Source organism: Heliconius melpomene, chromosome 1, assembly GCF_056956725.1.
Source record: "Heliconius melpomene rosina isolate 202511_hmr_F chromosome 1, ASM5695672v1, whole genome shotgun sequence".
Classification (NCBI taxonomy): domain Eukaryota; kingdom Metazoa; phylum Arthropoda; class Insecta; order Lepidoptera; family Nymphalidae; genus Heliconius; species Heliconius melpomene.
Window position 1 is genome coordinate 3,644,580 of NC_140389.1, and position 144,179 is coordinate 3,788,758.

Here is a 144,179-nt window from a genome sequence, read left to right on the forward strand (position 1 = left end):
GGATACAGCGTGACATTAAAAAAATCACTATAGTATACATTAAACGTATGTAAGACAGAAAGACGAAAAAAATCACACAAATCTAGAAAATGTTCAAATAACGCAGCACTGCCATAAATATTTCAAAGCAATCCGGGACTTGTCAGTTACTTTTGAATGTATAGTACTCGTATACGAATATTGTTCACCTCGTACCGAATGATACATAGTGGATGGCAATATAGGTGGTGTTCGTTAATCTTTTTGCTAGAAAACATGGTATTTCGTCATAACGCAGATTCGAAAATAAAATAAAGTTTCGAGTCCGGTTAGACAAAAGGCGGCGTTGGGTTCCGCTGTTAAAATAGTGTTCATAATAGCCGGAATGGAAGAAAGGAATGTCTCTATAATCTGTATCCCACACGTTGCAAGGTGGGCAAAAGGATCATGGAAACCTAGGGTTAAGACATTCCGTTCCTATTTCGTCACTTCCGTTCCTCACTTTCAGTCGAATTCTTGTTGCATTGCGTGTTGAGTTTCGTAACTCAACGCCCCGTACAAATAATATATAATTGTCATAACTGCAGTGCAAATATAAACCACCTATTTAGTTACTAAAGTTTAATGTTTAATTAAACATTCCCAATAGCATTATAATCAGCAGAAATAATTGTGTTTTGTAATATGTTATTTAAAACTATGCATAAATTAAAATAATTTTCATTATAATTAGTTTCATTTATTGTTTTAGTTGGTTCAATCTACGCTAATATATCATTGTTTTAGTACTGAATTTAAAATTTGCAAGTTATAAAATAACAAGAATTATAAGAATTTCGTCGTAGCTTGTGATAAGACCGTATAGCTCAGTAGTAAAAACAATTAGATGATTCACAATAGGCGCGGGTTGAAATATCGGTACTGCTAAGCATAGCTAAGTTACTAAAAATACACCACTTTGAAAGAAAGTATAGGAAATATTTAATAAGAAGCATTCTTTATTACCAAATGATTATTCTTAGCAAAAATCATCAGTTTTCATATCGTAGAGCAAGAATCGTATATAAGAATTTTGACGAAGAATTAGGATGAATCGTGTCACTAAAATGTCATAAAAGACGGAGAACGGAGTGTTAATTTAATTGACATTTTATACCAATAACAACACCTTTTAGCACTAAATTAAAGGCGTTATAGCTTTAATTAAAGTATTTTACATTAAAAGGACCGATAGAACACATTTTTGATGAAGGTAACGACAGGTGGACTTATTTATTTAGGTTGTGCCGACCCGGCGCGCCGTAACTGTGCACGGTGTGATTTAGAACTGTTTATTTTATATTTATCCGTTATGTAAACAGTATTTGGGTAAACTTTGACTTTAAATATTATGATATTTTATCTTGTGTTTGTTAGTTTAGAAATATTGGAGACAAAGGTTTTTCTAAAGTAGGGAGAGGGGTTGTTAGAAAAAAATTAAGAACATTTTTATAAGCAATTTTATTTTAATCTTTCACTGTAATAGGCGAAGCGAGTGACTGTAAGCGCGGTAGATTGTGGGTTCTATTCTCTCTCTCTCGAGGAAATGGAATATTTTACTACACACAAAGCAATGCCTCCAAAACTCGGCAGAAAGTGGAGATCGAAAGTGTCTTAATGGGAACAGAGTGTATTAACCCTTGGTTCCCAGGTTCCCTCTGCCTACACTACTATGTGTGGCATACAGTGTAAAGCTAAATAAAAATAAAAAAAACTAAAGATACCTTCAATTAGTGCTAGCTGCGCAACTATTACAAAACTCGAAACGTTTATTCGTAGTAGTCTTTCTTTACTTTTTGTTTAAGAACATAATTGGAAACTAGCGAAGGAGCAACTTGCATTTTAATTTAGAATGTGACAGTTTTCTGGCTTCAAAGTAAAAAATAATAATTTCTTTTTGCTATTTTATGTCAAGGTTAGTGAGTATTGCCAACTTAGCCAAAGGTCTGATGTAGGTCACGCTACGCACACGCTATCAGGAAGACAAATCGATTTGCATTTCCTTTTTTGGCATTGTATTGTGTTGTTGGCAACATTGGTTTTATATTTTTTTTTTAAATTTTAATACGTGCCAAGATTTGAAATAATTAAGTATACCGGTCACTAGTCAATTTCATAATAAACTTAACTATGCTTTTCCTTTTAAAAAAGTCATCTTATGCAATATTTAACCGTAAGCAGAAAAAAGTCTTCTTCTTCCTCCTGGCATTAATCCCGGCTATTGCCAGGGTTTGCCTTCCTACTCAACCTACTCCACTATGCACGGTCTTTTGCGTCCTCGGTGATTAGACATTGACTCTCATATCCTGCATCACGATATCCAACCAGCGCTTCCTTGGGCGTCCGGGAGGTCTCACTCGCTAAAAGTAATATTATATATATATGTAAAAAGTATAAATATATTTTTATAATATAAAATATGTACATTTTATTCACCAGTTTTACCAGTCTATATGCCAGGATAATTAAAAAAAGTCTATATAATATACAAAACCGTTCTATTACTGACTAACTGATACACTACGCACTGTCGACAGACACTACGCAGCATAGAACTATGGAATTTGGCATGTAGGTTTATGAGGTAAGTGAAGTACTAAGAGACGGAAATCTAAAAGAAATTTTCCATCTAAATCCACGAAAATTAAGTTGCAGGCGTCAACTACTTACATTTTTTCAGCTTTACGCTGTATCCCGCACGCAATAGGGAAGGCAGAGGGAACCTAGTGTTAAGATACTCCGTTTCCCACCTTCCGCCGGATTTTTGAACTCCATGCCGCGTTATTGCCTTAGCACCAGAGCGAAGGAATAAAAATATAAATAAGTAATAATTTGTTTCCTCGAATGGGGATCGAATCCACAACCGTCACGTTACAGTCACACACTTGTGCCGCTGTACCACGACGGGCTTTAGTTACATTATAAGCCTATTGTAAAAGAAAATTTATTATAATAATCTCCAAACAACAACAATAAAAAACCTAGTTTTGACAGTTCAACAAAACGATCCATTAATTAATATAATAAAATGGAAACCTATTTTACAATGTGATAATCATTTTGAAATAGGTGATAATATAGTATGATATAGTTTTTATTATAAACATATAATAATATGTTCATTTTCATGTTTCCTGTTAGGCTGTTGCCATTGACAAGAAGCAGACCGGTTCCGTTGAGGTTATTTGGAGATATTTTTTTATAATCAATCATTGATTTTAATTAAGTCGGTTTCATTCAAATATATTTATTTATATATAAGACATATCGAAATTTGTCTGTTTATATGTTTTGAAAAAAAAAATTATAGTAGTGAAGTAGAACACTATCTGATTTAAAATTACGATTGTAATACGTTCGATATTACCCTAGGTGATAGATTATTTACATATCCCGCCCTGGTAAAGAAAACCGCGGCGTTAAGTTCCAGTATTCAACATTGTTATGTCTCCAAAATTGAGTCAAAAGTAACACACTCCATGTGTTATGACATAGTAGTGCCTAGTGTCTTAACCTAGTGTTATGGTTTTGAGTTCGATATTTATTCGGATGAATTACTACGTATGTCGACTACTGACAGTCAACACGCAATGTCTGAGACATTCGTGCGAAAAGTGGAGAAGGAAATGTCTTGAAACTGTCTTTCTGCCTACCCTGTTATAGTTAAAAGGTTAAAGGGAATCGAACTAACGACCACTACGTTCAGAATTGTTTTCCACCATTATATTTATTAAATTATTTTTCTTACTTAAAACAAAGTTGTATGTATCTATACTAGTCTTAGGAAAAACTGTTTATAATATTTATCGCACCTTCAGTCATATTCACGTTACTCTGGTGTCAAGATATCAATCACTAATGGCACTTATAGGAATAATCAAATTACATTTTTTCGACTTAACTACTAATGCTGTTATATAAAATTACTTTTAATGTTAAATATAAACAAATCTAGTTTTGTATATTTTTTATTGTAGAATTCAAAGTTCTTAATATTATTTTTCTAATAGCTGTTTCCCGAACGCAAGAGGGTAGGCAGAGGGAATGTGAGAGCCTAATATTAAGGCACTTCGTTCTCTATTTTCCATACGGAATGTCTCGATAATATTATATTAGTGTTGACTAACGCAACTCAACGCAGCGCTTTACTTTCCCACTAAACTAACATAAAAAAACAGTGTTCAGTCACTAAACTTCTTTATCTATTCCGGAAAACATCATATGACCAATCATCTGCTAGATTAAACAAATCTTCCATACTTTAGTAGTTTCAACACTCTCTATCTATATAAATACCGCTTTCTAATACAGGAAGTTAACGTCGATATCTTCATAGTATGGTGTATTTAGAATTGTAATTATTTACATTGCACTTGATTGATAATTAGATGATTATGTAAAAAGAATTTATTGATTACTAGTTCGAATCCGGTTTGGGGATATCTTTATAAATAACTATCAACCGCCAGCGGCTTCGCCCGCTTGAACTACACGATAATTTATTCAATATACTGAATTACTTAACTTTGGTACCATAATTCTTATAATATAACACCAGGTTCCAGGGTAAAATAACACCAGGTTCCAAGGTTCCCTCTGCCTATCCTGCTGTGTGCGGGATACAGCGTGAAGCTGATTTGTAAAGATAAATAATCAATTAAATAAAATACATATATACAGAACTAATATTACTTGCCTGTCTTAATTTTAAACCTTCACTGAATAGAAGCTATCCAATCTAACGAATTCAAACAATGGCTTCCACTATAGTAGAACTATTAAAGGCATCTATTACAAGCTCCCAGCCACAAATCACAACCTAAATGTTATTGTGAACAGGGTTGTATACTGGGGGGAGGTTTCACTATAGCAACACCACGTGATTGGTAGGGTTAAGCGTTAACAGCTATTAGAAGTGGGATGGGTGTGCAGATTATATCTAGAATTACTTAGGAGATATTGTACGTGTCAATCAATGTTTAAATTAGTTTTTTTTATTGATATTAATTTGTAATTTGTATTGTACGATTATGGGGTAAACGAAAAGAAAATAGTGACAAAACACTATGATTTAGATATGGTAAAATTTACATAATATACCGTTGATATCCACATATACCAGCTACAACCATAAAAAAATTGCAATAGTAGCAATTCCTATCCGTTACAGTGTATGGTAATTTAAAATGTTTACAGCTTTTAAGTTTTATTATGCCATATAATGAAATTTTGCACAGGAAGATACTAAATGTTAAGTAACACCATACTTTTAATCGAAATAATTAAAAAAAATATATTTTATTTCTATAAAAAAATATTTATTTCGTCATTAGGATTTATTCAAAAAAATATCAAAGAAATATTACCTTATCTCGAAGATAAAAGGAGGCCTTACGTCTATACGTCTGTCCTTTTATTTCTAAAGAAGGCATGTTTAGCAAAATTAAATTAATTAAATTAAGTCAACGCAATTAAAAAATGCGGTTCGTAAGTCCGATTTGGACTTATATTCTATGAAGTTCGCATCGTAATTAAAACTTATAGGGTACTCTCTGCCAGTTCCTCATGAAAATTGGCCAGAACAGTACAAAAAAAAACTTGTCAATTTTTATAAGTTTTATACCCGTTAATCAATTATCATGTAATTAGTACGGAACCTTTAGTATACGAGTCCAACTCGCGTTTGCCTTTACATTACCTATATGCATCTATAAGAGTTTTTGTGAGGATTTAGTGGATCCCACCTGCCGCACGCTTCTGCCCCGGCGCCACGACTGGCCCCATAATAATATTATTTCTAGAAAAATATTTATCCCATTCAAACTTATTTTGTTCTTTTGAGTACGACAAGCATAAAATTGTCCAACAGGTATTACGGTAATAAAATCTGAATATAAAAACAAAAAAGTTACTGATATTTCTAGTTTTTAAGATCAAGTATTGACTCGTATTTATGTATAAGCAATGCTATAAATATTTTGTTACATCCAGCGGTAAACGGAGTGTCTATTCTCTGTCTACCCTGCCTACGGAGAAAATGGTGAAGTTCAAGTAATTGCATATTATCCTGCGATGTGGCGGATCTTAACCTTGCACTTTATCTTTGAGTGAAAAAACTGTTAAATTCAAATATTTCAAAATCATTTGATTCCCATTTGAGAAAATGAAATAATCAATATTTCCATTTCTTTGCTTAGCCGTCTAGGAAAAAGCACGGCGTTGAGTTTTGCCACTTAACTCGCAATGTCTCCATAATTTGGCGGAAAGTGTCATTTCTCCTTATGAAATAATTTAAATATAATCTTTCAAGTTTATAACCATTGGATTTACATTCAAACATGGTCCCACAACACTCCGAAGGCTTGCAAAGATTAAATAATTTTAAAAATATATTTTTTTAATTAATAGTATTTCCTATATTTATTTCATTCCCAGAATTCTGAACCGAGTTCAGAGACCGTGGTGGCGCAGCTACAGGATCTGACTTTACAGTCATTCGTGGTTTCGAATCCCACTCGGGGCAATGATTGCATTTGGTTTATATTTATTTCCTTACTTTAATAGACGAAGCAAGGCGAGTTGGTGGCCACTCAACACGCATAAAAATCTACAGAAAGTCGGGAACGAGGTGTTTTATCATCAGGTAATCTCTGCTTACCCTATGCGGGATAAAGCGTGAGAGTGCTAATTTTTATCCCATTCTGCATTAATATATCCGTTTAGCATTAACTAAAACAAGGATAAGGGAACTACCATTTACAAGGCCATGGATCAAGCGGGGGTGAAGCCGGTGGGAAGGAGACCAGCGTTAGTCGAATGTCGGCGCGTCAAAGGGGAGGACGTGTAAAGCTCGAGGAAGCTTTGGTACAGAATTTACGTTTTACGTGTTCGTGTTTGTGCTGTGTTTGAATTGTGTTTTTGTGATTTTTTACTGATTTCAAGGTAATTTTTTTTATATTTTCTTTTGTATGAAAATTAGGTCTTTTTGGGTAAGTTTTGGTTATAGGTAATTAAAAGTTTGTGTGGAGAAGCTTTTGTAATTGGGTTTTAATGAGGAATTATTTAGCTTGATATATTTTTTTGAAAAATATAATTAAGGAAATAAAATGAGTATTCTTAGTTTTTTGGAAACCAATTATTTTATCAATAGTGCAATATTTATTGTATAGTCCTTTTAAATGTTTATTGTAAGAAGATTTGAGGAATTTTCTTAATATATTCATCTTTAATTCCTGATATAAAGTAATTTATTGTTATAACTTATTTTTCTTTTTAATTATTATTCGTAAAGTTTTCCACTTAAGACGTTTCAGGTATTTTTGGGCATAAAATTTTACACGAGTGTACGAGTATGTATGCAATAGAGCAGATATAGCAAATATTTATTAATAAAACTTTTTTTTTCAACCAAATTAAACCATCATTATTACACAAAATATACTTTTACAAGTTGTACAAATATTAATTTGATAAATATGAACTAAATTTTTATTTTAAATAATATATTTCTTAAAAAGTAGTAGCAGTATATCAAAGAATTAGCGACGGCGGAATTGACTGACTAAAATTAACACTTATTAAAAAAGTTACTTATCATTAAAGTTTCTTACATTTTGTATAAGGTCTTATTTATATATAAAAGTGTTGGTCTCTATATATATTTAATGTAAATTACCATTCAAGTTCTAATAAAATATGTAGTAAAGAAGATATCAGTTGTTCAATATCAGGCGTAGCCATCAAAGGCATTTAAATGAGACTCGGCTTTTTACATTCTGTGATAAGTTTTTAATAGAAAAATATGTGCTTATTAAAATAGGGCTTTGAGACTGCAATTTTAAGGGTTGCGTAACGAAAGGGTAAAACGGGAACCTATTACTAAGACTTTCTTGTCTGTCTGTCTGTTTGTCATCATGCTATATCTCATGAACCGTGATAGTCGGACTGTTGAAATTTTCACAGATAATGTATTTCTGTTGCCTCTATAACATAAAATACTATTTATATTTTAGGTAAGTTGTGCAAAAAATATTGTTTTTTCGCGATTTTGTTGTTGCGGTAATTGTAGATTAGCAACAATATTGATTATTTTATGTAATTTCATTATCATCAGAAGTGAAGTTATAATTCAAATTTCAGCTCAATCGGACACTAGTAAATGAAACGGAATGTTTTAACACTAGATTCTCTCTGCTTTTGAAATTGAGTTTGCAAGATTTCACATAAACTAACACACATTGATAAATAATATGGCAAGTTAAATAAAAGCTTGTGAAAAGGTACTAGAAGTACTTTTTCTTATATCAGGATAGTGAGAGAGAACCTAGTGGTAAAACATTTCGTTACACATTTTTTTATTATTTCTATTAGATTATGGACGTGGGTTCGCATGTAAAAATCAGTTTATTATAGTAAAAATATCCAAATGATTTAATAAACATAGTAAAGAACAGTATTTTCCTAAAAATAATATTTTCAAATACTTTCACGTTTGAAATATTTTAGTTTTACATATAACACAGTTGAAAGGCATTAATTAATTTCGAGCAGTACTTTTATGCAAAAGATACATTAATACTGCTGGTTTTTCTTTTTCTGGCTGGATTTTCTTTAGTAGAGTAGAATATTAAATTAAAATTTGTACTAGCATGTGGCCCTGGATTTGACCATATTATTTGTTCATTTTAGAGAGATTATTTTTGACATGTTTAAAATATTATACTATAAAGAAAAGAAATAAAATTTTTCTTTAGAAAACGTTTAATAATTTGACTACTCATACCATTAAAGTTGTAATTTTAGCATTAACCCATTTCATTATCTAAATTTAATAAAAGTCATCTTTTAAATATATAAATTGTAATTAAGGCTTCCGTTGTAAATAAATATTAATATTTATTATTAATTTCAAATTTTCGTATTTTATCTCTACCGCTTGATAATGTTTTTATTATGCGTTATTTTATTAAATACATAAAAAGACGACATTGAGTCGGTAGTGTCGTAGGGGCACAAGGTTGTGACTGTAACGTGACGGGTGTGAGTTCGACTCCTGCGAGAGAATAAATTATTATTTATGAATATTTTAACTTATTCACTCTGGATCGCCTAGATATGAAAATCATATAAAATAGTACCATCGCTATCAGCCAGGTACTTATATCTAAACACCCTACAGTTACTTCCTACGCATATTAGATAGATCCAATATTCTTTAATATGCCTCTAACATAAAATTATATATATGTTAGAACAAATTAACTCAAGTAGCGTGGGCGTTTGTTTGCCATCAGCAAATAGTAAAAACTAAATAAATAGCCCTTCATGTTCTATTTACTTACTTGTATTATTTATTATTATTTTATTCGTAATGTATGTTTCTTAGATATGAAAAAAGATATAGGGGTCATAATCAGAAAAAGTGTACATTTTGTGTCTTTTCTTGTCCCGCTACTTTGAATGCGTTTTAAAAATACAATTTTAAAGATAATTTAAATATTTTGCCATTTACGATAAATTTACTTATTAACTTAAAGATTTTTGTAATATTTTAAATGTATTATGGCTATTAATAGTATTTTTTGTTAGTTGCAAAAAACTTTTCAAAATGCTTCCATACAATTTTTCGTGTCCCATTCACCACTTTACTTTTTAAAAATTGATTTGTTACGAATGTTTATGGTTTTATTTGATTTCAGATATGTTTATATTACTTTACTTTATGCAAAATATTAAACAAAAGTACTTTTATTGATATATTATTTAATAAATAATATATATGAATTAAGTAAATTTGTCCCAAAATATTGTCTTTTTTGTTACTCAGGGCTAGTAACGTACAATTAAATTATGAATGCAATTATTTTGGATGGTGTTTAATATTAGTTTTTATTGTGGCACCATAATTCTAAAAGTCAATGCTGTCGTAGCTACAACAAGTAGTGTTCTCGCAGCAGTTGAGGGGTTCAAATGTTTTAGAGGGAATGCGTGAAATTACATCTCAGGGTTATAAACGGCTTTTATTTTGGTAAGTATTCTATAATTTCGTTTTCTTGTTTATGTTATTTGCTTCTTTTTACAAAATCTCAAAAAAGAACTTCAGTGCTTACACATGCAACACGTGGCTTATGAGCAAATATTTAAAAAGGTTAGAATTTCTCAGACTTTATTCTCAATTGCGTTATATTTCGTTACGTAACGAAACTGAGAAAATATGAAGCCTAGTTCATAATTACGTTACCATCGGAAGATATGTATATAAAAAAAAATGCTGGGATATGAAAAAAATAATTGGTGACTTTTGATAACGTAAAGTAACCAAAAATAATGATTTTTAAGTTTTTTGCCTGTTTGCTTGTTTGTCTAATGTGTTTGTGCACGCTTATCTCAGAAACGGCTTAACCGATTTAGTTAAAAAATTTTTTTATTCTTCCTGAAATTAGTTGTGATTTTGTAATTACTATTTTTTTCTCTGGAGATAGTGAATTAATAAATATGTAGTTCAAGTGGGTGAAGCTTTTATTTAAAAACAAATACGTTCTGTACTAGCGTTGTTAAAGATCTAAACAATAAACATAAAATATTATTAAATATCTATTGATAAATATTTTTTTATTTTCAGTAAGCGTCATGGCTCCTATGTCAAATGCTGAAACACATAAAAGATATAGAGAACGTCTTAAAAATACCAATCCTATTAAATATGAAGATATGCGGAATAAACACTTATAAAGAATTAAACTTAATTCCCGTGATAACGACTCAAATTTTGATATATTTTAAAGTGGATTTAATTTTATCATTAACTTTGTGATCTCTAACTAGAAATAGAAGTTTATTACGTTACGAACTAGCATTATTATATTGTTAATATTGTCACTTTGTTATGTTTTCTTAAATTTATAATCTGTTAATTCAACGATTGAATCTTTAAAATTTTAATTTGTGTCTCATTAAATAAAAACAACAGTAGTTTTATTCGTATAATATCCTTACTTTGTTGTATATAATGCCTTATGTCATCAGTTTCGTAACAAACATTATCAGTGTTGTTACTTATCAGTTACGTTACGAATTCGAAAATGTCCACTTTTCTGATTATGACCCATAGATATAAGTAGAGACCTTCGTGGGGCAGTGGGAAAACCTTTAATTGTAAATGCGATGGTTATGGGTTCACATTTGGGATAGAGTTGGGCATATTTTAATTACAATTGACAAATAGATATTAACAATTGATGTTAATTTTGAATAGTCAATGTTAATTACAATTTGTCGTTCAGATTTGGGAAATTGAATTATTTTCATTTCCTGGCCTTGGTAGATAAAGTTCCGTACACACGCGATGCCTCGGAGACCAGAGTGTCTTAAAACAAACATTGCTTTCTGTTTTTTTTTATGGAAAATAGAGGGCAAACCCCCGTACGCGTCATCTGATGGTAAGTGCTGACCGCTGCCTATGACCTTTGTAACACTAGAGGCGCTCCAGGCCGCCTGCCTTGTAATAAAATATGAAGCTAAAAAATATATTCTTTCATACATATATATGATTTTTATAATAAAACTAATTTATTTATTTACTATTTCGGCACACATATATTGTTATACTTTCTTATATTAGTTTAACAATCATCAATCTTGTATTACGGCGTTGTGATTTAAATCGTGTTTAATGAAGACAAATCGTTGGGTTTCTTTATCTTCACGCAAACCTGCGTATAGTAAATAATGTATTGAGAAATGTTTTTTTTATTACTTTGTGTTTCCTTAGAGACTTAGAATAGACTATAAATACTTAGAGTAATATTGTAGAGTGGGCAGAGATAACTCAGTGTCAACACACTCCGCTCTCCACTTTCCATTCATATTCGATAATGCTTGCTGAACAGCGGAAGGATTGATATATTTCATATATAGTAGGTTTGTCTTTATAAAATACCTACCTATAAATAACGGCTGCTATATTGTTTTCTTATATTGCTATATTACAGATGAAAATTATTTAATTATTGATGAATTATTGATGAATAAATAACTTAATTATTGATGAAAATTATATAATAATTTTTCCCTTTAGTGGGAATCGAATTCACAACCTATATTAAACAATTTAAACTACTTGACCATTACCACCAACCACTAATTTGCTTGTTTTTCTAATCTTTTGTCTAAAACACTTCAACTAGAACTCACTAGTTATCGAGATTATACATTATTTAAAAGAGACGTGGCGTGACGGTTTTATCTTGATATCAGATCGAGCTATTAAGGGGTACCAAGGCCTAAAAATAACCGAGGCCGTAAGGAAAATCGTACAGATATCTTTTAATTTTTGTAAGGCTAAACGTCGCTTGAAGCTCCGCTATTAGTGTAAATGAAAAGAAAGTAGAAAACGTAGTGTCTTAATGATCATGTATTAGATTTTCTTTGCCTACTCTACAAAATAGAAAAGAGCATGGAAAAAAAATATTCTTGTTACCTACCTCTGTCATACATACATATTTCCCGATTGAAAAATTATAATATCAAAGTCCCAGTTTATTTAGTGCTTACAAGATGATACTAGATGGCGCTATAATACAATGGTAGAGTCGGTAGTCGGTATAAAAACGATCAAGTTCAATGGAAAAGTTTATTTGTTTCACACATTGTAAAGTGAGAAATATTCATATTCCGTAATTTCATTATAAATTTAATTATAATTATATTTTAGAATATTTCAAATATAATTTTAATTATATTAAAGGATGATATTCTATTAATCCCTAAACATAGTAGAAAATTCTTTACAATCGATGTAATGTGTTTTAGTAGGTGTTGTATTAACATATACATCTTATATTTCTAAGTGGAAAAAAAATACATAATAAGTCAAATCTTTTATTGTAAAGATCTCAGATATGTAACAGATTCTATTATATATTTTTCTTCGATTTCTCGAAAAGGTAGTAATGCATGATTTCTTGAGAATTCGTATTAGCGCTCTCTAGTTCCTAATATGTTTTACAGAAATAGAGAAAATCTGCATTTTACCTTTAATAGTCTAAGATGCAGATTTTTTGTGATACTTTTAATATAACTTGTATCACAAAAAGATGTAAAACTATAGAAATATACAACAAAGTAGCAGATCCTTTTATAAGTACAAACGTTTTTTTTAAAAGCATGCACTTAGCAACGCATCTGAAGTTTATGATGGAAATTCTTTATATCTGACGGAAATGGGCCAAACGTCAATCACTGTATACGGGTGTTATCATAAATCAGACATGGTTCTAAGGTGTCTTACAAACTGAGCTTTTTGTGAGAGATTTATTCTATTTCTTAATTTTCTATTTGTATTTTGTATGGCGGTTTTTATGCGATATGTAGAATATTTAGGGGAATGTTTATAAATACAATAGTAAAAAAAATCTATTAAAAACTCTGTCATCTTTTCGCTTAATTTTGCGATATTTGTTTAGCGGCGGAACTCTACCTGTATAGCACCTACCCTATGTATAGAATATACATATGTATAATTTAAAGGTTCCTTCTTTACTTAACGGGAGATTGTTTTAGTATAAAATAACATCTTTTATTGTTATTTTTTGACACTTTCTTAAAAATGTTCTAACTAATTGACCTAATTAAAAAATTGAACGCACTCCGTTTGAGCAAGCCCTATATTTCTACTAAATTTCTAACATTAATGATTTGGTATTACGTAACTTTTTGGTTTAGAACTCGTAAGTACTGTTTGTATGTTTTATAGGGCAATACTTGTAAAAGTTTATTGCGGTTGATATATTTTATTGTTGCATCGTTACAATGAACATTATTTGTTTATATACGAGTACATACTTTTATATGACTGTGCCTGTTATATTTATGTCATACTGGAGATGAATATTATAGTATTATGTTCGTTTAGCTTCGCTTCGCTCTCATAATTTCAATATTTTTCGTTTTTTATATATCAATAAAAGTTAATAATGCTCTGTTATTTTAGCTTCACGCTCTATCCTTAGCGGGTTAGTAAACGAAAACGAATCGACAAACGCTACTATCTCTGAACTCTTTAACCTCGTCCACTCACATCCAACTCTTCATACATGCCTTTTTGAGGGTCCTCATGCTTCCTATGTGATCTTCCTCAAATATCATTGATTCTATTTTCTTGGTTAATCGAGTAACCTCCGCCCCCTTACACTATATGGACGATCTACTATGGAAGAACTTTGAAACCATTCAATTTCATTTTTTGTTCTCAACTTAACGGGTGGCCTATTACGCTGAACATCTTCTATCACAATACTAAGAGAATATATAAATTTATACGTTTTTATAATTAAAAATCTCATAAACCAATAATTACTATTACGAGGAACGGGAAGTCCAATTAAGCTAAGCTTAATTAAAGACGTTATTAAAATTTTTCTCCTTATTTAGATTGGAGCTAAATAAAAGTAAACGGAAAAAGGTAACTGTTGTAAATCTATGTAGGTTGAGAATTCTAGTTATTGGTAGTTGAAATACAACCAGTGGAGAATCCAAGGTATGGCAGGTAGATAAATTACAAAAAATATATATCCAGAAAAGTGAAATCCAGTGATAATTTTATTAAAATTGGACTTTTGGCTTAAAAATTTTAGCGGAAAAATATGCTTAAAATCCTTTTTGCCAATTAGTAAGGGAAAGTACGGAAATTGAAAAAGGATAAGCAAAAATAAATAAATATCCCAACATATGGATGTCCGTAAACATTAATCAACGGATTTTGATGAAATTTGGATTGACCCTTAAGTAATGTACTAAATGTAATTCGGCTGGATACGAAGAGCTGAAGATCGAGCTCAGTGCCAGCGTGCCATTAGACAACACGATGTCCAGCAGTGGACTTGCAGTTGGCAGTTGGTCCTGAGTAGCCTAATTACATCATCATACTCAAATCTGTTTCACGCTCTATTTTTGATTTATACTCAAATAATATTTAATTCTAACAATATAAAACAATTATATACCAAACTCATAACCATCTTTATTTGAAATCAGTTAAAAAAAAATTAAAGTAATCTAATACTATCTTTTTAATTACTGCAAATAAAAACTAAGCAAGATTTGAGAGTGAAACAGGTATTTTGCATTTCCACCTAAAGCTCTTTCACGTAAATAAAAGGTGTGAAATAAATAAATCGCGCCGTGAATAGGGATGTTAACTGGAGAACAAAGGTTCCTTTAGACTGAATTAATGAACCTATTGACGCTGTTCAACTTTAATAGACGCTCTAAACTAGTTCACTGGGAATTGGCGGGTCGAAGAAAATTTTCGTAGTAAAAATTTTAACTTCAATTTTATAATGAGTTCGATTTTATAATAGTCGTTATATAAAATTATATTATTTATTCGTGGCGCAGGAAAACAAGCATGTGACTGTTAACGCGATGGGTCGTGGGTTCGATTGCCACTCGAGGCAATGAATTCAATATTGTCATTTTCTGGCTTTGGTTGAGTTCCACCAAGTAGGCAACGGGAGTGTTTGAATGGGAACAGAGTGTCTTAACACTAGGATCCTAGATTGAGATAACAACAATATAAAAATAAATTATGTGATGAGTGACCATTTGTTAGATAACGAGCGATTGGTTATATTGAAGTATACTGTAACTTATATAAAATAACGCATAAAATAATCCTCATGGCACAGCGTCTTACTACTTACGAATGAGAGAGTTGGGGTTCGATTCCCATTTGGGAGATTAAATTATTTTTATTTCTCCGCTATAGTAATCAGATGAAACACAGCATTGGTTTGTGCTACTCAACATGAAATGTCTCGAAAATTGAGCGAAAAGTTGGGAACAGAGTGTATTAACACTAGGTTCCCTCTGTCTACCCAGTCATATACAAGGTAAAGTAACAAAAGGAAACAAACTATCGACCACCTACACAGCAAATAAAGCCACATAGGCTTACTGGTTAAAACCATTTCAAATGTAATTACACTTCAAACATTACGATTACAAATCGGAAGCGTATCTTATTAAACGATTACCAGCACTAGACCGAGGATTGAAGGAAGAAATTACTTCGCCCTGGGGGGAGATAAGCCCAGGAAATAACGTAGTGATGAGATAAGGAAAGCAAACAGTGCGTGGGTTCGACGGTGGTAGGTTTCTTAGACAAAGCTCTCTTTATTCTGGGTGATAAGTTTCACACTTTTGTTATTGTGTTCCTTGTTAGTTTTATTAAAATCGATATAGCATTTTATGAGAAAATCTTAATGTAAACATGATTGTTGTTGATTCGATCGAGTTGAGAAAAATCTCGAATATTGGGCCTGTCCCCAATATTGGTGAAAAGTGTGTCTGAGGTTCCCTCTGCCTACCCTGAAAAAAATTAACTGAAATTACAGCGTTGAGTTCCGGTTATCGTCCCGCAAAATCTCTAAAATAACCAAAATGTGCACGTCAAAATAATTTAGGTTCCTTCTTCCTATTCAAGTCTCTATTTGTATCTCGATTAATATCTCTGGAACTACACCATTAATACGCAACTAAAGTCATAGTGACTAGTTAGTTTATAAACGGTAGTACATTAAGTATTAAGTTATTTGAAACGTAACTTTATCAGTTAAGTTCAGTATAGGCTTGTCGTTACGGTAGCACCTGTCGTCTGTTTGTTGTTATAATTTAGTATACTAAATTATATAGGAACGTTGAAATAAGATTAGATATACCTTATACTAGTATTTATCTGCGGCTTCGCCCGCGTGGTAATATATTAATAAATAAAAGTTTTGAATTTTAGAAGCTATCCTGTTTTTGTAACATTTTTCTTTATTATTTCTTTATTGTCACCTGATGGCGAGTGATGACCACAATCCACGACCCCGTGTAACATCAGATTAGCTACAGGCGCGTTGTGGGTGGTGGTGGGTCTTTAAAGTGGTAGTACCATCTAAATAAGTGTTAAGACACTGTTTTCCATGTGCTGCTTAAACTTTCGAGACAGACAGACTTTAATTTGAATAGTGAAAAAAAATATTACCTCAGACGGGATTTGATCCACAATCATGAATGTTATTTATATGTCTACATATTACTTATACTACAATGGCATCACTTATTTCTATTAATATACATTTTATTATTACAAAATTCTACGAAGCATATCTCTATCTTTTTATCACTTAACAAGATATATATTGTATCCACTATATCTGAAACATAAAAAGATAGCATCTATAGGATATAATATAATTTACCAATTTTCTTTCTCACAAAAGGATATTCGTATGGAAAAATCTTATGTACAACCTAAAATAGAATGCGAGGGAAAGGACAAATGCCAAACTTTCCACATCACGGCGGCCGAAAGTAACGACGGCTGTTTATCATTGGACAAAATAAATATGTCGATGTGATTTTGATTTTTATAATATTTTAAATAATTTATTATATACTAAGCCTATCATGGCTCAGAGGCACAAGCGTGTAACAGGTTGTGGGTTCGATTCCCACTCGAGGAAATTACATATTTAACATTTTCAAGTCCTCGCTCTGGTTACGAGATATAGCGCGCTGTTAAATTGCGCCAATTAACACGCATCGCCTTTAGAATTCGAAGGAAAGTTCGGAACGGACGTGTCTTAATGGCAAAGAAGTGTCTTAACATTAGGTTCCCTGCTGTTTGCGGATTACGGCATGAAACGCGAATTGCGATGTTAAGGTTAAAGCGTGAAGCTGAAAGAATATATGTAACATTCGTTTAAATTTTTTAGTATTTTATATTCAGTCAATATTTTAACATCAAGATTCTCTTTTTCCTTTTTGAAATTATTTGAATATTTAACATTACAACGGAAAATATTAAATGACAAATATTCTGTTATCCTATCGTCTTTATTTCGTAAAAACAACTCCGGTCGTCTACAAATATCAAAATTCTCGTATAAAATTTGAATACCTTATTCTGTAATAACGAATAGAATTATCAGTCCAGTCATTTCTTTTGTAAAGCAAAATTTATATTGAAAAAAAAAAAGAAAAACTATAACACAATAGACAGACTCTTAAGGCGTTTTCTAGCTGCTAGCTCTAGGCGGAGCTTAACGCCGTACTTAGTCTTGTTATACCGTAGACATAAAAATTCAAATACAATAAAAACCATACAAAAATAGTATAAAAAACAAAATTAACTGGGCCGGACACGTCTGCAGCATGCCTGAAGAGTCTTGGGCGAAATCTTCTATCAGATGGATTCCAAGCTCTAAAAGGAGAATTGGCACACCAAAACGGAGATGGCGAGACGAGCTAGACCATTGTAGGCCTGACTGGTGCTCAATAGCGCGAAATAGACCAGAATGGAAGAAATGCCTTTGCCCAACAATGGGCTGGTGCAGGCTAGGGAAAAATAATAATAATGATAATCTAATAATAATAAAAAATAATAATAAAAATAAAATAATAATATAAGGGTTTGTGTAACGACGTATCATTTATTTGCACGACAATGTACTCAAGGAGCGAGGAAAGTGGATGTTACGTAAGATACTTTCCGATTTCGCTTTAGTTATTTTATTCTTTGGAGGAAAAACGTTTATGTAATGTTTTATCAACTTATACAAATGTAAGATGTTTTATACAGATAGTTACTTTGTATAGAGATAGCCAGTTCGGTTTCCGGTTGAACACTTTAGTATTATTTTTCAGCTTACTACTACAGTCTGTACTCAGTTTCCGCCTGAATTTCTCTCGTTGAGTAGCGTAACTCGACGGCGCATTTTGTCTATCTAAGTATTGAAAATAATTCATTCGGTAAAATCTATCTATAATCAGATGCTTTACCACTACACCTTTTTACCAAACTGTCTGTGTATCACATCTTTACAAGACTCGCTACCTTCATGAGTGGAGCGGAGAAGAGAGGGGAAGAGGAGTGTTTAATCACTACTATCTCTTAATAATTATGTTTTATTATTTGAATTTATTCTATACTACTTTTGAAAGAATCATAGTTTTTTTCCACCCTTTACACAATGCGGTAAGAAACTTTCTACGAGTTGAAATGAAATAAAAACATTCGATAAAGCTTTTAAACTTTTAACTGCTGAACTTAATTAAGAGCTGGTAAAGGAATCGAGGCCATTTAATTGTTTTCTACCCATTAACTTTATATTTAATTAAAAAAACAACTTCACGCTGTAACCTGCACACAGCAGGGTAGGCAGAGGAAACCTAGTAGTAATACACACCATTTCCCGAATTCAGGAGGAGCCTGTTGACAGCGAAACTTAACGTCGTGATTTGCAAAACCAGAGCGAAGAAATGAAAATATAAACGTATAAATTTGTTTAAATATACATATTAAATTTTCTTCAGTGGGGATTGAATCTACAACCAGACACCAGGTGGTTTTGGATTTGATCCTCACTTATCAGGAAAGCGTGCATTTTCTCCCAATTACGTTTACTAACTAAATATCAGGTGATGCCGTCGTGGCCACTCGGATATATGTTTAAAATTTTCATTTCTTCGCTCTGGCAAAGAAGCAAAATGGGGCTTTAAGTAGTAAGATATGCTCTAGGAGGTAAAACACTCCATTCTGCATTCTCCGTCCTTTTTGAATACGCGTAGTGTGTTATATAGACATTAAGAATAAGCATTTTTCAAATAGGATTGAATCCATAATCTTATTCATTTAGGTAATATAATTACTGCATCACGATTTATTAGTTTTTTTTTTGTTTTCTTTTTTAATCTTTAAAACAGCTCGATATGCCAAAAACTAAATTATTATCTAATAAACATAGTTATTTCAAACATAAATCTTAGTTATTGGAATGACAGGTTACTATAAATTTGATGCTCAATTCGTATTGGAAGACGCAAGGGACTAATCTATTTTAGAGGACGCTATTTACAATAATATCCATATGGGAAATGAATATTATTAACATATGAGTCTATATTATTACTATACAGCTAAACAGTTTGTTGGATTGAACGCGATAATCTCAGGAACTCTAGGTTTGTATTCAGAAATCACCTTTTACAATTATACAAAAAGCTAAGTAAAGCTACCAAGAAATTATATAAATTAGCAATAATTCTGGAAAAAATTTTAATATACTACAATTATTTTATGTTAAGTCAATAGAAATTTTATTTCCAAAAGAAGTAAAATCATCTTTGTCTTATCTACTAAGAAAAGAGAGTCACTAGATTTAATTAAAAAAATATAGTATTCAAATATTTAATTAACGCTTCCCAAGAATTCTTCACTTTTAAAGTTATTAAAAAAAGATTAAGCTCAAAGTTTTGTAGGTCGAGGTCGAAATGGAAACAGTATAGAATATAAATTTATTTTCATAATAGCTTAATTTAAAAGCTGTATAAGTTTTAATTAAAAATATTGTATTTTCATACAATCCACATTATTGTATGTGTTTTTAAATGAGAGTCCGACATGTTCGCGTTGTGGAAGAATGCTGCACTTTTAACAAGCGAAGTTGGAATACGTTTGGATTAATAGATTTTTTTAATTAGTGTAGTTTTTATAGTGGTATATGACTTTTGAGCTGTCATGGAGTGGTGGTATCGTGATGGTTATGGGTTCGTCCATTTGCTTAATTTAAAAAAAAATAATAAAATAGACTTAGTAACTTAGTAACTTAGTAACTATAATATTTTATAACGTAGTGTCATGAATCAATTTCCCTTAGTGGGGATCAAACCAACGGCTATGAGAATTTTTTAAAGAATATTTGCCCACTATTCCTCCACGGTGTATATGATCTCAATAGAACAATAAAATTTTCATACATTGCAAAAAAACCTCACCTAAACTTTTTTTGCAATATGAAACGATTATACGAATATTATAACGAATATTTCTTTTTCTTAAAATATTTCAGTATATTGTTATTAATTATATCTATTTTTACCACTCGTTTGGAAATCATGACGAAACAAAAATGTTGGTTCAATTCCATACTTTTCTTCTAAGTAGTGGGCGTAGCGGCCCAATTTGTCATACATAGGTCGCTAGCGCCTATCGATCATGCTAAGAGGCATAGTTATAAGAAGCACTTAGAAATATGTACATAATATTATTAAAGTAAACATGTAACAAAGTTAAAATTTTATATCTATGGTTTTTTGTATATATTTTTTTACTTATATAACAATTCTATATCGAGGCCTGTCGTGACGATGGGACTCTAAACTTGACAGGTTGTGTGTTCGATTAGCACTCGAGGAAATTAAATATTTTCATTACTTCACTCAGGTAACGATGAAAAGCGCGGCGTTTAGTTCCACCACAGAAATATGGCACTAGGTTCCCATCTAAGCCATGTCAGGGATATAACATGAAGCTAACAACACTTATCTCTAGAAAGTTACACCACAATCATGCCAAGTACCATTAATAATTTAATAACATAAATTAAATTTATTGTTTAATAACAACAGTATATTAAATTTAACATTAACTTGGACATGCGCAAGATTAATGTTAAACACGCCAAGTAGGTTGAAGTTCATTAAAACTTTCCGAATACCGTAAAAGCTTCCTGTAAGATGCTGACAAGCCCTGTTATATGGAAAACTTTACTGAATAAAGATTAAAAACGTATTAAAGTATATTTGATTTGTCATTATAAAAAAGAGAAGCTAGTGTAAGTCTGTAGACGAGATGGTTATGTGTTCCCAATCAAGGATTCTTAATTCGCGAAAGATTGGATGGCGAGTGGAAGACTAAGTATCTTAAAATTAAGCCAACTGTGTCTATCTTTCTACTCTCGCATATGCAGGGAAAACATACAAAAATATTCTCAAAATTACATACGAACCAACGATTTAGTTACATAATTTGTGGGTAGAGATATTTTCTGGGGGGAGCTGGACTCTTGGCTTGAACAGATATGTTGAAGTATAGAATAATTTTTTGTTACAAAAATTTCTGGGGTGGCCACGGCCCACCCTCTTCCCCCCTATTTCTACGCCCACAATGGCGATGCTGGTCTGTTTCCTTAAATACATCTTTGGTATACATATATTAAAATAGCCTCTAGCTGATAAGGGTTTAACTATTGATAACATGTTCTACATACAATATATTGGCTTTACTCGTATATTGGTTGGACCCTTGTAATAATAATGTTTTTGGGTAAATATTATTGAATACTGAAACTTATTTTAAATATCATTTATGAAAAAAAAATAGTTTAATCAGTAATTGATTAAAGATTCAGGAGGAAAAGAGAGTATTGTTTTTTTTAGCTTCACGCCGTATCTCGTACATAACAGGTTAGTTAGATGGAATGTGGGAACCTAGTTTAGGTACCTAGTTTTAGGTAGGTTTTATTTGGATTAATATTAAAAAATATTAAAAGAAAAGACTACCCCTCCACTGTATAGATATATTATTCTAAGTTGGTGTACTAATAATACCTATTACCTCTACGCCGATATAACAGTCTCATCACGTGACATTTCTCATGACCTTTAAATTAAAAGGTCTATTTGTTAGGTTATTACCTTCTTCCATAAATAATATATTTTCATGATGTCGATAAAAAGGGAATTTCTGTGTTGATTTGTAATTAACTAAAACTAAACTGACGTCAAATACACCTATTATTTCAAAAACTACCGAAACTATTTTTAAATGAGAAATGTAAATCATGAATTCCCCGCGACCAGATTGAAGCTACTGTCTCTTTTACAGTTCTACGCTGTTCCACTGCACTATTGGGGCTTTAAACAAATAATGAATCCACAATTTTCATCTACTCGAAACAACAATACTACCTATTTAATTCTCAAATACTTCTTACACTATTTCAGTATTATATAAGGATTATATGAGACACAAAGGGACGCAAAGCTTCATAGGTCAGGTGGGATCGAGCTTTAGATTATACGAGTTCTTGAAACGTCCATCTAAGAACGGACCGTGTTAAGATTACAGAATGTAATTGAAAATTAAGACCTTAATTAGAGTATCTCATCATTTTGTTTACAGAAAATTTAATTAATTCACCTACTTTTGTATTTCTAATTAAAGGAGTTAGTATTTTTTGTAGTGTTTTATATTTACTAAATATTGATTTTACACGTAATGTTTGTGCGTTGGATTATTAATAAGGCCGACGAAATATTTTTATTTTTTTTGTTCTGATACGACGAAAAAGCGCAGCGTTTAGTTCCGCTCAATACGCAATGTTTTAAAAATAAAGCGGAAAGTGAAAGAAAAAAGCATCTCAAAACTAGATTGCTATACAGATATGGCATACAGTGTGAAACTGAAGACAAATATTTATTACTAAGTTGTTTTGATTTTCTTTGCAAAATTTGAATATACTTATTATATTGATGATAAGAAATATATATTTTCTTAAGTTTTGTCTTTTTTTTTTGTATTGATAGACGAAACTAATCAAAAATAACATCAAAAACATTATTATTTTACACACACAAAGAATTGGAAGGATTGCAAAGATAAAAAATTCAGGGCGCGTAATGTAGCCCGGTTTATATATATATGTACGTGTTCGCCTTTCTTACTATATATTTGTAATGGCCGTCTTTCTTGAGGATTTATAAAATGGGTTTTCTTACAATTTTTACTATGACTAAAAAATATATTGAAGTAATTGAAATATTGGTTATATGTTTTAGGCACAATAAACTCAACTCAAAAATGGGAAATATAGTGTCTTAACACTAAATTCTCTTTGCCTGCCCTGCCGCAACAAAAATCGTGAATTTACGTTCACTGCATCTTAAATACATTACACTTATAATACAATCGTTAAGTAAACAGAGTCATTTAACTAACAAGACTAGAACCCACTACCGTCGTTGAACATTTAACAGCCCCCAACCTATCATTATACTGGCTCTTGCACGCAAATTAAATCTTAAGGCATCTCGTAACTAATAATTTAGGCATCTGAATACATTTTACAACACTATAAAATTATCTTTCAAATAAGGAGTGAGAGTTATATAAATTCTTTTGAGTTTTTTTCTTTGGCTTGTTAAAAAACAACAAAGCTTCGAGAAAATATTTTTTATATATATTGTTAAAAAAAATAGTGAAGTGTGAGACGGACTTGTCTACCGCGGGTTCCGTATCACGGGAAGTAACCTATCGATTTAGATTACATGGTGAATTTCATACAATACTTATATATATACAAACATACATTAATATAATTAAAACAACTACAACCATCATCTTAATTAGTCAAAAACTAAAACTTAAATGCACAAACAAGTTCTAACATGCTAAAATTCATCTATGTTAGATTTAGTGGTCTTGGTATAAAATAATTTTTAATTTATAATAGTCATATGAAATGAAAAAATGCTTTAACAATTTTGTTTTTCAGGTATTTCTATTGAAAAATAAAATTTTTGTAAATGTATATTTTTTTCCTTATATAAAAAACGGTTACGTTTTACGGGAAAAAGAAACCCCTAAAAACAAATTATATCTTCTCTATTCATATAAAAAGTAAAAGTAATAAGAAAAAATATCGGAATGTCAGTAACAGTTCGCGTCGAGAACCGCCGGGGGCATTGAATAGTTTAATAACTATAATCAAACAAACAAGGAGCTAACGTGAGAATGTTGATGCTTCAGAACTTCGCCCACGGTGTAATATACGGTTGTTATACTATAAACCAATTTCTTGTTATAATATCTATGTTTTTTACTTTTATTTTTTATTTCTCAGTTAGGCTATTGTAGATAAATGCGACGATTGTGGGTTTGATTCCTAGTGGGTGGAATTAATTTTTAACATTTTCATTTCCTTGTCTCGACTCTCAAGAACGAAAGTATCTTAATGGGAACAGAGTTCCTTAGTACTATTTTCCCAGGTTCCCTCTGCCTACCCTGCTTTGTGCGGGATACAGCGTGAAGTGAAGTGAGTTTGACCACCCATCAAGCAATCTGTCAAATTCGTGTACAGATTAGAGACCATACTGACTTAACATTACGTTTTTTTGGGAGAAGAAATAGAGTAAATGATTATAGCATTTACTGTAGTATTAATTCTATAAACTTTTTTAGTACTAAAGGAATAAATAGGCTACAAGCAACATAAATATTTGAAAGCGGAATTAAATACAGATGTTACCTGATTTCGAGGACTGCAGCGTGGAGCATTCAGTACTGAACTTTACAAAAAAATTAAATTAAATTAATTAATGAGAGCAACTTGAAAATTTTAAATCGCATATGGCTGCAGTTAACAAATTAAATAGTATTTCTTTTTCCTTAGTAACCTCTTGCATTAAACAAAGTATTAAGAGAAAAATCTATAATGAAGACACTCTGTTCTCCACTTTACATCAAATATCGTGATCCCTTTGTATTTTGTGTTGAATGACGGAACCTAACGCTGCCTTTTTTTTAAATCCAAAGCTTAATGGTGATTTCAGAAACATTACATGATGTGTGGCGATACCTAACACCGTTTATTGTCTAAATGAACAGGGACGATAATATTTTAAAATATATAGAGCATACCCAATGGCATCGTGGTGCAAGGTATGACTGCAATCGCGACGGCCATGGGTCCGATTTCTACACTAGGCAATATCTCGAAAATTGGGCGAAAAGTAAGAAACTTAGTGTTTTGACACTAGGTTGGCTCTAGCATGCAGAATGCATATCAGATACCGGGGTTGCATATACAACCGTTGCATAACCTGCATTCACTTTCAGCACCATGATGGCTTCATCAAGATAATTTGTAGCTGATTTTAAATTTAAATATCCATAACTAAATTGAACGTTGCTATTTATGACTGCGCTATTCTGAACGAAATTTCATGCCAAAGTGCTCATATATGAGAATATTTTAAGTGAATAATGCTGTGATATGTATGAAGTTATATCCATATTTCATAAATAAGTCTGCTTTAGGAGAACGTATTTTGAATGAACAAGTTCCTTGTGAATTTAATTATTAAAGTAGGTGGGTGTAGGTTCAATTTTTGTATTGTATTTATAGTTTCAAATTTTTATATTTAACTGGTAAGTTCGCTAAAGAGGAGGAAAACAAAAAATATCTTAAGTTTCTGTAATATTAGGTTTGTAATTTTGTTAATTGTATACAGTGTTCGTTTTACTTAAGAATAAGGATTTTCCTTAAGAATAAGATTTTTCCTTTTATTCCGTTTTTCACTTTACGGAACAATGTTTTTTATAACGGATTCACGCAACTCTGAGCTAAAGAGCCTCTAATGACAAAGCAAGATTCTTATGACAAAATAATCTAGAAATTAAGCAAATTGAAGTCGTTAGGGCGCAGTGGGACCCCGTTATGTGAACGCGACGTTTGTGGAACGGTTCCCAATAGGGGGAGTGAATTATTTTCATTTCCTCGCTCTGAAAAGAAGACAAAAGCGTTGCTTTTAGTTCTATCACCCAATACGCAATGTCTAGAAAATTGATACGTAAAGAACAGAGTGTCTCAACACTTCGCACTTGTTAGTTAGTTAACACAAGGTTCCCTCTGTCTATCCAGCTATATGCGGGATACGGCGTGAAAAAAAACTGTCAAGTACGGGTTGAATTGTTAGTTCAACGGGAACCCTAAAAAATATATTTTTTTATAAATATTGCTAAGTATCCTATGAACCTGCGACCACTGCCACACACCACCGTGCCCCAATAAACTTGTAAATGTATAATTTTACGACAATACGTGTGTTGTAAGTTGTAAGTAACGCATTAAAGTGTAGGCTTGACATTTATGTGTTCGATATAGCGTCTTAATCTGTAGAGTCAAGAGAGTGGGTGGTCAGAGTGGGCCTCGATTGAGTTAACTTTAACTTTAAATTACGTTAAAGTTAACTTTTATTATTCTTTTTAAGTGATTGAATTTGAAAAATAAATAGATTAGTTGACGGTATCGTGGTGCGGTACCTAGTTGTGAGTTCGATTCCTTTTTGGGGGAATTATTGTTTTTAAATTGATTTCGTTTTCTCTTTCTCTGTAAAAGGAACGGTTGTAAGGTCGATTTTCAGTCTGAATAAATGGAAATGATTATATTATTTTTATCGTAAAATTTTCCTGCTTTGGTAATGCTAAGCAATAAATGAATAAATATTAACCCCTTCAGTGAGGCTTTGCCCACTTGTTTTTAAAGTAAATTTAGAGAAAATTGATTAGTTTTTTTAGTAAGTATTTTCATTTTTCTATTGAAAAATGTTAAGCTATTTCCCATCTATCTAAATGGGCGGTACACACGTACGGAAAACGCAATTTTTCTCTCGTAAATTCCGATCCCGCAAAAATTTCGGTATAAAATATAGCTTATATGTTGCTATGTCACAACCCCTTCTGCTAGTCCTATAAAAATCGGTTCAGCTGTTCAGGAGATTAACCAAAGGCAAAGGGAAAGACAGATAGATAGGCAGATAGAATAAAGTTTTAAAATTGCTTGTGAGAAGAAAGAGAAGAAAGAAAAAACAAGTTTATTTTGAAATCACAGCCAGATATTTTATTTATATATATATATATATATACATATATATAGATTTGCTTATATTATAACATTATATAAAAAAAACCATATTATTAAATAATACATTATTTCTTGTTTCAGATTCTAACATCGGTGTACAATAGCTAGTGTTGTAACGGGAAGATCTAATTGATTGATAGTGATGTTTCAAAGATATCGATAAAATCATTTCAAAAATGTTAAAACAGTGTATTTAAGTGATGTCTATATGTAAAATTTAAAGTACCAACATGTTTTTGCTTAGGGTGGGTTTTATGTTGAAATTAATTCTTTGTTTAGTCATGTGCAGTGTGAAAAGTCAACAAGAAGTCCTTATTGAGGAATCATGTAAGTAAAATTTAATGAACTATTTATTAATTATTAGAGAGTCGAGGCCAGTCGTGGCGCAGGGGCACAAGCGTGCGACTGTTTGTCGACAGGTTACGAGTTCAATTCTCACTTCATTTTCATTGAGTTCGGACACTCAATGTCTCAAAAATTCAGCGGAAAATAGGGAACGGAAGTGTTTTAAGGGGAATGCACTATCTTAACACTAGGTTCCCAGGTTCCTTCTGCCTACCCTGATATGTACGGAGTGAATCTAAGAGAAATTTTCAATTAACATACATCTAACTTCTAATATAATTTTAATTCTGTTTAAATTAAATTAATCATTTATTTATTACAATACCCGCATCTCATCGTGCTAGTTGGTACAGTGAGGGGTGTCTGAAGTGCCATTTTAATTATCTAAATGAAGTACTTCCACAATATAATTGATGATAGCGCTTATTAATGTTTACCAAATCCTGTTTCCTTATTTAATAAAAAAGTAAAAAAAAAATTTTAAGTTAAACGGTTTTATATTGCAGATAAATGTACTAAAAGCTAAAAAATAATTTCATAGAAATTATGATTACTAAAATTTAATCGTGGGGCACGTCCAATATCTACAATTGAAAGACATAGCGTGAGACTTCACCCACCTAGTGGTAAGTAGCAAGTGTCCCCACGATTTTATTTTAGTAATCATAATTTCTATGAAATTATTTTTTAGCTTTTAGTACATTTATCTGCAATATAAAACCGTTTAACTTAAAATTTTTTTTTTACTTTTTTATTTTTAAGTTTTTAGTTTTTATTTCTCATGCTATTCAATTCGTTGAAATGAGGCTCGATGTCTCATTATTGCAAGGTTAATGGAGAATGTTACGAACGACCCCCCCAGAGGTCCAATAGAGGGACAAGGCTATGTACAACAAGATGTGCCTGAATCTTGAGGGGAAAACGCTAACGACATATCATTTTTATCCACCTAGTGCCATACAGTTCTCGGCGCGCTTTTACCTTTTACCTTGGGTGGTACCCCTAGCGACGTATAATTTTTAGGCACCCTATAGCCACACAGTCCTCGACAGGATACCAGATTTTGACTTAGGTGGGAGATTCATATTGTAATTGTGTATAGTATACTGTATTATACTTACCAAGCCCTTTATTTTGATACCCATATTGATGGGATTGAAAACTACATTATCCGCCATTTTGTAGCAGTGGCCATCTTTGATTTTGATTTTGTATAGTGCACTGAATTCTACTTGACAAGCCCTTTCATTTGATACCCATATTGATGGGATCGAAAAAACTAACTTGTACGCCATCTTGTAGAGGCGGCCATCTTGGATTTTGATTTTGTATAGTCCACTGAATTCTGCTTGACAAGCCCTTTCATTTGATACCCGTATTGATAGGATTGAAAAAAACTAACTTGTCCGCCATCTTCTAGTGGCGGCCATCTTGGATTTTGATTTTGTATAGTCCACTGAATTCTACTTGACAAGCCCTTTCATTTGATATCCATATTGATGGGATTGAAAAAAACTAAGTTGTCCGCCATCTTGTAGCGGCGGCCATCTTGGATTCACAATAATATTGAATATGGATAATTGTATTGTCACCAGAATCAAAGGCGTATACCAAATTTCAGATCAATCGGTTAACGGGAAGAGGGTTAAATTTCAATTACTAAATTTGACCCAAACAAACAAACAAACGGGGTGAGCTAAATAAAACCGTTTAATAAAATAGTGCAGTGGTATCAAGGGGCCATTAGTTTAATTTCATATGTATGCATATTTGGTCTAGTGAAAGTTATAGTCTTCTATATGTATGAAAAAAATCGTAAAAAATAAAAAAAATAATGATAGATGATAAAGGACGGTTAATTTTGAATGTAAATTGTATCTGAATTAGGCGTAAAATGGAAAACGTGAGTTTCTTAATATTAGGTTCCCAGGTTCCTTCTGCCTCCCCTTAAAATAATCTTAAATTATAATAATCTTAAAACTCGTAACCATATTTTTATTGTTATCGATGTCATGCATGGGTTTTCAAAGAACTAAGCTTAAATATGTTATAGCGAATATTTCCAATAAAATTATCTATAGAAATCAAGAAAATACTTAAAACTACTTAGAGACTTACATAAAACTAAACTAAAAAAGCGATATTTTTTTTAAATAAAAAAATTAAAGCTCTTTATTTGAATGAATAAAATAAAACCTGGTATTTAAAGTTTTAGAAAAATATTTTGTATTGTATGAGATAGGATTATTTATTTGAAACTATATTTGGTGCTTCTGAAAATGAAAATATCAAAGGTTGAATATTTCAACACCTCGTCAAAGATGTCAATAGATTTTTTTCTATTCTCACTCGTCTCTCGATATTGCACTGTTTTTATACTTCAATAGTCTCAGTGGTAGCATTTTAAAAATGCTAGATTATTTTTAAAACATGCAGTTTGATATAAATTACTATAAAATATTAGAAAAGATTTTGTTGAATTGAGTTAGAAAATCTTTATTTCTTTTTATATAGCTTAACAGTGTTGTTCAAATAGATAAACTATCGTAAAAATATTCTATAGTTACGTTTTATCACTTTATTTTGCATTTTTCTGCTCACTTAGAAACTAGCCTCTTCTAAATATTTGACATAATTATACCACGTTCCATTAGTTCATTCTTTCCATTCATTTTTTCGGCGGAAAGTGGGGTACTGAAAATGTTTTAATGGGACGGAATTTCTTAACACTAGGTTCCCAGGTTCCATCTTCCTACTCTGCAGGATGTGCAGGATGCAGCGTATAGCTAAAAAACTCATGTCATGTTCAATGTATAAAATAATTATGTGGTATTTGTAATCACATTTTCAATGTTATCGTGACTACAGTTAAACAAACATTAAATGTATTCAGCATGTTATAATTGTGACCTTGCGGTTACGGTTTTAATAAACAACTCTATTGCATGCAAATATTCATATAAATATATTTTGTATTTGCAAATAATACGCCTATTAAAGTTTATTTGATCAATGAATAAATAACGCTTTTCCCCAGTTTTGTAGACTGCGTGCTAAGTAGTAGAGATCACCACATTTTCCAGTTCTGGACCTGTCTGGGAAAATGAAAGTAATTTATGCTCCTTAGTGGGGATTGAGGCCGTCGTGGCGCAGGGTACAAATGTGTGACTGTAAGCGCTATGTGGGTTCGATTCCCATGCAGAGGAATGAAATAGTTAATATTTTCATTATCTCACTATATGGGATACAGCGGGAAGCTTAAAATAATCGTTCACAGGCGAACTTTGAAATTAAATTCATCATAATATTATCATCACAGTCTATGGTAAAAGATAAAAAGAAATGACTAACTATTTTAGCAAAAACAGTAAGTAATATCTTTTTATCTTTAAGAAAAACCAAGCTATTCACGGGAAGTTATCATTAAATACATTACGTACTCAGATTCGAACCCCCGCATAGTAATGATGCTACTCTCGCGTCTACCGCACATTCATTAAGCTAATTAAAAACAACGTCATGTAGTCGTCGCCATGACGACGCGAGCGAGCGCGCTTACATTATTTTGTTATGGCTTTAGATGAACCGACGTTTTATGTGAGGGTAACAAGTATTGCAACTGTTATAACGTATGCTTTTATAATTGCTTATGAAGGTTGTGGGTTCATATCAATCTATGAACATAGTGTATAAAAAATTTAATAGAATATTCTTGGTTGCACACATAAAAGCAGATTAATATTTATTAATATATAGACTAAGATATAACTCCATGCATTTACTTATTATCAATGTTCAAATTGGTTGACAATTTTTTATGATGATATTTGAATTCTTTCACCCAACACATTTTGTTGTGCAATAAGGAAATAATATTTCATAAGCATTTTCGTCGTACTCGCATTATATATAAAATAAATAAAATATAATTATAAAAATTAAATAAAAAAAAATAAGACAATAAATATCTATTTTTATTATTTATCGATATACCATAGAGCACATCACTATCAGTAGTAGCCCACACACGAGTATTAGATTACAAAGCGCAAACACCGCATTTGATAGCATCCCTCCCTTTCACTCTCGCCATTCTCAGAATATAAAACGAGACAGATGTAGGATGTCTTGAAAACTAACAAGTGTCCAGATTTTTGGGGTGTGATTGAGAGAACTTATAAGTGTTTCAGTGAATTTATATCAAATATATAATTAATTACCTTCTTGCCTCTGCCTATCCTGCTATACGAGGGATAATGCGTGAAGCTAAAAAAATATTTAAGCTTATTTGATGCAACAACGACGTATTTGCACTTTTGAACAATTCCAGGAGAAGCAATCGAAGCTTGTAAATAGTTTTGTCGCAAATATGACATATAAAAGTTTTTTTTCTATAAATTAATTTTTGACAAAAACAAAAACCGACTTCTAACAACGAACTAAAAAGTGAAAAATAATTATATAAAGATTTTATAATTTTGAAGTCGGTGTCAAGCTAATGCTACAACACCTTTACTACAATATTTAATTACTAAGCCTGTTTGTTTTACTTGGCACCGACTTCAAAATTATAAAATCTTTATATAATTATTTTTCACTTTTTAGTTTGTTGTTAGAAGTCGGTTTTTGTTTTTGTCAAAAATTAATTTATTTTACGATTTTAAGTGATGGGTAGATCTTAAAATGATGCTTCTTGAACGAGTGGTGATGGTGGTGGTAGTGGTTGTCAACGATTGGTTGTGGTTGTCCCATGTAAAACTTCATTTAATTAGGTATTATTTTTGCGCAAAGTAACATTTTGGTATATTGACAAGAACATACATAAAAAGTATTCGGGCGAATTGGGAATCTCCCTTTTTTGAAGTTGGTTGAAAATGAGAACATCCTCTTTTTTGAGGTTGGTTGAAAAGAAATGTAACAATCAGGAATCTCACTTCTGACATCGAGTTAAAAAGTTTTTGCTTGTAACTATTACAGTATAATCAATTTTTTACCAAAAAAAACAAACTTTCTCAATTTTCACCCGATTCCATAATCGGAACCTAGCCAAACTTTCACCAAATTATCCTTGAAGTGTATACTTTCAAATAAAAATAAAATAAAAAGAATCATCAAAATCAGTTTGCGCGACATTGAGTTATTCGTCTATTTGTCGCGCACATACCTAATGCAAATTTAAGACTTATGTGATTTTCTCATGGATACCATTGTCAGACATGGACCAAAAAAAAAATGGGACCATTCGGGAAGCTTCACCTTTCAAATAAAAAAAAAATTATCAAAATCGGTTCACCCAGTCAAAAGTTATGAGGTAACAAACATAAAAAAAAAAATAAAAAAAAAATACAGTCGAATTGATAACCTCCTTTTCTTACAGAAGTCGGTTAAAAAACAAAGTCCATTTATGTCATTGTTAAATTAAACAGTAATGAGATTGTATCTTATTATTATTAGTCGTTTGATGAAGAAATATATTAGTATGGGAAGCTATTTATCTTATTAAGGAGTCCTGCCGTGGTGTGACTCTGATATTTCATTCTATCTTTTGTAATAAAACTATAGAAAAAATATAGGAAAACGCATACAGCAGAGTAGGCAGAGGTATAGTATATCTAGTACGTGTACGGACTACGGAGTGTCTTAGTCCGTTCCCAAAATTTTCGAGGCATAGCGTCTTAGTGGCGGAACTCTACGCCGCGCTTTGCCTCGAAGAAATGAAAATATAAATTTAAAAAAATATTTCGTTTCCTCGAGTGTGGATAGAACCCACTATAACCACTAACCCTTACACATTTGTGCCAAAAAATACTTAAATAATATTAATTTATTAATTGTAAAAAAAGAGAATATAAAAAAATCCTCCTGTTTAACGCATCATTGATCCATTATAACTAACTAAGCTATAAGTTAATATCCGTTCATGGTAATATTTTTAACAATAACGGTAAATGGTATCACCGTTGCGAGCGGAGTTTTAGGGCTTCTTTTTCCTCTGGGTTATTTTTATGGAAAATACAAAGTAAACGAGCGTACGGGTCACTTGATGGTAAGTGGTCACTGCCGCCCACGACCCCGTGTGGTGTGACCAGAGGAGCTACTAGCGCGTTACCGGCCTTTAGGGTTGAGAGGAAATAGATGCGCTTTTTTAAGGCACTTATCGATCTGCAAACACTGTCGCAGGTAGGCCTTTTGACAGCTGCGTGGAGCGTGAAAGAAAGTTTGCTACCAAAATAACAATAAATAATCATTACGTTTGGTGGCTGGTATTCATTGCCCAATCTTACAATGTCCTATTGTAAACACGATAGTTGTGGTTTCGATGTCCACTCGGAAGAATCTGGTGAAGGAAGCACGGCGTTAAGCTCCGATACGCAACATACAATGAATTTTTACGGAAATTATTCTAAAAATGTCCACAGCCAACGCTGTTACACGGTAGTAGGCGTGACGACTACAAAGAAAAAAAAAGCAAAAGAATAAATCACAATCCTGTATCCGCCATAACACATAAAATGCAAAATATTGTAAAATCCGTACGCAAAAAGGAATAACCTGCCCACCCATTATTTACAAGACTTTACCATATATTCAAAAAGGCAATAAAATCCCAAGGTTTCTATTGTCGAGGTAAAATTTTGAAGGGTCATTACACGCGTTAAATCGCCATTGAGCTTACAATTGTATAGAAAAAGATTTGAAAGAAGTCAGAAACTTTTGAATTTCTTCTGTTTTTGTATGGTAGGTGGTTGGTGAATAACTCGTGGCGTGCTGGATTAAGCGTGTCGCCAAGTTTTTGTGTTAGGTATTAAATTATAATTTATTTTAACCTTTTGTTAGTACGTTATATGGAATTGTAGTACGTGCGTGCTATGTTTGTTAAAGCTTATAAATAATAAATAGGCATATATAGCAGGGTAAGTGGAGAACCTAGTGGTAAGGCTCTCAGTTTTCCACTTTTCACTTAATTTTCGAGACATTGAACGGTAGGTAGCGGATTTCAACGCCTTTGTTTGTCTACTTAAGTGGGGAAATTAAAATAATATAAATCATAATCATTCAATGTTTTATATCATATACCAATAATTCCCCCGATTTAGGATCCAGAACCGTCGCCATTAGTCAAACACTTTACCACTGTGCCGCAACGGCCTCCATGAATGATAGCTATATGACGGCCCATAAAATAACAAGGGCTTAACTTATTTATGTGTCTTCTGTATATTTGAAAGCCTATTTTAAAGTTTTATGCTGGTTTTGATTTTATATTCTTGTGTTTTTATATGCTCCAAATATTTAATTTAACTCAACTCAGGAATCGAACTTATATCCACCAAAAACACCGAAACCCAACCAACCACGTCGGTGATAATCAATTAAAATCCAAATACGTTTCGGGGATTGTAGGAGCAAAAAACACGAGTAAAAGCCATTCTATAACAATGCTCGCGCCAGGTGTGTTCAATCTGATCAAAAATCAACGCAACAAAGCGACCGTTCATAATACAATTCTGTGGAATTTCTGGCTTTAGTTTTCGATGGTTGTTAGTGAATGTATTTTTTTTATATATATTTTTTAGTTTCACGCTCTATCACGCATACCTCAGGGTAGGCGGAGAAAACCTAGTGTTAAGGCCTGTTCTCTGTTTTTAGAAAAGTGCAGAACTCATTTAGTATGTTGGAATTTTTGTAGTAAGATTAACGTTAGGCTATTTTCCTATTGTAAGGTGCGGGTTCATCAAATGGCATAGATATAATTTCAAGCTTATAGGAAATATCATATCTTGTGGGAAAATACCCCTACTAATGATATTATATATATAATATACCCAATATATCACTAATAGCTAAAAAGAACATCTCGTAATATAACAAATAAATGTATGTAATATTTGGTGCATCAAAGACGCATTTGCAGTTTTTAAAATAAATAATGTACCTATATAAGTAAAAAAGTTGTTCATATTGACAAAGTAGTATAAATAACTTTGACCAAAAATATAATTGGAATTTAAACTCGACAGTGACTGTAGTAAACTATAGTACAATAGCATCCATGCGACCGTAGTAGAATTTTAATTCAGAAACTATAAAGACCAGTCACAATGCCGCTCTATAGAATTTAAACTATTGTGTAAAATAGAGGATTAATAAGGTTTTTTTCATTGGTCTTGACTTTGATCTTTTTTACCTAACTCATAGAAAAATGAGTTTGACATTCATACATTTCCATAATAAAAGATATTAATATATTTATAGATACATATAAATATTTTAGGTTCTATTATTTATTTTAAAAAAAGTAATCTACTGTTTGAAAAGAATGATGATATAACAATACGTTGCAATTCATTATATTATTTTATATGTAGGTACATTATACGAGCAACAAATAAAGTTTTGGTACCAGAGCCAGGAAATGATAAAGATTCGTTCCCCAGTGGGAATTGAGCTCATAACCGTCACGTTTATAGTTAGACGCTATGCCACTGTACCACAACTCACTAATTTCTCTATAACCACTTGACCTGAAACACAAAAATATATAATATATAAACAAAAAAATCTCGACTGGATAAAAATGAAAAAGGAAAAAACAAACCTAATAATTTATTAGGAATAACAATCAGGATCCATTTAAATTTTACAGGATATATTTTTATGGGACTATGATTTAATTGGTAGAAGAATGGGTTTGAAAAACACATTAGCCTTTTTCGCATCGCTTAAACGAACAATATCAACGAACGATTTCAAAGGAAAGAGGAAAATTTCATAAGCATATTTAATAAATGTTCGTATAGTTCACGCGGGCGAAGCCGCCCTAATCAACTAGTATATAACAAATATCTTTTATAATTATACATTTAACTACTATACATAGTAAATATTCTCTTGTCTTAACAACATCAAAAGCATTTATAATATTAATTATTATTTTAATTAAGTCTCGACTATCAGTAATTGAATTCGTCGTCTGAAAATTATGTAGAATGGAAATTGTCTCATATAATAAATTAGTGGGCAACCACGAATATTAAATTAAATGTCTCATTTCAGATATGAAATAATTTTTGGGCTTAATGAGAAAAAAATAAGTTGAAGCCGAAAACTTTTAAAAGCAATATCCTGTTTTTTATCCGCTCAAATTTCGAAACATTGCGTGTTGATTGGCAGAGCACAACGCCGCGTCTTGTCCTCTAACCAGAAACATCATTTCCCTCGAATGGGAAACGAGTCCACACCACAAATGCCTCAAACTACAAGATCTAGACTTTCACCAAAACCCTTATTCTTACAATAAACAAAAAATATATTTAAAAATATTGTCAAAAAGAATAAAAATTGCAAAGAAATTTAACAATTGACCCGATCCTGTCATAACAATAATTTGTGCCTACACTTACCGCGTGCAACGGTCAATTGCTACTGATTTAACGTACCGACGGTCGGTCACTTTAAGTGATATATGAGAGTACTGTATCATAGAGTTGAGTGATATAAAAAACCTTATAAAACATTGAAGAAAAGCGGATGTTTTGACACTATTATCTTTCTGCATACACCCATCTACATAAATGATAAATCGTGGTTGTTCAGACACATAGCAGGATAAGCAAAGTGGACCTAGGGACCTAGTATTAATTAGTCCGTTCCCATTAAGACACTTCTGTTCCTTACTTATACCTATTATATATTACTAGCGGCCCGCCCGCGGCTTCGCCTGCGTCAACTACGTTATTATTAATTTCTATCTCCATGAGTACCTACGTCCTATAAGTGACGTCCATGCAAAATTTGAGACTCCTAGCATTACAAATGCTAATGTAACGAAGTTTCATACAAACTTTCGACTCCAAAAACAACCCCTTAGAAGTCGAATATTGCAAATTCCCGTCTTAGCGAGCACCTACGTCCTATAAGTAACTCCTATGCAAAATTTGAGATTCCTAGCACTTGTAGTTTCTGAGATTTCGTGATGAGTGAGTGACCTTTCGATTTTATATATATAGATGAAAAGCGTGAAACTGTTTTATTATGAAAGACCATAAATAGATGTGACTTTTTGAGAGTAATATTTGTATTAGACATCTTTGCGATGTTATGGTCATTTTCCCGCTCTGGTTGACGTAATGTCTCGTAAATTCAGCAGAAAGTGGGGAACGTGAATCTTTATTAAAGACACAATATTAATTACTTACTAAAATTCGTATTATAAGAGACAAAATATATATAAACATATATCTCTACGAGTACATATTAATAAAAACAAACCTCGAAGTAAATAACTGGATGTGTCCCATCGTCCGTCAGATCGTCTCAATGTCTCCACCGGAACACGATGCTGCTCAGTGAGCTGCTTACCGCGATACTGTTTGTGTTTATATATATGTATATCTATATATTGGTATATACATATATGTATGTTTAAACATAAACGTATTGTATATGTATTATACAGGATGTATAAATTGTGAACATATCTTCAATTAAATTACTTTTTATGTATAGTATATACTTGTGTATTGTATAGGGAGAGAATAGTATTGATAATACTGGTAAAAGGTCAAGCAGAAAGCATGCATTCTCCCCAAAAACAGATATAGAAATGAAGATGTTTATTACAGTGGGCGAGGCGTAAAAGACTTGCAGAAAACAGAGAGAAAAGAAATAGAGCGAATTTAAGAACGTTGAATATTTAAAATAAAGGCTAGGCAGGTCTAATTAAAAAATGTGTTGATAATATAAATATTTTTTCAATTCATAAGTATATGAATCTAGAATAATCATTGGACTTATTTTTATACGTATCAACTAACTGTTTAAATAAAAATAGTATAAACATGTTTTTTGTTGCAGCGGCTATAGAGTCTTTTCACGCAGCGGTTGGCAATGAAGTGGAACTGCCGTGCGATGTCACCCCCGCCCTCCGTGGGGACAGCATGGGGCTCGTCATCTGGTATAAGCAGGGACACGAGACCCCTATATATACGTAAGTATATAAGAACTACGTAAATTTATAGGAATTAATATTATCCCTTATCCTTATTTTTGAATCGAACTCACAACCTTTATATTAATAGTCAGTCAGTCTAATCAAAATAGCTATCTTTTAGATAGCTAAGCTTCAGTTATATGTAAATGTATGTAACTCATGAACTAGGCGAGGTAGGTTATTATTAAGTTCCCCATTTATAACTGTTGCATTGCAGAGCTTAACGCCGCGTTTTATTTTATACAAAAATGTATTACTAAATAGACTTACCGTTATTTCAACGCAACATAGGTATTATTAATACTTTTTATGAAATAACTCACATTAAGCTAAACCTGTCAACATGGCGTACATGATCTATGAAATCTATAAAACTAGCTCAACTAACCAATCACTGCCGTTACTTTCAACACCAAATATGGGCATGAATTATGATAGAAAACCGACTTGGCCGTTTTGAGAAATGTCGTTTGTGACATGCTCTGGTTCTTGTAACGTTATAAATCTTAACATATGTTCCCTACATTGCACTGTCTGAGTGACAAGTACGGATAAATTATTTCATTTCATTATAGTGCAGTTATTTTGTTTAGCTAGACGTATATATAGAAGGTTACGAGACATTGTGTGCTAGATGGCGGAGCTAAACGCTGTACCGTATCTTACCAGAGGAAATAGAAATAATAATGTGCATTAAGTACATAATATATCAACAACACATACACGTCATATTACAAATAAATAAATATTCCTTATTTTTTTTGGTGAGTGATATTGTGGACTAGGTCTCCGCTCGGAGTGTGCTAATTAGTAATTATTTTCAAATCTCACAATGCGCAAAGGAAAAAAGTATCTTAACACTAGGTTCCAAGGTTCCCTGTGCGTACCCTACTTTGTGCGGGATGAAATAATCTAAAAAAAGGAAAAAAAGGTAGAGCTAATATTCACCCTAATTTAACTTAGCCACGATACAATGGAGTCAAATTAAAAAACTTTTACGTTTTAAAAAAATGTCTCTAATATATTAAAACATTATTGCAAAATATTATCGTTGTAATTTTCTCAGAAACTTTAAATTTTTAATCATAGTATCTGTTACAGACACGTTATATTACTCTTAGAGAGCTCTCAGTATCAAATTGTATTTTTTAATTGGCTTTCCAGATAAATTAATATTGTTTTTGACAAATATAATTAAAATTTGAGGTCGTTTAATATTTTAGCAAAGAAGTAAATTAGATGTTTACCTAAATCTGTCAAACAAAGTGATATTACCTTTACAAATCTATAAGTGGACCATTTTAAACACCTTTATGACGTTTTTTTTTCTTGCTACAGCAAGAAAAAAACCACGTGTAGCATGGTAGATAGAGAGAAAGTAGTGTTTAAACTGAACGCCGCACTTAACAGATTGTCTTAATGTCAGATTCTCTCTGCCTTTATGCGTGATAAATGGTGAAATAAACAAGTGAATTACAAAGAAAACAAAAAGCCGAATGCATACACTAATTTATTAAATCCAGTTACACTAGCGCTATCAAGACAAATTCGACGACGTATCATTTATCAAAACTTCATTCAAACGTTTCACCAGTGTAACAGTTATACAGTGTAACAGTTAACAGAGGGAACAAAGGAACGGACACATACATACCTACATACATACGTGTTAAAATATAACCCTCCTTTTAGGCTTCGCCGCAGTCGGGTAAAAAATTACTACTTTCTACATTTTGTTTAAATGAAACAAAGCTTATGTATGTATATAAATTTTAAGCCATCTAACTTGCATCTGATTGAATTAATTGAGTTTATAACAAGAAATCTCAACATGCGCTATGCATTTTAAACAAACGACAGGTGCACTTTGTACATTGACGATAACAAAAATGTATTTTTAACAGGCTCGTTACAAAGATATAATATAATAGGTTATTTATATAAAAATTTATTGCCCCTGTAGTGCAGTAGTCTTTATTTAAAAGCGATGGGTGTAAGTTTCAATATCTTGAATACTAGGCTATTAAAATTATTTATTAATGAATGAGCGGAAAATCACAGATTATCCCATTAAATAAAGATGAGTCTATAACGAAATTAAAATTTAATTTAATTTTTATATTTTTAAAATGTTAATCACATACTAACAGAAACATACGTAGCGGGAATCGAACCCGCGCATTAAATAAGACTTCCAAGCTCTTTAGTCAATTAATTCATTTCTTATCGAATATATTTCATAAATAAACGTTTTTTATAAGTTTAATATATTTTTTATCTTATTAAAACAGTGTATTAAAAACAGATAAGAAAATTTCCTCTTCCTAATAAGAAGAAAAAGCGACTATGAGTTCTCTTTAAAATGGGTTAATTGGTAAACGGAGTGTCTAAACACTAGCTTCCTTCTGGTCTGCTATAAGGGATACGCGGGATACAGCGTGAAGCTAAACAAAAGAAAAAAAAAACAAAAATATTTTCCAACACATGCTCCGCAATGCAACGGTACGACGTGAACGTGAATGTCATTTAAATCCTTCCATCACGTCGAGTGTCGCTTTGATTAAGCTATTAGCTTCTAGACGGCGGTATTGAGGGGATTATATCTACTTGCTTATAAAGTAAGGCTGGGTACATATGAAAGTTAGAAATTATATTAGTTTTGTGTTTTTTGTGTTATTTACATTGTATTGTTAATGAATTTTGAGCGTATAGCGGGTCAGTTGAGAAATTCTTAATTTTAGATAAAAAAATAATAATAAGTTGCTACCGAAGAAGTGAAATAAAATTATTACAACTGTTTTTTTAACATACAATAGGAAAAAAATAATAATTACACTTTCTTTTTAATTTTACAAATTAAAAGAATATAAAATATATCTTTTGAAATACACACAAGCAAACATGGAACAGATATAGAATATTAGTTCCGTTAAAGATACATCTGTATTTTTTTCACATAATTAGACCTTTCCCCTAAAACGAGATGTCTTTACCTTTTTTTTCTATTGAAATATTATGTCGGCTTATTTGTAAGGGAAAGCAATGCGTCGACAGATACACGCATCGATAATTTACGTTCAACGCAATCAAATTGACAAATTGGAATTATATGTTAATGCAACGTCCGTATGTAGATTGTAGATTGTTATATTATATAATGGTTGAAATATATGTTACGTAATAAATTTTGTTAAAAGTGGGGAATGGAAGTGTTAATGGGGAACGTAGTGTCCTAACACTAGGCTAGATACTCGTTGCCTTCTATGTGTGCCTCCAGCAATCCAATGTCTCTCAAATTAATTATAAATAAAAGAATAAAAATTGGATAAACTAGTTTGACTGCAGTTTAAGCAACAGGTACCCAATTAAAATATGCCCTATAAATAAATATTTTCCTCGTGAAGCACAGAGAACTGTAATTTCTTATAGTGATGAATTAATACTATAGATATAGTAAATATATAGTGTTTTTTTATTTTGTTGGCAGATTTGACACAAGAGATGGAGTCACCTCTCACTGGTCAGATCCGTCGACTTTGTCCACTCGAGCGACTTTCCGTACTACTACTGCTGCTGCATTAATTTTGAGTAAATTAAGGTAAGCTTTTAAATATATTTTCTTTTTTTAGCGTCATCCTGTATTATGCATTATGGTGTAGACAGAGGGAACCTGGGAAACTAGTGTTAAGATACTCCGTTCCTATTAAGACACTTCTGTTCACCACATGCTGCAGCGTCTGCCCCGCAGCAGCACAGCATTTGACCCTAATCGTGAAGATTTGCCCCAATTCCCTCCCAGAGGAAAGAATTATTTTCATTTCGTCGCTCTGGTAAAAATACAAAACGCGGTGTTGAGTTCCGCAATGCTACTGCCAGTGTTTTAGTACTAGATCTACAGCTAGGAGTGAAATTAAAAAAAAATAGACAATGAATACACTTTAATTATATTAAATTATTTAAACATAGGTATTTCCATTCTGTACTGTACTTTACAATAATAAGCGTTTAACTTTTCGAAAATCTGGTAGTTTTTTGTTTGAACACACCATGTAGGTACGAAACGTGATACGTGATTAAAGTAAAACAAAAGCGTTGGCATTGTGTGTTTATTTTTATTGGTAGAGGGATCCCCTAGGGGGTTTTTATTATTTTAATTTAATAATGCATCCATTATTGTAATTAAATATTTTAGCGTATACTTTTTTGTTTTTATGTTTTTTTTTATTATGTGAAATAAAGGTTTTTTTTGCCATTTAAAAGTGTTATTTCACAGCAACCGGTTTTCAAGAAGCGCGGGTTCAAATCCTGCTTGCTATGTTAACATTGTTATATGTTCTCTAAAAAGTATACAATTAAAATAATTACGGTAAAATATGAGCTATGAGGCAATTGTTGATCCAATGCTTTCTTTTTTCTTTTCATTCTGCAAAAAGTTCGATAAACGTTATTAACATAAAGCTTAAAGTAACTGGTCGAACTTTTTTATCTATAACTAAAGAAAATATTTGATTTGGATTTTTTAAAAAATATACAAAAATCGGAATATGTTTTTCAAGAGGAACAGATTCGTTTCTCGTCTATAAATCGTCGAATCTCGTCTCGTCGTCTCTCTAATAATATTTTCTTACCTAAGAAAATACATACTAACATGGAATAATACAAAACTTTAAAAGCGCTAAAAATATATTTCATTATATTTTGTTTAGGGCTGAAGACAGCGGCCAGTATAGGTGCAGAGTCGACTTCATCAAATCACCCACCAAGAATACACGACTCAATCTCACTGTTCTTAGTAAGTATTATATTTTTAGGTTCACTTATATATAAAAATATGAATAATACCAATAATTTTTGCCCATCAGTTTCCCTCTGCATACCTCGCTATTAACGTGATATGACGTGAAGTTATAAAAAAGTAAAAAAAATATTATACAAGTAATATTTTCCACAGTTCCTCCTGAACGTCTCCTCATCCTGGACCAATCGGGGGAGGAGATCAAAGGCGGCGTACTTGGACCGTACGATGAGGGTACTGAAGTCAATCTAACTTGCGTAGCTGTTGGTGGTAAGCTTTTATTATTTCAAAGCAATCATAACTTTCAATGTTTACTGGTTTGTAGTGTTAAGTATTTTTTTATGATTAAAACCAATATAACTGACATTTTGGTCTCCAAATCAAAAATGTTTTTAAAAATATATTTTTTATGAAAGAACTTAGACTCGATACTGGTAACTAAACGCGACAGGTTATAGGTTTCGTGCTCATCTGAAATTCAAAATAAATATTAAATATTTTTATTTCTTTGCTCTGGTAACGAAGCAAAACCGCGGAGTTCAGTTCCAACACGCAATATGCAATGCAACGAATTAAGCGGAAAGTAGGGAACTGAAGTATATTAATGGGAACGGAGTGTTTTAACACTGGATTCCCAGACCAGGTTCCCTCTGCCTACTCTGCCATATGAGGGATACGGCGTAAAGCTAGTAAAAAAAAAACTCCTTCTAGTGCTCTTCTTTAATATTACATGCTTTCTTAGTCTATACACTAGATGTGAAAATTAAATAACATTATCTAAATTTCATTTACTATTAGTAATGGGCTGATGAAGCTAAATTTGCTATTGAACGGTATTGTGATTCTAATCGCCAACGCTATCTCTAAATAGAGCATAAACGTTTATAGTATTCAATAACGTGATTTATGTAACATTCATGAAACATCGACAATGTAGGAGTTTGGAGGATTAGTATTTAGCATTCATATAGTTATGTACATATAATTATTAATATCTAAACATGAAGATTTCTTGGAAAACATATAAAAATTTTAATATCGCGAGATTTGAACTCGTACCTCTTGGATGGTTTCGGTTTTCTAAAACAGTATTTTTTCTTTTCTAAGAGTGGAATAACACTAATAATATTATTGTGACAATCACAAGTTGTGGGCTTGATCCCAGCTGGGGATCTCAGGAGATTTTTTTAGAACGGAGTGTTTTGACACTAGGATCTCTCTGCCTAACTGCCACTACTATAAGGAAGATACAAAAGATAGGTAGAATGTCTACATTATAAAATAATGCTATTACAACATAATATTTACAATAAGTTTAATTTTAACAATAAATAGATAGACTTGATTATTTTAGCATTACACTGTGTCCCGCACACAGCAGGGCGGAAACGTAGAGTTAATACACTCCGTTCCCCATTTCCCGCCTATTAAATATTTAATTTCCTCGAATGGGAATCAAACCCTCTACAAGTCGCGTATACAGTCATACATTATACTCCTGTAATTCCATTACAAATTAATTGAAACACTGACATGAAATCTCAATTAGTCAATCCACCTAACTAAGCTTCTGCATTTCATTATCCTTTCATAGAAGATCAAAGGGATGAATTGTCTTTGGACTTATTGACACTCGCATATAACGTTGACATGCCGTACGAGATGCCGACTTAGAATTATAAATTATTTATATTTTGCCAAAGGTATTTCTCTATACTTGGTGTTACGCCTTTTGTAGGTTTAAGTTTACTATTATAGCGGCGTTTAGGTACACACAATGCTTCCAGAATTTCAATTTTATTACATATTTTTTATAGTGATTTAGACACTTCTGTTTCCTACATCTTGATTGCCACCGCACTTTGTGTTGTCCAGAGCGAAGAAATGAAAATAAATAATTAATTGTTCCTTTCCTATAGTGGAAATCGAACTCACTACCTATAGCATTTACAGTTACGCTTGTGCCGTTGCGACGACTGGCCTCTTTTACATAGTTAATTATGTATAAGTCCAACCTAATAAAACAAATTGTTTAAATATGGAGAGATATTTTTACAAGTCGTGCTCATAGGAATCAAGCTTCAAATTTGACTGAAAAAGCCACAAATGTATGTTTAAATAAAAATAAAAATTTTAACATACGTATCACATTCTAAGTGCTGACATGCCTTTCGAATTAATAGTTTTTGAGATTAGCGCAACCAACCAAACAAAAATTTCTACTTTATAATATTAGTATACATTCCCCACATTGATATTAATACGCCACAACGCCTTCAATCATTTTCTTAATCCTTAGAGTAAGTTTTATTCTAAAAGCCCATGAAAAGAACGACTAACTTTATGTCGAAGTCTTCACGATAGCTTACACAATATAGAAAAAAGTGTTATATAGAGCGTAGCTGTCATCCGGATTCCTTTGGAAGACTTCCAGAAAAGTTTCATCGTCTCCAGAAAGAAGATTTTGCGTTAAATCTGTTCGAGCGTTCTTGCGAATAATTTTATATATAGTCAAATAAATACACGAAAAATAATGTTTACGTTTTTTTAACTTTTGGGCGCAGTTGTGGAACGTCTCACAGTAAATGATGGCAGTTCCTTCTGCACTCGCGGGAATGATTTACTTTAATTCATCTGTTCCGATAAACTAACCATTTAAAAGTGCTTGCAAAAAGCGCATATCAATAAAAAATATTAAAAATTTTAAGTTTCACATAAAACGCCCATCTTTCTCTAAATTCTAAAGCCTACCTTTAAAAAAATATTTTTATTTAAAAGCTTTTAACTATCCCATTGGAAAAAAATGGAATCCGGATTCAACATATTTACTCAAACACGTGCCAATTTCACCACTGACGTGAACAATGACAGCATTTTAATGATATTTATAAAAAAAGCATATTTAAATTAGCATTCAACAAATTAATGAAAAGGTAAAAGCATTGATTTCATACTAAAACAACCCCAAATTTCCAATAAATATTTCACAGGACAAAAATTAGGGGATGGGGATAGTTAAAACAATAAATATAATACCTTAAATAGCGTACTCGATAAAACAATTGGCTTTGTTAATTAAGCAGCACCTTGCTAAGCGCTTCAACCCTTATCAAATATCATGCACCTTTGTTGAGGAGTTCGAGGGTTGTTTAGCGAAATGGTCGCTTGACAAGGTTGACACGATTGACAGGAGGAAGCGGATATGGTGGATTTATGAGTTATTTGTTGTAATTTATTGATATGAAACAATATGGTAAAATCTAATAATAGCACAAAAATCCTTTGGTTCTATCGATCCCTTCAACTTTATTTTATCTCTTTAATATTATTAATATTAATTGGGCGGTATTTCTTAGATACATTCTATACTTCTTCGGCAGAAAGTGGAGAACGGAGTGTCTTAACATTAGGTTTCCTCTGCCTACCCTGCTGTGTGCAGGATACAACGTGAAGCAGATATTCTATACTAATCAGTACCAGACCTATACTAACCATTATAAGACCGGCTTGACTCCGGGCGCTTAAAATGTGGCATGTGTCATACACAATTTGAATTTATTTGGCAACGGGGACAAAACCACAGAAAAGCTATAAAGTATTATTGAATATATTATATTTATATGATATTAGATTTTTTGAATCGCTTTGATTGCGAAAAATTAAGGCAATCTCTTCCTATAGTGTTCGTCATTGTTGTTTACCCGTCTATGATTTTCCCGTCAGAATTTTGAATCAAACGTCCTTTTGTTTCACTCTTTACGGTCCCATTCGTAGCTCATTTCCTGTTTCGTTTATTATTTTTGGTTGTTTTCTTTTCCCCTCGGATTTAGTAGGAGGTTGGTACCCCAAATTAAGGTAGGGTCCCCTTATTTGTTATGTACGAATGTGTATAATATTATTAGGTTATTACGTTAACTAAACATAATTATTTTTAGTACCAGACTTTATTTGAAACCAGAATAAATGGACTATTTCATATGAAATTATTGAAAGGGCAATCCCTTAAAATTGTTATTCTTAGTCTTACATTTTCGCGTACTATGCGAGAAATAGCAAAATTAAATTTGTAAAATATCAATAATACAAACATTGATTCAAATACAAGTAAAGAACGACAGTTTCACGCCTTTTCCTATATAGCAGTGTTATTTAGCTAAGCAAAGGGGATCTAGTCTTAAACATTTCATTCTCCACTTTCTACTCAATTTTTAAGACATTAAGTGACGAATAATACAACTCAAAGCCGCGATTTACCTCCCGGGCAAAGTAAATGAAAATATAACATTTAATAACTTTATTTTTATTATTATAATTTCTCAACCTTTTTGGTAATCGAACCCAAAATCGTCGCGATGACAGTCAATCACTGTGCCACTATACATTAAAACTCTATAAGTAATATGTTTTTTTCAATAAATAGGTTTATTTAATTATGTTTTATTTATTATGTTTTAACATTAATTTACTAGGTCGTCCAGCTGCCAGAGTATCTTGGTGGAAATCTCACGCATTGCTAGCCAATTCTGAAGCCCGAGCTGCTGTTTCCTTCACGCTACAGCGCGCTGATCTAGGGGCCGATGTTACATGTCAGGTAATGAACTGCTTCATATATCGTTATAATACACCGTAACCCAACGCCGCTTTCTGTTTAGCAGAAGGGAGAAATGAAAATAATTTAAATTTAATTATTTCCTCGAATGGCAATTGAACTCACAATCATCACGTTTACCATCGAACGACAAACTTCAGAATAATTTCTTTGGAAAGTGAAGTATTTATTTTAAAACACCTGTTTGTTACAGGCGGTGACGGACCCCTCAATAACGCCGCTCTCCGAGACGCTGACGATCGACGTTAATTGTGAGTTGTTTGGCATTTTAAAAACTATAATTTCGTTTTAAATTTAAAACTGTACTTGTGTTTCTTTTTTTTTATCAACTTCACGCTGTATCCCGCACTCAGCAAGGTAGGCAGATGTAACCTAGTGTTAAGACACTCCGTTCCCCACTTTTCGCCGAATTTTTGGAGACATTGCGTGTTGAATGGCGAAACTCAACGCCGCGCTTCGCCTCGACACCAGAACGAAGAAATGGAAATATAAACGTAAATCAATATTTCACTTCCTCGAGTGGGGATCGAACCCACAACCGTCGCGTTACAGTCACACCCTTGTGCCCTTGGGCCACGACGGCTCATCAAACATTTTTTCTTATTTTCATAAAAAAAACAAAATAACCACAGATACCATAATATATTACATTTCCTCAACCAAAACGCATTCAATGTTAAAAAAGCGGCAACCCGAAGCTGAGATTTTTCTTCTTTTTTTATCACTACGTAAATAAATATCAACGAACTGGATTTTAACTTACGTTTCCTGTACAACCTTATTTCTCGAGGACAGACCTCTAAATACATTCATAAATTTAAAACCCTCGCATAATAATATTCAGGCGATTTTGTATCAAAGAGATTTTTATCAAAAGTTCCTTTTAATTGACAGCTAGATGTATTATTACATCGGCTTTTGCTATTGACTTTGAATGTAGGTTTTTAAAGGGAATAAATAGAATTTTAATATTTTGTTTTATTTTAAAGTTTTTGATTCACTTATTCATGTTTGTTTGTTTAGTTGAACACATTATCTCAGAAACTACTCGTGTGAGTTGTTGTTATTGAATTATTTTTGGAAGGTAATTAAAGTAATTTTAACTTAGTGTTAAAATATTCCATTTTTCTGTGAATTTGCGAAACAGTATGTTGAATGACGGAACTTATCGCTGCACTTTGCTTTCCAATGGAAACTATTAATAGGATATAACGAAATACATACAGATTTAATTACGTAGGTTAAAATATCTCAACCTCGACTGATACACTAGAAAGTAAACAATTTAAAAATAATAGAAAAATAATTCATTGACAAGGAAAAGTAACAAAGAAATATTAAAAAAAACTACTTTTGCAATATCAAAGCATACCGTCAAAATAAATCTTGTTTGGTCGATTCGTTTTCTTCTAAAAGAGGTCCTTTTATGTGTAAAGATGCTAATCTGAATCACCTAATTAGCAGTTTGTTATAGCCCAAATGCCCTTTTCTAAGTAACAGTGAAATATGGATTTAAGGTAGCGAATTCTTGTTAGATCTAGATATTGACAACCGTTTAATTTGTAGAAGAATGGAGATTTTAAAGAATAAAACATAAAAAAACAGGTTAATGCTGAATCCTGGAATAGCAAGGTACTGGGTTAGATTTATAGTCATGGAAATGAGTAATGTTCTATTCATTGCTCTGGTAATAAAATAAAGCCCGACGTTTAGCTCCGTCAACTATCTTAAAGTTAGATGGTTAGAACTATTAAGCTACAATATATCACATTATATACCCCACATAAAGCAGGGTAGATAGACGGAACCTATTGTTGAGGCCTTCCGTTCCTCATTTTACGCTATATTCTGGAGTTATTGCGTGTTGAGTGGCGGAACTAAACGCCGCGCTTTGCATCGACACCAGAGCGAAGAAATGAAAATGTAAATTAAATAAACATTTCATTTCCTTTAATGGGGATCGAACCCACAACCAGTCGCGTTTCCAGTTACGCACTTGCGCTCTGCCTATAAAGAAAAGTTAAAAATATTTACTAAGCTTCATTTAGAGCTTAAAGCTTCCCCTATTTCCTTTTATCTCCATTATTTAAATCAAATCTCTCAGTATTAAGATTAATTTATTCCCTAAGATGTTGTCTCTGAAACAAAACAAGATAAATTACTTGGAAATGTTGCTATGGGGGTGTATTTCAGGGTACCCCACTTTACACCATGACACCCTTATTATATTAAATTTTATATTGCTTTTTCCTTTGTTTATCTTATTTTTTAGATTTACACTTTATTCCGCGTGTAGGAGCATAGGCAGAGGGAACTTAGTGTTCAGACATTGCGTTACCAGAGCGAAGGAATAAAAATGAAAATTGGCCTGAATGGAAATCGAACCTGCAATCTTTAATTTTTATCTTTTTCATATTTTTAGTAAAAAATTTAAAAAATACACTATTGGTAAGATTCTCCATAGATAGTAATTTTCTGTTACGTAATATTATCTATATATATAAAAGGACTTGTCCTCACTGACTGAGGTAAGACGCACGCACAGCCGTAACCGCTTATGGTAGAAACATGAAATTTGGGCAGATGTTTACTTTCGTAATCTGGACATCCACTAAGAAGGGATTTTGAAAAATGTTAACCCTAAAGGGGTGATATAGGGGTTGAAAGTTTGTATGGTAAAAAATTTAAATCGGCACCGATTCTTATAAAATTTGAAATTTAGATTTTTAAAAGCATTTAATTGAACACATGTTTCATCGTTTTCTATAATTCTCCCCCTAAGGATGCAAATAAGGGGTTGAAAGTTTGTATAGGTTTTTTTTAAAACGTCACCAATTTTTATAAAATTTGAAATTCAGACTCTTAAACGTATATAATTAAACACATGTTTCATGGTTTTCTAGAATTCACCCCCTAAGGGTGTAAATAAAGGGTTGAAAGTTTGTATAGGAAAAATCTTAAATCGCCACCGATTTTTATAAAATTTGACATTTAGACTCTTAAAAGTATTTAATTGAACACATGTTTTATGGTTTATTAGAATTCACTTCTAAATACACAAGCGAAGCTGCGCGCTTCCGCTAGTATAATATATAATCTATACTAATATAATAAAGCGGAAGAGTTTGTTTGTTTGTTTGTTTGTTTGTTTGTTTGTTTGAACGCTAAGATCTCTGGATCTACTGGTCCGATTTTCATTGTTTTTGTTTTGTATGAAAGCTGCATTCTTCAGAAGTGCTATAGGCTATATAACATTACATTACACATATATATTAATATATTTTAAAGTACATTCTAATTTGACATGCAATTTATTCTGCCATGTTAATAACAACCGTCGTTGCTACGCGACCGCTACCGCGACGTTTTGATATTCATCCTTATGAAAATAAATATAATAGTCACTTTTAGCATTTTATCTAGATTGAAATTATAGTTTACTGTATAACATTCTAATAAATAATTAAGGAGATGTCACTGATTCCAAATGACCTAGCCTACGGGCGGCACAGTACGACCGACGCGAACGGGCAGATGACGTTGACGGTTTTATAAATTGAAAATTTACATTTACATTTTCGAACTTTATTTGTTGTTTATAATTAATTTAAAATACACTTTGATTCTTTTCTTATTTTATTTGATATTGCCCGCTAATTATCCTACTTAATAGAGAGAAATGTTTAGTTATTTCGTAGAGTCAATATCTATGTACGCACGTACGGAAAACTTTAGGTACTTTTCCTAATATTAAGAATACCTATCCTTTAGTTACTTTTAATCCTTTTGTTAGTTCATTTCAATAACTCAGATAATTTTTTCTAATAATGTGTATCTACTTATTATTCTTTTTGATTATTTGAGCTTATATTTTCTTACTAATTCTATTGAGAATTGAAAATAATTTCATGAATATATTTAATAAATATTCTTATAGTTGAAGCAGGCGTAGCCGCGTCCGGGTCCACTAGTTAATAATAGTTGTTACTATTTTTTGTCCACTTTTGACATACCTCCCTATGTACGGAAATGGCACGGAGAGTGGAAAATGTATCAAACTTTATTTGTGCTCGGAGTGACAGTGTTATCGTTGTGATATAATTAATTAATTTTGATTGATTGATACTGCTTGAAGCCTTAATGGCGCAGCGGTACGTCTGATTGTAAGCGCCAACGGTTGTGAGTTCGATTCCAATTAGGAGAAAAAAAATTCCTCCCTCTGATAATAAGAAAAGCGCGGCGTTGAGTTTCGCCACTCAATATGTAATATTGCGAAATTTAGCCAATGCGTGGGCAACGCAGTGACCTAACACTATGTTCTCTCTGCGTACTTTGCTATGCGGGATACAAAATGATTGACACTAAAAATTCTTAAAATATATTAAGTTTATAAAAATATATTTAGAACAGATGGTAGTCAATTCATTATTCAAAAAAAATCTTATTAACTTTGACGTTGACTTTATTATAAATTGAATTTTAATGATGGAGTGGTAAAAATCGCAAATCTGAATCCTTCTTAATTCTACTGGTTCCGGATGTTTATAAATATTATCTTTTTAATTATGACATTATGTAAATGGCCTTTGTAAAATATAAAATTAGTTAATGGTATGAGTTTAGGATATGAAGGTTACAATAAAAAAATCCATTAATTTATCTTCTGCTTATTAAAGAGGAAAATACACATAAAAAATGGTACTAAATTTAACTTTATTCCCTATTTTCCACCTTTTGGTAAATTTCAACGGACGTTACCTAACAAAACCCGATTATAATGAAGATGATGTGTTCACGGAACCTTAAAATTATTCATTTAAATTTCTCTGTCACAGGTAGCTTCCATTAAGTTATATTAAAATCGTATTATGGGTCAAGCGTGAAAATTATACTATATAGGATTCAATTTAATCAGTCTTAGTATATGCTTGGAATAAATTTTAAAACATTTTTTTTTACAACGTTGAGATACCAGCAGTTAGTAGTTGTCGGTTCGATCCTTGTTTTTGTAAATTTGATGTCAAAAAAAAATATAAATATGAAATTAGAGCCAAGTTAAATGTTAAGTAATGCTTTGTTCTTGAGTTAACTAACAAAAGAACGAGAGATCTATATGGGTGCCGAGTTTTATGTTCACTTGAAATAAAACTCGAACTCTAAATTACACTCTACAGGCTATATTATATTTGCAAGTTACAGTACTTCCAGCTTGTAATGGATTATAAGGTTGGTATTTGTTTTGGTGCATAATGAATTTTCTATCAAAACTTTCAAGTCATCTTCTATATATATAAAATCGAAAGGTCACTCATTCATCACGAAATCTCAGAAATTACATGTTCTAGGAATCTGAAATTTTGCATAGGAGTTATTCATAGGACGTAGGTGCTCGCTAAGACGGGAATTTGCTATCTTCGACTTCTAAGGAGTTGTTTTTGGGGTTGAAAGTTTGTATGAAACTTCGTTACTACAAATGCTAGGATTCTCAAATTTTGCATGGACATCACTTATAGGACGTAGGTACTCATAGAGACAGAAATTAATAATAACGTAGTTCACGCAGGCGAAGCAGCGGGCGGGCCGCTAGTTCTGTATAAAACGCGTCGGGCATAGAACTAAAATGTAAATATCCCCTAAATGAGATTGAACCCACTACTGTCTTGTATCATAGAGTGGAGTAAATGTATTCCAACTTTTTGTGACAAACATACAGCAGCATGCACTTTGCAAATAGAACAAAGTCCATTTCAATTTGTAGAGTAGTTCAAATTTCGAGAGAGCATCAACGTTTTGTGGCGACGAACTAATTTAAAGTACAAACGTGAAAAGCCGCAGACAAAAGCTTGTTTATTTAGGCAAAAATTCTTTAATACATACGTATAAAGATTATTAATCTACAGTCCTAGGGATTTTCAGTTTCAAGTGAAATTACTAGGGACATGTATTTTACTGCAAGAAATTATATATTTGATTTTTCTCATCTTCTCGTTTTACTTTGCATGTCGCAGGATAAGCAGAGAAAACTCTGTCTCACACTCCGTCTGAATTTGTGTTGAATGACGGCGTACACATTTATATGTACTTAGAGTAAGAATCGAACCCATAAGAATCACAATCAGAAACCGATCTACTGCTCTACGATAGCCTAATATACCGGTTAGACTAGAAAGAAGCATTAAAAAATAACATTCCAGACAGTCGAACTAAGAAATAAGAAGTGAACTCCTATATTATTCACTGAAATATAAAAATAAATAAATAATGATAGCAGAGCTTAGAGCGGAGTATCTTATCACTAGGTTCTCTCCACCTACCCAACATGAAAAGCAAAGCTAAATAAACATTAAAAGATATTAAAGTTATATTCGCAAACCAATCACTTGTCAAGTACACGCTAATTTCATAAACCTATTACCTGGAGCGTTAATTAAAATTGACACGTAAACAGATTTCAAAGGCCGTCAAAATTTCCGAATTTAAGCTAAATCAAGCATCAAATGATAACTTGTCGACTGTAAATTAAATTATTTGACGGTTATTGTTTATCGTTAGTAATTTTTACTGACTAGGCCAGTCGTGTTGTCGGTAAACGCGACAGGTTCGATGGTGGGTTCGATTCCCAAATGAAATATTTCATTTTTTATTTTTCTATTTTCTTTATACGGGATACAGCTGTGCTGAAAAACAAATTGAATTTAGATTTTTAATATAAATGTATATTGATAACAATTTAAATAACACTTAAACGCTAATTGACATCTCTAAGTTTGACTGACAGTCATTACAGGTGAATTTACGTAACACATTACTGATTTCAATATTTTCTCAACAGTACGTCCACTATGGGTTCGTCTCCTAGGTGGTGCAAGGCCTCTAGTAGCTGGTAGAAGTGCTGAACTAACCTGCGCTGCAGCTGGAGCACGACCCAAGCCTAACATTTCGTGGTGGAAGGGAGGCACTAAACTTAATAGTGTTAAGGAAAGAGTAAGTGTTGTTATTTGATTGATATGTGAAAATTGGTAACTGCATCATACTAATGTTAAAATCGTAATTGATCAGTGTCTGTACGTGAAAAATATAAATGAAAATTTGTTAATGTAGGCATTTAACGATGTAGTACAAGCCAAAACAATTATTTTTATTTTTTTGTTTGTATGTCTGTGCGTTTGTTCACGCTTATCTTAGAATTGGCTTAACTAATATAAAAATAATAGTAAAAACTACATCTAAATCGATTAAGCCGTTTCTAAGGTAAGCGTATACAAACGTATAAACATATATAAACATAATTGTTTTGGGTTCTATTATCTACATTAATACGACAGTCCCAAAAATAGTTTCTTTTTCATGCCTATATCTTCCATGTCAACAACAATCCCTTATATTTATATACGTATATTCATATTCTTTTTTTTAACCAGGTATCACCAGATGGTAACGTGACGCGAAGCACACTGACATTCGTGCCAGTTATCGAAGATGCGGGAAGAGTTCTATCTTGTAGAGCATCACAACCGTCTCTACCCCATTCTACACATGAAGATGGCTTCAAATTGGAAATACAACGTATGTGTTTCTTTTGTGTTAGCTTACTTTTTTTTCAGTTTCAAGTTTTTTTAGTTTACCTGGGAACGTAGTCATGAAACTCTCCGTTCCCATTAATAGACCTCCTTTCCCCACTTTTCACCGAATTCTAGAGTTGTGTGTTAATACACGATATGCAATACAATAAGTCTTGTTACCAGAGCGACAAAAATAATTAATTACCTCGAGTGGGATTCAAACCCATAACAGACTTTAAATTATTTAAATGATGAAATCCAAACAACTAACAGTAAATACAAATACAATAAATATAAATACAAAGTTCTCTTAACAAGCTTTCAGAAAAGCTCCGTGAAAAAGACATACTATAGACATTTCTTGATTGGTCCAATCTCTTTAGGATCTATCTGTGAAGTAGATTGAAAAGGTTTTTTTTTGTTTTATAGAACTTGCTATTCCATATATAACGGAGGCTTTGATCGAAATAACGTATTCATTTGAATAGATTTTTAAAGCAATTGAGATTTCTTGTGATTTGGTTTTGTAAATACTATATACCTAGTGCTATTTTTTACTTTATGTATAATGCCAGTGCCAGTGTTAGTGTTAAGACACTTCGTTTTCAATTGGAATAAATAAATATATACGTTATATGAGGCTATCGTAGCGAATTGGGACAGCCTGATTATAAGAGTGCCGATTTTCGATTGAATCCCCACTCGGAGGAATGTTTTTTTTCCTGTTCCGATAGGTAAAGCACGGCGTTCCGCCACGTAACTCGCAATGTCTTGAATATAAGAGCGAAAAAATGGTAAACGGAATGTCTGAGACATTTCCTCTGCTTATCCCGCTATGCATTAAAAGAAAACAGAAGCGTGTTATTAAAAATGTATGCGAGGGATGCGTGAAGATAAACTTTTACTAATAATATTTCCCATTTTATACAGATTTGCCAGTGGTGAAACTAGAACTTGGTGCCAATTTGGATGCCACTAGAGTTGTGGAAGGTTCCGATGTGTATTTGGACTGCATGGTGCGCGCCAACCCTTGGCACACTCATGTATATTTTACACATAATGTGAGTATTATAATATAATTAAAATAATATTATAGGCTTATCTGTTTGTATGTTCGTTTGTGCACGCTAGTCTCAGAAACCTCCTTTTGGCAACCTTCCCTTAACATTTATCGTTTATTTTATTTAAATAGGATCATTAATAAAAAAGTTATGTTAATATAAAATATATTTTTTTAACTAAATTGCTACATAATAACCATTTTATTAAATTGGTCGATGACAATGTTATTCGATTACGAAAATAATTCAAATAAGTAAATAAATAATTTCATAATTCAAGCGGGCGAAGCCTTGTGAAGTATTCTATGAATGCGTTTTTAGTCGTAATTAAAATAGGCACGAAATGGTACCGGGATACCTCTATATCATTTCTAATATAAGGCTTAAATAATTAATATCATCAAACTAAATCTACTCAGTCGAATACACAAATTAAAATTAGTTTTCATTTGCTCTATTATAATATTAGATTCCAAATTGATGGGAATTATGTATTGATTTTAATTTCATTAACGCTAAATCAATAATTCAAAATCATATTTGATTTGGAAATTGTTTAACAATTAAATGAGCAACATTATTATATAATCATTAATTAATTATAATATAATTAGTGTCTGAAATTGAATACTTACGTAATATTGACACCGTCGTCGTCGCGTCGGAGCAGCGTTGTGTTTCGCTACTCAAAATGTAATGCCTCGAGAATTCATCAGAAAGTCCGGAACGGAAGTGTCTTAATAGGAACAGAGTGTCTTGACACTAGATTCTCATATTTCTCGGACGACCGTCAACGGCCAACGATACACCGAAACTCAATCATAGCCATCAAAATAGCCTTATACAAACGAAAATCAGATAGATATTGGTCAGATTGTAGCACATTTTATTCCAGTTTACGTTTACTAAATACACCTTGTACTGTTAGCACCAAAAACTATTTTAATATGATATTATTGATTAAAATATTATATTATTGAAGATGTTCAATAATATAAAATTATATTTTATAATATTATAATATTTTATTTTTTAACTTCACGCTGTATCCCGTCCAAAGCAGGGTAGACAGAGGGAACGTTTAACATATTCCGTATATCTATAATTAGGGGATGCGTAGACCCAAAAAAATAAGAATAAACTAATCAAAGTAAAACACAAAAAAAATCCTTTTTACACCCAACAGGGCACACCGGTGAAGGGCGGTGGTGGTGTAGTGGTGGCAAATCAGAGCCTGGTACTGCAGCGTATATCAAGACGAGTGGCTGGAGACTACGTGTGCGTAGCCAGAAACGCCCTGGGTGAAGGATCAAGCCAACCTTTGGAATTAGATGTCAAATGTTAGTATTTATTTGGAACTTACTTAGTGTTAGTATTTAGTATTTACTTGGCATTTACCAGTCGCCGTTTGCAATTTGTTTCTCCCATTAATGGAGGAATTTCAGGAAATCCTCTTTTAGAATTTCGACAAATCCGTACACTCGAAAACAAACTACATGTCAAATTTCAACTTTTTAAGCTCACTTAGTAACGTAAGAGATTTAAATAGAATCGTCAGTTACATAATTATTACATTTTAAAAGCTTTTTTAATCTTTAAGCTGTATAAGTTTAATAAAAATTTGCGCAGCTTTCTGTTTATATTTTTCCAATCACTGCAAAGTTATTACTTATAGTAATTAATTTTGATGCAAACTAAAGTCGACTTAAAATGTATATCTTTATTTATATTTTAAATTCATAGTGTATCAATTTAAATTAACATTAAGTCTTTATAATTAGTTAAATAGCTTAATTACACAATTGTTTAATTGAATTAAATTAATTATATCAGTATCACCAAATATAAGCTTTAAAGCTTTTAAACTTATTATGAAAATTAATAACATCTACTTTAAATACTATTTATTAAGTTCTTGTCAATTTACTGTTATAAAACTAATTACATTTTCACTTAAATCACATAAATTATCATAATGTCACATTTTAGAAAAGGTAAATTAAAAAAAAATATCATCATCAGATACTCCATCGTGCAAGTCATCACAACCAATGGCGTTAAGAGCGGCTCGTGGAGAAACAGTTGAAATAGATTGTGAATTAGATGCCAATCCTCAAGTATGTATTATTACTACTTTATGAAACTTTAGAGACCGTTGTGACATAGGGGCATAAGCGAATTCTCTGAATAGTGAAGAACGAAATTTCTTAATGGGGAACGATGTTTCTTGACACTAGGTTCCCAGGTTCCCGTTGCCTATTCTGCTGTGCGGGATAAAGCGTGTAGCTATGGAAACCAATATACTTTAAGTCTATAAAATAGTATAGAAAGATTTAAGTCTTACATTTTAAGTAATTTGCTAAGATATAATTGACGTTTTTACAAATAATAAGTATCCGTCAAAATGACGTGCAACATCTTCATTATAACAAAATGACTGAACTTGCTTGACATCACTTGTGTGATGTTTCAAGTATGTCCTGCGAGGTCTCGACGGCTACTGAGTTGGTTCGGGAGTTTGCAACGATCCGATGATAAACGTGAAAAAGGCAGCGAAATACGTTAGATTTACGTAGATAGTAGACGACGTAGACTTCTGGGGTTAATTTTCTAACAAATTTTGGTTTTTCTGAGAGAACCTAGTACAATTACTCCTTTGAGAGTTTACCTTTATTCTTCTGTAACAGGAGCCTATGACGTACCAGTGGTGGTTGAACAGTACTACACACTCGAAGCTGGAGCTAAATTCACAAGCGATGCACGCACAGAGCAGTCTCGGTGAGATATTCATATTATTTTTCAACATAATTAATTTGAAACTTTTTGTTTGCAAGTGTTATTATACTAGCCAATTATAATACAAATATTTTTGATTAGTTTCAAACTTTTAAAAATTTTGAAGCAGTACAAAGTTTGTTATTGTTTTAATTAAAAAACTAAAATGAAATTTTATTGTAATCAAAGTTACTAACAATAGAAATATTTTTGTTTTATTTTCTATGTTTTGTTTCATTTTATCGTGTTCAAATAAAAATTTCTTTCTTAAATATGAATGAAAACGACATCTCAGTTTTGAGAGCGGTTTATAAACACGGGTCTTGGTAAGAATTGTGTATGACATATTCTAAGTGCTGCATATAATAGCTCTGACAGGTTACATCGACAAAACACGAACAATAATATTTTTATAGTAAAGTCATTGATAAGATATAGATTAGAATAGATATAGATACAGAAAATTTTTACTTACCTCCCCCATCTTTATAGGTAATAATTTAAAGATGCTAAAATAGAAGATTTTTTTATCACTATCAATATTTCTGAACTAAGATTATTTATAACATGCCTGGTTGTTTAGGTAGATACCTGTATGTGGTGAACAGTTCAGCGGACTATGGGTGGGTGCAGTGCGCGGGGTCTAACGCCGTCGGCAGGCAAGAATCGCCGTGTTTATTCCACATATTACCTGCTGGTAAAAAATATATATATATGTATAATTTTTTATTTTTTGAGTTTGGTTATAAATAGGAATAACAGGTTTAATATAATTATTCATTTCATATAAGTATAAATAGTATTCATAATTACTATGACTACTAAAAATTGTATTTATGAATTGGAAAAAAACCAAGCAGTACATTTCTACCAACTAATATTTTTTAGCTAAATAATTATATAATTTTGTTTTAAGAAGTTTAAGAATATATGTATATAAATTTAAAATTTAAAAATAAACCAGTTAAACTCTTCTAGAAAAGCCATCATCCGTTAAGAACTGTGTAATAACGAACGTGACACACGAGTCTTTATGGCTCTCCTGCATCCGGGGGCACGATGGAGGATTGAAACAGTCTTTTCTATTACAGGTTGGTTATCTATTGAAAATATACTTTACTTTGTCATATTTTTATAACATTTTATGTATAAATAATTTTCATATTATTTGTAACGTATTTTGTTGTGAATAAGAAAAATATTGTCGCCAGTCGTAGCACAGGGGCACAGTGTGACTGTAAAATCTACTGGTTGTGGGTTCAAACCCCACACCAGGAGATGAAATATTTATTTAAATTTACATTTCCATTTCTTCACTCTGGTGTTGAGGCAAAGCGTGGGGTTGAGTTCCGCTACTCAATACATAAAGCCTCTAGAATTCGGCGGATAATGAGGAACGGAGGTAAGGCTTAATGGAAACGGAATATCTTAACAGTAGGTTCCCGGGTTCCTTTTAACGTGAAACTATAAAAAAAAACAAAATTGTTGCTCCAAGATCGATATGTAATCTACCAGATTTTTTCTCCATTCAACCAGGTATATGATATAGCAACAGGCTCCCTCCAACGTAATATAAGCAACGATGATCCCCAATTCGTAGTATGGGGTTTAACCGGTGCAGTCGGCTTATCCGTGCGTGCATACAATCAGAAGGGATTTAGCGACCCCTTCACATTGTCGTCTAGTTTACTTAAACATCCTCAGAGGCAAACAGGTTGGTTGAATAGTTTATGGAAGTCATATTAGTTTAAATGGTTGGTGTTTACTTATAAAGTTTGAGTTAGAGAATTTATTTTATTAACCAATATTCTTCTTTAACTAAATCTTAAAATCCAAGCAGCCTTATTAGTTCTTTTAATATTTTAGCTAATGTACCAGTGAGAGTGGAATTGACAACAGTTTTGGTAACTGTCCTATGCTCTATAGCAGTTATAGCCACTATTACCACAGTATCTGCTTTTATCTTCTGTTGGAAGTACTGTCATAAGAGAGATGGTAAGTTTATAATAAAAATTATCAATTTCTATGAAAGTTTTGTATGTGGGCTATGAGTATTCTTAAAAAAGATATTTTTAATTAAAATATTTGATCGATCTAGCACAATATAGAGGGTGTAAACTAAAAAAAAGAATCGTTTAAGTAATTCTTATACACATAATAGAACTAAACCTTCTTTTATAGAAAAGAACGACAAATCTAAAAGAATGCAAGATGAAATATCTAATACCCCTTTGACAGGGGCGAAGGAGTGTGAAAGTGTCGACAGTCTGGGTAAGTAATGTTTTGTTGTGAACTTTAATTTATTTTATTAGATACATATATATGTATTTTTATTTGTTTTTAAATAGTATTAGATGCTCTAAAAAATAAAATAACATATTACATCTTCCTGGAAACCCAATAAGGTTAGGGGATTGTCATGTAAATTCAATACAGGCACAAATAAAATTGTAAATAGAAAACAAAAAAAAAAAGAAAATTAACTGTTGCCTTAAATTTTCGTAACAATGGCAAAAAAGTATACAAATATCTAACACAAACAAATATTTCAGATAAAAATCCCGACATAATACCTATAGAAGGTAAAATAAGCGATAGTTGTTCAAACAAATCGTCTGCAACGGACTATAGCTCGATACGACCGTTACTGTCGAAGGATTCCGAAAAATACGACAATAAATACGAACGGCACTTCGATATAACTGACCCTAGAAATATTCAAATACGGCCAATGTATAACGTGCAAATGCCAATACATAATATGCCAATGCAAGGATTGGGAACAAATTTGATGCCCAATATTGGTCCCAATGAGTGCCGGCCTTATGACAAGGTGTATGAAAATTGGTTGAAGTATAAAAATTCTTTGCCATTGAATACTAGTGGCTTGGTGAGTTTTTTTTTATTATATTTGTAATTATTTTTTGCGTTCAATTTTTGGGTTCCGTTGTAACCTATACCAATATTTTCATGGAGGAGAGGAACTGAGAAGAATTATTTTATTTAAAATATACACACGTATAGCAGACGAATAATGCGATTTCTGTTCAACCAAAAAAACTGTCTCCATGACATTAAAAAAAATAACCTTAAAGAATCAAAACGTGGTTGCAATTCTTAAGCTTATATTAAACCTTAAGTTCAAAAAACCTTATTTTATTTTCATATTTAAGTCGCATATTTCAACTAACACCACAATTTCCATTAACAGCTACCAGTAGACCAAATACCAGAAGTGTACCCAACCATCTACAATACGAACAATCGGAATCCACTCAACTTGGCCCAAATGCCTGATCTATCGTACCGGTCCCACTGCAGGCACTCCCCCGCACCCTCGCCTTCACCAGTCAGCGTTAATATGCAGAATACTAGCGCCCATTACAGTGTGGTGGACCGCGATAATGTATATAGATGTGAGTATTTTTGATTATTTGATGTATTTTTTTATTTTCTTTTAGCTTCATGCTGTTTTTCGTATATAGCAGAGTTGAAATAGGGATCCTAGTGTTAATACACTCCATTCCCTATTTTCCGCCGATTATTTCAAGATAATTTATACTCTCGAACAGGCTTGAACCCGTAACAATAATAATATTACAGTTATAGTGGAAATTTTTGTGATGATATCATTTGTTATATTAGACTTTCCATAAGAGTATTTGTTTGAAGTATTTCTTCAGACTTGTAATAAAAATAACAAAATGAGAACTGAATCCACTTAACTATTTTATCATAAAGTTGCATAAAGCAAATTATTATACTTATGAAACTTAAAATAAATAAAAAACTTGAATTAAAATTGAAATCTCGACATGCATACTTAAACAATGTCGAAACAATTAAAACTTTGTCTCTCTTAATACCCTTGTTCTTCTTTTACTTTTTTACGTACGTACGTAAGTACGGCTATTGATATTAATTAAATATAATTTTTAATAAAAATAGCTCGTTCTGGCCATTTAAAATAAGGAACGCCATTCCACACGAAATAGGAAATGTCTTGAATCTGGGCGACGAATGAAGACTGAAGTGTCTTGGAAAGAAAAAACGTGAAATTGCTGATATTAATATTTATATTTTTTTTTTAGTGAATTCATCTCAAGAATCCAAACCGAATTCAGTGAAGTCGGTTGAAACCAACACAATTCAAACACCAAGCGAGACAGAATGCAGGTGAGATATCGATGATTGTTTAGAAACTAAAATGTGAAGACATTTCAAAAGAAACAAGTGTTAGTGATATAGTTAAAAGTGTATAAAAGTTACAAATATTTGTTTCTATAATAAAGTGTTTTAATATTTCATATATTATTATATTATGGATATGAAAAAAAATGGCAACGGTTTTTCATCGTCACGCTTCTGCCTAGCTTGACTGTGTCTAGTAAAAAAGGAGTTTTTTAAAAATGTTAAAACAGAAAAGAAGGTGGAAGATTTGTTGACGAAACGAAGTAAACGCTTAAGAATGTTATAAATATCAAAATTTTATAATTAATAATAATATGTAAAAAATATTTGTTTTGAAATTAACGTACTATTAAATTTTATATAATTATTTATTAATTATTCTTCACGAAACTTAAATTTAATACATACTTGTGTTTTGGTAAGAGCACTTTGAAAAAAAAAAAAATGCAGTAATCATGTGTTATTTCGAGACAGTTATAATTGTTACTTAACTTTAAAGTTCTTCAAAGGAAGCTTCTTCTTTCTGAAGCTTCAGAGCTCAAAGATAATTAGCAAAGAAGAAAGTAATAGAGAAAGAGAGAAGGAGTCAATTTAAGGTAAAATAAATTATTAATAATAATATACCACGTATTTTATTTTCAATTATTTTTCCTAATTTTTTTTTGTTCACAAACCAATGATATTTTACAGTTATTCAAAATTATTTTAACAGAAATTAATGTTTATAAAAAATTTGGATTTGGCGGAATTTGAAAAACTTCCTTAATAATGTTTATTTATATACAAAGAAGAAAGAAGAAGACAGCGGGAAACCGCTGGATTCAAAAGGCGCAGGACCGGACGGAATGGCGAGCATTGGAGGAGGCCTATGTCCAGCAGTGGACCTTAAAAGGCTGATGGATGGATGGATATACAAAACTTTAGCATATAAATATAATAAGCCTCACATATTTTCATCCGAGTTTTTATTGAAAAAATATTTATTAAAACTTATGAAAGAGTTTGTACTTAAAATAAATGAAATGTGAGTTAAAAAAGATATTTTCAATTAATAAATGATTGAGAAACTTCAATACATTTTAAAGCAAAGCAATTTTATCAACGGCACTCGTAAGATGGGTTGCCGATATTGTAGAGGACGTACTTTCTTTAGTACGTAAGTTATTGATTTATTTTAAAAACTTAACTTAAAAATCCAGATGATTTAAGGCCACTCAATACCTCCAGAATTCGGGAAGTGGATTTGGTTTTTTTTTGTTGATTATTTCCTACTTCTCTCTCTCTCTTCTCCGAGCAACGTGAAGTTATTGCATAAAAAACAATTTTAAATTTAAATATATTATTACAGCATAACGTCAATTGTAACGGATTGAACTATTGGAATTTTATAAAGTCTTGAGACTGATATTTTTAATGTAATCAAATTTCAAATTATGAAAAATTAAAAAAAATATTTAAACATTAATTGTAAATATTCGATGTACAGGTAATAAATAATTGATAGTAATGTTGCCATATTAGGTAAGATGTTTGTTTTTATTTTTAATTTAATTCAGTTCTTGACAATATATTTAGTATAAATTGACTAAAATAAACAAAATGTATTATTAAAAAGATTAAAGTCAAATCTCATAAAGACATATTATTTTAAAGAAAAAAATATTATTTTACAAAATATATAGTTGCCCCGATCACTTAGTATCGAAGAAAGTCTGAAAGGTAGCTCTCCCCCTCGACATATAAATATATAGAAAGAAAAAATATATTTCGGATAAGTTTTCTTTCTATATATTTACCCACATGAAATCCTGTCATAATATTTTTATTTTTTTCTAAAATGGACATAAAATAAAGAATAAACATAAAATAACAAGTGAATTATAAACAAAACAAAATAACTCGACTCCATAAATATCGTATTATTTATCAAATCATCAAAATTGGTTCACTAGTTTAACAGTTACTAGGAAACAAAGGATCGGATATACATGCAAATAAAAACATTACTTTCCTTTTGAGCTACGCCGTAGTCGGATAAGAATATCAAGTTCAATCAATTGTAAAAGAAAATCAATTGTACTTTATATATTGTCATTAGCTTAATAAATTAATATTTAAGTTATAAGCATATTATTGTATAATATTTGTGTTTTGTTTGTGTTCATAGCCTAGGAGACAACTGCTATTTATTTAATTTCAATGTGTTTGTAAAAACGATGAACGTAAATTTAATGATAAAACATATTTATTTTGATATTGTTTACACTCTCGTTCTATAATGTTAAGAAAGTAACAAAATATATTGAATTAATTGAAGTATATGTAATTTGTTAATTATTCATATATTTGGTATAATAGCAGTCGTCTCTTACATTACTATTATAAGGTGGAAAGTTAAGCTGTACCTTAACTTTTTAATTTCACAATATATAAATACACGTAAAAATAAAAATATTTCTTGAATGTTTATGCGAACCCATAATAACTCATTCTCAACTAACCACCATCTGTAAATTTTAACCAATTAGTTTTTTTAATGTATTATATTTTTTAAAGTTACTTAATAAAATTATTTGTATTATAGTTCTAAGTTAATGATATTTGGCGTTTTATGTTCTTTTTACAAGAATTTCTTCAAAAGAAATAAATTATATTTATATCTGTAAAAGTAGTTTTATTTTACACATTTATATTAATTCTCATAGAAATTATTTTATTGATATACGAAAACGCCGCTTTGCGTTCTGGCATTGCAACATGAAATAACCTGGCCTCGTGGAAACACACTAGATTCTCTCGTACCCTGCAACTCTCTGCAACTCAAGACTCTCTTAAAATTTCAATTTCGACACCAAAAACATCAGTTATTCATATTTTTGCAATAAAATGTTCAAATATCAATTGGACTTTAAAAACATCGAATTTTCCATTCAATACAGAAATTCCTTTATATTTTACAGCAACTACGAGATCAAAGAATTTAAATATTTGCTACCTAGATTTTGTCGTATGAGATGTGAGTTGAAGCGAAAAAGGCACATACATGCGCATATATCTACTTACCTATGTATAAAATTTCCCAGTACCGAGTTGAAAACTTCGAGTGCTCTAAAATGTATTACGTATAATCAAAGTTGCACATTCTTCTATTTAAAGCTTCATGCATAAATTAAAATTGTAGGATTTTAGTCCGAAAAGCCTTTTGGATTTGCAGTATTTGAATGTGATGCTATAGTAACGCAGTGACAGCTGACTGTACGTGATGGTTAGGAGTTCAATTTTCATTTGAGAATGTTTACAAAATAATATTTTCCATAGCAGGGTAGTTAGTGTTAAGACACTCCATTCTCCATTTTCAGTGTAATACTACCAGAGGAAATAAGGTAATAATTTATTCTGCTAATTGAATCCATAACCGTCTCGTGTCGTGCGCCAGGATAAAAAATCTTTTCATCGATATATATATATATAAAGCGCAGCCTCGACAAGCCCTACTATAAATATTTTGTTCTACATGGGATCTATATGGGACAAACATGAATATAGTAGCTGAAAGTTAGAATTTACCATAAAAAATGTAGTCTTAAATATGTATCTACGTTGTTGCTATGTGAAATGCTTCTTCTCCCTTCTTTTTTAGCTTCACGCAATATCCCCCACATAGCAGAGTAGGCAGAGGAAACCTGGGAATATAGTGTCCAGACACTCTGTCTCTGTTAAGATAAATATGTGAAAATGAATTAAATTTATACATAAAAAACTTAAACGACACCATCAGTCATCTCTAGGCTCTCTGTGCGTACCTTACAGAGGTGAGTGTGATTGTGATTTTTTTCTTTACTTTTTGCTTCACATTTTCATTTTCTAGAGGAGAAGTCAGAGAATGTTAAGCACTAGTCTCCGCATGCCTCTTTCGCCTCATCATTTATCATCAAACTAATAACAAAATACGTATGTGGGGGTCGATGATGGAAGATTTGCTCGTAACGATCCCTACCAACCATATCTAAGACTGCATCACTTCATTTACTACGAGCTCCACAAAGGCACACGATGCTAGGGTGTCCTCTGGAGGCGACTCGCACCAGTGCGTCCCCGCTGGTGTAATTAGTAGAGACGAATGCGGCGTTAGGGACCGCCACTCACAACGCCATATGCGGAACGGTGGCAAATGGTGGACGAATTTACATATAAAATTATTTTATTTATACTTAAAGAGGCCAGTCGTTACGTTACGTATTGGTTGTGAATTCGATTCCCACTCGAGGAATTTAAATATTTAATATATTTATTTCTTCGCTCTGGTAACGAGACAAAAGGAGGAATTCCACCACTCTATTCGCAATGCCTCCAGAATTCGGTGAAATGTGGGGAATGAAAGTGTCGTAATGGGAACGGACTATCCAGGTTCCCTCTGCCTACCCAGCTATGTGCGGGATATACATTGTGAAAAAAAATCATATACGGTAAAACCGGGATAGTTGAAAAAAATTAACATAAATATATTTAGATTTACACATATTCGCCATATAGTAAACAGAGGCAGTCTAATATCAATATGTTTTCCAGTTTACGTGCACATAGGCGGCGTTAAGTTCCGCACCTCTGTGCCATAATGAAGTCATAATATATATTAAATATATACATACACATGTTAAATGTTTTATACCCAACAACCAACTGTGAAAACACAGTGTTAATTCCTAGGATTTGCAAACGTGAAAGCTCGTAATTAGATGGACTTATTCAATTTGAACAGTATAAGTTTGGATACTTATATTTAAGCCAGTAGTGTCCACTATAAAGCTTGTAGGTTCCAAGAATTAATATATTTACTATTTTTATTTCGTTGCTCTGGTACCGGGGCAAAGCAAAGAGTTCCGCCACTCAACATACAAAGACTCAAAAAAAATCGGGAAGTTTACGTGGAAAGAAGTGCCTTAACACATAAAAAAGAAGCAATATATTCTTTTTTTTTCATATTTAAGTCGAATATACACAGTACATATCGTTCAATAAAAGTTAACATGTGTTCATTTCTAATATCCAAAATCGTAGAAGTAGCTATAAACCTAGAATAGAAATACAGTAGTAAATTCGTTGTAGTTCAGATTCGCTCTCAACTGTAGTCGTATTCATGTTAGATCCTATACACCGATTCAGTGAACACAAGAGAATAACGTCACCGGTTGAATTTTCCACGACAAAATAACATTGATATAGACAGTATCGAGGGTTTTGCATTGTATTGTTTAGGTAGTATAGAAGTATTGTAGATGTAGTAAGTTCGATTTCATCTATGCAGAGGAAATACTAGGTAGATAACCTAGTGTTGAGACACTGTTTTCCATTTTCTACCGAATTCTATTACTTATAGGGCATTATCTTCATTCGATTTTTTTATCGCTTAGCTAACCAAGCTATATTTTGTTTGAGACATTATGACTACAGCAGCCAATGTATATAAAAATAATAAATGCAGACATATACAAAAACAATTTACACTAAGAATCTATTCATCTTAATTAATTTTAATGTTATTTCGTAATAACAGATTATTAATGTAAGAAAATTATTCAGATTATACCGGAAGTTACCAGGTTAGAATAATGGGATTGAAATTTCAGCAATATTCTGTTGTTATGTAGTAGCCGTAGGTTGAATTTGATTCATAAATGTTAGGAATATTATTCCAGTGAGGAGTACAAGACCCAATTCCTCGAGATGATATATATGTAGGTATAAATATTTTTAATATTCATTTAACGCCAAACATATTTATATTATTTTTTGTTAAGAAATTCATATTCAATTGTTATCCATTTTCCGCTAGAATTCAAATCAGTACGTGCGTGCGTGAGTGGCGGAATTTAACACCGCAATTTGCCTTCCGAGAACGAGAGATTCAAAATAATTTATTAACCTTAATGGAGATCGAACCTACTACCACCGCGTTAACAATCAGCGATCTAATTGATAATTTTCTTAGGATTACCTTGACTTACGTTTCCCTAGGTCATTTAAACAGCAAATAAATTAAAAGCAACTTACCAGACATCTGTGAAACAATCTTTCAAAGTAATTAAAAACTTTCCCTACCTAATGTCTGACTGTATAAGTATACACGCGATGTTTACAGGTATCATTTTTACTCGAGGGAACCTTCAAAACATTTTTTCCATGGACAATACCAAATATAAGAATAATATTAAAAAAATGGAACTTAACGCCGCTCTTAACAGTTTTCGTGGGAGAATGAACTCACAACCATCCGTATATACAGTTACACTAAGCAATGAGGGTTTCAATAAATTTTTAATCAAAATATTTTCACCAAACACCTATAAAAAATCGTAAATAACTTTCACTAGGCCTTGATATTTTTGATACTTTTCTCTAAGATGGAAAAGCTCGTAATCTGTCTTGATGTATAACATGTTCGCAAGTGTCCATTTCTGGCCTACATTCAGATATATTGGGGCTTAGCTCCGATTGGTGACATATTGTTTGATTAATAAGTCTTAATCCGTCATGGATCAGTAAATTAAATGTGATTTTTTTAGCTTTACCCGCACTCTTGGTTACGCAGAGGGCACCTGGGAACCTAGTGTTAAAACACTGCGTCTCCATTAAGACACTTTCCCTCCTCACGCGGCATTATGGAGGCATTAAGTCTTGAATGCCGAAATACAAAGCCACGTAACTACTTTTTTTAACTGAATTTCCTGGAGTGAGAATCGAACCCACTACCTGTCGCGTTTACAGTTGCACGCTTGTGCACCTGTAAAGGCTGCTTGTGCACCACGATTGACTTCTGTGTTGTGAGTTGTGAGTTCGGCTTACCTTAGAATTAGGCAATGATTACATTTAATTAATTTCATGTTTCTAGCTTAAAAGACAAGACGGTGCTAGCTTCCTCTACTCTACGTATCAATATTGTGCGCTAATAAAATGTCTTATTCCTCCGAGGACTTATATTCTTTTTCGTGACATTATATAAACATTTAAAAAACCATTTGTTTTCATCGATAACTTAAAGAAACTCCCGTTTATTCTTAGTTAACTAACTTTGAATAGAAGCTTTAAAAGGAATTAAACGAAATAAAAGTAATGAAAATGAAAAAAATCGCTTAAAAAGATCAATTTTATCGCCAGGATTGTTTATTGGGCAACACAAAGTATACGAATTTCCAGAAATGCTCCACAAAAATATATATCTGTTTGCAAAGTAAACGCTATGTCTGTACTTAAAGGGAATTAATTTCAATTGGCACTGGAAATTCATTTCCTTACCTAGTTTTATGAGTTAAATCTCGTATCTTCACGTATTTTTGAGGCCACAGGTGGCGTAGTGAAGCAGATTCTAATAGTTAACGTAATGGTTGTGGGTTCGATTTTTCACTAGAGCAAACGTATTATCCTTATTTCATATACTGTTCTAGTATAAATAAATAAAAACGCCGCCGCGAACATAAGCGATACCTTCTTTTAATGCTACGACAGAATTCCTATACATTTTTGACGACGTAAATAAATTTATTTATTTCCCCAAGGACAAATTGAATCCAAAACTATATAGCCTATACGAATCGAACGAGTGGATTCGATTCGTATAGGCTATATACTATATACATATATATATATATTTGGCCTCTAATTATAATAATAATTTTTATTTAACTAAATTCATGACTTAAGACGTATAATAAAAGCCCCCTAACTAACTCTAAAGTAACAACTGTAATGAAAACTACACAAAGATTTTACGCTAAGGAGGAACTCGTAGCAACATCTGCTTCGAGTTTGTATATTTTGAGTTTAAATAAGTAATAAGAAATTAGGTTATGTTTACTTTGATATATAAATCGTTTAAATAGATCATGTAAAATGATTTATCTCTCTGCGTTGTCTTTTTACGTATTACGTTATGAATGTGTTTACAGTCAAACGCTGTTACACTGTACCACGGAGCAATAATGGAGCGCGGCGTTGAGTTACGCCGCTCATGTGCGCATTATATGAAGTTTTATACAATGCGCACATAAGCGGTAGAAATTGAAGAACGGAATGTCGATATATCAAAAATTTCTATGCGTTTCTCTTTAAAATATTTCAAATATTTTTCAGTATTCGTAGTAATATTTATAATTTTCAAGGAACAGATTTACTTCGAAGGCACTACTTTAGCGACCATTACAGCAGAGGTCCATGATACTTAGCATAAATCACGTTACAAAAGGTAGAGCTTCTTCTATGTAATTTTGTGTCATATTTCTTAGCGTCTCCGCTTATTTAGTCAATTCATAGTCTCTCTTTATAAACTGTCTTGATAGTTACTAAAAATTATAAGATTTCAATTTCTATATAAGAGGCTGTGGCACAGGGGCACAAAGTGTGACTGTAAACACGAATGGTTGTGGGTTCGATACCCACTAGAGGAAATGAAATCCATACCTATATTATAAATTCGAAAGTAACTCTGTCTGTCTGTCTGTCTGTCTTTTACGCAATCAGGGCCAAACCGCTAATTTAATTGTGAGAAAATACTCATATAGAGATACTTGAGGGTCCCGGGATGAACATGGGGATACTTTTTTTTCTCATATTTGTAATATTTTCGATATATACTAATATATTAAAATTCTTATTAATTTGACATGCAATTTATTCCGCCATGTTAATAACAACCGTCGTTGCTAAGCGACGATTTGAAAAGTTTGTTGTTAGAAAGAGCTTGCTTAACGCATATCTCTATTGAAAAGTGAAAATAATTTCATAAATATATTAAATAAATATTCGTATAGTTCAAGCGGGCGTAGCCGCGTTAGGGTCCACTAGTATTTATATAAATTTAAATTTTCATTTCTGTGGGTTGGTGTCGAGGCAATACGCGGCGTTCAGTTCCGCCTTTCAAAGAATAATGCCTTTAGATTTCGGTGAAATACTTTTCAAAGTTTGAAACAGAGTGTTTAAACACTAGGGTCCCGCTACCTACCCTGCTGTGTGCAGGATACACTTCCTTCCTCTTCCTTCCTGACTTCCTCTATATATTTCATTGGAATAGTAAAAAAAATATCTTAAAGAAAAAGTAAAGTAAAAATTACATCTCAAAAGAAACCCAATCGATGATTCAAAGCCTCTATGTATGTGCTAAACGATCGTTCCTCGCTACCACTTCCTCTCCTTTGTGGGATATGGCACCTTTTATCGGGTAATTTATAACATAGTGCTTGGGGATTGTCAATTTGTAATGGAAACATTTGAAAGCTTATGGCACATTGGTTATGTGGGTTTTATTTGTTAGCCGACTGTGAGACGCAAAGAGGGTAATGTGTTTATCAGTGTATGTATGTTTGTTCTTATGTGACGTTGTTGAAACTAAATGGGTTATTGGGGGGTTATTAATGGATTATGCATATTTAACAGTCGAGACTAATTGTTTAACCATTTTTTTTTTCTACGAAGCCTTGTAAAATTTAAACGGTTCCCGAGTTTTAATTCTGATAAGCTATTGGGATTTTTTTTTCATTTTTATTCTTAATGCCGTGGGGGTTTTTGTTATTTCTTACAATTTTTACGCTTAAATTTATGAATGTCATTCTAAAAATTCCACATATTGAAGGTGACCATCATCAGCAAGTTATAGAAAAGTTTTAAAAAATATTTTTTGTGTCGTATGCTTAAGCTTGACGAAATAAAATTGGATTTTTTCATATACTACGAGATAAAATTCTAGGATTTGAAGCTTAAATTCATAATCAACGCCTATTTACTATTTCGGAAATTATATAATGAAATGACATTTCTTTAAACTCTATATTCCACATAGAAATTGTAGGTAGGCAACCAATTTCTGTCCTTCCTTTGGGATTCGTTTTACAGAAACTGTGAGATCAAATCAGTTATCACAAATGTACTAGGCGATCGCACAGTTTCACAAGTCCTCTGGGATGGGAGATGTCATAAGAATCCACCTTTAAGTGAAATTAGACTAACAGATATAAATTACTCCATTCCCCCCTAGATATATACTATACATATATTGTATATATAATATAAAAATAATAAATCTATATATATTATTACATTAGAAACTAGAAATACGATAATGTATATTACAATTCACCTTGTAATGCTTTTTCATAATGACACACAATTTTATCAGTAATACATAGATAAACTAGAATCACGGCACTACGTTCTCCACTTTCCGTTTTCCGCAGAAAAAAAATAGAAAAAATGGATATGCAGTCCACCATCACACTTACAATTGGAAAAAGAAAAATCACGAATACATTTTTTCATCCCGCACATAGCAGAGTAGACAGAGGGAATCTAGGAACCTAATGTTAAGAAGACGCTTCCGTTCTCATTTTCCACCGAAGCGAGGAAATGAAAATAAAATTAAATATTGAAAGTAAATGATAATGTGAGAACTACGTACCTCTAAGTAAACCCGTATTCTATGCATAATTCGTACTAAAGCTTGTACGGTCTAATTTAACTGCACCGCAGTTAGCTCCCGACATTAGTAGGAATATATTTGGGATAGTGTATAGAATAATGACTCTTATTTGTATTGTGTTAAAGTATATAATAAAATTTGATGTATGCTAATAAGGTAATATTTAGTTAAGTCAATGGTAATTACAAAGAGTTTGCCTTGTAGGTTGTGGTACATAATCCACAGTCTCGAAGATACGGAGTTCGAATTTCTCCGATGACAATATTATGAATGTTATAGAGCACGTATAATAAAATTAAAAATATATATATTTCTTTAAATTTAATATTAAGAAAAATATATTACACTTTTAAGAGCAGTAATATATTCATTTCACAAACACAATTTTTAGCTTGTAGACGTTAGATTTTACCAGTGAACAAGAAAGTGGGAAGTAGAGTTAGTAGAGTGACACAGCGTGAGGCTGTAAAAGCGAAAGTTGTTGAAAATTACCATATAGTGAGATTACCACTAGATCCCTCTGCCTATCCTACTATATGCGGGATAAAGCGTGAAGCTAAAAAAAAATAAGCAGACATAGTAGTGGTCAGCAGCTTGTATAGCGAAGCAAATAATAAAACGCCAATATGTTACGTGACCACGCTCTATTGATTCAGCTTCAGCAATATAATATTTTCAATTTACTCGACATTTCACATTTTATAGTTTAACTAAAATATATTTTAAAATTGAAAATGGTTTTTGAAGAAATTTGTAATATTTTAATATTATTTTTAGTAAAGTATATTTAAATTGGAAAAGGTTCTAGGTGTCGCATGTTGTGTGGCGGAACTAAACACCGTGTTTGGTCTTTACAGAGCGGGAAAATACAAATAATTCATAATTATAATCACCTCCGTGTGGTCTGGCCTGGCCATGGCCTAAAAGTCTATTTATCGAGATTTATCTAAACCTATGAGGCCATCGTGGCGCAGCAGTACAGAGGTGCGACTATAAGCGCAACGATTATAGGTTCGACTCCCACTGGGGGATAACTATATTTAATATTTTAATATCTTCGATTTGGCGACAAAGCAAAGCATGGGGTTGAATTCCACCACTCAGCACCTAATATCTCCGGAATTCGGCGGTAAGTAGGAAATCAAAGTGGTTTGGTGTGATCAACGTGTTTTAACACTAGGTTCCCAAGTTCCTTCTGCTGTTATGAAGCTAGCCACTCGGGCATTTAGTACCCCAGTGTCATATAGTACTCCTAAAGTTATATCCATTTGAGCATGAAGGCGAAACTGCAGGTTTTACCTGCTAAAAATTTTATAAAGTAAATAACGTAGGTAAAAGCAATAATTTCATATTTGTTTCTGTGAAAATTGGAAAACTGGAATGTGAACGACGTACGTTTATTTTTTTATTCTTCATCATAAAAACTTATTAGTAGATAAAATTAGTGACTAAGCTTATAATACGTAAATTTATGTAAAAATATTGCATTACTTAGCTAAAGCGCGGTATTTAAGTTACGCTGTTCAACACCCAATGCCTTCAGAATTCGGCAGAATATAGAGAATGGAGTGTCTAACCACTAGGTTACCTTTGGTTACCCTTCTGCTGTATGTGGGATATAGTGTGATGTTAAGAAATTGCTATAATATACTATAAGCGGGCGAAGCCGCGTCTGGGTCGCTAGTTTCAATTTAATTTTGTAACAAATATCCAAATAAATACACAAAAATTTCAACGTGAAGTATTAACTCAACATAGCAGTTCGCACGGCTGGCTTTAATAGCAGTAAATGAATCGAGTAACGTACTCGTATGTAGGTTTATAATGGTTGAATCGTTTGTATTACGACAAAATTGATGTGTTAATATATATTTTTTATTCAGATTGACGCTTTTTTTTCAGATATAGCAGAGGGAGGTTTCTCTGGTTGGGTTTTGTGATTCTGAGTGTCTTATATATAACAAAAGTGGAGAATGAAGTGCCTAATCTGTAGGCACTCTACTTACTTTATTATAAGTGGGAGATGACCAGAGATAAAAGTAGTGTTCTTAGTCTCCAGTATTATTTTGACAGCTGTAAGTTATTCTTGCTTATATCATTTACATTTACATAATTTACAAAAAACCTTAGGTCCGCAGAATATAAAATTGGTGCCTTTCGTTGACCTAGAATTATGAAATTTGGCAAGAAGTGAGATTTTACTTTTATGAATAAAGATAAAATTGAAAATTCGTAATAGGTATCTTTTTTCATATAAAAAAAAAGAATTATACAATGATGTTTTTAGTTTCATTCATACAAAACTCGTAATTGTACTAAAGCCATGAAATTAGTAAGAACTGGTAAAACAATATATATATTTTTATTTTGTTCTTTACTTTTGTATAACATTCTGACAATTTTATTTGGAAGCAAATTTATTCTAAAATGAATAAATATTAACAATTAAAAATAATTCAACAAATTATTCATCTCCTAGGTATATAAATGTTACCTACTAGGTACCTCCATATATTCATATTTTATTCATTTCCCTCTATCCAAAGCTTTACCCACTTACAAGTATCGAGGATTGAGTGATCTGATTTAAATGGAAAACAGCCGTTTTATATTCGAAACAACACAATGTGACAGTAAAACTCTGAAATACGCCAATAATCGTAAAATACGTATTAAAAAGTTTCTATACAATTCACATTGGAAGTCGACTTTTTATGTCAAATTTGAGTTTCAAGTTGCTGTGTTGTTGTAAAATTAGCATTTATGATAAGTGATTAGAAAAGATAATCATTTTTTTATGTTTATTTTTATTTTTTACGGTCGAGGCCATTGAGGTAGTGTAAAAGCGATGATAGACGGTTCGAATTCCACTCGGAGGAATTTAATATCTCATCTATCTACATACCTATGCGGGACGAAGCGTGAACCTGAAAAAAATATAAAACTATAATACGAGTATGTCCAAGCAACATCGATTAATGGAAAATAGATTACTTTTTTATTTATAGATCGATTGTAATAAAACAAACACTACTATATGTTAAAGGGAAGTTTGCCAATATATAACAATATAGTAAAACAGCGTTTAAATAAACAGGCAAACCTACAAACATTTAAAAATTTTTTTTTTTTTTATTTTTACCTAAATATCTTCTATGTACAGACAACGATCAGTTACAATATTATTTTATGTACAGATTTCAGAAAATTGAATGTGAAATTGAGGTTCTATTATAATTCAAATGCCTTATCACACTGCGCAGACTTCACAAAGCGGAGACAAATTAATGCTGAGACTTAAGAGCATCGGTGGCTTATTTAAAAGGATTTTATACTTTACCATATCAAACTGGATATTATATGTGAAAATTCATTAAAAAAGGATTTTCTTTCTTTTTAATTTAAAAATATAAAAAGTGTTCGTATCTACGTGGTAATACTTTTATCCATTCACTATATCTAATTTGTAAATATATTTACAAATAGATTTTGATGCGGTTTTTGCTATTATACAGAAATATTTTAGAGGAAACTTATATGTATAATACAATATCAAATATAAGTCAAGCTAATAATATCGAAGATTTTTATTGAGATATCCTAAAAATACATTTTTCTGTACTTACTCCCCGTGAGATAAAGCAATAGCCATGATTATGTAGTCTACGTGAGTAAAGCTAATGAAACACTAGTTTTAAACTGAGATATTAAATGTCGTTCTTGATTTTAAAAGGTACGATTTTGTCTATAAAATTTAATTTTCATAATCGTTTACTTTAATTATTTAAAAATACGCCTAGTATTAATAAATTATGAAAATAATAATGAATCCTAAAACAATTTCAGATCTTTGTTTTTTTTTTTGTTTTTCATATTGCAACATGATTTAATTATAAACTCTATTATTGTAAGCTCTCCAAGTCGAATTATTTAATTTTAGAACCTAATGACAAATCGATAATTTATTCTTATCTAGAAAACTTTATAAAAACTAAGCATACCACATGAAAACTTTGTAAAGAATATAAAAATGTTTTATACGTCCATAACAGTTTAGGGTAGTCGTAAATCACGACGCCCTCAAACTTGCCAACTTATGACTTTAACTGTTTCCGCTAACTTGTTATATATGATAGCTATTAGGGTACGAGATGTGTGCTCGGTATTCCTTTGTGGGATGAAGGAAGTGGATTCATTATTTTAATGTTGATAGTAAATCAATTAAATTTTAATTTATAATTTATTTTATTTCAATCGTGAACTTGGCAATCTAAGGTACCATGTGTATACATTTAATAAATATTTGATATAATCATCAAAACAAGAATATATTTATTTCATAATACAATTAATCGAATCGAAACCCATCGAAAAAAAAATAATAAAATAATAAATTTCTTAGTTAAAGATTTTATATTAATTTAGAAATATTGCATGAATTGGAAGCATTTCCTCTTCCTCAAGCTCTTTACCAGAGAAAAAAAAAATTATTACCCCGATTTCAAATCGAACCCATAATTGTTGTTTACAGTCGGGCCCGCTGAAGTTATTTCATGTTTCCAACAAAATTCCATAAATGTCAGTGTTGCTGCTAACTTCTGTTCAATATGTATGGTTCATCACTAGAATATACTTTGTAGGCTAAAATAGATAAACGATTAATAATAATGAAATGGATGTGGGTTCGATCTCTATTCGAAATATCTTTTTTGAGCTTCACTCTGTAACCCGTATAAATTATCTGCGAGACAGAGAGAACTTAGTGTTAAGGCACTCTCTTTCTTAATTTTCTGCCCAATTTTCGAGATATTGTATGTTGAGAGATCTAGTTTAATTTTACTTTCAAAACAGTAAAAGATGTTAGGAAAACGGAAGTTAACCCTTACAGCGTTCTCCGATAAAATGTAATTTAAAAATGACATGGGTTGTTTTTATTAGTACTCCGTCATCCCTTAGGCTATTTCTTTTAGATACGAGTACATATATACAAAGTTGAAGTCTAATAATTTTATTCAAACTATATTTATTTCTTTTAATAAATGTCGATTCGATCTAATCTTAGAGAGAAACGTTAAAATTTAATATATCATCATTTTCTCGATGGTTCCAGGGAAAAAGTAAGTATATTGCACATCTTATTTTTTCTTCTTTTCCTATATCTTCCATTAAAAATCTAAGTAATCTCTTAAGTCTTTAAGGAAAAACGAAATATATTAACTAAATTAATTGAGAGGCGACCTTTTTCTAAGACGTATTACAGCGTACGTAACTAATAGAAATGTATTTCTCTGGATAATTTACCTCAAAATCTTTACTTAAAATGTATCCCACTTGCACTTATAAAATTAAAGTTGGGACTATTAAGCAACAGATAATGTAAATTATCATATAGATATTTTATCATAATGTATTATTTATAAGGATAAGGGTTTCAAATAATAATCTAATCTTTAATACTATCTAGCAGATAGAAACTGCTGATATTTTTTCCTGTTTCACCCTCAAACTCTCTGACAATTTATATATTAGACAATGCAAAAAAGATTTTTTAACAATCGACTTACTACTTGTCTATCTTAAAAAAAAGAAGTGTATAAGATAACAAAAGATACGTACCATGAGTCTGTAGTGCAAGAAATAATAATAATAAAAAAAAAAATCTGGTATACATATAAAAAGCGAAGAAGTAAAAAAAATATATATATATATATAGCGGTTGAGATGTGATACCACTATTTAATATGATCTTATTTATTTTACACTAAATGAGTAAAATTAAAAATCCAAATTTTGTGGAGAAATTGTCCAAATTTATTTAACTCACAGATACGTGAAGAGAAAATAATCACAGAAGGAAATAAAGAAATTTAAATAAATACCAATAGAAAATACAAGCTAAACTAGCACGTAATAGCAAGAAGTTAAGGTTGAAAATTGAATGCAAGCTAAGAGAGCAATGGATACACAAGTGAATGTCGCAAGCGATTCTAGCCGACTCTTTAAACGTGGCGATGCTAGCTAGCAGCCTACGACACGCATAGCAAAAAAACTCGGAACAGGTTTGAATTGTTCCAATGCGCTGCGTGCGGATGATTTTAGTAAATGTAATAATATTAATTTAGAATAAGTAATGTTCCCTACAGTACTCCCCCCCAGAGACCTGGTTAAGGGCGATAGTAGTCTGGAAACTTGACTCTTCTTCCGCTTCTTGTCCGCCTCTCAAGTGTCTGCTCCACGTCAGATTGAGAGATAGCCTTTGGTGCTGTTATTATCCTCTTTGATGCAGGAACGGCCTCTCGCGTAACATATGCGGGCTTGATCCTGTCCACACTAACGTTATTAGGCTTACCACATATGTCTATTTTGAAATATTTAGGAGTCCTCTTGAGAACCTTGTATGGGCCTGCATAAGGTGGTTCCAGTGGTTTGCGGACGTGGTCCTGCCGTAAAAAAACATGTGTTGTCTCTGCAAGGTCAGCTGGCATATAAAAAGGACCTGTCCTATGCCATGACGTGGGCTTCGGTGAGAGTCGTGCCATACCAGCACGAAGACGAGTGACCAGATTTGTGATATCTGCTGTCTTGTAATCTTCCGAGGGTGCAAGAAATTGCCCTGGAAGTCGAAGGGGCTCCCCGTAGACCAGCTCAGCCGCTGAAGCCTGAATGTCATCCTTCCAGGCACTACGGATGCCCAGCAGCACTAACGGAAGTGCTTCTGTCCAGGTCGAAGAGGGATGGCACATGATAGCTGCCTTCAGCTGCCGATGGAGTCTCTCGATCAAGCCGTTGGAAGCTGGATGATACGAAGTAGTCGTAAAGTGATGTGCACCAACCATGGCTGATAGTGCCTTGAAGAGATGCGACTCGAATTGCCGACCCCTATCGGTTGTAATTCGAAGAGGGCAACCAAATCTTGCTATCCAACCAGAGAGAAGAGCGGCAGCACAGGAATCAGCTGTGATGTCCTTAAGTGGGAATGCCTCAGGCCATCGTGTGAAACGGTCGATGACAGTAAGACAATATCTGAAATCAGACGAAATAGTTAAAGGTCCGACGATGTCGAGGTGGATGTGTTCAAACCTCGATGTAGGAGTTGGAATTGAGGATAAGGGAGCAAGGGTATGACGGTGAACTTTGCTCTTTTGACAAAGTATACACTCTCGTGTCCACTCTCTACAGTCCTTGCGAATCCCTGGCCATACAAATCTCTGTGTAACCAGCCGCACTGTAGCTGTCCTACCAGGATGGCTCAAGCTGTGTAAAGTTTCAAAAACTTGTCGGCGAAACTTCTCAGTAATGAACGGGCGCGGAGAAGACATTGATACGTCACAGTATAACTTCTGGTTACAGTCTGGCAAATCTACCTTAGTCAGTTTTAACGATGAGCCTTTTTGAAGCAGACCTAGCAGTTCAGGATCAGTATCTTGAGCAAGTGCTAGAGCCTGGTAATCAATAGATCGACTCACCTCTTCCAGTCGTGACAGAGTATCAGCCACTACGTTCAAACGTCCTGGTAAGTATTGAATAATAGTTGTGAACTGAGAAATATAATCAAAGTACCGATATTGGCGCGGCGAGCATTTCTCCCTGTTAATGTTGAATGCATATGTGAGAGGTTTATGATCCGTATGAATCACGAAGTTTCGAGCCTCAACCATGTGTCGAAAATATTTAATGGCTTCATAAATGGCTAACAGTTCTCTGTCGTAAGGACTATACTTCTTCTGCGCAGATGTTAATTTTTTAGAAAAGAAACCAAGAGGTTGCCATACGTTATTAACACGTTGTTGAAGAACTGCTCCAATTCCGACATCAGAAGCATCAGTGGCAATAGCTAGCTCTGCAGAAGGATCTGGGTGAGCCAGTAATGTGGCTTGAGATAAACAAGTCTTACATTTTTGAAAGGCTTCCATCATCTCCGGTGTCATAGTGATCGGCTTAGCTCCTTTCATCTTAGGTCCTAGAAGCGCAGCATCTAATGGTGCTTGGATATTTGCGGCGTCGGGAATAAACCGCCGATAAAAATTGAACATACCGAGGAAACGTCGTAATTCCTTAGCAGTTTTCGGCACACTGCACTCCTGTATGCTTTTCACGTTCGTCTCTAAAGGTTGAGTCCCAGAATCTGACACTAGGTAACCAAGAAATTTTACCTGTCGCTGCCCGAAGACACACTTGGATGTGTTTATCAAAACACCATACTCTTTGAGCCTGGTGAAGAGTAGACTGATGTGGCGCTGATGTTGTTCTTCAGAACTGGAAAATACCAAAATGTCGTCTAAGTAACCAAAACAAAAGTCATCAAAATCACGTAGCACTTCGTCCATGAACCTCTGAAAGGTTTGTGCTGCATTGCGCAGTCCGAAGGTCATGTACGGGAACTCGAAAAGTCCAAAAGGAGTTGTAATGGCTGTTTTGTGGATATCATTGACGTGTACTGGTATTTGATTGTACGCCTTGACTAGATCGATAGTTGAAAATACTGTACAACCAGAGAGTTGGTAGGAAAAATCCTGGATATGGCGTATCGGATACCTGTCAGGTACTGTGCGAGCATTGAGTGCTCTATAATCACCACATGGTCTCCATCCGTCGTCCTTCTTCTTAACTAAGTGCAGAGCGGACGACCACGAACTGTTAGAGGAGCGGGCAGTTCCCTGTGACAGCATATCGTCAAATTCTTTTTTGGCTGCTTTCAGTCTAACTGGGTCTAAACGACGAGGTCTACTGGTAACCGGTGGTCCGGGAATGGTTTTGATGTAATGCACGGTATTATGCTTAGGTAAGGAAGACGTACCTGATGGTCTCGTTACCTCTGGAAACTCATGAAGCAGCTGATGGTATTTTGATTCTCCCGAAATGGCTTTGACTGACGCAAGGTCATCGGAGATATTTTCTTTTATTGCTTGTACTGACAGAGTAGTATTTCCATCGACGAGTCGCTGACATCTGCAATCTACAAGAAGATTGTAAAATATCAAAAAATCTACGCCGATAATAGGCTTTGAAACATCAGCGATGGTAAATTTCCAGGTGAAAGTACGCTTTAGTCCTAGGTCTAAGTGTAACAATGTAGGACCGTAAGTATGAATGACTGTACCGTTCGCCGCCATGAGTTCATACTTTGTCTTGGTACAGGGCGCCTTGGTAGCCAACCGTGGAAAAACGCAGAGATCCGAGCCAGTATCAATGAGGAAAAGCATTTTTGAAATACGGTCGGTAATGAAAAGACGGCCTGTAGGTAAAGGGCAGACGTTGGCCGCTACTTCCGGCTGCCCAGAGAGTTTTCCGACTCTCCGTAACTACATGGCTGCACACATTTTTTAGCATTTGAACCAAATTTAAAATGGTACCAACATTTTTGCCGGGTAGTCGACTTCCTGCGATGTCTGGAATGGCTCCGGGAACGCTCTTTAAATTTTGATGAGACCGAGTTGTGACGTACCTGGGTCGAGAGTTCCGATACCTGCTTGGTCAGGAGTTGGATCTGCTTGGCCATTTCTTCCAACATGGAGGATGCAGGGGGTGTGGCCATCGCAGATGTGCTTGCGACCTGTGGTGATGAGGGTGCTATCTCATGCACTTTGTCTGCCAGGTCAGCTAATTTTTCGATAGGCAGATCAGGCTGTGAAGCTATAACCGTTTGAATATTTTGTGGTAACCTACTCGACCATAATGTTTTTAAAAAATCCTTGGGGACAGATGAACCCGCAAGATCTTGCATGTATCGCAGAAACTGTGATGGCTTGCGATCACCTAGCTGCTCGTGCCTCAGCAACTGCATCACTTTCTTTTCTTGAGACGCAGACAATCTTTTAATCAGTTGCGTTTTAAGAGTGATGTATTTATCCGTCTCGGGAGGAGAAATGATAATATCCTTCACCTCGACAGCAAATTGATTATCTAACTGAGCGGCAACGTAATAAAATTTTGTAGTATCACTTGTTATATTAGATAAAGCAAACTGACCTTCAATTTGTGAAAACCAAAGGGCTGGTTCTTCCGGCCAGAATGGTGGAATACGCACGCCAATTCTGCACACGTTGGATGTAGTCGCGTCCTCCATCTTGTATCAGAGGTCACTTGCCAAGGTCGTCAAAATGGCCTCTTGCCGTTTTAAATCTTCTTGCCAGCAGTAAACGCAGGTATTTATTGTAGTGCTCACCAATTTAGGGGTCACCAATATAGCGGTTGAGATGTGATACCACTATTTAATATGATCTTATTTATTTTACACTAAATGAGTAAAATTAAAAATCCAAATTTTGTGGAGAAATTGTCCAAATTTATTTAACTCACAGATACGTGAAGAGAAAATAATCACAGAAGGAAATAAAGAAATTTAAATAAATACCAATAGAAAATACAAGCTAAACTAGCACGTAATAGCAAGAAGTTAAGGTTGAAAATTGAATGCAAGCTAAGAGAGCAATGGATACACAAGTGAATGTCGCAAGCGATTCTAGCCGACTCTTTAAACGTGGCGATGCTAGCTAGCAGCCTACGACACGCATAGCAAAAAAACTCGGAACAGGTTTGAATTGTTCCAATGCGCTGCGTGCGGATGATTTTAGTAAATGTAATAATATTAATTTAGAATAAGTAATGTTCCCTACATATATATATACAGGGTGTCCCAGGAGCCAACGATAAAACGAAACCAGGTGATAGACCAAGTCGTGACAGTTATGAGAAAAATATAAAAAAAAATCTTTGTCATGTATTTTTCATATTATATTGATTTTAAAAAATATCGCAAAAACTGACACCCTGTGATGGTTTTTCACGTCCCTGGACTACAAATATTACTCTTTCTTCATTTTTTTTTCTGTAATGTAATCATGAGTAACCCTTCTGTGAATTACAGTTTAAGATTTAAACATACCTGCATCAGTTTTCAATAAAATGTGGTGTTTTTGCCAAACATTAAATTCAAAATATTTACTACACCCAACTTTAACCGACTGTACTATAAAAAAAATGTACTACACTGTTTTGGCAAGTAACTTTAAAAGTTGGCGCATTTAATCTGGATTCCGAAATGGTACGACAATTGCTGGATTACTTCTTTGTTGAAGAGAGAAAAATCGAAATACACGATAATCGGGATGACGTTCAGCTTTTTGGTATCTTTTCCGATACATTCTAGCTGCAGCATTTGCGTTACATAACCATTCTCCATGAATGAAATGCATATTGGCAACGTGTCAAAGACCGAGTATATGGCCTGCGAGAGCCCGGACTCGAGCACTGTTCTTATAAGTCCTGGGCCAGCCCCTAAGTCGGATAAGCGTTGCCTGGGCTAAGTGTTTAGTTTAGGGAGGTGACTGGTGTGGTCTGTGATCGCAGGATATCGTCCAAACTCTTATCCGTCTTATAGAGATCGTGATCGATGCCTTCAGACTCGTGCATGACGGATCCAAGGTACCTGAACTTTTCCAACTTAGGGGATGGGGACCCAGGACTTATAAGGACAGTGCTCGAGTCCGGGGTCTCGCAGGCGATATACTCGGTCTTTGACACGTTGCCAATATGCATTTCATTCATGGAGAATGGTTATGTAACGCAAATGCTGCAGCTAGAATGTATCGGAAAAGATACCAAAAAGCTGAACGTCATCCCGATTATCGTGTATTTCGATTTTTCTCTCTTCAACAAAGAAGTAATCCAGCAAGTCTCGTACCATTTCGGAATCCAGATTTAATGCGCCAACTTTTAAAGTTACTTGCCAAAACAGTGTAGTACATTTTTTTTATAGTACAGTCGGTTAAAGTTGGGTGTAGTAAATATTTTGAATTTAATGTTTGGCAAAAACACCACATTTTATTGAAAACTGATGCAGGTATGTTTAAATCTTAAACTGTAATTCACAGAAGGGTTACTCATGATTACATTACAGAAAAAAAAAAGAAGAAAGAGTAATATTTGTAGTCCAGGGACGTGAAAAACCATCACAGGGTGTCGGTTTTTGCGATATTTTTTAAAATCAATATAATATGAAAAATACATGACAAAGATTTTTTTTTATATTTTTCTCATAACTGTCACGACTTGGTCTATCACCTGGTTTCGTTTTATCGTTGGCTCCTGGGACACCCTGTATATATATAATGTCTAAAATTTAATTTAAATGGAAAGTAAAGTAGTAGTGATTTTTCACCAGGCCTTCCAAATAAATATTATTTAAAGAACAGCTTATTTTTATCGCTTTTTCCTTTTTATTTTTATTTAACCGCTTACTTGAATCCTGTCAGATAAAAAATGTAAAAGAGTTATACTTTAAAAATTAATTTTATCCATAAAAGTTGTTATAAAACCCGTTATCAGGCGCTCATATCAAGATGAAGCCCATAAAATCCAGAGTATCTTAATATGTCACCCCTGGATCGCTAATAAAAATCTTGTTTTTCCATTTAGCACAGTAGGAAACTTGTCTTGGGCGTATGGATAGTAGATTCCAATCTTTCTTTATATTTTAGACAATACAATTTTTTAAAGTTTATTTACACGCCATGATATATTAAATATCTTATGTGTTATTTTTCACTAAATGTAAGTAACGTAAATCGATTGATATGACGTTAATGCTGTTAGCCCCACTTTCCTTTACAACGAAACTGGTTGATTAGGAGTGTACTCTACCTCCGAGAAAGTGCAGGCACTACGTGACTGTTTGAGAGGGTGTCGTCATTGGTTAGGTAAGGCGGGGTTTTGATTGTTTAATTCGTCACTCAACACATACTCTGAAATTCCGCAAAGTAGAAAACAGTGTCTTCACACTAAATGCTCCTTGCCAACCTAAAAAAACCTTATAAATACTTATAAATATAATTCCGAGCAAATAGATATCTATCTATTTTTGGTTAAATTTATACTGAACCACACTCATTATGTTATTTATAGTTCCTTAATCGCTCTAAAACACATAAAAACAACAGTTTTAAGTTTTTACAACTTCCCTTTCTTATCTTTTACAATTCTATCTAATATTATCATATTAATAGTGTCTCCCACAGAGAGTAATCAGGCATTATATTCAATTCGATGGTCCCAACTGTATATGTCAAATAGGGTACGCTATATCGTTTATTTACTGCATATGAAATCTATAGAAACAAATAGAAATATTTTTAAATCTTTAAATGTAGGGGAGAGCGGGGCTAAAAGTTACCGAGGTAAGTTGTTCCGATGGAAATAATTTCGCGGAGAAAAGTGATAGGAATATTTAGTAAACATATAGTGAAATGCAATGTGATAGCGCACCCATGGCCAGCATATTGAACAATCCAGTGGCATCCGAAACCAATGGAATAGCACACGGGTGTCGTTGGTGCACGATTGTAAATATTTTTGCATTTCATATTTTTGGTCTATCTCACAAATTTTAACGATTAGCCTCGAGTATGTTAGTGTTTTTTTTACATTATATTACCTACTATTTCGGAACACTATTTGTAAATTATTTATGTTTTCTATATCATATTTATATTTAATTTTTTTTCAACACGTGTTTTTGGGGCTTGATGTTCCCTTTTTTTGGGGCATGTTGTGACCTGTTGTTGTGACGAAAAACTCTCGCCTATTCATTTGTACCAATAATGGGATATAAATATTGTAATTTTTCATACTAAAAAATATTGTAATATAGTAACATGCGGACTTATGCTCCAAAATCAACTCGAGGTTATGTGTCATATGAGTTGATGCAAAAAGCAGCGGATGTAGTTTTCAAAGATTGCAGGAAAAAGATAAAAACTGTTACCAAAGAATTACATATACATATTAAGTGGGAAAACCTAAAGGTATAAAATTTTTGTTTATTATTTTGGTTTAACAAAATCAAAATAAGTTTTATTTTATGTAAAATTATCTTTTACTTTTTAATTCCGTTGTTTTTCGGTTCGGTATTTTTGTTCAAAATTCATTCTTTTTATTATTTTAAGTGATAAGTAACCTTAAAAGGATACTTCTTAAACGAGTGTTGGTTGTGGTGGTAGTGGTTGTTAACGAGTGGCATCTGTTGTGATATGTAAAACTTGACTCAATTAGGTATTATTTTTGTGGAAACTAAGATTTTGGTATATTAACAAGAAAATACATAAAAAATATTCGGGCGAATTGAGAACCTCTCCCTTTTTTGAAGTCGGTTGAAAATGAAAACTTCTATTTTGAGGTTGGTTGAAAAGAAATGCAACGATGGGGAGTCTTACTTCTGATAATAATTTTAACAAAGTTTTCCCTTGTAACTATTCCAGTATAATTAATATTTACCAAAATAAAAACAAATTTTCTCAATTTTGACCGGATTTTATAATCAGAACCTAACCAAACTTTCATCAAACTATACTTGAAGTGTATCCTTTCAAATAAGAAAAGAATCATTAGATTCGGTTGACGTGATATTGAGTTATTCGTCATTTTGTCGCACACGTACCAATACAAATTTAATACTTATGTGATTTTCTCATAGATACCATTGTCAAAAATAGACCAAAAAAAAATTGGTTCCCACATGGGAAGCACTACCTTTCAAATAAAGAAAAATCATCAAAATCGGTTCACCTAATCAAAAGTTATGAAGTAACATACATAAAAAAAAGAAACAGTCGAATTGAAAATCTCCTTTTCTTACAGAAGTCGGTTAAAAAAGATCTGCTTTTGCGCCTGCTGATTATTATGATACTGTTGATTATTCCTTAAATAAACAGGCTTTGTTCGATTATTTATTGTTTTTTATTTTGCAAATAATAGCTTTAAAAATATGGTAACAATTTACCCCGGTCTATTAACAACTTGCCCCAATTCGGGGTAAGTTGTTACTTTCCGACTTCAGTCATAAAAAAAATCATAACAAAAAAGTCTTACAAAGAATACCCCAAATTACTGTTTTAATTGCAAGTCTAGATATGTAAGTCGAATTTGATTATATTGTATAAATACTAAAATCAAGTATTCGTAGCAATATTTGAAGTTAAAAAAAAATCGGAACTTTTGGCCCCGCTCTCCCCTAATGTAAGAGTAAAAAATTATTGGCTTTTAAGTAGTGTTGTAAGTATACTAGATTGTAGGTCATGCAAAAGGAAAGATTTTTAGAAGGAGGCAAGGAACTTAGGAGGATTTTCTGGTATTTTTACAAGCCGTTCTGCTTGCTAGTACCAATTTATTTTATTTTTATTATTAAAATATCATACCGCCCACAGCAACTATTATTCAAAATAACAGAAAATAATTCTCGAATGCCGATTTTAGCCAACGATCTTTAGATCAGACCGAAGTAATGTTTTTTTAAGTTGCATATTTTAGGCAGAAGAAATTTAATTTAATAATAACTCAATTGGTTACGCACATTCATTTTCTTATTAATATTATATTTAAATAATAGTTTTAAATACTACACGTATTTTAAATAAAAACATAAATAAGCTCCAAATTAATCATAAGAAAAAATATACACTTAATTAATTAAACCGAACTTGCGGGATGACGGAAGATTTATTACAGCATCTCCAGACCGTACCAGATATTTGTAGTATAAAAAGAATAATTCCAAATTTAGGACATGTCTACCCAATTATTTTATTTTAAATATTTTTTTGTATTTAGTGTTTTTTTTTTTTAAATTATTATTTGGCACTTCTTTTTCTTTTATTATTAAAATACGCTGTAGGCAATATCCCACACACAGCAGGGTAGGCAGAGAGAATCTACTGTTAAGATATTTCGTTTCCCACATTCCGCCGAGATCTGGAAGCATTTTGGGTTGAGTAGCAGAACTCAACGCCATACCTCGACTCTAGAGCGAAAAATTGAAAATCTCACTTAATAATTTAATATTGCTCCTATTTTATATTTATAGGATAGCCCGGACAAACGGAAAGACAAACAGACAAAAAAATTAAACAATTTGTTTGTTTTTAGTATCGTGTAGCTATAATTATGCACTTAAAACAACACGTTTATTTTCAAATCACAAATAGACATTTAAATTTATTTATATATATATATATATATATATATATATATATATATATATATATAGATTAAATTATAATAAAACAAAATAGTCATGCGACCCAGTACAATATTTGATCACCCCTGACATGCCTAACGAGCGTATTGTTACAAATTAGAGCACCTGTGGAGTAAACAACACTAGTTCCAGTAATTTGATCTACAATAGATACTTCATTATGATTAATATGAGGTCTTTGATTTAAAGAACTTGGTAGATATTATATTTATTTTGTATGATTTGTTTGTATAAATCATTTATTAAATATATTCAATGTTAATAGTTATGTGCTATATATAGCAAAGAAGGCAAGGAGAAGCTAATGTTAACACTTCTTTACCCCTTTTGACTTCCCGCACATTTTTTTAAGTGGTCCATCACTAACATAACGTATCCTGCACATAGAAAAGTAGGCAAAGGTCCTCTATTCCCTTCAAAACACTTCCGTTCCTCCGTTACTGAGCGTGTTGAGTAACGGAACTCAACACTGCGTTTGTCATCAGAGCGAAAAAAAATATTAAATATTTCATTGCCTCGAGGAGGAAACGAACCCACAACCTAACTGATCTAAATATTTATTTACAAACAATTATTTAAATGTTAAATCTCCCACTATATTGAACTGATAGATAGAGACGTAACTTGATTAATAATTCCTATATCTCTTTGGTCTCAAACAAGACAATGTTAGTTTAATCTACACTACGAGCTCAAATAGACCAAACCATCCCTTTTGTATAATAATTCCTCTGTAAAGCCTAGATCTTAGTCAACTTAGATCAAAGTGCTACTGATCTTAATCTTGAACCTACTGTAAGGTGTTTTGCAAGATATGTGGGATTGTGGGCAGCCTATATATTCGACACCATCTTAACGGAATTTGAAAGTAAATTCTCTAAATTCTGTTGTAAATTGTCACTTAAAATATATGGACATTTTTTAAAATTTCAAGCTGTATAACGCACACAGGAGGATAGGCAGAGGTAACCTAGTGTTAATAGTCCGTTCCCCAATTTCCGCTAAATTCTGGAAGAATTGAAGATTACGGCGGAAAGGGGGGAAACGGAATGTGTTAACTCTATGTGCCCTTTGCCTTCTGCTGTGTGCGGGATACAGCGTGAAGCTGATAAAAAAATATATAATATAATTATAGTGCACGTATATGCCAGGTACTTTACAGCTTTAACATGTCAGCAAATCTTGCCTGTCTACATAACATTAGTCTGTTAACAAGAAGACAGAAATGGCTAGGAGCCAGACAAGCTGTCTTGAATTTCCACAGGATCCTACTTTATGTAGTCAGTCTTCTAATATGTATTACGTTATATTATATAACACAATACAATATATATTTCTAATTATAATTATAGGGTTATATTAAATAACATATAATATATATTTTTAATTATAATTCTAAGTATATGGCTGAAATGAAAAACAATAAAGGTACGAGGGTAATTACTTATTTAACCAATTAAAGATGCTAAGATAAAGAAAAAATTGGTGATTTTGAGTCGGCCTCAGCTACCGACGCTTCCATATAAATTTCAGGATTGAAGGGATCAATTTATAAGACTTATAAAAGTTGACAAACTTAAGTTTCCAGGCATATTCACTCATTTTGTATGAAATGGACTACAAACAAAAGTGTGTTATTTTCTTTTTAAAATACCTATAAATTTCCAATTTTCGTATATTTTCCTTTATTTATTCACAATGAAAGAAAAATATTAAATATTCCTCTTCACTGAGTGAGAATCAAACTCACGACCGTTCCGTTTACAGTTGATCGTTGCACTTGTGTGGCAGCGCCTCGACAACCTATTAATATAGCATGAATATTCTATGTAAATCGTAAATCAACGATTCGAAAGTGCTTTGCCTATTTGAATAAAGAGTATTTTGTTTTTAATTATGGATATATACCCAATTTTCATTTGAACTCACTACCATAACCATTTCGTTCCTAATTGTGCTAAAACAACATAATTACATATTTATTTATTCATTGGCGGTTTATACAGAATTTATTGGAAGCATATTAGCATAAACTATGTCAATAAAATTTACACATGTATACATGAAAGGCACTCTAATTTGATGAATAAATATTAAAGTTTTATAAATTCAATATAAAATTGATTTTATTTTTTTTTATGTAACTTTATCGAATTAGAGGCCAGTTGTGGCACAAGAGTGGGTTCGATTCCCATTCGAGGAGATGAAATATTTAATATTATCATTTCTTTTCTCTGGCGTTGAGCGCTTACAGTCACACATTTGTGCCCTTGCACCACGACTGGATTCAATTCCCAATCCGAGGAATGAAATATGTAATATATTGATGTACTCGTTTTGGTAACAAGGCGTCGCGTTGAGTTCCGCCACTCAGCTCACTATAGAGAATCTTCTATAGGTTCCCAGGATCCATCTGCTTATCTGCTATGAGCGGTATTACAGTTAGCAATTTATTTTGTTAAAATAACTATTATCAATATTATGAAACATAAATGTCTTGGCTGCACCCTTGGGTTAGTCACGTTCTGCTTACGTCACGTGGATGTCGTTACGGTCATTAATTTCAACAAAGCATTTTATTATGAGGTTAAAAATGAAACGTAGGGGGCATTTCAGTGTTAGGTATCATCCACATTAATTAGTATAATTAGAAAGAACGACAGGACTACTAAATGGTTATCCTTTCATTTATTTTCATGTTAAACACATATTTTTTTTAATTTTAATAATTTGGACAAAGGAGTTTTTTTTATATTATTATAAATTTGAATGAGGAAGTCGTGTAGAAGTGGCACAGCGTTTGAACTTAAATATAGAAGCTTTTTTTATGTTTTTCTCATTCTGTGTACGAGCATAGCACAGCGTAGAGTTCCGCCACTCAACTTCCGCTAATTAGACAATACGCAAGAAACAGAGTATGTTCACAAAGCTAACCTCACCCTGCAGTATGCTAGATGCTAACATAATGTATCTAGATAATTAACTTATATAACCTAATAATAGAAAAAATCAGAAATAATTTGCACAATAATTTGCAATATAAGAAGCAATAATAACATGAAATAAATTTTCATTCAAATAAGCAAAAACATACCATAAAAAATCCCACTGCCACCCAAAGCCGCCAGTTTTCATATATCTACATATATTAGAGTACAGACAAGAACTCTACATAACAAATTCCAGATTTTACATACTTAAAGCCATACTTCCCAAAACCACAATATCATTGAAAGGAAATTCATGTTATGCTAGCAATTTTTCTTTTTTTTTTATTTATAGTGAATTTCTTATTTTCTTTGTTTATTTATTCACAGAATTGTTTAGAGTATTGTTTTATAAAAGCTTAGCTTACTGCTTCGAATGTAATCAGTAGAATTTACTTAGGATTTCTTTTTTTTTTTCAAATTCAATTGATATTGTTTTCTGTAGTGAATATAGTACGTAACTATACTAGAGGGTAATTGCTGTGTACTGTGTACTTGCTCTAGTACTCCGAAAAGTGCGGAGTTAAGTTCCGCCATTGTATATGCAATATATGGAAAATTGACATTTGAGGTAATTTAACGAGAACAAATGACATGTGGTCAGAGCGTTGGACGGTTTCCAAGAGACGGGGGTTCAAATCCCGCAATATTCAATTTTTTATATGTTTTCTGAAAAAGACTGGAGACTACTTTACATTCCATGGATCTACCACAAGAGGAGGTTTCCAGTGACTTGCAATCTCTGACCAATCATACCAATCTGACCAATCTCCTCTCCCCACCAAATAAAATTAAGATATTCAAATAAAATCATTTAAAATCTGTTGCTTTGTATAGATGCTTCAATATAAGAGGTCTTTGGTAAAAAGTAATAACTAAGCAGATTTTAAACAAAAAATCTAAAACGAGATCTGGCCTCGTGTTTTCTTGTTTTCATCCCAATCGAGTACACTTGACATATTTCGATAAAATACTGCCTAGATTGATATAAAAAAATGTCAATAGACAAGGTTAAGTAACCAATTAGAATTCAATAAATCCATTGTGTTTCATTATAATAACTATTCGTTCATAATATTATATTATTTTACATTTACTTATTAAAGTTTCTCTGTGGAAAAGCATCTGACTATATACCCAACGGTTGTGGGTTCGATTTCAACACAAGAAAAGTAATTATTTTAGTTTTCCCGCCCTGGTTGCAGAACAAGTTCTGCCACTCCTTACGCAAAAGTGGGGAACGAAGCGTATAAGCCCTAGATGTCCTCTGCCAATCTATTCATAATTTTAATATAAAATGTATAGTCATCTATACAAATAGTCTATACTAGTGGCAAGACACTAGGTTCCCTCTGCCTACCATACTATGTATGGAATACGGCATGAAACTAAGAAAAAACAACCAAAGTAAGCATTACTTAACTTAGAGGTACTACTACAAACTTATAGCCTTTTTTCTTCACAATACCCAAGATTTTTCTATTATATTATACCATCATTTATATTCGTTACTTATTATATAGAGTGAGATTCGTATGTTAATACGACAGCCGCAATATGCTTACACCATGGTTACTGGACGACGGTCAAACCACTTAGTTACATTTACATATCTTGAATATACTCGTAGCAGTTCTAGTTCTCGTTCTAGTTTTAGCTTGTATGTACTGTCATATCTATATTTTATTGGGTCATTATTATCTAAAGATTTCTTTGAGTTCGTCGTCGTTCTATGAATTGCCCCGAATAAGAATCGAATCCACAATCTTGCTTGCTTACATATTCTTTTGCTTGTTCTGTGGCAAGAAATTTCACGAATCTGGGAAACAGAAGTGTCCTAATGGGAACGGAATGTATTAACTTTAGGTTCCTTGGTGCTCTCTCACTACCTTCCTACGTGCTTGATAAGGCGTGAAACAAAATAATATGTAAGGATAATCTTTTTATTTAAATTTACACATTTTGAGAGATCGATAAGGGCCGTTATGATTCATTTCATAAGTGTGTGACTTCAATTTTCGTTTGATGAAAATTGATATCCCTTTTTTTTCAGACGTTTTAATTATATAAATTTGAACCTATGATTACATCTAACATAGCTAAAACCTTAGTCGATCTATTACGCAATCTACTCGTTCTAAGCAATTTTTCTGAGTAAAATATTCCTTGCTGTCTTGTCTAATATTCATAATTGTATCTCCGAATATTTACGCACCAAATAAAACTGTAAGATAAAAGTTTTGATAAATATATTTTGACGTAGAACTTAGAGGGCTTTTACAATTGCTTAAGTATATTTTGTTTATTTAATACTAATAAGCTCGACGGTTGTCGGTTTGATTTCCTTTCGGGAAAATGGATTCCATACATTTTCTTGCTGTGCGCGTTCTGTGTGGGCTAAAAAAAGATATGGTAAGGATCTAAATTCTTGAAATGGTGGGGAAAAAATATTAGACTTTTAGATTATTCTTCCAATAATGTGATATTTATAGATATTGCCTAATTTATACCATTGCAATAGTTATGATTCGATCAGATATTATGTAAAGTTTTCTTAATTATATTATAACTATATAATGTAAAACCACCCTAACTTCCAATGTTCCTTAGCTTAAATTTTGACGAAAAACTGACGCAGAGGTAACAAGATCACTGCAGTACTCGTAGTTCTTAAATATTGTACGTCTCAATTTGGCAACAGATACTTTCTTCTTGTGAAACAGTATTCATTTATTGTTAAAACTAAAAAAGGGGCTTGTGTTAGATAGGAATATTACAGTTTAAAATTTATTTCTATTTGTAATTTACGTTTGTAATCTATAATAAAAGATTATTCTTTTAATATATTAAAAACAAAATGATTTTCATGCCTGTCAGACATGTTGTTATTTGAACCTAGGTTTCTATGTCATAAATCAATTAGAAACTTTTGAGGAAAAGAACAGCTTCACCTTGCCATAGATATTAAATTGTCTAAAAATGTTCAATGATTTTTGAAAATAGTTTGAGTTTTATATAAGACTTTTAGAAAACAAGATACCACTGAAGAAGGTTTATCATTCGAGAGCTGCCAAACTTTCTCTCGAACTGGAAGTAACCATCGAAAAACATTTGCAATTCGTATATGGAAGTTGTTTTTCTAACAATGTCGTCACGAATATGTTTTTGTTATTCTTTCCTCACTTATTCCCCTGAGAACGTTCTTCTTCGTTCTTACCGTGACATCCTCGCTAGTATCTGTCACTCTGTGTCTCTTCAATGCGGATTCGGTCACCTAAGCTGACTCCGCATATGCTACAAAGAAATAGCATCTCCACAGCAGACAATTTCCTTTTTACGTCGATTATGTTGACATTTCTTCGTCTCATCAATATTACCGGCAGTAATACGCCATTCACTGACTGTTTCTTTTCATACAGTCTTTTAAGTGTATATAGTTATTTACACTGATACCAAAACACCAATAAATTATTTTAATTTGTTTGTTTGTCTGTCTGTCTATCTTTCTGTTTGTTCAGGCTAATCTATGCGGAACAGCTAAGCTAATTTTTATGGGACTTTTACTGGGGTGCTGAGAAAGGAGTGGAGGAAAATATATTACTATTTAACTGACAATCCTGGAATTTCAGTGAGATCATAATTTACGCGTTTACGTGTTTACCATCAGTATTGATGACCATACTAAAATAACAAAACTATTTTTTCCTAACTATACTTAAATAATAATAAATAATCACATAGTTCAAGCAGACTAAATCGCAGACGGGCCGCTACTAGTAAATATATATCAAGAAAATCATAAACGAAATCCATTCATGCCAAAAATTGGTCAAAATCTCTATGAACTTTGACCCACTGCCCTACTTGGATAAGGAAAGGCTTCTTAAATAAAAGTCATCACTCTCTTCCACTAGATGGAACACTAACAATTTTTCTCATTTTCCACGTTATCGCGTAGAGGAGTCCCCGTCTGAATATATTTCGTTGCTACTTTGCGGGTTCAAAGAATTTCAATTAATATATTTTACTATTTTGTAAAGGACAAGTAAGGGCGATGATTGTGGATTCGATTTCCACTAAGGGAAAAGAATAGTTTATATTTCTTCACTCTGGTACAAGACAAAACTAAACTCAACACGAAGTGTGTCTAAAATTTAGCTGAAAGTGGAGAAGTGGACTCTAGAATTGGAAAACTGACCGTCTTTACACTAGGTTCCACCATAGGTTCAGTTTATATTATATTTAAAAAAAATACTTTATCTTTTTTCTTTCTTTTTCTAAGCAAAAAAACATCCAACTACAAGCAAAACATTGCCCTAGATCTAAAAATATCTAGAACTTTAATTCAACAAGAGAAATATATCCTTTTTCTTGTTAGACAAATGTGTAATTTGTTCCAGAACCGCAATATGGCACGATCCACCAACGATAAGGTATTAAAGGTACGTAATTGCAGCTAAATCAAATTTACACAGTACATATTAAACTTCAGACATAATAATTTATCAAACGACGTCATAACCTGGTAATTTATATGCCGAGTTTCCTCAGAAGCATATTATATTAGACGAGGTAACGTAAAGGAATATGCCATTTTTTAAGGCATATATGTATAGAATAGATTGTTTCTTTTCTAATTCATGTTTTTTTAGTTCTTTTGTACTTTTTTTAGTATTTATATCTTCACACTTTTTCCAGGATATATAGTAGAGTATGTGGGCTCAGACGGCACTTAGTGTTGAGACATTCCATTCCTCAACTATCACCCCATTTTCGCAATATTGTGTGTTGAGTGGCGGAACTTAACGCCGCTCTTTCTGCTAAGCTCCGCTACTCAGACCGCTAACCAGTACCAAAATACAAACAAACATTTTTTAATTTTTATCTGTCAGTCGTACTAATTTAATACGTTTTGACATATTCATGTAATGTATTTGTGAATTGAAATAATTTTTAGATACATTTTATTGTTATCAAAACAACTAAAGTACCTCTTTTACTTTCCTTAGTATTTCTAAAGCGAATTTCTTTGCAAAGTTACTACTATTCTAATGTATTTTTACATTTAAAACGTTTCTGTAATGTCTTTTAGTAAATTCCTTTAAGAGACTCTAATATTCTAACGATCCATTCTATGTTTAAATAAAACATTCTAGTTTTTATACTTCTTTATCTGAATAGAGTGGTAAATCTTTTTTTTCTCATCTTCACGCTCTATCCCTAGCGGAATAGTCAGAGAGAACGGAGAGTTAAAGGCTTGCTAGCAGCAGCCCCAGCCAGCCCTATCGAACTGCTATGGCCAGTGACGAGGGATCTTGGAGGGATCCAAGGTGACACGCACCAGTGCGTCCTGAGATTAGCGACTCCACCCAAACAAACTCTTCAGTTTTATCATATTAGTAATGAAGATTCTTTCCTAAATGAATATTATAGAAATATAATGTAATTCTAGCACAATCCATAATATATACCTATTAGATAATGACAATATACATCGACTCAACAGTATCGAGGTCATAAAGTCAAACGACTTAGATACTAGTCCTCCGCCTTACTGATTGCAAAAACGATTTTCTTGTAACGTTTTATGATAACGAATATTGTGAGTCTGAAGGGGAATTGAAAGCTGAAATACGATAATGCTTTTTATATGGAAAAACATCAACGCGGCATCGTAAGTCCATGTTTAATCGATATCTATTGATAGATTATGCTTTTTATGCTTGCGTGAAAGAGTGAGCCCATTTTCGAGACAAATAATTAAATAAACAGAAATAAGTATAATATAAATACATCAAAACCTTTATTAAAGTTCGACTAATGAATTTTTTTTTGGTAGGTTTACACTGTATATCAAAATTTTATTTTCACGCATATTAACAAGATGAAATTCCCTCTGACAACAAGATTCCTCCACTTTCCGCCCAATTGCGTATTTAGTGATGTAACTCAACGCTGCGTCATAGAAATATGAACAATTGAATGTGAACCCACTACCTTCACACATTATTAATTATATAAACCAATCACAAGCACTAGAATGATACTTGGTAGAACATTTAATCTCAAAACAAGTTGGAGATAACTAGGGCCTCTTCATTTACTTAAGCCAGTTAAGTCATGCTGCCTCGAGCGGCATTATACAAATTGTAAACTCAAATACGCCCCAGGTCCTAGCTCTGCTAGCTGCTAATTGTATATGCTAGTGTTTCAAATTTCGTTTCACCTTTGTTCTTTGTTATAATTTTATTACTATCAAAAGTCACGATTATTTGTATGAATGGAGCTGCTGTAAATATATGTAGGTTCACGCTGTATCCCGCATACAGAATGGTAGGTAAAGGGAACCTAATGTTAAAACAATTCCGGAGTATTTCCGGAGAATTCTGGAGTTGAATTCGGTCTCTCAACACCAAATGTCTCGAAAATTAGGCGGTACTTGGAGAATGCGGTGTGTTAATAATGGGTTTGGTCTACCTACCTTGCTTTATACTTCCCTAGTAGGGACTGAATCAACCACAGATGAGATCGACAGCATGAACCTACGTATTAAATTCATTAAACGATTTTTTAAAATTTTTAATATTTTTACCAATCAGTCCATATAAAAGATTTTGTACTTTTTTGTTGTTAAACGTATGATACGCTATGAAGATATTTTACATACGTAGTTGAGGCCTTAGAAATATGTAAAAAAAAATTGAACATAAGGAATTTGAATAGAACTTGAAAAATAACATAAAATGTTGACTTTTGAAATTAAATAACTCTTACACATTGGATCGATGCAATGAGACTTTTAGTATTTTATTTAGAAAAAAAGAAATTATGTTTTAAACATTAACTATAAAATTATAAATAACGTCCTTCGTGTGGTCTCCATACAACGTGACATCGGCGAAATGATTAGTGCTCAACTGGCACGCTCGGGACGTCATAAACTAAAAACTGACTGACTGAACTGAAAAATATTATATGTATGCATTAAATGCTTAAATATATATAATGGTCAACGGTTATTATTTAATGTTTTCTCCTCCTATTTAAGTACTGAATCCTTCATTGCGCGGGAACACAAGCATGCGACTGTAATGGACGTTTGTAGGTTCGATTTCCACTCGAGGATAATGAAATATTTAATATTTCTTTGCTCTGGTAACCAGGCAAAGGACAACATTGCGTTTGCAAGTCCAAACGCAATTCCTCAATAATTCACCAAAAAGTGGGAAACAAAAATGTCCAAATAGGAAAGGTTCCCAAGATTTTTTTGTCTACCCTGCGAATATACGACGGATACATCGAGAAGTTAAAAAAATATTAAATACAATATATTTGCATATCGCAATTAGGGAGAAAATATGGAAATTATTCAAAGTCCAGATACAGCAACGGTATCAAACGAGATCTGGTTATCAGAATATAATTAGCTTACAAAGTTGCTCTTGGAGTAAATAAATATAACATATCATTAAGCACTTTACATGTTTATTTAGTCTTTTTATCGTAAAAGTTAAATAATATTATATCTTTCTATTTTCTAGTCTTCTTGTTGATTTACATCATAGATAAATGTTCCCGACAACCAAAAACAGACTAAAACCTTGAAAATGTACTACACTATTCTATACTACAGAGATGACTTACAACGTAGCCAGATCACGCAAAGGCCTTATCACAAGCGATCTTTTCAAGGCAAACTAACATAGTGCCTAACATAAATTAACATAGCATTATATAAAAATAAATTCTGGGTTCAATTCTGTAGAGAAAAGAAATTCTATGAAAAAATATATATTGATATAACAAAGGTGAAAATCTCAGGAACCACTGATTAATTTCTAAAATATCCTGACATTAACCGATTCGTAACTCGCGTAACTTTGCGTACATAAACGACGCGTCGCCGGAAAGCGATATTGTCGTATCTCCAAAGAAGGCTCTTTAGATTACCTGTCATAAGCAACTTCTAGTTATTACCATTCGGCCTTGGGGGTGAAGCCGCAGATAAGAAATACTATATGAATGAGATATCAGAAAATGGAGTAAACTGAGGCCATTGTGGCGTAGCGCTACAGTGTTTGACAATAAACACGGCATTCAACGCCGCGCTCTGCCTCGATACTAGCGAGTGGGATTCGAACTCACAACCGCCATACTTGCAGTTGTACACATGTTCCTCTGCACCAGGATTGTCTTGTGATAATTCAAGACAAAGAGCGGTGTTGACTCCTGCCATTAAACATGAAATATCTGGAAAATTGGGCGAGAATTATAAATCGGAGTAAGGTTACATAAGGTTCCCACTGCCTATCCAGTTACGCGCAAAAAATATTTGATATATAAACAAAATAAAAAATACGAAATATTAATTACTCTAGAATTTTAAACTCTTGTAAAAAAACACTTGTTGAACGTTGATTACATTTAATTATGTAGGCTGAGTGAGTGGATACAGCAAATTGCGGAATAGCGAACCGATATTTTTATTTATATAGCAAGTTTGCATGTAGTTTGTAAATATTAACTGGAATATATCTATATTCCAGTTCTAGGAGCTCTATTTTAAACTCTATAATTTTTTTATGCCTTTTTAAAATCAGTTTACTGAAATGACCTTTGATAACACTACGACCTGGACTGGAGGAAGGTCACGTAAAATAAACGAGGACCTCCCGGAGGCATGTTTGAAGAGGTTAAGGACAGTGGAAGAGGCGAAAGAGGTATTCAAAGACCACAGCCTTTGGCGCTCGGTTTTCTTTGCACAAAGCGTGAAACTAAAAAATAAGTTAATTGCTTTACATATTTTCAAATTTTCCTAAGTAAAAAATAGGCAACATGAAAATAAAAAAATACCAGTAAAATTACATTAATCAAATTAGTGATTAAAAGAACGTTCACGTCACAGGTGATTGTCAATTGATTTATTCTACATATTGGATCCCACCGCGATATATCAAACGAAATTAATGAAATAAATTTAGCTGTTACTCTGGTATTGAACTTCGTTATACAAATAAGTAAAAATATTTACTTATAATATTTTCGTATGTAAAATTTGGCGCAGGGGTTCGAGCATGCAACGGTTGTAGAATCAATTCCCATTCATGAAATGTCTATAATTTTCATTTCAATTTTCGCTCTGGTAACGAAGAAAAGGAAAAAGTAAAAGAAAAGCGAGGAAAGTCGAAAATGGTGCCTTGAATTATAAAACAATTAATATTACTAGAATTTTGGGCTTGAATTTTTAATCGATATAACTGATTTTCAGATACTTATAAAATTTAAGACTTATATATCATGAACAAGTTTTACTTCTCACACACACTTTTTATTTTATATGTATATAGATTGAACGCTGTCCCAAAGCACTGCGATGGCCTTTGAATCATAATCTAATTAAATTAAATCTCGTAGTCCGAAATTCCCGTAAAGCAATGGCTTAGAGAGACGCAAATTACCAAAATTATGTATTTTACTCGAAATCTATACTTATTAAAATACTAGGAACTGTTTATATAAAAAAATCAAGGCAAACGAGCGCATGGGTCCTCTGATGGCAAGTGATCAAAGCCGCCCAAGACCTCGTGTAACACCAGAGGAGCTACAAGTGCGTTGCCGGCCGCCAACGTGGAGATGGAAACTAGAGACTCAAAATGTTTTACTTTAAATTTTCAAAATCTCTAAAAAACCATGGCCCGTATAGATTATAGATCAATATTGAGATGCTGTTTTCATTCAAAGATATATAATGTGCGACCCAATCCCACCCAATCAATATTAAAAAAAAAATACATTTAAAGAACAAAATAATTTTAAAAGTCACTTTAATATGTAAAATGACTTGCAAAGTACCTAGTGAATTCACAAGTACCGTACTACGAGTACAGTAAGCTTATGTACCGAGCGTAATATATTCAGGATACACTTTATATATGGATGTACAAAACGAATCGGTAATTAAAGTACCGCAGAGCTTTGAGCGGGAACTGAGATAGCTATTATATATGTATATATATATGAATCACAAGCTCATTACATTTGCTATTTCAAAAACTTATGACAGTATTTGGATTTATATGTGTAGACACAAATCTAGTATTAAAACATTTCGTTCTCCACTTTTCACTCACTTTTCGAGACATTTCGTGCTGAAAAGCGGATATCAACGCAACGCTTTGTCTCGTTACCAGAGCGAAGAAATGAAAATATCAATTTCCTCGAATGGGAATGGAATCCACAACCGTCACGCTTACAGTCGTATTTCTTTTAACTTACTGTCAGTTAATTGATAAGGTTATCAATTACACAATTATTATACATCTAGAGTTATCGGTATATAATTTAGTACTAATGAAGTGTATACTGGAAACAACGTGATTGGTTAAGTATTACTGTAATTGATGGTCGCGCATCAAAATTACATTAACGCTTTATGTGTTGCCATTTATGAATAAATATTACGCCTGATTTAATACGTTTTATTATATAATCTGTCATTGTCAGTAATGGGAATTAATATTTACTATTAGTAGACTGTTCTTTTTATTATTTTTTTCAACTGACTTCAAAATATTTTTCGGAAACTAAAAAAGATTTAAATTATTATTTACATATTATTTTTATTATTTACATAGGTGGGGAACGGAGGTTCCCTCTGCCTACCCTCCTATGTGTGGGATACAGCGTGAAGCTGATACAAAAATCTAACTTAAGGAATAGTCCAAGTTTCATTAAAATCTGTTCAGTAATTGTAAGATACAAGTATAACGCACTTCGGAAGGGTATATGACCAATATAAGTCGGTAGGTTGGTGGTCCAAGCTATCAAGAAATATGGCTACAACTAGTATGTTTATTTAAAAAATAAATATGTTTTGAGAGACTTAGATAGAAATGATAAAAAAATAATTTAAAAACAAGATCTACTTTAATATATATTAAGCATTATACACCGTTCTCTTTGACTATCCAACAGATAAAACTTGAAAATAAAAATGAAATTACCACTTGATACATAATACATACATAACCACTTCATAATATAATTAATACAATATAACATAATATAATTAATTTTATGAGTTTTCAATACAAATATTGTGCTTAATTAATTAATAGACCTATATTTGTTTTGTATCGAAGTTCAACGATTCTTTTATAACCAGTCCTTATTGAATTACAAAATAACTTTTTAATCCAATTATATTTACAAGTAGAAGTACTTGGCCCTATAAATCGTATAGTAAAAGAGACATAATGGTTAAAAAAAATGAATAGGCAACCAGTCAGGAATTTATTATGAATCTTGTACTTGATGGATTTTTTATATTATCTTAAGATCTCAGGTTACACAGTGGCAGGTCTGATTGTAAACGTGTTGGTTGTCGGTTCAATCTCCAGTGGAGAAAATAAATTATTTTAGTTACTTTTTAATAAAAACATCCATTATAGCCCAAGATCCCAGAGCCGCCAGACCCATGCCATTTTAGCAAAGCTGAAATTTTGAGGACTATTAGTCTAATATGTCGTTAAGACTACATATTAGACCCTTCATCAAAATCTTTTATTTATAACCCATTGGTAATCTGGACAGCGGCTGAGCCCGTATCACGGATACAAAGCGGATGCAAATCTGTCACTTGATTGTGCTCTGAAGTAAATTAGTTTACTCACAGCTTCTGTTTCTCTTGGAGCTTTATAAAGCTTTTATACTTTAGAAGCTGTAATTAAGATGTAGTACACTGGCGTACATTTCTTAATAAACTTATATTAAAATAACTCGCTAAGACTAACTCGTAAGTGCGACAGGATGTGGGATCGATTCCTACTCGAGAACATGAAATATTTTATATTTCCATAGGTCGATCGTCGATCATTTCATTCGTCGTTCAAAATATTTAATATTTTCGTCGTCGATAGTTCCACCACTCAACACGCAATTCTTCCAGAATTCCCAACTTACAAGTTGGGTACGGAAGTGTCTTAATGGGAACAGTGTTTTAACACTAGGTACACATGTTCGCGGGATATAGCGTGAAGCGTAACGTTTTAAATGGAAATGGAAATAACAAAGAGCTCTGTATTACATATATATTCTAGGTGCGCTAGTTACTGACCGCAGGTACAGTGCGCTACGTCGGAATGATTAACGTGATGAAGCCTTCATTAATAACATACATTCATTATTCAATTTGGACCAGTAGTTTCTGAGATTTGCATGTTCAACCAAACCAACCCGTCTGATAATATTAAGCATAGATTTCTTAATTCTATATTTCTTGAGCATACAAAAAAATCTTAAACTAAAGACAAAAAACGCCAAAAATTTTATATTTAGATATGCTATGAAAAGTAAAAGTGAAACAAAGATAGTGAAGCTTCACACTCTAATCTTTATAAATATAACTAAATATTGATATTCTTCAAAGAAATTTGTATCCACTACCCTTCTCCATCATTCTCCAACGACATATATGCTAAAACAGCCATAAAACACGTATTCATATATTCAAAATCTATTTTTATGCTCTAAATCCTTCTATTTTTCATTGAATAGTTCAGATAGCGTGTGATATATGAGCTCCACGAGATATTTCATACCGAGTTCAACGATAAAGCAAAATAAAGGCAACCCTGTACAATATTTAAATGTGCACAGGCCTCGCCAAGCGACGTACTGGATCAAAGATTGGCAAAACTGTATCGTTGTAAGATTGGTCATATGTATTTATAACACGGTAGGTGGAGAGAATATAGTGTTAAAACACTCTTTTTTTCGCTTTTACGTGATAAGCGGCGAAAATCGATGTCACGCTTTGTTTTGCTAGAGTGAAGGAATAAAAATATAAATAAGTCATTCTCCTGAGCAGTGATTCGAAGCAATAATCATCGCATTTTATACCGGAGCTGTTACACAGACTCACGATGAGTACTTTCACGAAATTTTCTACGCCAAACCCGCATCTAGCGTGTTACGATATACATACTACTGTAAATAATACTACTACAACTGCCCCTACTTTCCACCTATTTAATTAAATATTACTGGCGGGCTCTGCTTAGTAAATAGAAAATAAATAGATTTGAAACTAAGTGTTTGTAAGTGCTACTAGAAATAAATAGCATATTTAGATTTTATTAAAACAAAATATATATAAACTATAATAATTATAAATTATGGTCAAATACTTATTAATTTCTAAAACGATTATATAGCAGTTGTTCTAGTTATATAAGAATAGTTAAAATCAATCTAAACTCGGGGTATTACCATGCTGGAATGAAATTCACGCTAGAAAGCGCCTGCAAGCCGTCTGTACATTTGATCAATGGATGCAATTGACGTAATGTGGAAAGCGTAGAAACGTGTATTGATGAATATATAGATTTTTAGATGGCCTAGTTAATAAAAAATAGATTGTTTTTTGTTTTAATTTTGTTATTTTTAATTATAGATTATTAATTATTTATATTGTGGATTTAATTTCCATTTGTGAGCTTCAGGAATGAAAATAATTCATTCCTTCGAATGGAAATAGAACGTAATCAGTAATTCAAATGGACAATCGGTAAATGTTTATTTTATATTATTAAATGTGAATAGTTCCCCTTATCTGGTTAAACAAAGAACAGCGTTAAGTTCCGCCACCTAACGAAAAAAATAAATTAAAATTAAAAACAATCAGAACTTATTTTTCTTATAAAATGAATACCTTTATGAAAACAATGTAGTATTCGAAAACACTTTACAGTACGCGATATATAAGTTTTTCAATACACAAAAGAAAAGTGATGTATCGCTATATCTATGTAGTTTTCTCTTTTTTACGCAGTTTCTATTGTATCAGGATTTTTCATAGTATAGAATTGTATGTCGTAATTTTAACAAAGGAAAAAAAGTTATTTTTTCGCACGATTTTCGAATAAATCGTTGTATCCTGCCAGGGTGGGTAAAGGGAACCTAATGTTATAACACTGTTAACCACTTCTTGACCAACTTTAGAGACGTTGCGGTTACATAATTAATTCTCTTAAGTGGGAATCGAAGCCACGACCGTCGTGTTTGCAGTCACACACCGCGCTAAAATGCCTTGAATATATATTCGTGTAATGCAAATAATTAAGAGAAATATAACTTTTATGTTTACAGAATACAAATAATTAATTGTTGTTCAATTGCCATATTTGAATACAATATTTACAGTAAATTACAATTTCAGTAACATATTATTGATTTCATTTTGAATTCAGTAAATATATTCGATATAGTGATTTTTCTGCTCAGTTTTTATATAAATTTTAATATTTCTTACAGCGTCACATACATACATTTTATTTTAGCGGATAGCGTAGAGCCTTATCACGCACAGCAAGGGAAGCTAGAGGTAAGACACTCCGTTCCCATTAAGACACTAGCGTTTCCCACTGTCCGCAGAACTCCGGAGGCATATGTTGAGTGACGGAACTGAACGCCGCACGATGCCTTGTTGCCAGAGCGAGTACCGTTGACAGTGGCACATTTGATTTTAATTTCAGATCATAGTTTAAAAAGTAGTTATGCACCCTTTGCTCTATGTAATCATTTAAATTCTGAAAAAATGCTAAATAAATTTATTGATGTATAAATTTATTCATCATTGTTTCAGAATTTGAGTGTTTCAAATGTATACAAGATATTTTTGTTTCAATCTTTTTCAGCTTCACGCTGTATCCCGCGGTCAGGGACCGTAACCTAAGTAACCTAAGTGTTAAAACATTCCGCCCATTAAAGAAATATTAAATGTAGACTGGGAATCGAAGTTAAAAGCTATACCTAAGTAATAAATACTATTAAAACATCTAATATTTTTTCGTTTTACATTGACAGCTCCAACTTAAGAATTCAAAAGCGTATAATTATGTTAGTTTTACACTTGGCGCAAATTAAAGTGTTCGAGACTAATCCTGGGGCGGGTTTATTTAAGTACTAGTTAACTTTTTGTGTATTTAGTGTTTGTTGATTTTCATTTTGTAAATGTAAATGGTTGCTTTTAAATGTTTGCTGGTAGAATTTAGCATTGTGGTGGTGGTGGTGAACATGATCTCATTGTAAGCAAAGCACAATGGTTGAGGGTTCAGGTTGATGGTGAGGGTTGAAAACAAAGTATGGCGTTGAGTTGAGTTCTCACTCACTCTTGACGGAGAGTAGAGGACAGAATGTTTTAACATTTGGTTACTGGACTCGGTTTGTGCAAAAATATTTCAATAATAAATATTTAAGAATTATAACGTCAATTTACAAAAACATTAATGTTTTTTTTTTTCAACTAAATAATTATAAATCTTTTTCATCTTCATTCATTACACTGTGTGTTGAATAACAGATCACAACGTCACACTTTATCTTGTTACCAGAACGAGAAAATGAAGATTATAATTCAATCCATAATTGGAATTGAACCTACATCTATCATTAATTTATAGTCACATCCTGCTCCTCGATCATTTCATTCATTTTGCCAAAAAAATTATAACAAAAAAAAAATGAAATTTAAATATGCTATATCTAACACGCACGTTGTTAGAAACCCCAATTTTGTCAGTTCTTCTTAATTTTAACGTGTTGAAAGGAGCCCGAGGCCAATCTACCTGTAATGACCGTAATCAAGTATCAAACCAGAGGATAATAGGCTTGAATTAGGGAAATAATATAAGCAACACCATCGTGGCTTAGTGGAGCCGTGTTTGATGCGTGATTAAGAAGGTTTGATTTTCAGTGGACTCTTTATATTTACCATTTTATATTTATCACTACATTCTACATTCGATATATTACAATAAGTTAAACATTCGATATATTACAATAAGTTAAACATTTCGATATTACTACTTAGATTAGAGTCACTTCGGGCACTTTGAATGTGTCAACCCTCAGTTTTGGCCGAGCGGGCGAAGCCGTAGATAGAAGCTTGTGTATTATACAATATTATATTATATTATTTAAACTACAACTTAGTAGAGCTTCCAGAATAGTGGTATAATTCCATCAAGACAAGTTCAACTGCATTGTTCCGAAACTCAAATATATAACGTTTGACAATGAAAGGAAACTGGCAGGACCTACTCTGGCTCTGTAATTATCAAAGTTTAATTATTTCACTATTTGGTGTGATATTTGAATATGGTAGCATGTTCGATGCTAGGTTGAAATTAACGGTGAGTGGAGAATGGAGTGTCTCGGCACTGGGTTCTTTTTATTTAACCTACTACGAGATCGACGTGACGTGTGTGTGATAATTACTATATTTAGAATGCATTTCCATTTTACCATTTTTTTTATTTCATATAATGGAGAATACAAATACTTTTTTTAAATATTTTTTTGCCTCTTCCGAGAATTTTCTTCATAATTAGCTAGTTTACACCCTAATCTTTTAAATATTGCTGTAACGTAAAATATTTTATTAAAATTATATTCTTAAATATTAAATTTTAAATAACGCCAAAAAAATAGAACGTATTGACATTGGGTTCCCACCACACACTACCGAAATCTACAAGAATATATTGACACCCAATTCTCTTAGCCTACCTCGCTCTCTTCTCTCTCATCATTCTCTTACTCACGTGAAATAATACCTGGTGCCAACAAGTCCTACTACTATATTTCATCAACTCCATATATTTAGATAAGCGCTAGATCCAACACAAACTATTGATAGCATGAATAGAACTATAAATTGATATTTTGACAGTATACGTGGTGAGTGGAGAGGAATATCAATATACACTTCAAATGAACTAGAATCGCTTGTTTCATACAGTTTGATGATATATAACTATATAGAATGCTGTATAAACATATTTGCCTTTAGAAATGGTTGCTTATGAGTTTTAATTAAAAACTTTATTTAATTTTTTTAATAGAAAACTGAGGAGTTTAAAAAAAATTAAAAATCCGCTCAAAATTACGTTTTCTGGTTATTCTGGTCATTCTGGTCTTTCTGGTTATTCTGGTTTCTGGTTATTCTGATCTGATATTGATGATGATTGATGAAATAATTCATTTGTATTTATAATCTTTCACTATAAAATGATACTTAGAATTTATATAAACATATAGACCTACCACTTAGACTAATCAGAATATATGGCATCCAATATTTGTCACGAGCCACCGTAACTCAAAGTTGGTAACAAGTTACACACTCGGGAAATAGGCGGAACGGGAGTAACACTTTGATAAGAACTGAAATTATGAGCTTGTTTGTCGTTAGTTTTATGTGATTTATATGAAAATTATTATTATTATTGAAATATATGTTATTTACTACTACTTACTATAGCGTTAAACAAAGTTAAAATATTTTTTACGCAATTAGATCAGAAAAAATGTTGGGTTTTCAAAAATGTATAGTACTAAATATAGTTTTATTTAAAACTAGCGACCCTATTGCGGCTTCGCCCGCTTATACTACTGGATTATTCATATAATGTATGTTTGCAAAGCACTTAATATAATGTGAAAATTTATTAAACCCTAATGCAACCCGCATTTTCGTAGTTTCAATAAGGATTTTCCAATTGTTTTACACAGCAAGGATTTTGTAGTAGGTACCGTAATTTTAAATCTGTGCTACTAATCTTTTCAAGTACTTATTAAAATATATTTAAATGACTATTTTTAAACGGAAGAAATTATAAACAAAAGCCTACCTACTAATAACTACTACAAAAAATATATCGCGCTGAAATAATACATTCAACTCTAATTATCCAATACGTGCAATCGCATCTAAATGTTCGTTGCTATAAAGGCAGGCGGGTTTTTTTTTGCTTCTGGTTAATGCTGAAGAGGGTATTCTGTTCCTGATGAAAAGCAAGCACTACGTGGCTGCCTTTGAGGAAAATTAAATAGAATGCATCGGCCGGGAATCAAACACGGGCCGCCCGCGTGGCAGGCGAGCATTCTACCACTGAACCACCGATGCGTGTAAGGCAGGCGGGCGCGGCGGACGCATGGCGAGTGGCGAGCCGTTTCGCAGCAAGGATTTTTTGATATTGTAACAACTTCTAAAGTACTTATTAAAATGAAAAACAGTAAAAGACAGTTTTGATCTACATTAAATGGCCAACGTAACTAATATACTTATTTATATACTGTGAGCAAGGGATAAGTAAAACTTGAGTCGATACAGCTGAAATGTCGACGACGTGATGTGTCAGCAATTAAATGCGTTTTTCTCTTAAATTATTCGCAATTTCGAAATTGTGTAAAAAGCAAATTTTATCTTCGTTTAACGTAGAACATTAATAAAGTATTTTAAAGGATAAGGATTAATACCATTATGGAAAAATATCCCTCACAATAAAAAATATATTGAAATTATTATTTTTAGACAGAAAAATGATCACTACACGTTATTCTTAAAAGATACGAATATGCCGTCGCGGACTTTTTTGTAGATCTCATTGAGAGGAACAATACTCCAGTACATTTTTTTCATGTAGTACTTACCATTAAAGCAGCGCATGCGCGAAAGTGTCTCAGCCGGTAGGACTTTATTCATATTTATCGTATTTATGTTAATTTACATAAGAATGTACAAATAATAAACTATATATAAACCTTCTACGAAAAATACTCGACCTAATGGTGAAAACCGCATCAAAATCCGTTGGGTGGTTTAGAAGAAGAAGAGTTAGAAACAACAGACAGACACGAAAAGCGACTTTGTTTTATAAGATATAGGATAGGATAAATCAGTTATTTAATAGTTTAGTTTTTTTATTATGGAAATATTGCTTGTAAAGTCTATGTACTAAGATATATAATAATCCTAAATTATTCTTTATCTTAACACCTTTTGCCATACATAACAGGACAAATAGAGAGAACCTGGTATCGAGACACTAGTTTTCCGCCAAAATTGCGGAACTCAACTACGCTTTACTCTACCAGAGCGAAGAAATGAAAATAGTCCATTTCTCCAAGCGGGGATGGAACCCATAGCCATGAAGTTTATAATAGAACGTTGTTGCATTGCCAGAACAGTATTAATCTATTATAACGTGCGAAATAGTCACTTATCACATTCACGTCAGGAACATCAACACGTCACGTCAACTTGGCATCCCATTTACCTAGATTGTCCCGCCACTTGTTTTTACTAGGCTTTGTGTGCTCGAATATACCATTATTGAGCACCTCGTTAACGTCATTTAAGGTAAAAAATATGTTGTCGACAAGTAATTATTCATTGTAATAATTAATCATTTTTAGTGTTTTTTTTTAATGAAGTGCTAAGTAAATTAATAATCTATATTGTTAGAAATAATCAAATAATGACCATAGAGGTAATATAAGAACGACTCTAATTACTGGCTGGCACTTTTATGGGCTGTCAACGACGACCGAAAGAAAAGGATCGCTAACGTCACTCTGCCCGATGAATTCTTTACAACCAGATATTGTTATTAGACTGCTAGATAATTCCCTTTGGTTGTTTAATAATTATTTGAAGCCTTGTTTTAATTCATTACCTTTCCCACTTTATTTAATATTTCCAATAGTTTCTAACAATATATATAAAAGGACTTGTCCTCACTGACTGAGGTAAGACGCACGCACAGCCGTAACCGCTGTGCGTAGAAACGTTAAATTTGGGCAAAAGTTTACTTTTGTAATCTTGACATCCACTAAGAAGGGATTTTGAAAAATTTTAACCCTAAAGGGGTGAAATAAGGGTTCAAAGTTTGTATGGAAAAAAATTTAAATCGGCACCGATTTTTATAAAATTTGAAATTTTGATTTTTAAAAGTATTTAATTGAACACGTGTTTCATCGTTTTCTAGAATTCTTCCCCTAAGGGTGCAAATAGAGGGTTGAAAGTTTGTATAGGTTTTTTTAATATCGTCACCAAGTTTTATAAAATTTGAAATTCAGACTCTTCAGACGTATATAATTAAACACATGTTTCATGGTTTTCTAGAATTCACCCCCTAAGGGTGCAAATAAGGGGTTGAAAGTTTGTATGGAAAAACCTTTAAATCGCCACAGATTTTTATAAAATTTGAAATTTAGACTCTTAAAAATATTTCATTGAACACATGTTTCATGGGTTATTAGAATTCACCCTTAAATACGCAAGCGAAGCTGCGCGCGTCCGCTAGTAAAATATAAATAGTATTTTTCAGCTTCACGCTATATCCCGCACAGAGCAGAAGAGGCAGAGGGAAGCTGGGAACCCAATGTTAAGACACTTCGTTCCTCACTTTCTGTCACCCGATTCAATGCGTGTTGAATAGCGGAACTTACTACTCGCCTTGTTACCAGAACGCGTTAATAAAAATACTAAATATAAATTTAAAACATCAGTAGATACAATGATTTAAGAATTAAAAACCAATTTTTAAATAAACTAAATAAGCTTAACGTTTATAAACGAAACTTAACTCCGTATAATACAAACACACAAAACTATAATGAAGTGACAATTACTCGATTGAAACGACAAAGTTCGGCACAAAGCCTTTGGCGCATCGCCAGGAACCTACCAGAGTACGTTTTGACTGCAGACAGAGTAATTACAAAAACAAGTGCGACTTTAAAAAGTGAATCCAAAAATAGAAGTTTTTTTTAATTGTGTTTTTGTTTGGGCTTAATTTGTATTTAAGGATAAAAATATTTATTTTTGGGATTGATTGTGATTTTTTCTTTTTTTTTTCTTTTTTTATTTGTGCTTTATATAATGCTAGTTTCTATACTGCACCAGTAGGTACTGCAGCCAGTCGTGATGCAGGGACACAAGCGTGTGATTGAAAACGTGACAGGTTGCGGGTTCGATTCTTACTCGAAGAAATGGAATATTTAATATTTTCATTTCTTCGTTCTGGCGTCGTGGCAAAGCGCGACGTTTAGTTCCGCCAGAACTCAACGGAAAGTGGATAACGGAAGTTTCTTAATTGATTTAAGTTTTCTAATTTTGACTTAGCGTTCTCTGTCAGTCACTCAGTCATTCATAATCGGGGGAATGATTATACATATGCAGTTAAGTTCCGCTATGGAACAGAAAAGAAAGAAAGAAAGTTAAGAAAGAAAGAAAGAAAGCTAAGCCAAGCTATCAACCAATATGCTGGAATGAAAAAAAAGCTTAAAACTTTTTTCCCTTAGAATTAACCGTATATGTACAAAATATGTGAAAATTTAATAAAAATAAAGGAAAACTTATTCGACAGTTCCTCAGAAGTATGACTGGTATAGACGTGAGAAGTTTAACTTCAAATATATTAGGGATCGATTTATCAAACTTATGTAAGTTGAGGGTTTACAAAAAGTTTTTCTTCTCCAGATTATTTTCAAAGTTCGTCCATTTTCTGGACGAATCGAGAGCAAAGTTTATCGGTGCTATGTGGTTTGTTATTGATCTTCTTAAATATCATGTTTATTATAACAATTAAATAGTAGCTGCACACTTTTCCCGTATAGCCAGATTTTTCTTTTTAGCTTTCACGCTGTATGCCGTACATAGCAGGACAAGCAGAGTGTTTCCCTAAACCTATTTTTATATATTTCAATATACAGTAGGTAGGCAGAGGGAACCTAGTGTTAAGAAACTTCGTTCCTGACTCCATCCGTTCCATTGCGTGTGGAGCGGCAGATCTTGTCTCGAGATCTTTGTCTCAACACCAGAGCGAAAAAATGGAAATATAAATTTAAAAAAATATTTCATTTCCCCGAGTGGGGATCGAACCCATAACCAGTCGGTTTTACAGTCACACTTTGTGCGCCTGCGCCACGAGTGGCCCCAAAAAACAGAGAAGATCTCGATAATAATTTTACACTCCAATGCGTTAACGGATGCAATATATAACCCAATAAAACGTTTTTAAACTTTCCTTCCACCCGTGAATGGACCCCGGAGCTATATAACCGTCGTACAATTTACTTTTTTTCTTATTTCTGCCGCCTATGTTCAGTGTAATTGACAGCGAGACGGTCCGATTTATAGTCACTTCTTGTTTTATAGCTGTCGGGACTGGTATTTGATTCCCGGTTGATGTCATTTAATTTTAAAACGCTTAAGCAATCTATTGTTAAGAAACAAAAGTTTTAATTATGGCGTCATGTTAGTTTAACTTTATTCTGTACTAGCGGACCCGGACGCGGCTACGCCTGCTTGAAATATTAGAATATAATTTCTATAGAAATTAAATTTCAATCTAGATGAAATGCTAAAAGTGACTATTATATTTATTTTCATAAGGATGAATATCAAAATGACGCGCTAACGAACGCGGTTGCGTAGCGACGACGGTTGTTATTAACATGGCAGAATAAATTGCATGTCAAATTAGAAAGTATTTTAATTTATTAGTATATATGTGTATACATTACATATAATCTATATATATAAAATCGAAAGGTCACTCACTCATCACGAAATCTCAGAAACTACATGTGCTAGGAATCTCAAATTTTGCATAGGAGTTATTTATAGGACGTAGGTGCTCGCTAAGACGGGAATTTGCAATATTCGACTCCTAAGGGGTTGTTTTTGTGGTTGAAAGTTTGTATGAAACTTCGTTACTAATGACATTTGTCTTTGTCATTCGTTACTAAATGCTAGGAGTTGTGAATTGAATTGATTGAAATGATTTGTGAAGTGAATTTTGCATAGACGTCATTAGGACGTAGTCATGGAGACAGAAATTAATAATAACATAGTTAACGCGGGTGTAACCGCGAGCGGGCCGCTAGTCATCTATATATATAAAAGGACTTGTCCTCACTGACTGAGGTAAGACGCACGCACAGACGTAACCGCTGTGCGTAGAAACGTGGAATTTGGACAGATGTTTACTTTCGTAATCTGGACATCCACTAAGAAGGGATTTTGAAAAATGTTAACCCTAAAGGGATGAAATAGGGGTTGAAAGTTTGTATGGAAAAAAATTAAATTTGCACCGATTTTTATAAAATTGTAAATTCAGACTCTTAAAAAAATTTAATTGAATACGTGTTTCACGGTTTTTTAGAATTTACCCCCTACGGGTGCCAATAAGGGGTTGAAAGTTTGTATGGAAAAATGTTTAAATCGCCACCGATTTTTATAAAATTTTAAATTTAGACTCTTAAAAATATTTCATTGAACACATGTTTCATAGTTTATTAGAATTCACCCCTAAATACGCAAACGAAGCAGCGCGCGTCCGCTAGTATTATTATATAGCCTATAGCACTTCTGAAGAATGCAGCTTTAATACAAAACAAAAACAAAGTAAATCGATCCAGTAGATCCAGAGATCTTAGCGTTCAAACAAACAAACAAACAAACAAACAAACTCTTCCGCTTTATTATATTAGTATAAAAGTATAAATTCCGTAAGTAGCATGGGAGGCTAAGGGAGGTTCCCTTAGCAGTATTAAGAAATTTAGTTCTCCATAGACCGCCCAATTTCCATGATATGGCGTGATGAGTAGCGAAACTAAACGCCGTGTTTTATAAATGGAAAAATAATTTAATTTATTTTAGCGACTCTTTACTCGAGTTTCATTTCTTAGCTCTGGTAAAAATAAAAAACTCGAAAAATCTCAGAAATTGGGGGGTAAGTAGGAACTGGATATCTCAACACTAGGTTCCCTTTATCTACCCTACCATATGCGGGATACAGGATGTAACGAAATAAAAAAAAAGTAACTTTATATCTATCTATAATTAATTTGATGAAACAGTAGTAACTAGTAGTTACCAGTACTATAACACTATAGCACATTATCGACAATAAAAGTAGCTTGCTGGCAGGAGCAGTATCATAAATTTATAAACGTCGATCGTCTTATAATAAGTGGCATTTCTCGAATTTCGCCTTTGGGCATAAATTTCGCTTCATTATTCATTCTTTGGAGTTTTCATAAATCGATGAAGTTGAAGAATGTAAATAATGACTTTATTATGCTTGAAAAGGGGTTTATTTTATTTATACGGGTTCTAATCTTTGAGATTTGTATGGGGATTTAAATTGTATATAGATTGCAAATACTTGCATATGGATATAGTTCTATGTCGTTAATTCTATTTTTATAACGGAATGTCTTATTAGGTTAGGTTCCCTCTACCTACCCTGCAATTCAAGAGAATTGTGTAAAAAAGCATTTAGTTAAAAATCCTTTATCAATTTGATAAGTAACAAATATATTTTTCACTGCGAAAAACAAAAAAGATTAAATATTTAGTTTTACAATTTGCTTAGATTAAGTCAGTATAAAAATTTAAAAGCATACAATTAAATGGAAATAAAAAGACGCAATGACTTTCTCGGACAGCTTATTTAATCTTTTTGATTATTTGTTATTGTATGGCTTCAAATTTTGCTATCCAATTAGGCCACGCTTTCTGTTCTAAGGAAGAAGTTCTCGGAAGGCATTTATTATGTTTTAATAGAAATAAAAAAATAATATCTTATTTATTTAAATCTCTCCGTTTCCTGAAACAGGTGTCGACTCGTTAACGTCGTATAATTTTAGCAAACTCCCAAACAATTATGTCGTGTTAACTTAACAAAAGTTTAATAACAACTTCGTAATTACATTTAGGATTAAACAAATCTTAATTTATCAGATTTTGATAAAACCAATTAAAGTTTACCGAAGGACTGTTGCAAAATATTTCATATTAAATTAAGTAAATTAACTTACTTTAAAGCTTTTATCTATTTAAAACTTATAACTTAGAGAAACATTAAAGGATTAACTGCTGTGCTTATTTGTAGCAATACAAATGTCTTGACACTACATTTTCTCTGATGTCGGCTTGGAGCTGATGAAATAACGAATATATTTACTATGTTAGAAAATATAAAAATATTTAATTAGGTATATTAAAAAATATTAAGCGAATTAAACAAGGAAAATCTTTTAGTTTACATATAAACCACACAATTTCAAAATTATAAAGTCAACTAAAACCTGTTAAACAAAAGTTTGTACTCCACACGTTAGTGAAGTTTTAATATATTTACAATTCAAATTGAAATGTACCTACGAGTACGTATGAGTACGTAACACGTAAATATTTGGAACTCAGTTTCATGTAATTGTTTTGACAATTTTTAACTTTGTAAGTAAAAAGTTGTTTAAATTTGTTTTAAAAATAATCCTTTTAAAAAATATTATATAACAATATAAAAAATGTCATATTGGTATCTGTGTATACTCAGGCGAATATTTAAATATTGAAAATTCGATATTTTAACACATCAATAATGTTTGTTTAAGATATTATTGACTTTTTTGCTTCTCGTTCTATCCCTCATACAGCAGAGTAAGCGAAGAGAATCTAGTGTCAAAAAACTCTCTTTTCCACTTTCTACCTGAATACGGGACACAGCGTTGTACTCTGCCACTCGACTTTCAGAATGGAGAAGAGAAATTACTACCACAAGGAAATGAAACTAATCTATTTACCTTATGGGAATCGAAACCACAGTCATCGCGTCGTCAATAGCTGTCACATTGTATATTTAGATAAAACAAGTCATACCCCACTTGGTTCTTTTGGCATATTCTGAAAACCCCAGAAAATGCATTTTAATAATAAAATTCCTCTGGAGATTCAAAATAATTAAAAGTCAAAGTTAAATTGGTAAAGTACATTTGTAGGTGCAGTTCAAGTTTTACATACTGTGTGCGGTGTCATAAGAGGGGAGGATATGATCATTGCTTGGATTGTAATAGTTGAAGAGATTAAAATAATTATATAAAAACTTTTTTAAGAGCTGCTATTGGTGTCTTTCTGTTATAATGGTAAAGTTAAACGAAAAAGCTAACTAAACACTACGAACATGTGGATCGTGCCTTTTATCTTTTCATTTGTTATACACATAGCAGGGTACGCAAAGGGAACCTGGGAACCACTGTTAAGATATTCCGTTCCATTCAGACATTTTCTAATTCCCCATACAGAAGAATCTACAAAAGAATAAAATATACTAGACAAAATATATTGAATGAAACAATGAATAAAGAAAGTGTTATGTAAAATGCTTATACCTAACAGTTGTCGAAACCGATAAAAAAGGATCGCATACATTATTTTTATATGGAAAGTTTTACGTAATCTACGTGTAACATTTATGTATCCAATATGTATAGAATAATCGTATATTTATCATATTTTTTTTTACTTTAAGATAAATTCCATTCTTCACCTATTGATTACTTATATTCCGGAATTTAACGCTACATTTATTTAATTACATTGAAGAAGCTATGACTTTTCAATTAGGTATATAAAAACTGAAAGCCTTATTTTTTAACATTTACAGCGAGCGAAGCAAATAAGAGGCAAAACACCTGTTTCATTTATATAAATAAAGATCTATATGGGATTTTCTATTTAATAATTTAAAATCCAGTAAGTTCCGAGCGATGATTGCCATTCATCAACCATGGATGAAATACCATCATGATCACCACCACCATAATTGTTCTTCGACAACTTTAGCAAAATTTTACACAAAAAAAAATTAGATGAACTAGCACCAAACTCCCGAAGTATTTTTTGTTCTAACAATGAATAGTGAATGTGAAAATTTGCGAAGTCCCAACGCCAAAGTTTTCGGAACATAAATCATATTTTATTAGTTAGAGATTATCCTAAAGTTTTTCTTGGAAATATTAGTTGGAAAATTTTCAACTTTTGCACTATTGTCAGTATTTTTATAACAGTATCCAAAATGGTTTTGCTAGTAGTTTTTATTAATATGCAAAAAAAATAAGGATAATGTTGGTATTGAAAATATATATTTCAGATGTTCTTTTTAATATTTGGAAATATTTCTATATTGCTTAGAATTTTTTCATAAAAAACTGGTGTTAAGACACTCCGTTGCCCACGAATTTTTCGAGGAAGAAATAAAACATTAATAAATAATTAATTACTCCGAGTGGGTTCAAACCCACACCCGTCGCCTGGCAGTCATATTCTTTGTTCCCCTGCGCCGCGACGGCTTCCAATATAAAAGGACTTGTCCTCACTGACTGAGGTAAGACGCACGCACAGCCGTAACCGCTGTGCGTAGAAACGTTAAACTTGGACAGATGTTTACTTTCGTTATCTGGACATCCATTAAGAAGGGATTTTGAAAAATTTTAATCCTAAAGGGGTGAAATAGGGGTTTAAAGTTTGTATGGAAAAAAAATTAAATCAGCACCGATTTTTATAAAATTTGAAATTTAAATTTATAAAAGTATTTAATTGAACACTTGTTTCATAGTTTTCCAGAATTCACCCCCTAAGGGTGCAAATAAGGGGTTGAAAGTTTGTATGGAAAAATCTTTAAATCGCCACCGATTTTTATAAAATTTGAAATTTAGACTCTCAAAAATATTTCATTGAACATATGTGTCGTGGTTTATTAGAATTCACTCCTAAATAAGCGAGCGAAGCTGCGCGCGTCCGCTAGTAACATAATAAATGTAACTTTTATGTAGGGATAGTATCTATCCCCTTCACGCTTAACCACAGGACAGCTGACCCCTCCACCTTACAACCCTTTTCACGCGGCTACAAGCGACAGCTGATAAGAAATTTAGAACTGGGAAATGCTATTTCCTTTATTTTTGCATTTTACTAAGTTCCAAAAGAATATTTAATTACTTGAGGTCATTTTAGATGTTATTATTCCGGCTATTATATGAGTATTATTTGCATGCTTAGCATAAATTTGTTTTTTTTTTTAGCCGCATACTGCAGGGTAGGCAGGGAACCTATGTTTTAAATACTCCCTTAACCACCTTCCGCCCAAGTCCTTAGCTATCCACGTTCCACGTTGAAAATTAAAATAATTTATTTTTCGGATTAGGAATCGAAACCAAAACCATCGCGTTAACAATAAAATCCACTACTGTGCCACAGCGGTCTAAAAATTAAGATAAAATCGAATAATATGATTAAATGCTTTGACTAATAAATGCTCTCTACGATTAAAATTCGTTTGTAGTTACAATGTCAGCGTAATACCTCAATCCCTTCTATTAACGTTTGTGAATATCCGAAGCTTACTTTGTCATACAAATCAGCTTCTGTTTTGATTTTTTATTGAAACTGAATGTAGATTTTTACTACGAATGTTCTTATTTTTCTATTTTACAGGCTTGTGAAATACTTAATTAAAATAAAGGAGAAATTTATCATTTATAGTATTTTGAATCTAAATATTCCGTTTTGAATTTGAATTCAGGATAATACTGTTCAACTTATAATGAACTGAATATGAAGTACCATATGGTTCGATTCATAATTAATAGACATGCATCTATTTGAGGAAGTTCACGTGAATCATATGTTAACAGATGTCGAGAATTATCATTTCCAACACTATGCTATATTATTATACTAGCTGCCACCGCGTGGCTTCGTTTGTGTATTTTTAAACTATTGTGTAAATAACTATATACAAGTGTAGAAAATTGGTTATTTTGAAATCACAGAAAGACAATCTTCTTCAGTTTTCAACTTACATCTGATGTAGAGTTCTGCGGAAAGTGAGGAACGAAAGTGAGTTAACACTAGGTTCCCACGCCCTCCTTGCCAAACATGCTATGTGCGGATTACAGCGAAAAAGAAAAAAAAAACAAAATTAATGCTATTCCAGCTTCATCGGGATGTGCATGATTTAACGGTCGGTCGGACGCGCTCGTTAAAGTGCGCCGTTGCGTTTTGCCTTGTCCCTAAATGCTATGCAATATTTCTGTATGAACGACAAGTGGAAAACGAAATTATGTAATAGAAGGTTATTTCTGTTCAAAAATATTATTTATAATTATATATAATTTTCATTTCTTTAAATTGTAATTAGATTTTTACTTTAATGATGCCGTATAGCGGAATGGCATGGCGTCTGATTGAAAACGTGACGGTTGTAGGTTCAATTCCCACACAGAGGTGAATTAGTTACAATATCAGGATTATATATGTGAACGGGACAAACAATATAAATAAAAGTTGATAGATTTAAATTTGCGGGCGTGTGCACACATTTTGTACGAAATTAACTACAAATATAAGTTTGTATTGTTTTATTTTAATTGATACAAATTTTTACTTATCAGATTTTTTCTTTTATTTATATTGTAAGGTTGATTATGTTACGAATTTAATACATAATGCAGCAAAAAATTATGCACAAATGTAGGTATATTTTAATTTCATTGTCTAAGCTTGATTTTTCGTGTCCCATGCGACCGTAAAACTGAATATTAGGTATTAATTTCAGCTTGAAACCTCCTCCCGATCTCGAGGTAAATGGTCTTGAAAGAAAGCCAGACGGGCATCAAATCGATCCTATAAGAGACATTTTCTTGCCTCAAAAGGTACAAACCGTAAAAACCTAACCTACACCCCAGCTTTTTCTAAAGGAACATGTTATTTAACGTTTATTGTGAATTCTTCAAATTCTTAGGTGACGTTTATAGCGGTTCGCGCTACTTAAATCCGTTTTATGGTACACTAAATAGCCTTTAGACGTCCTCGAAGAATAAAAAAGTGCTTTGCGTCCTACACACCAACGGGAATATATTTGAGAAAATTATATCGTTTTTGGTGTTTGACGTATATAGATCGTTATAATAGTATATTACCTATATTCTATATATAAAGTGTTAGTAGGCTGAAAATAATGAAATTAGCTTTATTATTTAACACCATCGTGGCGCAGCGGTACACCTTCTGAATTCAAACGGGACGGTTGTGGGTTCTCATTCTCACTTGGAAGAGTTAATTATTATCTATTTTGCTATTGTATATGGAAAAAGTATACCCATTACATTATAATACTTAAAAAACGTTAATTTTTTTATCGGTAATTTGGTGGAACTCCAAGTTGAACCCAAAACTGTCAGGTTTTACAATCAGATGCTTTACCGTTGGGCCACGCCAGCCCCAAAACCACATTTCATGATTCTATTATTAGTATGACATAATATCTTACGTTTGACAGTTAATTGATCGAGTCCTTCTCAATCCTTTGGCCTTTTGCCAGCACACCAACAATATAGCACACTCTAAATTAATAAATATGAGATGAGGATGGCTCTAAGCCAGGAGTACTCTCATAATGAAAATCACTATAGCGTGGAAATTAATGAAAGGCATAATATTATTCACCTAGTTACAAGCCTGTGTTTGGAGATTTTGTGATTTATTCTTATGAAGTAGAGAGGGAGTGGTAAGAGAGACAGTGGGAGACCGCGGTTGCCCTTCAAAAACACACTATTAATGTTCCTGGAAGAGGATCCCTCCGATGTATGAAGAGGTAAATGACAGTGGACAGCATCAGAGAAGTATGAAAAGATCGTAGTATATAGGGATTAAACGTAAAATTATACAAAAGGTACTCCTACCTACCTGACCTCGGATGAGAATCGCACCTACAGGCGCTACGTCAACAGTCACACGCTGTCCCACTCACTCATGATGATCCGATTTTTTGAAACATATATTTTTATTATTTTATAACAACGATTCTGTGAATGCCAAAAGAAATTTGAATCAGCCAGCAAAAAAAAGTAAAAAAAAAACACGTTCATTTAAGAAATAAGGATTTTTTACCAGAAATAAACTCCACATTCTTCGCCATAATAGCTTTACTCTTTTCGATCTGTTAAAACTCCCAACAATAATACCTCAACACAAGGTATCTGATTGCTGAGCTATAAGTAAATACTTTCGTCTCAGTATCCTCGCAGCTTTCATCCTGTGGAGAACATTCAGAATCGGAGAAGCGAGCTTATTACGGATTCTTGTCTATAATTTGATATTCACCGAGCGATGGCTTTATTATACTACGTTCTATTTAAAGGTATTATGTTTCTGGAGCAAGTTACAAAATACGGTCTATAATTTTATCATTAAAATAATATCTTTCATCAGCTTCACGCTGTATCCCGCATGTAACAGGATAGAGGGAGTGTTAAGATACTCCATTCTCCATACAACGCACAATTTTCTGAGATAAAGTGAGAATTCCAATCAATAATCACAAAAAAACGTGTTTTGTTAGAAAACTTAATACTCGTCGTCATATTATATGTACCTGTACAAAGATTAAAAAAAAATTCAAACAATTAGGTGTTAGGTTCGATCTACATATAAATTGCAACAGTGTTCTACAGAAACTAAATTATGGTCAATATTAAAATTTAAACGGATTTTCTCTTACGGCTTTGGTTCAATCGTTAACTTTATAAGTCGTTGAAAACCGAATTAACGACTCGTTGCGGGCGTCCTCCGTTACAGTTACAATTTCATTGCACAATAACTTTCTTATAGATTTGCGTTAAAATTTCATTATCTCTTAAAATCTTTGAGTTTTAGGTTATTAGTTTATATTTTATGTTTGAATCTGAAGTTTATGATTTGGGTACAATAGAATAGAATTGATTAAGAAATGTAAAAATTAGAATGAGATGAAGAGCGAAATAAACATGAATTCTGTGGAGATCGGATCTTTTTGTAGGGTGTGAGGAGTCAGTTTTACTGATCGAATCCGCAATAAAGAAATATACAGAATTAGCGAAGGTGTCACGGTGATAATGAAGTAGAGCGTGCTCCTTCGACGTGCCCAAACCACCTGGGCACGTAGAATCCTTTTGTGTACCGCACTATATACGGGGAAAAGCGTGAAGCTGATCCAATAATCCCCATAAATATACCATAAACAAACAGCTTAACTAAGGCTAAACAAACGTCCACGAACACAAAGCTCCTCCCGAATCCTATGATTCCTGATGATGAGTTAACAAACTGACGAATAAATCCTTGATCAAAGTAAAATTAAATTCCCTTTCAAATACGAACCAGAAAATGCTTATATATAAGACAAAACAATCTTTGTTTCTTCTTAACTCGTCTGATGTCTAAATCTGAGAGATTATGAAAACATTGTTTTTTCCTACTGAGACGATATGTACACATATATTTTAGTTTATAAGTGGCGGGACTCAACACTGTGAATGATCTTACTACACCGTGGACACAAAGCTTGCAAGGTTGTCCAAAACAATAAATTAAACATAACTGTTTCCCCTAATAGAAATCGAATCTAAACTCATCGCGTGAGCAATCAGGTAAGGCCTTACTACGCCACATTACTAATAGGATATGCATTTCACTATATGTATTATATATCTAGCTTTGGACGGTCTCTAAAGCGTCCAATACCAATTCTAAAAGGACAACTGATTGAGTAACATCAATATCAGTGTTGGTAAAGCCGATTATCCCATACATGCTTAAAGTAAGCTACAGGAATTCACCATTGACGAATAAAGAGATTCTGCTATATGTTAGTTCTGAATTAGTATTGAAACAAATGCTTCTTGAAAAAAGGGAACAGCTATCGAGGTGCAATTTGTTTTCCAAATGGTAACCAGTTCAAATTTCACCTTTTTTTTTACATTTTTAAAGATATTCCACACTTAAGAAATACAAAAAAAATATACTTTTAAGAAAGCGTATAAAAAATTTAATATAATGGGATTTGATCATGGGATTGTAATAAGTCTATAATAATTTTCAAGCACTTTAATGAGAACTTATAACTTAGTGGTCACAGCGCTTGAACAGTTTCCAAGAGACACGGGTTCAAATCCGGCTGCGTTAAAATTTTTATACGTTTTCTAAAAAGCAAAAATATATCTATACTTATATAATATAAAAACTGCTACTATTTTGTACTAATTTCCATACTAACTAAATTTAATGGTTAAACATTAACCTTATTAAGTTTAATCGCGGTTATTTGGAGCAACTGTGACATATATGCCTCATAAATTATCTCAAATTAATTTATACCGCCGAGACGATAACGATATAAAAAAAATATTCAGGGTACATCAGGGTATTCTGAAGGAATTTAGTTTTAAGGCACTTTGTTCCTTACTTTCGAACCAATTTTCTAGATATTGTCTCTTAAGTGGTGGAACTGGTGGGTTTAGTGGAATTCATCGTGGCGTTGTGTATTATTACCAGAACGAAATAAAATATCACTTCATATCCTCGAATGGTATTGGAACCCATGACCGTCACACTACGCTGTTCTGTTGCGCTAAGACGCTTATTTTACAATTGCAATATGTAGAAAATCTGTAATAAAAAAAAAGAAATTACACAAAAGTAGTATATAAACAATGGAATTTGATTTTTACAAGATTTTTTGGTAGAGTTTTACTTTTAAAATGTCACACATCCCCATCCGGTTATTCGTAACCACAAAAAAGCAATAACGCCGTACAAATCGAAGCGGCTGCGACTGTCAATTACACCGTCTGGGTTCTCAATGGCGGTATATTTAAAAGGGAAATAAAAAATATTGTATGGCTTTAAAGTTACATTTTTTTTAATTTACTTGTATTTCTATGTAAAAAGATTTTATTAGTGTTTACATCGGAACGAAGACTAAGACTCTATGTTCCCATTAAGACACTGCTTTTCCCCACATACCGTTTTTCTCTCGAGGCATTGCATGTTGAGTAGAAGAACATTAGGTACTCAAAGCGTTTTGCCTTCGTTATCAGAGCAAGGGATTGAAAATATTTAATTTCCTCAAGTGGGAATCGAATCCACAACCCGTCGCGTTTACAATCGTACCATTGGGACCCTGCGCCACGACTGGTCACGAATGCTCTAAGTAATTGTACGTTTATTTAACCCTTAATTTCATTCATATGAATGTAATAAACAAAACATAAAAGCTTGTTTATAACCTCCATGCACTTCATAAAATGCTTTTTCAGTTATTACATTTCAATTTACTTCGCAAAAAGAAGTAAAAAAAGCAAAAAGTTTAGCCTGCAAATTGAAATGGCTGCCTCTGTCAATTATACCGTACTGTTAAAGGGGAAAACACCAATTGGCAATCAACGATTTGGTTCCAGAAAATACTTTTTTATGAATGTATACACGAGTATATCACATTTCGGCAGTTATGAGGGCAGGTAGAATGAAACATAAATATAGAAGCATTTTAGCAAATTTTGGCTGAAAAATTGTTTACATCGTTTTTATTTTGTTGTACATCTCACATTCCCTCATTTTCTATCCTATCCGTATACGTTTTACTTTTAGGAACTAATTTCAACTCTGAATTTAGCACGCAAACATGTTCATACTTTTTTCTGCAGATTCATAATATTCTTTTGACAAATATCATATTTTAAATCTCATACGTTCTAGAACTTAGAGAAGATAACAAAGAAAACAAAATATCTTGCTAGGTTCCATCAATCTATACCTTGGCTATAGTGTGAAACTGCAAAAAATATAAACCAAAAAATAAGATTTACCGAATACTTAAAAGGGACCCCCATCAGCAAGAACGGGTTAAATATCTAATAAAACTGTAAAAGAACAATTTGAAATTTAAACGTTATCTTTTTAGTCACCTCATTAATTTATTTTAATGGTCGAGAGGACCATTTGGTAAAATGAAATTTAAATAACGTCTTCCTCAGACTCTTTATGATAGTATCGTTGTATGAAATACGGCGTCGTAAATTAAAAAATGGGGATAATTATATTTATTATGGGCATCTTGGAGATTTCTATTGAAAGAAGAAAAATTTTAGTAAAAGAAAGTAACGGAAAATCTATATGTGTATTTGTTATTGTGACGTGACGAAATGAAAATAATTCACTCCCTGAGTGGGAATCGAACCCACAACGGTCGAACTTACAGTTAAACGCAGTTCTGCTGTACCAGGTTAGTCTACTCTCTGTACTCTATTCTAAATCGCTAATAAGAAAACGCATTATGAAAGGTTGCTGATAACTTTATTCCATCTACCTAGCAGAGTAATAAGTAAAAAATCTTAATGATATAATGTAATTTTAACTTCAATATAAGATATTAAATATTTATTTATTTATTTGGTTTATCACATAGGTACAGTACAGCTTTGTAAGTTTGGTATATATATACTTAAAAAAGAAATAAGAACTATACATATGTTTTTTACAATAAACTCCACATGCAAATATTTATGTGTGAGAAAAAGATTACCTAATAACAATCACAAGTCTAAATAAAAAATATTGTCCTTACAACTAAAACTGCATAAAAGTAAATTCTAAGTTGCAAAAAGTGACAACAAGATTCGATATAATACTATTATTTAACTTTATAAGCCAGTTTACTCCTAATTTTATGGAGTGATTCCCAAAAAATATCAATTATTGCTGAATATTCGTTTTCTATGCGACACAAACGTGAGACTGGCGAGTTAGAGCCCAACGCGGTTCTGCGAATTGGGGGCTGGAAATATATACATACAACATACACAATACAAACAATTATAAAATTTATGTCTATCTAGCCTGTACAAACAAAAAGACAGATAAACCTCCTAAACAGCTGAACTGATTTTTATGGGATTTTTACTGAGCAATAGTTATGGAAAGTCTCATATGGGGGTAATGGATCAATGCTTCCAGAATTCGGCAGAAAGTGGAAAACGGAGTGTATTAACGCTAGGTTCTCTCTGCCTACCCTGCTGTGTGCGGGATACTGAAGCTGATTTATTTATTTATTCTCTCTTTTTATTTATTCTCACTGTAATAATGGCAACATAAATAATATTTACAATAAGAAATTCAAAATGCAAGTGTAATATGCAGTTTTCAGCCCCACATTGTCTTTTTTCTTCATACGACACATCGTTATGTAGATGCGGGCATTATGCAACGTTATGCTTTACAAAACGCTATATATAGCGTTAAGATATATCTTACTAATTGACATTATGGTTGGAAGTGGGATTAAATGAGGACGACGAAGAAAAGAAAGGAAAATAATATGTTCACGCGTGTAACTCGTGTATAGCAGGATAGATAAGAGGAACTTTAGTGTTAGGACACTCCACCGCCCCCTATTCGTAATAATGTGTGTTTGCGAAATTCCTACTGTGCTTTTCTTTTTACAAATTAAACTTATTAAAAATTGTTGTATGTATTTTATTTAGTAAACTTTTGAACGTTTTTTTACGAAGTTTACTTCATTGCGGTTTATTTTCTTATTTATCGTTTTTATATTAATAACTTAGAGTCAGCTCTAGTGTGTCAGCAAATTTCAGCATTATATTAACAAAATGCACATTTTACAAATTTTTATTCAAAAATATTGTTGAAAATTCCATACTTCCCAACTTCTATGTAAAATCACAATTTATATTTTAATACATAATTCAATTTATTTAGCATTTGCTTATTAGATTTATAACACGCGAAAATAACTGTTTTGCTCAGAATTTAATGCGGTACAAGATAACCCGAAACGCTAAATCATTCGTGACGTCAAAATTTTTACGACCGTACATATGTGGCTTCCAGATTATAATTTATATTTACTTTAATTTGTAGAGTTGCCACATTTATTTGGATCCTGTGAATCAAATGAGACCATCATGGCTCAGTGGCAGAGCTTCTGACTGTGAACGCAACGATCGTGGGGTCGGGATCGGGATTGGGATTGTGGGATTCTCACTTTGATCTCAATCGAGACAATCACTTAACACACATTGTTTTGATTATTGAGTGGAGTATGAGGAACGAAGTGTCTTGATTGTAACACTAGATTACCTCTACCCTTCCATAAGCCGCTAATTTATATATTTGCTCAAGTATTAAATTATTAAGTTTTCACATTACCTTTCCCATTTCTAAGATATCAAAGGCGGGGTGAATAGCGTGAATGTGCGTGAACTAATTGGTGTTAATGCTATTAGCTTAGTTGCTTTAAAGCGAGGTATCGAACCGTTATGGGGAGCCGACGGTATTAGACATTCTGATTTGATATAAGTTAATTCGGTGTAGATTTAAGCTTAAAGGAGTTTGTTTGGCGATAGTTGAAGAATATATTGCAGAATCCTTTCTATGTATTAAGATATTTTCTTATTAAATGTGTGGATTTATGAAGTAATCAGTAAAAAAAGTATTTAAATATATATTTTTACTACGTTTTAGAATATTACCTAAGAATTGACTTTTTTAACTTAAATCTAGTCATACATAGACGAGGTAGGCAGTGAGAACTTAGTGTCAACGTTCTCTACTTTCTGATTTTCGTTTATTTAAACCTATATTGATAATTATTTATTAACGGTTTGGCTGAACCAGTAAATAACTAAAATTAGTTACATTTATTGCAAAATTAACTTGTCCGGATAACTGAAATGTTTAGATAGTTCCGCGATGGTTATATTAAAAATAGCTTTTCAAGATTAATTCCTGATTGTATTCTAAGATTTTGTGTTTATTTAAAGTATCCGCTAGCATTCATCCGTTTCTTGTCGACATATTGGCAGTGTCTATATTTTCACCAATTGCTTTATTGCTAAAACGTATGTATAGTTTAGTAGTGCCTCCTTACCAGAGCGAGAAATCGAAAATATTAAATATTTTACTTCCCCGAGTGGGAATCGAATGAATAATGAATAAAATTCAGCGGAAAATTGGGAATAGATTTTTCATCTACAATAGGCCTGCCTACTATACCCAATTCATTTAAGCATGAGACAAAATGTAAACAAAAAATACTGTTTGTATTGGAACTGGTTTGAATTTTTATTTAATTTAGTCTAGGTTTACTCATGTTTAAAAATTAATTAATTAAAAATTAAAAATAATAAATATTTACATTGTATACATTCATTAGCTAATAGACCACAGATAAAATAAATTTTAAAACCAATAAAAATAAACCATGGCCAAATAGATAACCAATAAATATTAGTATAGAGGTTAATGATAGAGTCGTTTACAGCTTTTTAATTACGCACTAAAGTTAAATGAATAAACTCTGTGATTTAAAGACTCGGTGGACAATAAAGTTTCTTAAATGAAATGTCATCGAAAAATTATATTCATTTGCTCGTCTGGTATTATAAACTAGTTGTGTTTTCTGTCTTTATAGATACATATTTTTTAAGTCACAGAAAGGACAAACGAACTTATGGGTCATCTTATGGTAAATAAACACCGCCTTCGAACCCGTGCAATACCAGATAATATATAAAGCCTAAGAAATAAAGATCCCACTACTCCTCATATATGTTTCTCTCTTAGGTTTCTGATTAGTATTTACTATACCAACCAGAAACATAAAACGTATGAGGATTACAAAGAGGCAGCGTCTGGTGGTAGTAGGTTCGATATTCGAGGGATTCCTGCGTACGGAATACAGCATAAAAATAAAAAAAAAACATGGAACCCTAGAAATTAAGAAAAGATGCCCCAGGCGTAATACAAAATGCTATAAGAATATAAATATATTACAATAACAATTATTATATGAACGAGACCCTCTATAAATCAGACATCGATTTTGTACCAATTTGAAATGTAAATTGATTGCCTTAACTACCGAACCACAGTTTTTTTTCGACCATTTAATAACCCAATTTGAAGACATTTATCTTAACTTGACAAGGTAGGGTATTTAAATTTTAAATGTTTGCTAATTTTATGAATGATCATTTTAAAAATATATATTTTTTATATACTCGAGTTATTTAATTACTTATTTAAATATGGTGGCTTAAATATATTTTTCTAAAAACTTACATAGTACAAATTATTATTATTTTATTATAGCTATATCTCTGCAAAAATTACTTTTTTTTCATTTTTACCTAAAATAGAATGATATTTTCTATTTAAAGCAAATTTTTTTCGCTTCGCTCTTTATTCTGGATATAGCAGCGTATGCAGAGAACTAGTGTCAAGACACTACTTTCTCCATTTCCCACTCGAATACGAAGCATTGTGTGTTGAGTACCCGAAATGAACGATTAATGATTTACATTACTCTAGCTGTTAAAAAATTTATTTGTAGCGAATAATTAGTAACAAACACCTGGTTAGTGTTTAGGGATTTGGTAGATTAATTTCATCAATAATTTTGGGTTACAACAGCTTGTATTTACATAAAATGTTATTTTGCATTACAAATTATTATAATAATAATATTATGAAATATTACTTTTAATAATTATGAGTTATGGCAACTGCTTTACTAAAATTAAACAAATTCGAAACGCCATCGAGGCGCAGTGGAACAAGCATGTGACTGTAAAAGCGACGATTATGGGCTCGATCCCACTCGCGGAATATTTAATGTTAATAGGGCGCGGCGTTGAGTTTCGCCAATCTAAACGCAATGTCTCGAAAATTCGGCAGAAAGTGAATAACCGTAGTGTCTGAACACTAGATTCTCTGTAATATTCGAGATACAGCGTGAAACTAAAAAACATATTCGAGTTTTTCATACTAGTGGACCTAACGCGACTTTGCCTCGTTTTTATTTAATGTTATTAAAGTGTTTTAAGGATTAAGAATTAAGGAATCTATCTATGACTTTTAAATAATTTGTCGTGAAAATGCATTCACATTTCTATTACAAATTCTATGTAGGATTCCAAGTATAAGAGTATAATTGGCTTTCAACGATAACTCGTGCGAAAGCTCAGTATTGGCGACGATCGTGATGTTCATATAATGGTTGGATACTTGGATATGGTAGATGCTTGGTCTATATTTTATCCTCTTTAGAAGTCGTCAGCTTATATTAAAAGAAATATTCTTTTATGTTCCTCCACCACCACCGTCCACCGTCTTCAGTCCAGTCCTCCAGTCTCTTTTCCCTAATTCATCATATTGATATTATTATAGTCCTACTAGATAAAAACCTTTAACCGGCAATGCCTCGATAACTCAACGCCGCTCTTTTGTACCAGAGCGAAGAAATGAAAATATTATATTACTAGCGGCCCGCTCGCGGTTACAGCCGCGTGAACTATGTTATTATTAATTTCTGTCTCCATGACTACGTCCTAGTGACGTCTATGCAAAATTTGAGACTCGTAGCATTTGTAGTAACGAAGTTTCATACAAACTTTCGACCCCAAAAACAACCCCTTAGAAGTCGAATATTGCAAATTCCCGTCTTAGCGAGCACCTACGTCCTATAAGTAACTCCTATGCAAAATTTGAGATTCCTAGCACATGTAGTTTCTGAGATTTCGTGATGAGTGAGTGATCTTTCGATTTTATATATATAGATAGATAATATTGATAAATAATAATTCCCATTTATCATTTGCCCGAGTTGGGATCGAACTCACAACCGTCGTTAAAATCACCCGTTTTTGCCCCTGCGTCACGACTGCCTCAAATTTACTAGTCAAATGCTAGTAGGATAGGATTACTTTATCACCATTTATCTATCTTTTATCCATAATTTTCCTCACGTTTTCACAATAAATGCACGCATCCACAATCCCTCTAACTAACCGAGCAGCATATTCTATAAAGTGAAACTTGCATAATTTCCTATGCAAAAACTTTAACACCTGTCGTTTTAATTACTCGACGCGCTGGCCCGCCGCCAAGCGCTTTGTTGGAATAGAAATACGTTATACGTTTCCATTTTCTTTATTCAACGCCAACGCAACGGTGGTATTTACATGTTAGAACCTTTTCTGGTTAGGCCATTTTGGTTTTCGTTGTTTTTTACTAGATTGCATAGAAAGTTTAGGTGGAAGTGGCTTAGTTTTTGTTAGATATTTTAATTTTAGAATAGTTTATGTGATATTTTGACACTTCGTTATAGATTGTTTTTACTTACTACAGAGATATTGTGCGTTGAATAGTGAATCTAATAAGAAATTCTCAAATCTAGGAACAGAACAATTATGAATGGGAACTGAATTCACAACCTTTGCCTAAACAACCAGGCACAGTTCAGTTCAGTTCTTAATTTGTGGTACGCTCGAAATTGGATAATACTGTATATCATTAGATACTTAGCTAATTATAGGATGTTTATAAAAAAAACAAGATAAAACGTATTTTTCTATTTCATATGTTCCTAAAACTTATCATTTAAAGCTGCATATTCTGACAGTTTTCGTGCATATTTTATGCAAGTTTCATACATATTTGTATGCATATATCCATCTGGTCGGTTCATAACTGTTCAAAAGTATTCTACATAAGTAAAAAACAAAGTATTGAACAAATTTAAATTTCCCGTGTAAACATTCACCCCCCGGCAGCGTCGCAACTACGAGTATATTTGGCCCTAAATTTTAATTCCCTGCACTGGGAGATGTATTTGGATTCACGCCAAAATAATGTTTTTTCATATCTAACATAATATTAAATATTTTCGAGTTTTTTACCTTTGGGATTGGACCATTCTTTAAGTGTAATAATCTTCAATTTCTGTCTGTATGAACATGTTTAAAGGTTATATAGTATGGAAACTGATACTTGACTCTTAAGAAGAATGGTAAATTAATATATATAGGTTTCTCAACGATTTCATTATGACAGCAGCATTGATATCTCTGCATTAATTTCTCAAAGGGGGGCTCAAAGTCAAAAGAGGAATTTTGGAAAATAATATAATATGATATATTATTTGGCTTTTACATAAGCCATTTTTCCTTGGTTCTGGTAGAACTTAAAAATAAAGAAAAACAACAAATCTCAAGTCTTTCAACTCATTGTATAGTGATTACAGATTTTCTACTTAACTCCGTAACTATTATTCCTGATCTTAAAGCCAAGAGTAAACTTTAAGAACTTAAGTTGCATTAATTCTTAACAAAGTGTTCAACTTTTTAATTGAGTTACTTGATACTTTGCAAAATATATATATATAGGTATAAGTACAATATATTAAAGAAATAAGTCCTTTATGTATATTGAGGTCGTGGTGCAGTGGGACACCATCTTATTCCGACGGTGGTTGTAAATTCAATTCCCATTTGTGATAATGAATTATTTTTCTTTCACAGCTATAGACCAAATGCAGCTCTTGAATACAAGGAAGAGTAGTTAAAAACGTCTCCATGACTGAAGTCAATAGGAAGCATCATCATGATGATTATCATCATATCATATCTTCATCATCATATCTACATGCCATCAAGAAATAATACGTAATATAATATTTTTCACATTTTAAATATATTTTTTTCAAAAATGAAATTAAATTTCATATTATTTTTTGTTTTGTAAGCAACGCGTGTTTCAGAATAATAACAAAAATGAAGTATTCTTAAAGTTAATATGCAATGAACGTAGAGAAAAGCTGCTGCTTTTGTATTTTATTAACAACGAGAAGTAAAGTTTTCACTTCACATGCAATAAGTTGTGTACAGTACTTTTATATGACAATCACAAAGGAGTTCGTGGGAAATTAGAACCGTAAGAACAGTAGTTGTTAGTTCGATGCCTACTCGATATATTTATTAAAGTCGTATTTAAATTATATTTCAAGCCGTTGTAGCTCAGTGGCACAATGTCCAATCGTCAAGGTGACGATGATGGATTCGATTCGGACTTGAAGTAATTAACTTTCGGTTCGCTCTGGTAAAAAGAAAAAAAGCACGGTGTTGAGTTCAGCCATTCAATGTCTCAAATGGTAATGTCTCAAAAGGCAATAAGTGGTTAATAGAGTGCCTTAATACTAGAAAGTAGGTAACGGAGTGTCGTAACTCTAAGCTCTCCCTGCTTACCCTTTTATGGGAAAAAAGCGTGAAGATTTAAAAGAGAACTAATCTCCATTTCTAAATTCATACTAACATATTATACAACATATATCGTATTAAAAACACCACAATATACAGGGTGTTACACAAAATCTGCATTCCAGTGACACAATATCTGAATGTGCCACAAACGACACTTAAAATGTAATATATACGCGATTTGCAAAACGCTACACTCGTTACAGCCTCGCGGCGACCGAACGAGCTTCGTACAAGACTATTTGATTAAAATACATTTGCAATTTGGAAATGTATTGTTTTATTAGTTCGTTTAGTAGCTTTCCGCTAGAGTGTGATTTCTCGCTATCTAGAGGGAAAATTGTGTTATAACACTCTGTTCCCCGCCGTGTTGAGTAACGACGTTGTGTCGAATGACTCAACTTTCTTTTTGACTTTCTTATTTTCGTAAAAAAAACCTTAAAAGAATTTTAAAAGCTCTACCTCGTTACCAGAGCGAGGAAATAAAAATATTAAATTTTTCATTTAATCGAGCCGGAATCGAACCCACAACCTGTCACGTTAACAGTCACACGATTGTGCCCAGCACCACTACCAACCTTAATTAATTAAATACCTATATAATTTTAACTTCATATTAATAACCTATATTTCTATGTATTTATGTCAAACACACGTAAATTATACGCCGTGTTGTCATGACACGCCTTGATTGCTTGTTGACGGGCATCAGATGTTACTGAGAATCAAATGGTCTTAAGTCCTATATACCTCTATGTAATCTTATTCAATTAATCTAATCTGATCTTATCACGTACGTTACATGCAAGGATCCCTTTTGAAGCTTCTGTTGATAGAGTTTGTATTTTTTTGCCTCGCCCATTATCCCCTAGATACGAGAGCAAGCATGGGGGAATTTCATGTTGAATGGCGAAAGTAAACGCCACGCTGTATACTTTTATAAGAGCGAGGAAATGAAAATAATTATTTCTTTCGAATAAAAATCGAACCCAGAGACTGTCGCATTTACTTACGCATGCTAGCTATTTCTTCGCTTCCGTGTCGAGGCGAAATCGCAGCGTTTAGTTCCGTCACTGGCAGAAAATGGAGAACGTAATGACTTAACACTAGATTAGACCTCTGCCTAGCCTGCCGTGTGCGGGATGCAGCATAGTTGATTTTTTAAGTAAGATTAAATTTAAAGAACCACCTTCTTTCATCCCAGGGTGCATGGCACAAGTTAATCTGTTCAAATAGTCTATTACGCCTAACGGGCCAGATAAGGAGGAATGGAATTAATTAAGGTAACCTTTTTCATCTTGTTACACTTAATACTTATAGTTATGGGTGATAGTAAAAATTGATGTTACATTATAATTGGAACCGTTTTCTTGAGGATTAATAGTTATATCTTCTATAGGTTGCTCTATTTGGAAATATTGAGGCCTTTATGGCTCAGGGGTACAAGTGTGAGAATTGACATGAATTAATACTTATTAATATTTTTATTTCTTCGTAGATAACAAGGCAAAACGCGGTGTTGAGTGCAGCTACTCAACACGCAATGCCTCAAAAATTGGGTGAGAGGTTGGGAACGGAGTGTTTAACCACTGGGTTTCGTCTACCCTGCTATATACGGAATACAGCGTGAAGCTTAAATAATTTAGAAATATAAATATTATTGTAGAAAATGTACTGACTGTAATTCTAGTTTATTGTCTAAAACGAAAGTGTGGCTATATCACTAGTCAGAAGTAGCATATTGCCTTAGCAATATTACCTGCGTGTAGAGTGGCGTAACTTAACACCGCGCCGTGTAATACAGATAATGAAAATAAATCACCTTTATATTTAGACCTACATATTATTTTAAATTTTCATCTTTAAATCAATTTAACGAATTCAAAAACGGAGAAATTTACCTCTACCTAAATTCCTTTCTCATACATAAAAGTCAAATGATATTAATTAATAATAAGGTTGTAACTTAAAGCTACTATAATCCAAATTGCTTTGTCAATTCCATTATTATAACAGGATATTGAAATGAATAAAGGAAACGTATTTTTTCCCTCGGCTTATGCAATTACACTATTCTTCTGTCAAATGTCAGATTAAGATGATCTTGTTTGCTGTTCAATTGTCTGTTCTATTTTCGCTATAAGACTTTTTTATTTTATTTGTATATAAGTTACGTTCAAATATGCGTGATAGTCAATGTTTATTATGTTTTACTTTTACTTTTTTTATGTAAAATAGTGATATTTATTTATTTTTTATATATGTGTACTTAGTACTTTTTGACAAAAATCCATCCTCTCAAACTTTCATATTTATAATACTTACTATAGTAAGCGCAGAGTGACATGATATTCCATTCTCCAGTTACCTATGGAATCATTGTATTTTTAGTGGCAGAATTTTCTTAAACCTACATTTCTCTGAGAGGGGATCTAACCCACAACCACCATTAAATTTATATACAATTTATTTAATTTATTTAATTATGTTATTTATTGAAATTATTTATTTTTTTCTATTGAATTTTCTATAGAATTTAGTGATAATTGTCGATATATTCAAATATTAACAACTATTCCAAATGAAAGCAACGCAAAATTAAATAGGATATTTTATGTTTATTTTAGATTTTTTTTAATGTCATACTAACATCTCCAACACGTCAGAGGGACGAATTTCAAAGCTTTAAAGCTTAATAAAAAAAACCACAACTACCACTTATTGCACCCACTTATTTTAAAAGAAAAAAACATAGCCTTGTCGACTATAATTGCATTACATAAGTCCTCTAGAACAGTATAAGGTCAGGAGATATCATCTTAGATAACCTTTAGTTCTGAACTGGCGTTACAATGCCCTACCACTAGGAGCATGTCACGCGTTCAAATCGGTACTAATAAGGCAGCGATGAGATGATAGATACTAAGCTGCGAGGATTATATGCGAATAGTTTGTTTTGTATTATTAACTACAAGCGGGCCCCGCGGATTCGCCCGCTTGTGTCATACGGATATTTATGTAAATGTATTTAAAATATATATGAATTATTTTAGTATGGTTTTCTGTACTATACCCACTATACCCGCTAAATAAATCTTAATTTAATAAATTTTGTAATTGTAATAAATTTCATACAAAATGAGCGCATTACCTAATTTGTCAATGCGTTGCCGCCTGTTTTTTTTTACCTTTAAAAGGTAAAAAAAGATAAAAACATCGTTACAATAAAAAAAAATAATGTTAACAATCTTAATATATTAGAATATTAATTTACAAAAGCCTATTCCGTGGAAGCAATGTTTTAACAGGAAGGCCGCATTGCCTCGCGTCTTGAATTCTTCTCAGGACCTTTAAATTACTATTTTCGCGCTCTTCTTCTCGATTTCACTTCGTTAGACGCCTAACTCGTTGACGTTTCAAATTAAATAAATTTCAGTTTAACACCTAAACATTTTCTTTTTGTTATATTAAAGAAATATTGAGGCCAACATGGTGCAGTGGCTCTTTGATCTATCACTCTTCTCTTCTCTCTGTTGCTCTCGGTTGTACGGTATGTGCAGAATGGAGTCTCTCTCTTAGTGTACCCTGTCATATATGAGAATAAACGTAAAAATATATAAAAGTAACTGACGCACAAAGTATACAACAGTATTTAGAAAATGAATAAAAAATTTTACGTAGCGGGACTCAAACCCGCAAACATAACTTAGTGCCGGCACACTCCGTTCCCCACTCTCTACCCTATTTTCGAGACTTCGCCTATTGGACGGAACTCAACGTCGCACTTTGTCTTTACCAGAACGACGAAATGTAAATAATTAATTGCCCTAGTAGTAATCTAACAAACAAACACACATATAAATAAAGAAGACTAAAATATTAAATACAAATGTATCTATAAAAAATATTTTATTCAATACATTACAACCAATTGATACATTACAACTACATACTTCCCCCATCCCCACCCCTTCTTCCTACCTTTTATATCTTTTATACATTGTTTTGCAAATGCGAAAACATTATGTGACTGCGCCAGGCTGTACGTCACTCTAATTGACGTTATCAGGCCGACTGTTCTTTTTTATTACTTTTCATACTGAGAAAATAAGAGATTTATGTCACACTTTCCTACAAAATAGGTATTGTACGCAAATAAGTGTATTTTATAGTGTAATTCGTCATGTTGGCTCAGTTGACTGTATATATAATGAATGTGGGGTTCGATTTTCACTTGCTATGCTTATATTGAAGGTATTTGCAAGTTTTTATTTGACTTGTGTGTTAGTATGTGTGTTAGTGTATGTAAAATCTTGCAAGCTCAATTTTTTCGGCTTTCCAGTTTCTGATTAAGCTGAATTTTGGGTGACAAATGTCGACGAGTAAGTAAAAATATTATATATTTCATTCCCCAGATTGGGAATCAAACCTACAACAATCGCGCTTACAGTCACCTGCTCGTACCCCGGCGCCACGACGAACTCAAAAAACATAATTTAAAAAGTAAGTGCTTAGGTAAAACGTCCCAAGTAAAATCACACTTTCTTTTATCAGTGTGTAAATACATAAATAATTATTTCCTGGAATAAGAATTGAACTCGCAACCACTACGAATACCATCATATATGCGACCCACTAGTTTACCATAGTCTAAAACAAACAACCACGACATGGTAAGAATGGCTGACCTTGGAGAACACAGTAAGTATAGATGATACTGGAAGAGGGTAATGAGGACCCATCGGAGACGAGGCGAAAGAAGTATTCAGAGGCTTGCGTTTGGCATTCTCACTGGCTACCTCGTTAGGGGTAAAGCGTGAAGCAAAATTACCGTTAAAACTTCAATAGTCGGTAACTGAGCGGAAATCCAATATCAACTCTTTTCAAGTACTATTCAAGTTGAGGGTGTTCTTAAACACCTTTACGCAAATATTCAATGGCTCTCATATTTCAAGGGCAGAGTTGCCACATTTAAGCATAAGAAGTTCTTATATTGAAAAACTACTTGACTGAAGTGTACAGAAAATTAGGGTTAGTATTCAAATTTTATGTGTGAAGCAACGTTCAAAGGTTTCTTAATAATATCAGAAATAAATATTATTTTAATTATATTATATAACGAGCTTGAGTTAAATAAAGTGCTTGAAAATGAATGGATGCATATAAGACGGAGAGAAATGTCGTTTTTTTTCTTGTTAAGGAAAGCAGAGACATCCATATTTATCAGAACAGTGAACTCATCGAAATATGCATTCTGCGCTCGTGTCCGTGTCTGATAACCTATAAAGTTTTTGTCGGGCTATAATTGTACTCACAGAGGGCAATAAAAACATTAATTAATTTATTCATTCATTCATTCATTAAATTATTCTCCAAAGATCTATTTTCGAAAGCTAATTATGTAAATGTAATCAACTGTTTCATTACAATTTTGGGGGCAGTTTTATCAAAAGCTTGTGTAGGGCTAAATTAAATGTTGTCTATAATATAAATTGTAATTTCATTTAAAAGTTAGATCAAACTTTTATTTACTTTTACTTTTTCTCCACGCTATATCACGCATATAGGATAAGCAGAGACAGCCTGATTTAAAGAGAAACAGAGAGTTTTCACACTTTCCGTCCAGTTTTCGAGACATTACGTGTTGAGTGGCGAAACACAACGCCGGGCAATGGAATAAAAAACACATTTCAAGTAGAGATCCAACCACGAGTGCATTTCAGTTCGTCAAGCGTTGTATTCTATATCCTCACTAAGATTAATGATGATTTACGATATTCTTAAATATTCTGTAATCATAAAATCATAATAAATCTATCTAATCTAATGTTAAAAATCTATTGAACGAATTTTGATGAAATTTGTCTATTTGTCGACTTATAAGTCGAGTATATAATAAAAATAAATTATACCACATTTTGTAAGACAGTCCTTCCGTGTATGTCCAGACGTGCTAAATATAACTTATTAAATGCATTTAAGTTCTTTATTTTATGAACCTACTTGTACTATTATAATAAATGCAGTGAAAATGCAAAAAATAATAATTTATTAATTCGCCGAGGAATATGTATTTTTCCATATCATAAGCTTTTAGCGCTCAAAATGTTACATTTAGAGCATTGACCAACCGAAATTGAATTTTCATGTGATTTCTACTGAAAATTACGAAAATGTGCACATTTTTGAAGTTTTAGAGGTTCTTCTAACTCATATAAGCACTCAAAGAATACTCGTTTAGTAGATTGGTAGTATTGGAAATGGCGGTTAATTTTCTCACATATCATGAAGTAGAAAATGAAAATCTATTAATCAAACATTCTGGTCCAGTCTTCCAATTTCAGAGATATTTTGGGTTAATTCTAGGACACTTTAAGAGAGAAGTCAAATATAATTTTTATGTAATACGGTTGTGGACTAACGGTACGATTTCCAATTTTTCAAATTCAGGCGAAAAGAGAAGTAGAGAGATCCTTGTCTTGAGTGAGTCTTCTATCGTGGCGCAGTAACACAGCACGTAGATTATAAGCACGACGGTTAGTGGTTCGATTCCCAATCGAGGAAAGGAATTATTTAATATTATCATTTCCTTGCTCTGACAGGTAATAGTCAAAGCGAGTCGTTGAGTTGCACTTAACGCATACTTTTCGGAAAAGTGTAAACACTATGTTCCCTCTGCCTACCCCGATATATGGAGAATAAAGCGTTAGCCTTTTAAAAAATGTAACTTAGCGAATTAATAATCGCCCAAACCAGACATGTTAGCAATGTTTAAACCAAATCAATTAAAAACTGGCCATAAATATCAATTAATAAGGAAAAACATGTTAAAAAAACTGCGTAAAAACATAAAAATCAAATAGACAAACAAATTAATTTTCTGATTTATTATATACTTAAATAAAATTAATAAAACAATGAAATTTTCAGAGAATATGTAAACAACAACGTAAATTATATTTACTTTGGGAAATTTGTAATGAAGTAAATAAATATTATCGACGAGGCCACTTGGCGATCGTAAATACATCGTATGATATCAGCCTGAGGTTTTTGATAGCTTTTTATTTGTGGATATTAATGTTTTTGTTACTTATATATAATTTTAAGCCGTAGCGTTTAATTATAATAGAAAGAGAGAACGAACTATACTTATTTTCTCGCAGCAGCGTGCCATCGAAGCGTGCTTGGTTCTCTCTGCTTTTCTCTCTATAATAAAAATGTACGTGAATATATTTATAAAGTACTCTACTAAAATTATTATTGAAAACGCGGCGTTGAATTCCGCCACTTGACACGCAATGCCTTAAAATTAGACGGAACTGTGGGGAACGGAATATCTTAATGAGAAACTGAGTCTCTTGACACTGGGTTCCCAGGTTCCCTGTGCTTAAATCGAACCCACAATCTGTCGCCTGTGATCTATATGAAATAAAATTTCGAATAATTGGTATATCAATTAAAAAAGTGAACGTATCCTTAAGGCTTTATTAGGTTAAACATTTTTATTTTCAAATAATTTTGTCACAAATGAAAATAGTTTTTGTTAGGAAAAGGCGTAACCTGAAGGCGATATATTTTTATGAGCCTCCAGAAACCAAGTGGGAAATCGTTAGAGCTGCACAAGTCCGAAGATACATGTGAGTTTACGATCGGAAAGCTTTTACTGTAATTGTCACTAGCGGGAGTATGCAGTGACATATAAGGTTAAAATGGTAAAAATATGCTCGAAATATCTTGAAAGTTATGCCAAAATGACATAAATACTACAATTTTTTTCTTTGTGCTTAGAATTCATATTCCTTAGATAAAACTTTGAAGTACGTTTGCCATTGGACGTACCTACTGGACTGCAATGTTTTTGGCACAGTGTTTTTATTCTTTTTCAAATATAACAATCAACTATTATTTTCAACATTTTAAACAAAATATTCTTTTTACAAGCATACATTCATCTTTTATAGATAATTTTTATTTAAGCACCTTTATTTATGTTTCAAAGTCTTTTTTAATTTACTAATAATGAAATATCAACTTGAATTTCAAGTATAAAATGTCTAAAATTATCGTAGTGTTACGCTGATTTCTTTCATATTTTTTTGTTAAAGCAAAAAGAATTACCCAAATAAAGTGTATATCTCATGTCACCCAGCCAAACTAATTTAACTTAACTGTCCTTCGTCAAGCTGATTATAAAACTTTTACTCACAATCTACTCTACCGTGTTTATTTATATATACATATA

General features: G+C 32.5%; 2 protein-coding genes across 2 annotated transcripts; one reads left to right on the top strand and one right to left on the bottom strand.

Moving 5' to 3' along the window:
• Nucleotides 1-6,838: 6,838 nt before the first annotated feature.
• LOC146540984 (B-cell receptor CD22-like) lies at nucleotides 6,839-65,704 on the top strand. The gene is made up of 22 exons (XM_085188289.1): nucleotides 6,839-6,960; nucleotides 27,633-27,878; nucleotides 38,754-38,886; nucleotides 42,377-42,487; nucleotides 43,596-43,681; nucleotides 43,841-43,954; nucleotides 48,154-48,275; nucleotides 48,487-48,544; nucleotides 55,126-55,277; nucleotides 55,715-55,859; nucleotides 56,786-56,916; nucleotides 58,103-58,256; nucleotides 58,939-59,033; nucleotides 59,604-59,694; nucleotides 60,275-60,388; nucleotides 60,670-60,782; nucleotides 61,228-61,405; nucleotides 61,558-61,686; nucleotides 61,873-61,962; nucleotides 62,244-62,581; nucleotides 62,903-63,107; nucleotides 63,783-65,704. The coding sequence occupies exons 2-22, from the start codon at nucleotides 27,782-27,784 to the stop codon at nucleotides 63,869-63,871; spliced, it is 2,745 nt and encodes a 914-aa protein (XP_085044415.1). The 5' UTR covers nucleotides 6,839-6,960; nucleotides 27,633-27,781; the 3' UTR covers nucleotides 63,872-65,704.
• Nucleotides 65,705-83,609: 17,905 nt separating this feature from the next.
• LOC146540985 (uncharacterized) lies at nucleotides 83,610-84,413 on the bottom strand. Its single transcript, XM_085194285.1, has one exon. It carries the CDS (start codon nucleotides 84,411-84,413, stop codon nucleotides 83,610-83,612), a length of 804 nt encoding a protein of 267 aa, XP_085050411.1.
• Nucleotides 84,414-144,179: the final 59,766 nt, after the last annotated feature.

Bases quoted from the DNA above. Each gene is read 5' to 3' on its own strand.
- LOC146540984 (XM_085188289.1), top strand. From the start codon at position 27,782: ATGTTTTTGCTTAGGGTGGGTTTTATGTTGAAATTAATTCTTTGTTTA. The intron at 43,682-43,840 runs GTAAGTATTATA...TATTTTCCACAG, and splicing joins ACTCAATCTCACTGTTCTTA to TTCCTCCTGAACGTCTCCTC. The intron at 61,687-61,872 runs GTAAGTTTATAA...CTTCTTTTATAG, and splicing joins GTACTGTCATAAGAGAGATG to AAAAGAACGACAAATCTAAA.
- LOC146540985 (XM_085194285.1), bottom strand. From the start codon at position 84,413: ATGGAGGACGCGACTACATCCAACGTGTGCAGAATTGGCGTGCGTATT.